The sequence below is a fragment of the Abramis brama genome, assembly GCF_963993115.1.
Source record: "Abramis brama genome assembly, chromosome: 22".
NCBI lineage: Eukaryota > Metazoa > Chordata > Actinopteri > Cypriniformes > Leuciscidae > Abramis > Abramis brama.
The window spans coordinates 29,140,775-29,275,833 of record NC_139984.1 but is presented as its reverse complement, the minus strand read 5'-3'; the positions used below and the strand labels follow the sequence as shown (position 1 = coordinate 29,275,833).

The 135,059-nt window shown below is 37.6% G+C and overlaps 5 protein-coding genes across 8 annotated transcripts; 3 read left to right on the top strand and 2 right to left on the bottom strand.

The window, feature by feature from the left end:
• Nucleotides 1-22,832: 22,832 nt before the first annotated feature.
• Nucleotides 22,833-40,034, bottom strand: stk35 (serine/threonine kinase 35). Of its 2 annotated transcripts, XR_014604082.1 has the most exons (4): nt 39,303-40,034; nt 34,287-35,046; nt 24,595-26,724; nt 22,833-24,533 (listed from the first exon to the last, which is right to left on the bottom strand). XR_014604082.1 is itself a non-coding variant. In XM_084098289.1 (3 exons), the coding sequence occupies exons 1-2, from the start codon at nt 39,817-39,819 to the stop codon at nt 34,328-34,330; spliced, it is 1,236 nt and encodes a 411-aa protein (XP_083954415.1). In that variant the 5' UTR covers nt 39,820-40,034; the 3' UTR covers nt 22,833-26,724; nt 34,287-34,327. The 2 variants fall into 2 exon arrangements, 1 of the variants encoding a protein (XP_083954415.1); XM_084098289.1 differs by having other exon boundaries at nt 22,833-26,724.
• pdyn (prodynorphin) lies at nt 26,785-65,795 on the top strand. 2 transcript variants are annotated; one of them, XM_084098291.1, is made up of 3 exons: nt 26,785-27,893; nt 63,650-63,787; nt 64,883-65,795. In XM_084098291.1, exons 2-3 carry the CDS (start codon nt 63,662-63,664, stop codon nt 65,513-65,515), a joined length of 759 nt encoding a protein of 252 aa, XP_083954417.1. In that variant the 5' UTR covers nt 26,785-27,893; nt 63,650-63,661; the 3' UTR covers nt 65,516-65,795. The 2 variants fall into 2 exon arrangements, with proteins under 2 accessions (XP_083954417.1, XP_083954416.1); XM_084098290.1 differs by lacking the exon at nt 26,785-27,893 and adding an exon at nt 63,330-63,442.
• Nucleotides 65,796-66,612: 817 nt separating this feature from the next.
• Nucleotides 66,613-77,082, bottom strand: gmeb2 (glucocorticoid modulatory element binding protein 2). 2 transcript variants are annotated; one of them, XM_084099846.1, is made up of 10 exons: nt 77,012-77,082; nt 76,404-76,572; nt 76,238-76,323; nt 73,611-73,735; nt 72,392-72,495; nt 70,839-70,996; nt 69,491-69,559; nt 69,262-69,399; nt 68,441-68,563; nt 66,613-67,609 (listed from the first exon to the last, which is right to left on the bottom strand). In XM_084099846.1, the coding sequence occupies exons 2-10, from the start codon at nt 76,535-76,537 to the stop codon at nt 67,029-67,031; spliced, it is 1,518 nt and encodes a 505-aa protein (XP_083955972.1). In that variant the 5' UTR covers nt 76,538-76,572; nt 77,012-77,082; the 3' UTR covers nt 66,613-67,028. The 2 variants fall into 2 exon arrangements, with proteins under 2 accessions (XP_083955972.1, XP_083955973.1); XM_084099847.1 differs by having other exon boundaries at nt 69,491-69,529.
• Nucleotides 77,083-83,127: 6,045 nt separating this feature from the next.
• scp2b (sterol carrier protein 2b) lies at nt 83,128-95,285 on the top strand. The gene is made up of 5 exons (XM_084098294.1): nt 83,128-83,252; nt 84,501-84,600; nt 87,519-87,648; nt 92,285-92,364; nt 94,839-95,285. The coding sequence occupies exons 1-5, from the start codon at nt 83,158-83,160 to the stop codon at nt 94,932-94,934; spliced, it is 501 nt and encodes a 166-aa protein (XP_083954420.1). The 5' UTR covers nt 83,128-83,157; the 3' UTR covers nt 94,935-95,285.
• Nucleotides 95,286-106,901: 11,616 nt separating this feature from the next.
• On the top strand, nt 106,902-132,734 carry podn (podocan). The gene is made up of 10 exons (XM_084098269.1): nt 106,902-107,048; nt 111,741-112,102; nt 113,656-113,749; nt 114,629-114,693; nt 118,524-118,633; nt 118,710-118,866; nt 119,065-119,180; nt 119,323-119,980; nt 120,907-121,055; nt 132,048-132,734. The coding sequence occupies exons 2-10, from the start codon at nt 111,851-111,853 to the stop codon at nt 132,226-132,228; spliced, it is 1,782 nt and encodes a 593-aa protein (XP_083954395.1). The 5' UTR covers nt 106,902-107,048; nt 111,741-111,850; the 3' UTR covers nt 132,229-132,734.
• Nucleotides 132,735-135,059: the final 2,325 nt, after the last annotated feature.

Genomic DNA, 135,059 nt, shown 5'->3' with positions numbered 1-135,059 from the left:
ATATGTGGGCTAAATGTCATATATAGTGTTAAAATTCAAAAGCTGGTAAAAACTGGAATGGAAAAACCTAAATGAACTTTGAATTTTGTTTACTCCATTTTTTTAATGATTTATCCTATTTAAAATGACCTATGATGGTCATTTTCTTTAACATATGGTAAAATATCCACTGTTGTTCTTATTTTGGATGTGACAACTTCTATGTAGTCACATGACGGATCACTGACCACTAATAACAGTCACTGATCATCTCCATCAATCATAATTCACAGATGATGATGTTCCATATTGAACTCAACAGACATCACTAGATGGCAGTACAGCTCAAAGGTGTTGACATCTTTCTGTTTTAATGGATTTTAAGCAAATATTTTGCACAATTTTCAGAGACCACTGAAATTAAAAAGGGAGATTAGTCGCATTTAGTCCATGTCTATTAACTTTGGGGTCATTTATATGATAGTGAACTATCAAAAATTCACTTTTAGTAGCTTAGATAAACCCATATATGCACAGCTCATGGAAAACACCAAAAATAGCCTTGGACTCTAGATTGTATAACATTATTTGTCCAGTGCTCACTAGAATTATTAATTATTATTAATACTAGAAGTATTAGTAGCCTAAATAGCAAATAATGTGCCTATTTTTTAATGCCATCTTGGCTTGAATACATTGTACGTACCCCAAAAACAAACACAGGTTCATGTTTTTCTTCATCATCCTCCGGTTCTTGAAGGTCTGCAGTCGTCGGTGAAACCGGTGGTGGCAAATCCTTTGTTTTTGTCTATATATGACACAAGTTGTCATAGTTCTGCTGGATCGTGATGTCAAAGGCCTTTGGCAATTTAATTTTTGATAGGCCTATCTTGCATCGACCTCCTGTTTCAATGATAAATAGGCTACATCGCAACATATTCAGGCTAATTGGGGTTTAAACCTTTTCACATTTCTCAGAAGCGGAAGTCGTCGTAGTTGGGGAAACTTCTATAGCGCGAATGAGAGACTACATTAATTTGGGTTCCATTTTTCTAAAATAGCAACAAAAAACAAAACAAAAAACTCCACAATATGTTTTTACAACTTTCAAAAAGAGAAAAAAAAATAGAGATATATATTGCTAACGGCAGTCAAAAGAGTGAAAGATGTCAATTTCCCCACATCACTCCCAGAGGTGCTGTAGAAAAACCCTCACAGCAAGGTAACTATTTATTTTGATACAACGGTAGTAAGTAGGCCTACAGTGCTATAAATGTGCATACATTAAAAAAAATAATAATAAATGAAAATAAAATAAAAATCTTGCAGGATTTACAATGACAGTTAAAACGCGTCATCTCGTCTCAAGTGTGATTAGCGTTGTCTAGTTTCCCCCTGCTGGTAGATTTTGAAACTACACCACATATTGATTGTACAACATGATTGGTTCTCAATGTATGATAAAGAAATTTTTATATAAAATAAAACTTATACAGTATACAGACACGATCAGCTTTAGAGACACAGAATAGCCTACTAAATAAGTAAAAATAAATAAATGCAAATTTGAAGACGTGCGTCTGCTTTGACGTGTTTCGGAATAAATCAAGTGCCTTAGCTATTAATTTCTATTCATTCAGCGTAGCCTAATATGATTAAAACACATGGACAAACACTCAAACTGAAATCCAGCACTAGACATCGTTCCTCATATCAACCTGATTAACATTTGTAAAGCAAATGTCAAGATCTCACAGACAGATCGTCTGTGCAGCAAATAAAGGACGGGATTAGATCCATCTGATGGGATTTTCAGCAAACATCACTTGAACTTTTTGATCGTTATGTCGTGCGTTTATCCGTTCCGTCCCGAGTGTGATTTATTCGAGTGAGTCAAAGCCAGCTTGACTTTCTGACAAAACAAACAAGCTTAATTGCTAAAGCAAAAAGAGTTTATGTTGAGCCTTCTGTGTTGTAGAGGTTTTTTAACATTTTTTTTTTTTTACAAACACAGTAAAGGAATAAAAAATAACTATCTATCTATAGTGCATTTCCATCCATCCATCCATCCATCCATCCATCCATCCATCCATCCATCCATCCATCTATCTATCTATCTATCTATCTATCTATCTATCTATCTATCTATCTATCTATCTATCTATCGATCTTCATATTTATTTATTTACAATTATTTACAGAATTATTTACTTATTTAAATAATTTATTTATAATTTATATTTTTTATTTAAATAGTTTATTTATTATTTAAAATAATTTATCTGAAATAATTGATTTACATATTTAAATATTTGTTTTTAATATGTAAAATTGTCTGTTTGTATCAAATAATTTATCTAAATGTATGTATTTCAATTATTTTATTTATTCAATTAATTATTTATTTATTCATTTAAATCATGTGTTTTATTACTATTTATTTTATTTATTTATTCATTTAAAAAGATTTATCTATAATTAATTTTTTGTTTGTTTTATAAAATGTTGTAACTATGTTTACAATTTCCTTAACTTTTAGTTTCAAATCAGAGTTTGAATGAATTTATCTCAGAGCTGTATTGTTTGGCTCCTGGCTTTCAGTTCTTTTCTGATGAACTTTCCTTTTCTTCTTCTGCTCTTCTTAATATTTTTCCCTTAACTCACCCACTCAGTCATTCTTGGACTCTCTCTCACACCCTGACGGCGTCGGACTGTATGATCCAGTGGCGTCTCCACGGGTCTACAGGCCTGATGTTCAGATTAATGGACCTCAAGATGAAGTCTCGGCCTGATGCATTATGGCCTTCCACTGGGCCAGCTTTAGCTCGTCCACATCCGTCATGACTACCGTAAGCCAGACACGAACACCCACGCATCTGAGAAACATTACAGCGCTTTGATGCTGGATTATACGCTAGCAAATGAAGACGGAGAACTCTTCAAACCTGGAAATCAAGCAGGTCGAAGTCAAAGCAAGCAGAAAGTGAAATATTCAGCTGAATGCTCCTTATGTCCAATGCTGTGATGATTCCTTGACATTTAAAGAAAAGATGATAAAAAGGTCACTCTGTTTTCAGAGGTGAAATCTGTTCAACACAGAACAGAAATATCATATTATAATATATGATATATGATATCATAGAGTCGTTCTCACAAAACAAAAATGATTTAATATGCTGCATGTTCCCATACTGTAATTAACAGAATACTGAAGGTTTTAGATTGATAAAACTATGGTTAGAGTATAATACATATAAGCTTAATACCGTCTATGCTTAATACACATAAATTATTTTACTGTAAATAAAACAATTTAATTTTTGCACATTATTCATCACATTACATTTTAATGAGCTATGAGCTTTTTTACAAATAAACAATGTTAATTATTTATATTTTATAAATAGATTTTCTTTTTTTTTATATAATATTTTTATCTTGGTCTCTAAAATGACCATAAAGTGACAAATAAAATGTGTCCAACAGAGCAAATAAAGCAAATCCTTATAATCTCAAGAACGGTTTACATTGAACGACACCATTGCAAATCTGAGCAAAGACCATCAGTTTTAAAGCTAATCTTTGAGGGCTTCAGTTCAGACTGTTGTAAAGATCCACAAAGCTAATAGCTTTCATTGAAGATGATGTGACACTATTATTCAAAACCTCGTTCAGCTCAAACCACGTGTCTTGAGTGACATTGGGAAGAGTTTTAAGGGTTTTGTGTCCTCTGGTGACGCATGACAGACCCTGCGATGTGTTAATTAATGGGTTTTTTATGAATCTCTCAACTCATTATCACCAAAGACAGGAAATAAATTTCAGTGGCATTAGTAACAAAAACACGTCAACCAGAGAACAAAGATATGAAGAGCATATGAAGGACATGCGGTTTCAGGGTCTCCATTTAGCCACTTTGTCTGTAAGAAGAACATATTTTTAACATTTAACATATATTTAACATATTAAATATCTTAATAATTTTGACAACATGAGCTGCAAATACTCACAACGCAACCAAATACAGAAATGCACTGCAAATACAACCAGAAACAAGCTGCAAATACTCACGATGCAACCAAATACAGAAACGTGCTGCAAATACTCACAACGCAACCAAATACAGAAACACGCTTCAAATACTCACAACGCAACCAAATACAGAAACGTGCTGCAAATACTCACAACGCAACCAAATACAGAAACAAGCTGCAAATACTCACAACGCAACCAAATACAGAAATGCACTGCAAATACAACCAGAAACAAGCTGCAAATACTCACGATGCAACCAAATACAGAAACACGCTTCAAATACTCACAACGCAACCAAATACAGAAACGCCCAAATACTCACAACGCAACCAAATACAGAAATGTACTGCAAATACAACAGAACACAACCAAAACCAGAAACAAGCTGCAAATACTCACAACGCAACCAAATACAGAAACACGCTTCAAATACTCACAACGCAACCAAATTCAGAAACACGCTTCAAATACTCACAACGCAACCAAATACAGAAATGTGCTGCAAATACTCACAACTCAACCAAATACAGAAACATGCTTTAAATACTCACAACGCAACGAAATACAGAAACGCCCAAATACTCACAACGCAACCAAATACAGAAACATGCTTCAAATACAACAGAACGAGAGATCTTAATGCGCTGCAACAGAAGAAAACACATGCAAATAGAAAAAAACACCAGCAGATTGTGAAAATATCGTAATCATTTTGACAACACACGCTGCAAATACTCACAACACAACCAAATACAGAAACATGCTTCAAATACTCACAACGCAATCAAATACAGAAACGCCCAAATACTCACAATGCAACGAAATACAGAAACACGCTGCAAATACTCAGAACGCAACCAAAAACAGAAACAAGCTGCAAATACATCGCACATCGCAACCAAATACAAAATCATGCTGCAAATACTCAAAACAAAATGCAACTCAAATACAGAAACACACAACAAATATTCACAACACAACCAAACGCAGAAACGCCAGCGCGTGTGTTTTTAAACTGATGACGTTTTTTCTATTCGCATGTGTTTTCTTCAGTTGCAGTGCATTGAGCTCTCTCGGCCACCGTATTACGTATTACCATAAAATGATAAAAAATAATAAAAAATCTCCAGGCCTCACACACTTATTTGATAAATAAACAACAATAAATAAAGAATCCCCCACAGAGAGAGTCTTTGTCAGACTACGAATGCTGAAGATCTTGTGGGGTGAAATATCCACAAAGACATTAAATCAAGAGGTCTCGCGGCACTCAAGACAAATGTTAACAGCACTTTAGTACAAAGCCATTCCACATACGGTGTCAACAGATGCAAACAATTTACACAGTCGTAAAAACCACATGCTATTTTATCCTCTGGTCATTTCTGCATAGAATGAACTTTAATCCAGCATCATAAATATGCCTTCAGACTCCAGTAATGTGGTCGTTTCTTTACAAAGATCTCACTGGTTGAGACAAGACTGTGTGCATCAAATATATTTATTGATTGTTTATGCATGCAAGTCTGATTTAATGAGTATTATTATGTTAAAACAATTCAAGCACACTGGCATTTTCAGATGAGCATCTATGATAAGCATATGCCAAGAACCTATATATATACAATAATAAAGGTTGTGATGTGGTAAATTACATTAATTTTATGTTAATAATTTAAATGTGTGGTTTGAAATGTTAGTCATGCACAGAAACTGACTTCCCGTCCTAAGAAATATTCACTACTAGAGTGAAAACTGTGTGTATTTAATTAATCTTTTATAGTTTGCAACACATCACGTCATGTCTGCAGCTGCTTTGAGATGGATCTTTCGTCCTTGACCACTAACACATATTTATGGTGCTGTGAGCAAAGTGCGGAGGAAATGAGACACTACACAGGCCTACAAAATAGCCTACTACTCCCTTGCTGCCCTGAAGCTGTTTTACTGCTCGTTCACAGTCGTTGATCTGCAGACTCGACGCCTCTTCACCGCGCGCACCGCTGGAGGGCGCGCGTGCGTCTGTTCTCGGTCGTCCAGGTCAGATCGTGCTCCTGTTCTGTAACCAAAAGGCAAAGCTCAAAAAAGAACCAAAGTTTTTGACTAGTTTCATCTTCTTCTTTCAAAATATTGTCAAGTTGATCGTTTTTGATCCCAAAAAAATATATTAATTATATTATATAGGCTACTTACAATAAGTATTAATGTTTCATTTTATAAAGTAATATAAATATACTTATGAATATGAATTTATGTATAATAATTTTACAAAAAGAAATATATACACTAAATACATAAATTATAATATCAACATATAATGTTTTAAGTCAGTTATTTATATCTTTTGCTGTAGTGTGTCAGTAGGAAATATCAGTTTACATTTCCAAACATTCTTTTTGGCATTAATTGTAATAATCCAGTGAGATTTGTGTATGCACAAGGAGTCTGACAACAGCCGGTATGATCTGATCTCACCATCATCGAGTCCGTCTGTGATTACATGAAGAAATTAAATATAATTAATTAATTAATTATAAATTTATATTTAAATTATATTTTATAAATAATATTTAAATATAAATTAAATTACATTTTAATAAATTATTAATATATTTTAATTTTTAAAAAATAAATATATAAAATATAAATAACTTTAAATGTACATATATTAAAATAATAAATTAAATGTTTTATGTAATATATTACAAAATTATATCAGCATTATATGTATAATGCTGCATTATATAAATTTAAATGATAAATAATTAATATATAAATTGCTGAATATATAAATGGAATTAAATGGAATTATATATATATATATATATATATATATATATATATATATATATATATATATATTAATTACAATATATCAATTAAATAATTAAATCGAATAAATGTTATGAAATAAAACAAAGCATTATATTAGCATTCTATATATCTATATGCATGTACAAAATTATGTATAATACATATTAAATATAAATTAATACAAAAAAATAATTATATACTTTTTATTCTATTTATATTATATATATAGTCTTCTTATATATCATTTGGCATGACAAAAAAGCCCAAGATTTCCTCATTAACATACAGAAGGCCTTGAAACAAATAGACGATGTCATAACATGTTCTCAGAAGTATTAGCACACAGAAACGCATGGCGACTCAGTGCACAACAGTGCATTGCAGGCTCTCAGAAGGTTACAACATTAGTCAGTTCACTCCTCCTGCTCGCGTCCCCTTCAGCACTGAACACACACACACACAGATCTGGCCTCTCCGGTGACTCTCGGTGGGCGGCTGTGTGTTCGTGCCACTGGCACAGAGTGGGAACGACTCCCACATCCCACCACAACACCTTGAAGGCGCTCTGTCATCGTGTATCATCTGTCTACGTGAGATATCTGAGTGTGTGCCACCTTTTATTTACCCACATAATAATCCTCTGGCTTTAAATGCTCTATAAAACCTGGAATTACATTAATTCCGTATATAAATACAGGCAAAAACAAACATTAGTCAGCATGCAAAGGCTGTTTTATGAGATATAAATATATCAGAGAGTCATATAGTCTTTTTTAGATGGATATATGACCTTTATTACTATGATAGTTTGTTTACAGTGTGTTTGAAGTTGTTTTCGAGTATCAGCACATGTTTATATTCTAAAATTGGGCCAAAATGTTTTAGGAGTCATGCTTAAAAATGATTGAATGTCATTGCATTAGATCCAGGGTTTCCTTATATGCATTTGAGCACATCAGATTCTTGCTTTCATATTTTATCATCTTAATGGATAATCATGGTGACTTTAAGTGTCTAAATAACTTTTAGAGCTATACTTTAGGACAGCATGTTGTGTAGACGAGTATTTGTAACCATTTGACTTTGTGCTGCGTCACTTTCCTTTGAGCCAAGAACAGATTAGCTGTTCTATTCCTGGAAAACAGCAATTTAGATTGGGATTAACCCCATCCAGGAGCTGTAAGGATACGGATCGGAAGAGCCGGTCAATGGGATTCCTTTCCGATGGATCCTCCACTGTTAGGTCATCAGCTTTAGTGGGACAATTTGCTGAGCGCTTTATGCATCAGTTCATTATGTGACGATTCAAATGTAAATGTTTTATGTGGTTTTTTAAATGGTTAAGATAACTTTTTGTGGAATAATAATAAAGAAAACACTTTTTACTCTCTGTCGTTTTTATTTTATTTGTCTAACATTGCTGAACAGTGAACAAACATGTTTATAAAAATGTTTTTGTCAATTCTTTCACCTCTCAAATGAAGTAACATGTTTTACAGCATTCATGGAGGCAAAATAGTCCATTCTGTGTGAAATTATCATCACAATACACATTTACACCATCATAGCTGCCTTATATTTTTAAGTTCAATCAACTTGGATGTTTAAGTCATTTCAACTTAAAGACAATGAGTTGAATCTTGTATAACAAAAAAAGTTAAAGCAATGTAAAAACATGTGTTTTCATAACTTATTGATCATACAATCTTTACTGGTCAAAAGTTTGGAATAATTAGGATGTTTTAATTATTTTGGGGGGAAAAACTCTTACTCTCACCAAGGCTGCATTTATTTGATCAATATACGGTAATATTGTGAATTTTATTACAATTTAAATTCATTCTAATGCTGATTTGGTGCTCAATTATTATTGTCACTTTTGACAGAATTACTATTGTCACTGAAGACTGGAGTAATGATGCTAAAAATTCAGTTTTGCATTACAGGAATAAATTATACATTTAAAATATAGTCCAATAGAAAACTGTTATTTTAAATTGCAATAATATTTCAGAATATTTCTGTTTACTGTATTTTAATAATTTGATATATATATATATATATATATATATATATATATATATAAAGATTATATGACTTTATTGAATACGACTATTCAACTTCATTTAAGCATAAACTCAGCATTTAGACCTGAAAGAAAAACTATAACTAAATATATATATATATATATATATATATATATATATATATATATATATATATATATATATATATTATTATTTTTTTTTTATATATAGTTTTTCTTTCAGGTCTAAATGCTGAGTTTATGCTCAAATGAAGTTGAATGTCCCACAGCCATGAGTTACAGTAATTACAGTCTGGAGAGAGAATATATCAAGTCTGCTTTATAAAAGCTTTCAGCCGAAGACACTCTGGTCACGTGTGTGTCTGGCGGTCGGGTGATGTGGCACGTGTCAGCTGAGACAGACTGTTTGGGATTTTAGAAGTGGGTCAGATTTGTCAGCCGACACACACGGGCCATCGTGTCCTGCTCGTGTCTGTTCTGTCTCAGCTCATGACCACCGAATGACCATCACTGGCTCACCTCTGTATCACCAGTACTCAAACTGATCTTCTTTTACACCGCGGTTACTAGTCAAAATACAGCTTTGTTTACATCATCATACCACAAAACTCAACAATTTCAGTTACACACATTTTAGATATACTGTAGGCCTATATACAAATATGTATGTATATGCATTATTAAACATATGAAAATATCATAAAATGCACATTAAATGTGCATGCGTCGTGGCGCTCTCGCAAAGCCATGTCAGAGGCCCACACAGAAGAAAATGAAGAGTTGAATAAAGTCGTTATTTTTGTTTGTTTTTGCGCACAAAAAGTATTCTCTTCGCTTGATAAACTTAAGGTTGAGCCACTGTAGTCACTTGGACTATTTTAACGATGTCTTTACTAACTTTTCTGGACCTGCAGAATGAAATTACCTAGAAGCCTATGAAGGAGTGAGACAGCTCTCAGATTTCATCAAAAATATCTTAATTTGTGTTCCGAAGATGAACGAAAGTCTTGTGGGGTTGGAACAACATGAAGGTGAGTAATTACTGACAGAATTTTCATTTTTGTGTGAACTAACCCTTTAATAAGGATTAATCTATATTCAATGTATAATGTATGCAGTGAAGACTGTGCAGTGTTTGATTATTTAGGCTATATTTACCTGCTAGACCTACCTGAATGACTATTAAAGGGGTCCTGTTATGCTTTTTCCCTTTTTCAACTTTAGTTAGTGTGTGTAATGTTGCGGTTTGTGCATTAAAAGATCTTGCAAGTCCACTCCAAAGGGAGATATTTTATTTAACAGAATGCCCTTTTCAAGAACTACAACGTGTTTTTTTCCGGATCTTATGAAGTCATAATGTTCCTCATTTAAATAATCTCCGCCCACGGAATACGTTGTCCTGGTTGCGCTTCGCTAGAGAAGATAAAGAGTGTTGTCGCTGTTTTTCCACGCCGGTAAAAGTTTGTACTAGGGCTGATGAACATTATAACTTCAGTGTTTGTCTGTGCGCTGCACATTTTACGGAGAACAGCTTCCAGAAAGTGTACAATGCAGGCTATACGCACGCTTCTCCTGAAAGCCGTTCCCATTTTGTTAGGACAATCTGTTGTTTATGGATCACAACTTGTAAGTAAGTATGTCTTATTATTTGTAGTTGTGTTTTCTATTAACAGTTCAAGTTATAAGTTTAGTTGCTATGATATCTATGATCAAAGGGCAAAGCTTTGCCTCAGCTAGCCTGCTAACTAACATTACAGTATTGATGTAGTGTTTACTGTAGCTTTTGTAAAGCTCTTGCTTTTGTAAGTACTGTTCACTGCACATTAGGAAAATTATCCATGATTTTGTGATCGATTACTGTTAGTTTAAGTCTTTCCACTCTAGAAACAAACATACCTCTCTGAAGCGTCCTGTGAAATTCATGCTTGCAAAGTCCGTGCATAAAATCCGTTCTGGACGATCCTTTTGTTCGTTAACATTGTCTGGGTCTGAATCAGGCTCGAAAAGTTTTGAAATTGATGACATAGGCTAGTTAATATTCACATCTGAGTAGAGCTCCCGGTTATGAAGGGGCAGGACATTTCCCGAACATTCGCTGAGCGCTGCCAATCACAACACACTGGGCCAGCTAACCAATCACAGCACATATGGTATTTCGGAAGGAGGGGCTTAACGAAAACGATGAGTTGAACCATGCAGACTGAGGAGAGAGGAGCTGTAATAATGTAAAATATGTGAAAAATAATGCGTTTTTTTTAAAAAAACAACTGAGCATGAAAGTATATTCTAGTTCACCCCAAAAACAAAATCAAGACTTCATAAAAGGGCATAATATGACCCCTTTTACTGCTAAAATTAAGGAAAAATCCTTTGAGGGATTATCATTATCAGGACATACTGTGTATATTAGTATATGTAGTAAGTATTATATAGTACTATATAAAATGGTATATATATATATATATATATATATACACATATATATATTTACATATATACACACACACACACACACACACACACACATATATATATATATATATATATATATATATATATATATATATATATATTAGTAAAATTTGAAAATAATTTGTTATCGATTATAAAAATTAATTAAAAATGAGATTAAATAAGAGTAAAGGTCTTTTAAAGGTAAAGGTCATTTTCATCAGAATGGACGGTTACACCACTAAATGAAAAGTTAGTGTACTTGTTATAAAGAGAAAAAAGTGTCATTGAAAAACTAAAATATAAGGCATGACGTGTGAAGAAAACAACAACAACAACAACAACAAAAACATATATGATGCCATATAGCCTACAGTACATACAGAGCTTCATAATGTTCAAACACAGATGTATGTATACCTACATGAAATTTCGACTTTTTAATGGATCCCCAGGTCTGGTCATTTATGAGTGTCTCACGCAGTCTCTCGGTGTGAAAGGAGTGTCGTCCATTAGTTTTTACCTTTCAGCTCTCCGCACTTCTCGAGCCCCTCAAAGCTTCGGCTCTTTTGTGATTGTCACGGTGACTCAACATGAGATGAGAGATCGAGACTGATGTCTGTCGTCCTCTTGACGCTCATTAAAAGGAAAGGTGGACTGATGTTTATTGTGGTGTTTTTTTGTTTTGTTTTTTGTGCATTTTAATCCACATCCGTTTATTAGTGAGATCAATGCTGGTTCTTTTATTAGGCTACACTCTTTGAGAGAGAGATAAACACAAATACTGTATGTTCTTAATGTGTTGATGGAGTCTCTTGTGATGGTGTCATGAAAGGCGATAAGAAGAAAGTCTCTTTCGTTCCTAAATCATCCACCTTTCTGATCTCTTTCTCCCTGTATTTCTTAACTCACAATGCAAAGTAAATGAGAGACTGAATACAAAGGATCTCCTGAGGTTTCCTGGCAGAATGTATTGAACTCATTGAGACACTCAGAGTCTGATTCTCCTGCCTCTTCGTAAAGCACGTTTATAGAGAGCTAATGATTCACACCAACCTTCATAATCATAAACAAGCTCCAATTAATTTGACATTTAGCCAGATAATGAAGACCGAGGAGAATCTCAGTGATGAAGAAACACTACAAAAAGAGTTCAAAGTCACGCTCATCAACAAGATGCATGTGGGAAATCATCTTATTCTGATATTTTCGTTTGTTTCATCTTCTGTTTTACCAACTCAAAACACAAATGTGTTCCTTTTAACTCATACAGCATACTATCATTTATTATTTAGCATCATCTTTAATATTAATGTCACTCAGGAAAGTTTTCATGTAGAAAACGCCTCGGTTACGACTGTAACCTCGGTTCCCTGAAGAGGGAACGAGCGTTGCGTCGAGAATGACGCTATGGGGAACGCTTTGCGTGATGACGTCTTGAAGCACATGTAAAATCAGTCCAATGGTGTGGCGGAACGTCAGAGGCGGGTGACGTCACGTACCAGGAAGCTATAAAAGCCGGCCTGAAACAGAAAACGAAAGCTTCGTATAGTCTGAAGTCGGGCTGACAGGCATGAAGGAGATATGGCAGGGCGACGCAACGCTCGTTCCCTCTTCAGGGAACCGAGGTTACAGTCGTAACCGAGGCGTTCCCTTTCAAGGGAACTCGCGTTGCGTCGAGAATGACGCTATGGGGAACGTCTATACCAACGCCTCCATAGCTACAAGTGTCTGTCCCGTGTGAAATCTGGTGAGCAGCACTAGGAAGACAAAACATGAGACCCTGGAGCAGAGTCTATAAGCCGCCTCATAAGCAAGTGAGATAGCCTCGACCACCCACTTGCTCATCCTCTGCTTAGACACTGGACCTCCCTTGTTAGGAGACCCAAAGCACACAAATAATTGATCACTTTTACGCCACAGGGCAGCTCTGTGGACATAAGCGTCTAACGCCCGAACTGGGCAAAGCAAATTATTAGCCTCCTGGTCCGCATTCTGAAAAGGAGGAGGACAAAAGGCCTGCAGAACAATAGGTCTGACCACATTAGTGGGGACCTTGGGGATATAACCCGGTCTCGGATGTAGAAAAGCTTTCACCATACCCGGAGCAAACTCTAAGCATGACGGAGCAACCGACAATGCTTGCAGATCCCCTATTCTCTTGAGAGAAGAAATAGCAAGAAGGAAAAGAGCTTTCAGAGTTAGAAACTTCTCAGGAACCTCCTCAATGGGCTCAAAGGGGGCCAGGGACAAGCCTTGTATTGCAATGGACAAGTCCCATGGTGGCACCCTAGAGCGAACTGCAGGCCTCAGCCTCCAAGTGCCACGAAGGAAACGAGATACCAAAGGGTCTTTCCCCACAGACATTCCACCCAAAGGAATGTGGTAAGCACCTATGGCCGCCACATAAACCTTTAAGGTGGACGGGGTCAGACCTGCAGTGAACCGGTCCTGCAGGAACTCCAGAACTGTACCAATTGGGCAGTTGACTGGATCCAACCGACGGTCACTACACCAAGAAGTGAAGACTCTCCACTTCAGGGCATAAAGTTTCCTCGTGGAGGGAGCTCTGGACTGTAGAATGGTCTCCACAACCTCAGTTGAGAGACCTGACTCTATGAGCTGGGCCCCCTCAGAGGCCAAGCCCACAGGTTCCACAGTTCTGGGCGGGGGTGAAATATCGAGCCCTCCGCCTGGGACAGAAGGTCCCTCCTGACGGGTAGCTCCAGAGGAGGCCCGTCGAGGAGCGACACAAGATCGGGAAACCATACTCTGCCCGGCCAGCGCGGGGCTATAAGAAGCAGGCAAACCCGGTCCCTGCGAACTCTCTCCAGAACTCCCGGGAGCAGAGCAACTGGGGGAAAAGCGTACAGACGTAGCCTCGGCCACGTCTGCACCATAGCATCCAGTCCCAGAGGAGCTGGATGCGTGAGGGAGAACCAAAGTGGACAGTGAGACGTCTCTCGAGACGCAAACAGATCCACTTGAGCTTGGCCAAACTCCCTCCATATCAGCTCCACCACCTCGGGGTGGAGCCTCCATTCCCCGGGCCTCGGCCCCTGTCTCGACAGAGTGTCTGCTCCTATATTCTGGACCCCGGGGATGTAAGCTGCCCTGAGTGACAGTAACTTCCCCTGGGACCACAAGAGGATATGGCGTGCCAAGTTGGATAACGGGCGCGAGCGCAAACCCCCTTGGTGGTTGATATAGGCGACTACCGACGTGTTGTCCGTGTGTACTAACACATGGTGTCCCCTGAGATCTGTGATAAAGCTCCTCAGAGCCCGGAAGACAGCTAACATCTCTAGGCGATTGATATGCCAGGAACGATGATGGTCTTCCCACAGACCTTGAGATGAGCGACCCTCCAGGATCGCTCCCCAACCCGTGAGGGAAGCATCCGTCGTTAGCAGTCTGCGACGACAAGAAGCTCCCAACACTGGGCCCTGGGACAGGAACCAAGGTTTCTTCCACATAACCAGGGCACGTAAGCATCGCCGCGTGACCTTGATTGTGCGAAATGGGTTGCCCCTCGGGGAAAACCCCCTGGTCCTGAGCCACCACTGCAGGGGCCTCATGTGCAGCAGTCCAAAAGGTATCACGTTGGAAGCTGCTGCCATGAGACCCAACAGTCTCTGGAACTGTTTGACAGTGAGTAGCTGGCCTAGCTTTACACTTTTCACAGCTGCAAGGATGGACTCTATACGTGGCGGTGACAGGCGCGCCTGCATCGACACTGAGTCCCAAACCACGCCTAAAAAAGTGGTCCTCTGGAGTGGAGAAAGCACCCAACTCTTTCATGTGGGCGAGAACAACATCTCGATGTTGAACCGCCAACTGATGCGACTGAGCTAAAATCAACCAATCGTCGATGTAGTTCATGATGCGAATACCCTGGAGGCGCAGCGGCGCCAGAGCTGCATCCATGCATTTGGTGAAAGTGCGGGGTGATAAAGCTAGGCCGAATGGAAGAACACGATATTGGTATGCTTTGCCCCCGAAAGCAAACCTCAGGAACTTCCAATGACACGGACGGATGGAAATATGGAAATATGCGTCCTTGAGGTCTATCGTGACAAACCAGTCCTCGGACCTGATCTGTGGCACGATCTGTCTCAATGTTAACATTTTGAACTTGAGCTGCATGACTGACTCGTTCAGAACTCGAAGATCTAAAATGGGACGCAATCCCCCGTCCTTCTTCGGAACTATGAAGTACCGGCTGTAAAACCCGGTTTCCCTGTTGGAGGGGGGTACACATTCTATGGCCCCTTTCTCTAACAGAGTGTTTACTTCCTGTTCCATAACCAGAACCTGCTCGGGGGCCACCACTGTGGGCAGGATCCCCATAAACCGAGGTGGGCGTTTCTTGAATTGTATCTGATACCCTTTTTCCATGGTCTGCAGGACCCAACGAGAAACATTTGACAGTAGCTTCCACGCTGTCAAAGATTCTACTAGAGGTACCAGCCTCTCGAGACTGGTTTCTGGATTTTGTTGCTGTTGAGTAGTCAATTCGTCGCCCTGTAACGGCGCACCGGCAGGGAACAACCGAACAGACTGCTCTAACACCCTCCTCGGAGGTGGCGGGCATCCCGAGGCCACTACGTTTCCGGGTGGTCCTTGAGATATGTGCTCGCCGGAGACCGCTGCGCCCTGTAACACCGGAGGCGGCAGGGTTGGCAGAACGGTCCCCTGAGGGTACCGAAGAGAGACGGGCACCGTAAAAAGAGGTGTTAACCGCTCTGCTTCGGGGGGGACTACCCTCATTTGTCCTGAGCCCTCGGACATCAGGACTTTTTCCCAGCAGCCTTCTTGGCGGTAATGACGGTCCGCAGATCCGTCTTACCCCTCGAAGACTGCTGGGTTTGAGAGCGTCCTCCGTGTCCCCGTGATTTTTGTGGGGGAGCACGGGAGGACACACTCTGTTTTTGAGTGGCACGGTGCTCAGCACTCTTTTTAGAGGAGTGAGGCTGCTCCCGCTCAGCAGCCTCAAAGAAAGAACGGCGGGGGAGAAGCTTTTGAAGTGCAGCTGCCTGTTTAGAAGCTTCTTGAGATTTAGCTACCGCACTGTTAACTGCATCACCAAACAAACCAACGGTGGAGACCGGAGCATCTAAGAGAACGTGTTTTTCTTTATCTTTTATATCGCTCAGATTGAGCCACAGATGCCTCTCAGTGGCCACCAGGGCTGCCATAGACCGCCCGATAGATTTAGCGGTCTCCTTGGTGGCCCTGAGAGACAGATCTGTGGCTCTGCGTAGTTCGGCCACCGTGTCAGGACCAATTCCCCCGCCCTCCTCTAAATCACCCAATAATTCAGCCTGATAAGCCTGCATAAGGGACATCGTATGCAGACACGCTGCAGCTTGACCAGCGGCTGCATACGATTTATGAACCAGTGATGATGTAAATTTAACTGGCTTAGAGGGAAGTGAAGGAGCCTTCAAGGAAGATGCCGTTGCTGGAGAGAGATAGCTCGCAAGCGTCTCCTCCACCTTCGGCATCTCCCCATAACCATACTCTTTATATTTATAAATGGAGGAGTAGTGTGATGTCTGTGGTGTGTACACTCTATATGACATGGGTTTCCCCCACGATCTCGACACCTCGGTGTGGAGATCGGGGAAAAACGGAAGGCTCCTGCGCTGAGGCTGTGCACGAGATGGCAGGAAGCGTTCGTCGAGCTTGCTTTTCGAACGAACGTCCTGCCTATCCTCTGGCCACTCAATTGAAAGTCTGTCAACAGCTCTAGTTACCACATCGAGCAATTCTTCAAACGCATGAGACTGAGGTGGCGAATCCTCAGAATCAGCGTCAATACTCACAACATCCAACTCCTCAGAGCTGGATAGTTGCAGTACTGGTACCTCCATCGGGGGGGAAGAAACCGCAGCGCGTGCTTCCACACCCTGATGAGAGGCACTGGATCTGTCAGAAGGAGGCTGAGATAAGGCAGAGCCCGTCTCAACATCCACAGATAAATCCATCTGTGAACCCCAGGTCTGAGATCGCCGCCGAGCCTCAGCCGCGGCGGGACCCGAGCCCTGGGGAACGTGGTCGGGATTGAACCGAGCCAAGCGGGATCGGAGCGTACGCAATGGAAGCGCACAGCAATGCACACAGTCACCACCCTCGAGTGCTGACTGGGCATGCTCCTCTCCCAAACAAACAACACAAAGAGTGTGAGTATCACCTCCCGTTATATAACGCGGGCAAGGATGAACACACACTCTAAACTGCTGCTTGCTCGCCATACTGAATATATATATATATAGACAGACAACACCAAATAACAAGGACAGATTTCAACACAGAGCGCGACTGAAGACTCAGAAAGCTTTCGTTTTCTGTTTCAGGCCGGCTTTTATAGCTTCCTGGTACGTGACGTCACCCGCCTCTGACGTTCCGCCACACCATTGGACTGATTTTACATGTGCTTCAAGACGTCATCACGCAAAGCGTTCCCCATAGCGTCATTCTCGACGCAACGCGAGTTCCCTTGAAAGGGAACTATGAAGGCATGTTTGTCTCCAGAGTAAAAAAAACAGATGTGAAAACCAAGATACATTCTTAGAAGAAAAGGTTCTATATGGAACCTTAAAGGGTTCCGTCAGACACTTTATATACATAGAATCTTTAAGGGGTTCCAATCATGTGATCATTGTATGGATTTAATTTAATTTAAATTATTTTTTGTTTTAATTCATTCTTAATTTTAATTAAATTTTATGAATTAAACCGCTCATAAACATAAAATATAAACATAATTGTGAAAGTTTAAATTAGACTTTGTAGTGAACAAGTACTACTTTTATTTAGTAAGTGCATTAGATTAAATGAAAGTGACTGTAAAGACATTTAAAATGTTACAAAAGATTCATATTTCAAATAAATGCTGTTCTTTTGAACTTTGTATTCATAAAAGATTCCTGAAAAAATATACACTCTTAGAAAAAAAAGGTTCACTGGGGTTCTATATAACTCTAGGGTTCTCGACTCAATTTTAACGCTTTATGCCAAAAAGGTTCTATATAAGGAGAAATGTCTTAAATTATTCCATAATACTTTCATGTTTAATTCTATTTTTTTCTATTGATAATGTATGTTTACGAGCGTTTTAATTCACAAAATGTAATTAAAATTAAGAATGAATTAAAACAAAAAATAATTAAATTAAATCCATACAATGATCACATGATTGGAACCCCTTAATGATTCTATGCATATAAAGTGTCTGACGGAACCCTTTAAGGTTCCATATAGAACCTTTTCTTCTAAGAATGTATCTTGGTTTTCACAACTGTTTTCAACATTGACAATAATCAGAAATGCATCTTAGAATGATTTCTGAAGGATCATGTGACACTGAAGATGGAGTGAAACACAGATAAAACGATAAATATTGCTGTTTTTCATCTAAAATCCTTAATTAGATGTCAGAAACACCAAATAAACCTTCTGGACAGCATATGTAACAATTCCCAAAGTTTCAGGGCAGCGTGACACTAACAGACAAGAGCGAGAAAATTTGATTCACACATCTGCCCTGATGTGCTGCAGTCGTCATGGTAATCATTCTTCTCCAGCACTTCCTGTCCTTGCAGAGTAGAGCATGACATGTGAAAAAACACTCAAGTCTCACTTCCTCCTCATTTGATTTCTGTGTTTACCTGCTCAGTTCAACATTTCAGGACACTGTTAGAAATAAACAACTTTTGTGTCCAGTCTGAAAAGTTGAATGATGACTTTGTGCCTGCAGCACCTACTCATAATAACATAAAATACAAGGACAAGTGCTGCAGCTACATGTTTTCTGTATGCTCAGGCAGTGTTCTTATAGTGTGTGTGTGTGTGTGTGTGTGTGTGTGTGTGTGTGTGTGTGTTGGGTGGGGCTATATGTTCAGATCTTCAGTTATTATCAGTCTCCACCCGTGTGTGTTAATGGTGCGTTTCATATATGGTTCAGCTGATCTATAGGATCTGTTTCCTGCTCTCTCTCTTTCTCTCTTTCTCTCACTCACTCACTCATTCACTCAACAAGTACACAGTGTGCTTTCTTTATCTGATCATGTTTTTTCCTTTGCAGTGTTTAGTCCAGACATGACACAAATCCTAATTCACTCAATTATTTCAGACATCTTAAATCCATTCTAACAAGATGATTACATTTACATATTAATTTCAATATTCATTGTATAAAATAAATGATTTACAAAAAAAGTAAAAAAAAACTATATATATATAGATATATACATACATACACACAGTATATATATGTATTTCAAATTAATTCACATTTGTTTGTATAGCGCTTTTCACAATACATATCGTTTCAAAGCAGCTTTACAGAAAATGCATGAGTCCACATTACAATATAGAGTGATCTGTTTTCAGAGGTGACTGTGTCCAAGTTATGTATTTCAGAAATGTACATATACAAATCAACGCAGTTAGCTAATAATGTATTAATTTAAACAATGCATTAATTTAAGGCAGAAACAATGAGCTCATTAAATTAAACTAATTATTATAAGTTGTGAACATAATGATCACAATAGAAATGTATCATGTTGATTCAGAGTTTGCATCATGAAGTCTTCGCAGGATTTGGATCATCTGATGTCTTCATAAGAGTCTGGATCCAAACTGGAACTGAAGTAATCTCTAGTTACCTCGGGATGGGTATCTCGAAGTAGAAATGGAAAAGCTAATGGAAAATAATCAGTGTAGCTGCTATTCAGAACATTTCAAGCACAAGATAATCATGTGCATTTAATCTGATATAACTGGAGTATACAGTCTAAGCCCCCAACATCATCAGGAAGGCTATTCCAGAGTTTAGGAGCCAAATGTGAAAACGCTCTCTCTCCTTTAGTGGACTTTGATATGCTAAATACTACCAGAAGCCCAGAGTTGTATGATCTTAAAGAGCGTGATGGATTGTAAGGCGATAGAAGATCAGTTAAATACACAGGAGATTAGGGCCTTATAGGTCAGTAGGGATACTTTATAATTGATACGGGACTTAATAACCAGTGTAGAGATGATAAAATTCTTGACCTAGTAAGAACTCTAGCGGCTGCATTTTGGACTAATGAGTAGCTTGTTTATTGAGGATGAAGAACAACCAGCTAGTAATGTATTACAGTAATCTAGTCTAGAGGTCATGAACGCATGAAATAATGATTCTGCATCAGAAACAAAAAGCATGTTAGTGTGTCTGGAGCTTAGCGATGTTTCTGAGGTGGAAGAAGGCTGTTTTTGTAACATATGAAATATGATTTTGGAAAGACAAGTTGCTGTCTAATATAACACACAGGTCTTAAACTGTAGAGGATGAAGAAATGAAGAGAAGAGAAGAGATTCTGTGTACAATAGCAGAGGGCCTAACACAGATCCTTGCGGCACTCAACAATTTACTGACGTTATCGTTATCTTTTTCCCTGTTTAAATAGACAAAATGGTAACGGTCTGATAGATATGATCTAAACCACCTTAATGCCCGTCCCTGATCATCAGTGTAATTTTGTAGTCGATCGATCTAAGAGTATTTTATGATCTATAGTGTTGAACGCAGCACTAAGATCACGTAAAACTAGTAATAACTATTATTGATTGATTGATTGACAGATAGAGACAGACAGACAGACAGACGGTAGATAGAAAGATATACAGAGAGACAAATAGACAGACAGACAGACAGACAGACAGACAGACAGACAGACAGACAGACAGACAGACAGACAGACAGATAGATAGATAGATAGATAGATAGATAGATAGATAGATAGATAGATAGATAGATAGATAGATAGATAGATAGATAGATAGATAGACGGATAGAACAATAGACAGATAGAACAATAGAACAATAGAACAATAGATAGATAGATAGATAGATAGATAGATAGATAGATAGATAGATAGATAGATAGATAGATAGATAGAACAATAGACAGATAGAACAATAGAACAATAGATAGATAGATAGATAGATAGATAGATAGATAGATAGATAGATAGATAGATAGATAGATAGATAGATAGATAGATAGAACAATAGACAGATAGAACAATAGAACAATAGAACAATAGATAGATAGATAGATAGATAGATAGATAGATAGATAGATAGATAGATAGATAGATAGAACAATAGATAGATAGATAGATAGATAATAGATAGATAGATAGATAGATAGATAGATAGATAGATAGATAGATAGATAGATAGATAGATAGATAGATAGATAGATAGATAGACAATAGATAGATAATTGTAGTAGTACAATAACAGTTGATGTAGTGTGAGTTCTAACGATGGCTCTCTCCGGGTGTTACAGACCTCCTTAACTTTATTACACAACTGACCTCTGAGGCCATTAGCTGCATTCATGTGCTTGACCATCACTTCAAAACTGATTATAATGGATTAGGTTTCATCACACACTACTGACCTACTTTAACACAATGTGGACCTCAAGGGTGACCTTTCACTGAGCTCCCATTATGTGATCATTACGTGATGATGGTGTCACTGAACATGAAGTTTCATGAGTCTCAAGTCAGTCATGTATGAAACAGAAGCTCAACACAGTCACGTCATGCTGTGCAAGTATTTGCGTAGGTAATTAAGCGTGTTTATACAGGCCAGTGGTGAAAAACAAAGGCTAGAAAGTTTGACAAGACATCTCCTGTGATGTGTTTACGAGAAGTCAAGTGAACCTTAAATCCAAAGGCACTTTTAAAATTATATTTTCGAATGTGCTAAATGTAACCAAGTTATTAATGATAATTATGACTAATATTCTGGAGAATTAGCTGGCTCCAAAACCTGATAATACACAACAATCAATCACATTTCTTTATTTCAAGAAAACAAGAGACTATTAAGTCATATAAGTCTTAAATAATATTTTAAAAAGTTGCAATTATGAGATACCGAGTCATAATCATTACATAGCCAGTAGTAGATATTAGGAGGTAAAAAGTAGAAACTACGACATACTAAGTCATAATTTATGTAAAAGTAAAAAATGATGACACAAAAAGTCAAAATTATGATATAATAGTTCAAATTAAGAGATAAAAAGTCAAAATTGACATAAGTCATATTTATTACATTAAAATTCAAACTTATGACAAAAAATTTAATTAGGAGATAAAAAAGTCAAAATTCTGACAAAAAGTCAAACTAAGTCATAATTATGAAATCCCATTTCCACCACATAAGAAAAAAATTATACTGTGGTAGGCTAAATCATAATTATGACAAAAAGTAAAGATTATGACATAAAAAGTAATAATTATGACAAAAGTAGACATTAGGAAATATATTCATTATTATGACACAAAAAGTAGAATGACATACCATATTTTAATTTAAAAAGTTGAATAAAACAGAGAAATAGAGAATAACAGTCATTACGTCATTATGATACGAAAAGTCAAAATTATAACAGTAAAAATTAGGTGATAAAAATCACAAGTATGACAAAAAAAGTAATAATCAAGTCAGAAATATTTATTTATTTCAAGAAAACAAGAGTCTACATACATTTAAGAAAGATCGCATTGCAAAAACATCAAATGGCTCATAGCATCACAAACCAAACCCAGTTCAATATTAACTATGAGAAGACATTTGTGCAATATAAAATATCTGTAATCTTAAAATAGTCAGACCAAAAAAAAAAAAAAAAAAAATCACCAAAGGATTGAAAGAAAACAATTCAGTAGAAAGATAACAAGTTTGGTTTCTGTGTTTGTAGTGAACAGTCGATGTGCGTGTTTTTGTGCAGGTTAGTATTCCTCAGGCTGTTAAATGGTTCTGTTTGTTTGACCTGCAAACATTTTACAGTGAACACCTGAGGGACAAGAAGCATGACCTTACTGTGAGTCGATGAGGTTTTTTGGTATTTCAAGGTGAGAAACACTAAATGTACTATTTTCAGACTTGAAACGTCCTTTAATATGATTCACCGGTGAAAGACACGAACTTCTTGTGGATTTTGTCTTGATGAAAGAACAGCTAAGTTCCCTAAGAGATTAGAAAGTGTCACTGGCAGAGGAGGTATATCAGGGATATTTTAACTGTATTGATCCATAAAGAGATCAGAGGCTAAAGGGACATGGCGAAGGAAAAACAATATGAGATGGGAGGAAAAATTATTTGTCAGTATAAATTTTGCGTTCCCCAAGAAACTTTGAGTTCGCTCCCAAAATGTTTTGCATTTCCCGGAGAAACTTTGCATTCGCTCGCTAAACCTTTTGCGTTCAATGAGAACCTTTGCGTTCACTCACTAAACGTTTTGCGTTCCCCGAGAACCTTTGCGTTCGCTCGCTAAACATTTTGCGTTCCACGAGAAACTTTGCGTTCGCTTGTAAAATGTTTTGCGTTCCCCGAGAACCTTTGCGTTCGCTCGCTAAATATTTTGCGTTCCACGAGAAACTTTGCATTCGCTCGCTAAATATTTTGCGTTCCACGAGAAACTTTGCATTCGCTCCCTAAACATTTTGTGTTCCCCAAGAACCTTTGTGTTCGCTTGCTAAATATTTTGCGTTCCACGAGAAACTTTGCGTTCGCTCGCTAAACATTTTGCGTTCCCCGAGAACCTTTGCGTTCGCTTGCTAAATATTTTGCGTTCCACGAGAAACTTTGCGTTCGCTCGCTAAACATTTTGCGTTCCCCGAGAACCTTTGCGTTCGCTCGCTAAATATTTTGCGTTCCACGAGAAACTTTGCATTCGCTCGCTAAATATTTTGCGTTCCCCGAGAACCTTTGCGTTCGCTCGCTAAATATTTTGCGTTCCACGAGAAACTTTGCATTCGCTCGCTAAATATTTTGCGTTCCACGAGAAACTTTGCATTCGCTCCCTAAACATTTTGTGTTCCCCAAGAACCTTTGCGTTCGCTTGCTAAATATTTTGCGTTCCACGAGAAACTTTGCGTTCGCTCGCTAAACATTTTGCGTTCCCCGAGAACCTTTGCGTTCGCTCGCTAAATATTTTGCGTTCCACGAGAAACTTTGCATTCGCTCGCTAAACATTTTGCGTTCCCCGAGAACCTTTGCGTTCGCTCGCTAAATATTTTGCATTCCACGAGAAACTTTGCATTCGCTCGCTAATTATTTTGCGTTCCCCGAGAACCTTTGCGTTCGCTCGCTAAACATTTTGCGTTCCCCGAGAACCTTTGCGTTCGCTCGCTAAACATTTTGCGTTCCCCGAGAACCTTTGCGTTCGCTCGCTAAATATTTTGCGTTCCACGAGAAACTTTGCATTCGCTCGCTAAACATTTTGCGTTCCCCGAGAACCTTTGCGTTCGCTCGCTAAATATTTTGCATTCCACGAGAAACTTTGCATTCGCTCGCTAAATATTTTGCGTTCCCCGAGAACCTTTGCGTTCGCTCGCTAAATATTTTGCATTCCACGAGAAACTTTGCGTTCGCTCGCTAAACATTTTGCGTTCCACGAGAAACTTTGCGTTCGCTTGTAAAATGTTTTGAGTTCCCCGATAAACTTTGCGTTCACTTTCCGTTCCCCTGAGAAACTTTGCATTTGCTCACAAAATGTTTGACTTTGCGTTTGCTCTCTTTCGCTTTTTTTTCTATCACCATGTCCCTTTAGGGAGAATGTAAGATCAATGCAAAGACCTTTTTGTTTTACTGTAATAAATGAAGATTCCTCTTGCTCTGCATCTCATATGAAGCACAATAAAATAACAACATATACAGTGAAATGCAAAGTCTGCTCGAGACGTTTAATACGTTACGGATAAAAGTACTACCGCTGAAAAGATGCAAACAGCAAAAGACTGAACTAAACGCAACACACCACAGAGAGGAAAAGTGAGGTTAAAGATGTCATGATAGTGAGGTAGAAACACTGAGTATGTAAACAAGAACACTGAATAGAAATCATTACTAAAATACAGAAGGAAAACTATTTCTCACTGGCTTTACCTGGTACAAATGCCCAGTTTACAGGAGCCTCAAATGTATGTACTTTAACCTTGAATGTGAATGTGAACCCTTTTTTATAATTAAAACAAGTACTCACATTTCTCACAAAGGTCCTAACGGGTTAGTGTGTTTGTGTCAAACAGTACTGAGGAGAATCAAGCAACATTTACTCAATGGTTCCTATAGAAACAGAATCTTGTCGTGTTCTGTGTATAAAATCCCATAAAGTGAATTCAAACTGTTCCATTCTAACGGAACTAAAACATTCCATATCCGTTTTTGATGTGAAAAGGAAATGAGACATTTTGCTACGACAATGTGAAGATGAAAACCAAGATTAACAACTACAATATTTGATCCCTCACCAATTCATTATTTACATCAACTCTCCAGTCTGCATAGAAATGAATCTCCTGGTTAACGGCGTTAGTACAAAAAAAAGTGTCATCATTTTGTTTACACCTGATCTGTATTTTGATAGATGATAAATGACACATAAAAAAAAAGAAAATAATTTGACAGAAATTGCAACTGCTTCAATGGATCCTGTCAAATGAACTCAAATCAAAGCAAAGTTTAATTAACTCTCACATTTTTTGCAAATGTTAAAACATTTGAAACCAATATTAGTAGCATGGAAATAACATGGCGACATTTCAGATAAAACAAAATCATTTTCAATATCCTTGAAAAACTAAACTAAAATAATAAGAACCATCCAAATACTTTCTTTAAAAAAAAATTAAAAAAAAATAAAAATAAGGCACAACGGTGATTTAATTATTATTTTTTTAAATAGAAGTGCTGTTGTTCGGGGTCAGAAACATTCAAACCTACAGGAGAGACGGGGTCACTATGTACCCAGTTATTCACATTATATCGTTCACAGTATGTCTTTATGGTTGTGAGTTTATAATAACTTCCTTCTCTGTTGTCCCGTGAATATTTTAGAGCATTCAACAACATTCGATCAATCCTAGTGCTGCATTATCTACATCGAAGTATTTACATCTATACTGTCTGGTAAACCCCCGTCCAGAAGGATGGGGCGAAAGGTAGTTTTCATGGGATATGCTTGTTTGAGGACATAGTGCAACGTGTGTGTCTAAATCTGGTCCAGAACAACAGCACGAGTCACAGCAGAGAATGAGAGGGACGTGAAGTCATTACTGGTGAGATTTGAGCAGAAAACACATAGGTTTGAAGTCAGTTCGGAAGACTTGTATGTGGAATCCGATGCACTGAAGTAGAAAAACAGCGTGTTAAGAAAGATACCTGCACAACATTTCCACGTGATGGGTCTTTAATATAGAGATCGAGACTTCTCTTTTCACTTCTGCTTTCTGGAAGTGAGCGCAAGACAAAATTCACAGTTCCGGGATTCACTGATTCCTTTTGATTCCCTTCCATCGGTGAGCAATTTTACTCTGCAAACCTGTAGAGAGAGCAAAACAAATCTTACTCAACCAAACACACCCAAGAAAGTAATAACTGAATAAACATAATAATAAAATAATCATAATAAATGACAAAAAAGTCGCAATTATAACATAAAAAGTCAAAATTATGAGATACTAAGTAATAATTATGATGTAAAAATGCTAAATTATGAAAGAAAAGTAGAAATTAGGAGATATAAGTCAGAATTAAAATTATAAATCAATGTTTTGTCATCATGACTTTTTAATGTCAATTGTTTTTTGTCATAATTTATTTTATTTTTTTTAATTTCTCATAATTATTACTTTTTTTGTCATATCGAATTTTGACATAATTAAAAAATTTAATCTCTTAGTTATGACTTTTTTGTCATAATATCAAATTTTATGTCATAATTTAAATTTTTAATCTCATAGTTTAAAAATTATCATTATTAAATCATATTTAATCTTTTGTCATAATATCGAATTTTATTTCGTCCACACTCGGGTATATGCTAAAACGTTTGCACAGTCTCTGCATGCAAATAATTGCACAAACTGCACATGCAGAAATAAAAATTCAGGTAAATAGAGCAAAAACTAGACCCACTCAGACCTACTGAAATGCACATGATCAGGCGGTCATTGATCAGGCAGTTCTGCAGACGGCTGATATCTGGCCTGAACACAAGAACATCTGGTTGCTGACGTCAGCAGAAACACACCACTGCTCAAACGAAGACCATATCTTTCATTGATATACTCTACTCAACAGTTACAGGCTACAGGCCTTGTTGTTGTTGTTCTCCTAGTGTTTCTAATCCGGGGTCCATGTGTCGGACGCTTGGCAAGTAAATGATTTACTGATGTCATCCAAGCTGTTTCTGCATCAGATCCGATTTCATCCTCAGCCAACTATGGCTGTAAGCTAATCCAATAATGCTGTCCGTACAATTGTTTTTCCAAGTTTGACCCCATCGAATTTACTTTACAGAGACTGAGCCAGAATATATTCCACAAAAGGATTACATAAAGAAAACTGAGTAAATATTGTGTTATAATCAGGGGTGCCCATAACTGGTGCGCATGCGTAGAAAAAATAAACGATGCGCAGCAGAAAATGTGTGTGGAGGGAAACGCTTTTGAGTACCGACATTTTTGGGGATAGGAACACCCATCTCGGGTAAGATAGCAAACATGATGATATGATAAGTGTGTTCATTAATTATTAGAGGTGCAACAGATCGCATTTGATCCATACGGATCGGGCCCCATGGTTCGGCACGCATGTAATTTGTGGATTAACTGCTAAGTTATACCATCAGTGAACGTTTATCATTTGGATGTGTTTTGTCTTGCCAATTTACACATTCAAACGATTTTAAACGTAGAAGAAGAGGCTAAAATCGGGACTGGCGCACAGAGAGAGAGAGAGAGAGAGAGAGAGAGAGAGAGAGAGAGTTAGAGAGAGAGAGAGAGAGAGAGGGGAGCGCTTCAAACAGCGCTTGAACACCGAATTGATTCCTCTTTCGCGTTTACTTGCGCTTGAATGGCCACATACTCACAAAATTATGTCAAAATACCCGTCTCGACAAGTATTCTCTCGGTTATGTCATTAGTGAAGGGTTAGAGAAAGAAACCGGATGTGTGTCTGTATATTCGGTCCGTGCATTTGGCAGTCTAATATTCCTGCTGTTGTCTGTCTCATCATTAATGTTAATAAAATAAAAAACACATCAGCATCATCATCTACCATGTTGGAGAGAGAAGAAGATAGTGGGGAGAGCAGTCAGGAGCAAAGTGATGACGACAGCTTGTAGGATAAGTGCGGTGTGAAGTGTATGAGAGCTCAATCCAGTAAAAGCACAGATGGGAGTGTAAAGTTCTGCGTGTGATCTGCTGACAACGCGGAAATGAAAGAACAGACGCAGCCAGATCATTTCCATAATGACTGACGCAATCTATCAAGAGCTGCGCAAGTTAGCATCTGGTTTAAGACATGTTTTTTGGGCGATAAATAATGGCGGAAACACCAGAAAATTGACTAGCGTAAACCTTAGTAAATCACCTTACACCGTGTCCTAACTACACGCGACGCGCGATAAAAGGTTATTTTCCATGTTAATCAGAGTGTTTGTCCTAACCAGCCGCGACGACGACACGCGATGATACTATTTTAGAAACGGTTTCTATTTTTCTGCGACGTCGCGCGGGAACAACAAACACAAAGTGTGGCAATGATAATCTCAGGGACTGTTTATGTGCTTTATTTAATGTTTAAAGCGTGTAATGTGACTTTGAATATCATTTAGTGCTCCAGCTTTGTAGCTGTAAAAGCAACAATGGATAATTCACCTCAGATCTTGAAATTAAACAAATGAAATCAAGAACGTTCAAACTCAACTGTGAACAAACAAGTGTATTATTTGACAAAGATTGTTTTAGAAACTCAGTAGCCTATGTATTTGAATAATGTTTGAAAGATGTAATATTTGTGAATTTGATTATGTAGCTACTTATCCATTTTATGCCGTCAAGAAGATTACTCTCTGGTGCCGTGCACTCGCCGCGAGACTCCGCCCACACGCTGTTCTGATTGGCTGTGGGTTTTGATTGATTTTAGCGCGTCTAGTGTGGACAGGCAAATTATTTGTCGCTGGAATATCATCGCATCGCGTCTGGTTAGGACGGCGTTACATGATTCATTTAAATACTCTCCTCCCATAAACTTTGCATCTGAAAGGGAAACTCCTACAAATGCATGCAATAAGGTCAGCCGCAAAAATAACCCTGCACACGCCTTTTCAGCGCTAATTTTTCACTGCGTGTCTTTAGTAAATCCTGACAGTAGTTTTTTAACACCAAAAGAGGGTTTGAGTGTTTTTTACAGTGAACAAATTACTTCAATGTCACATCTTACATTGACTTTGCAATGGGTTTCAGGTTGTTCTTCTTCAGTTCAAATATTTTTTTTAATCTCATAGATTAAAAAAAAACTAACCAAAAAAAAAAAAAGCAAGCTCTGATTGGAAAAGTGTGCTAAATACATGGAAAAACGGCATGCTTTTAGATCAATTATCAGCTGAAAGATATTCCAGCTTGCATAACAGTCTGTAAACACTCGCTCGCTCCCTCCAATCCTGGAAAACAACCCCCACTTTTCCCAAAGGAGTCTGAATCGCACACAAAAATGTTAAGTTTTAAGTGTTGAGAAATCTGATGGTGTATTATAATGCATTTCTTACGTTTAGCCCAGTTCTGTTGTCCTGTTAGTTTTGGCATAAACACTGACTTCTATATGTTGCTCAACCCGACATGGGTGTCGGTGAACAGAGACAGAGAACACACTGTACCATATATTACAGCTGCTCTGCACTCAATGACCCGCTTATATAATGACCATAATCACAGAGACAACACGGCCACAATCACACTAACAGATGATAATACGCTCTTACATCTGCAAAAGATCTGAGCACAGAGAGAGTTGTGCCTGCGAACATCAGTCAAAGTAGTAGTAATTATAATATTTATAAAAAGTAACAAATACAACTTGCAAACTGGCACAGACTTGATTAAATGCTTTACTATTTTTACAATACTGACTACCATTCAACGATTTATTGTATGTATTTGAATTATCTTCATTCTACGCTTTTCTCAGCAAATATTGATTAATAGACAATTAATTTGGAATAATCATATTAATTGGCACTAGTAGTGATTATTCAATTGGTCAATTGGGTCAAACTAACCCATAATAATACTACTACTACTACTACTACTACTACTAATAATAATAATAATAATAATAATAATAAAACAAATAGTATTAATTAATACAATTTAAATATAAATTAATAAAAAATATTAAAAACAAAAAGCATTACAAATAAATAAATTATTGATTTATTTTTGAAATTATTGAAGATTATTATTGATATGAGTGAATATAATTTACATATTGGTACACATTACATGTACTGTGGTGTGAATTTTGCTATTAAATAGTATTTAAAAAAAGAATAAAATTTTAAATAAATTAATAATAATAAAAGATATATAAAAAAGTATTAGACAATAAAATATACAATAAATAAACATTAATGTTAAAATAATAATTGTGTTGAAATAATACAATAAATAATAAATATCATTGATATGAATGAATATAATTTACATATTGTTACACATTACATGTTCATTACATTTTTGTGATGTGAATTACTGAAAGTGTGAATGTCTTTAATTAAAAAAGAGGAGCAATATCACCATTGCTATATTTCATTTGTGAATAATAATGTATCTGACGGTGACAGTGTATATACAGTAGCAATGGAGACTCACACAGGCTAGCAGGCAAAGAACAAAATGTTCTGAACATGAGTCTAGAGCGAGACCATAGACCCCCTCAGTGTCTCAGGGCCTGAAATGTGCGTGTGTGCTTCGGGACGGGAGGGTGGAGGGCTTGAAGAGCACGTCTGAAGGCGCTCCGGGTGTAAATATGCAAAAGTACCCCCTCTTACCCCACTAAGACACACAGGCCGACTCCCAGGCCTGCTTGTTTTGACGGATGGCTGCATCCATTCAGGCCATCGGGGAGAGGAGGAGTGTTGCATAACTGCTCTATATGCTCACTGAGGCCATAAACCCCTGACGCACGAGTCTCGTACACGTTCACATCCTCGCAAACACAGGCCCTCCGATTTTACATCAAACAAGCCACCATCTTCATTGCATTTCACTTTTCTCCTGGTTAAATAAAGGTTATACAGATGCGTGCAAGTCTGAATGAAGTCATTGTTTTAGAACAAACCGGCTGTCGTATGTTCTAGCCTCCGGACAACAATGAAGCCAGTTTTGATTAAAATCGTGCTATAAAATGGCTTCAAAATGCATTTAATTTCCGCTGGCCTTTTCAGTTGAACCTCATCCAATGCAAAATCCATAAAAGAATGCAATAAACTCTGCGGGAACGACATTCCGGTGTTACTGATGTTGTATAACAATCGGTTCCTACCCAAAACATTGAAGCACCTGGTTGGGAGTATACAGCAGACTTCAAGTGTGAATTTTAAGTTAATAAAATACTGTACTGACTTTAATTACAATATATTGACTTCTAATGACACGTGACAATGTAATATATTTAAATTATAATTTTCTTTAGAAAATATGAATACATAAACAATTAATTAGATTATTCAGCATTTTAATTTGATTACATTTTTTTTGTTTTTATTGACAGCCCTAGATTTGAATAAAAAGGAAGTTAGAGGAAAAACATAATAGATATAATTATTACTGAAATATTATTATTACTGTTTCAGCAAATTTGTAATCTTCCAACATTAACAGCAAACTCATAAATAAATAAATAACTTTAGATAAAATTACATATAAATAAATAATTAAATATAAATGAATAAGTTATTATTAATTAAAAATAAGAGACATTATAATATAAACACATTGATATTAAATATTATTGATCTGAATGAATACAATTTACTTTGTTCCACATTACAATACTTGCCGTGAATTACTGAAAGTGTGAATATTTTTTATAAATCAGATTATTCAGCATATTATTTCATTTAATTAAAATGATTGTTTGAATGCTGAATTGACAGCCCTAGATTTTAATAAAAAGGAAATTAGAGGAAAAAACATAATAGCTATAATTATTATTGATTCAGCAAATTTAATAATCTTCCAACATGAACAACAAACCAATAAATAAATACATTTAGATAAAATTGAATAAATAACATTAATAATTGTTATTAATAATAAGTTAATAAAACATTATTAATAAAAGTAATACACATTAAGAAAACATTGATAATAAACTTTAGTGATTTTAATTAATAAAATTCACACTGTTATTCACATTCAAAAAAGCAGCAATAGTATAATTCCTAAAATTAAAACGCCTAAATAAAGCTATAGTAAAAATTTAAAAAATGCTATAGAGTGACTTGCATTCAGGAAATGCATTCAATTTCCTCTGGCCTTTTCAGTTGAACCTCATCCAATGCAAAATCCATTAAAAAAAGTGCAATAAACTCTGCGGGAACGCCATTCCGGTATTACTGACGTTGTATAATAATTGGATCCTACCCAAAAAAACAGAACGCACCTGGTTGGGAGTATGTCGTGTATCACAGTCACGCTATCGCCCCTGGCCATATGCATTCTGCTGCTAAAAAGGTGTCGGATCTTGTTAGTCAAAATGTTGGTAGAACTCAGGGCGTGGCGTCGGTAAAACCAAACAGGCCTGCGAGACGTGCGAAGGGTAGAGCGTGGCAGCCTCGCAGGGTACATGTTACCCCTGAGGCCATTCACTGTACGTGGGTTTGATTAGAGAAACACAAAGCAGCTGGAAGGACGAGAAATTCAAGAATAGGCAAAGAACTCAGGGAAGCAAACTCAAGATCGGCCTAGCTTCGTTTATAATCAATTTGGCACCTGAGAGCACTTTAACACGTATGTATATCATAGACTGTAAAAAAAGATGGACGATGCACCATCACTCTCTTCCATTGGTGAAAAGTGAAGCCGCCAGAGACCTAATATGGCGTTGACATCTTGCGCTGATCTGGGACCTGATTCTGCCCAGTAGTGAACGTGAAGAAGAGCTGCGATATCAAGGTCCCGGCCTCACTCACTTTACTCATTATGTCGGTGTTGAAGCTCCAATCTCCTCCCGAAAATCCCCCAAAAAGTATGTTGGTGCCCCAGTGACTACTTCGTTTAGAGAAGCTGTCAATCACAGCTGTCAATCATGACGTCACATTCCCATTTTTATAGCATCAAATAACTAACTAAGACCAACTAAAAACTACCTAAAATTACATAAAACATCTTTGGAAACAATGTATTTGAAGTGTAATTTGATTGTTTAGTTTCCATTGCGTCCCATTAGACTACATGGGGAGGCGGGGTTTATGACCTATACTGGGACCAGCCACTGGGGGGTGATCGAGGCGCTTAGGCTTCACTTTTCAGGACTTGTGCTTGATTTACATATTGGTCAATTTAGAACAACCTAAGAGGCTTGTTTTCGTGCATTATGGGATTTTTAAACTGGTCTGAGGTAAACAAAAATGGTGAATACAACATTTCTGTCAGGACCACTATCGTCAAATACGATTGACAATTAGCATACAGTTTGGATTGGCGGTATGGTTCTGTTCTGGGTAAGAACTCCCTGTGCATCCATGCAGCCTAGCATGGATAAGAGCAGCAATAACCCCCCTTAGGGTAACAGAACATAACCAACATGAATGTTTTGCAGATATCAATAATTAATAAAGATTTGAATGTACAACATAGTCTGATTCAAAGGGGAATCAGAATGCTAAATCCTCACTGACGAGAGGAGGAGCTGGGGATGGAGGAGGGTAATGAGCTCCTGAGAAATAATACTGAAGGAGCTTATATATATATACAGTGATAGGTGTCGTATTCCTATAGGTAGATGTGGATAAGCTGAGAGTCAGCTGACGCAAGCTTGACTAGCGTAACCTGCCAGAACTGACGCTACGCTTAATGTTTAGAAATTGCAACCCACCTGAATGAGCAAGCATGCTCGTTTTGGCCAATCAGGTCGGCTTATCCCGCATATGTGACCTGGTCCATTCTAACTTCCAGCTGAAATGCGTCGGGCCGGTCCTGCGGGTTGACCGCCAACATGTCCTGCAGAAGCCGCTTGACGCCCTCCGACATGATACTGCGTGTCCTTTGCGGGATATGCAGGATCATCTTCGGGTTCTCCAACAAGGCCTCGCCCACCGGGACGATCTCGGTTCCCTGACGAATGTACGTGCCGAGGAGCTCTCGCTTGGATTCGGCGTCGATGAACGTGATGCGTTCTACCATGGCCCAAATGATGATGCCGAGCGCGAAAATGTCCGCCTTGGCGGTGTAATGGCCCTCCCACACCTCCGGTGCCATGTAGAAGTCAGAACCGCATGCTGACGACAGCCAGAACTTATTAATGTTCACCATGTTCTTGTTAACGTGGTTGTCGCCATCGTTCTCAATGTAGCTGAGTCCCGCGCACACCTTGCTGAGGCCGAAGTCGGCGACCTTGATCACGGGACCATCCGATTTCTGTGAGATGAGAATGTTGTCTGGTTTGAGGTCCCGGTGGACAATGTTGTTCTTATGTAGGAAGGCCACAGCGCTGGTCAGCTGCTTCATGAAACTGCGGTTGGTCCGCGGATCAGGTCGTCGGGAGAGGATGTACTGGTTGAGGTCGCCGCCATCGCAGAACTCCATTACAAACCAAAGATAACACGGTTCCTCTGGGTGACCAGAGATACGCTCACCTGGAATGATAGTAGAATGTGGGAATTACGCGATGAAAATGCACAGGTGGACATTCAATGCTTAAATTTGCAGGTAATTGTTGTGCATAACTACAGTAGTCAACATCTGAAGTGGATCAAAACAGTTCATGAACTGTTGAACAAAGTTAACTCATGTATGACTTTGATGAAAGGTTTTGATCCACTTCAAATGTTGACTACTGTAGTTAAGAAGCAGGACCCGCTGTTTGAGGCCCCGACACACCATGCCGACAGTCGGCCGGCCCAGTTTTAGTGTGTTCTGCACCCTTGACACTAGTTGGTAGTGATGGGGACGAGACCGCCTATGCCGAGTCCGAGTCAAGACCGAGTCTTTGAAGGGTCGAGTCCGAGTCGAGACCGAGTCCGTTGGTTTTCAAATTCAGTCGAGTCCGAGTCAAGACCGAGTCTTTGAGGAAGCAAGTCCGAGTCGAGACCGAGTCTTTAGGAGTCGAGACCAAGACCATAAAAACATGTCAGTTTTCATATTCATGATTTAATATCACCCCAGTTAATAATCAACAGTTAGGCCTACAGACAAAGCTAGATTGGGAATTGTTTAGAGGAGCAGTCTTAACGTCTTAATATGGACTATGCTTTTACTATCATTAAAAAAAATCCCTACCACATGCATCATCTTCTGCCTATTTTTCTAAACTGCTTCAACAGTGCTGCTCTGTCATCAACATGTTAAGCCCACCCTGACTTTTTTAATCATAGTTAGGACATGCAGAGCAAATTAAAATTTTCTAGTGGACTAGTGATTGGGGACGAGACCGCCTATGCCGAGTCCGAGTCAAGACCGAGTCTTTGAAGGAACAAGTCCGAGTCGAGTCCGAGAAAGCAGAAATCGGTCTCGAGACCGGACTCGAGTACTACATCACTACTAGTTGGACCCTGTCAGGGGCCTTTTTACCAATTCAGCAAGTTGAATTATAAAGATTACAAAGAAAATGTTTCTTTAAACTAAAGTGTACTGATTAAACATTCACAGTAAGACCAGAAATGTATATTAAAGGGATAGTAAATTGATGAAAATTCTGTCATCATCTGCTCACCCTCAACCCGTAAAGACTTTCGTTCACTTTCAGAACACAAATGAAGATTTCTGACAGCTACGCAACTACCACTTTGACGCTTCAAAAAGTTCATAAAGAGATTGTAAAGCCAATCCATGAGTTGAGCAGATTAGTCAAAATTTTTTGATGAGACTCGATCTCTTTATATGATGAACAGATTTAATTTCAGCTTTCATTCACATATAAACTTTGTTCAGCGAATATAAATAGAAGCTCAACTGAACCTGCTTGACGCGTGAGAATGCGAGCAAACATGCTTGAGATTCTGTTTACCACAACTGATGTGTGAGTTGATGAATGCTTATATGTAAATAAAAGCCTAAATTAACTCTATTCAGTGTATAAAGCGATTTTGTCTCTTCAGAAAATTTGGACTAAACTACTCAATCCATATGGATTAGTTTTACGATCTCTTTATGAACGTTTTGAAGCGTTAAAGTGGTAGTTGCGCAGCTGTCAATGGAGGGACAGAAATCTCTCAGATTTCATTAAAAAGATCTTCATTTGTGTTCCGAAGATGAACAAAACTCTCACGGGTTTGGAACGTCATGAGTGTGAGTAATTAATGACACACAGAATTTTCATTTTTGGGTGAACTAACCCTTTTAAGAAAGTAAACGGGGTCAATTTTAATTTCATGTTGCGAAACTAACTATTTCTTTTGCCTTTTTAGTAGCTCCTTGCTTTCAAAGCATAAAGTCCCAATTTAAAGATTCAAAGAAAACTTCGGTGGACAACAACGTGCTCCAACTGGCCTCCTTTTTAAGTCAGAACTGGCCTTTATTGTAAACCACTTCAGGATGATGGCAAATCAAACCCACTCCAGTCCATAATCTACTCATGTGCTTCAATAGAGCTGTTTCTGCTGAGTTACGCCAAACATCTCTTCATTGAACGTTTCTGGTCTCTAACTGACACTGATAAGCCATTGTGTCAGACTCATTAGCAAACAGAGACGGTTGTGTTTGATTAAACCGAGTTCTGTTCAAACTACAGCGGCTTTACTGTCCAAAGTACCAAAGCCTTCAACAAAGAGTGTTACGCCAGCTAGAACTAAAGTGCTGCTTTAGCTAATGCTGATAGACTAGCAAAACACCAATCAGACTTTAGCTGAGCACAGATTTCCTCTGAGCGACACGTTTGGAGCCCTTCCAAAGAGACTGTGTGAGGCTAAGCATTGATAATCTGTCTGTGTTCTGTAATAACTAACATAGCTTAACTTCAGGAAACAAGGGTTGGGAAATGCATGGAAAACAGGTGGACTGAGACCTGTGGAAGTATAGCAACTTATAAACACTTAGGGAAAGGAAACACTTGGGAACACGTGTCTCCTATAATCCTAAAAAACAAATGTTAGGCCTCATGAAGCAGGATTTCCCAAACTGGGGTTATCAAACTTTAATAAACAGTAAAAGATCTACCTAAATACTTAATTTTTGACTTATTTTGTTTGCTTACCTGCATTTCAAGTAACCCATTATGCTTTTTAAAAAAATATATATATTATCTTTGTTTCATGCAGTGTGTAATATAGCTATTTGTGAAGGTAAAATGTCTGCAAAGTTTTAAAAATTAAAGTGCACGACAAATAAAGTTATTGTCTCCTATAAAAGAAAGAATCGATTCTGACCAGCCGAAACGAGAGACTAAATCTTCGAACGAACTCTTTGAGAAATTAAGTGATGATGTACAATATATATTATTATGAGATATAATAATGAAAGTGTTTTTGACCTTTGATGCATGTAAACCTATTGTAGGAGAAAATCAGGAACCTTTAAAATATCACAATAGGGCACTTTAACTGACATCAGAGAAGCATGAGCATGCAAATGTGTTGTTAAATTATTGAAATATTAACTTTATTACTGAGGGTATTTACTTTGGGTTAAAAAAGGAGAAAGAAAAGTTTGGGAATCTCTGATATAAAGTAATGTGTGATCTATAAATTGGTTCACTTTGACCGAACTGACTGATTACAGGCCACAAACACAATATTCTGGCCTAGTCGATACAGACATGATGGACATATATGACGTATTTGTCAAAAAGCATTACATAACCCAAAAATCCATCAGCAAAAACATTTATATCAGGATCATTTCTAAAGAAGGCTGTAACATCAGGATTAGTTTTTCCGCTGTAGACGAGGCCACTAAATGGTGGCACTTGCATAACAACACCAGTCAGCACAAAATAGATCCTGCCACTGCTGAGCACAACCACAAATATAGCACTCACACGCGACTCACTGTCACCTCCACACACCAAAAGCCACACAAACACCAACGTGCCATTTTGAAAATGTTTTAAATAATTCACAAAATCCCCTTTAAAATTGTTTTAAATGGAGTACACCAATGGGACGTGTAAAATATTTCAAAATTTCAACTAGCCTATATGATCAACTATAATCAGGGTTCCTATGATCATGGAAATATCAGGGCATTAAAAAATATATGTATTTTCCCAGGCCCCGAAAAGTCAAAGAAAATCATAAAATTGTAAAAATGCATGAAAAAAAATAAAATAAATAAATAAATAAAAAAAAATGTAAATTTCAATTGCCAATTTACATTTTTCATGTTATGAACCACTCTAAAACATATAAGGAGCTAGAAATTGTTGTCTGTGATTGCAATGGCTTAAAAATATATTTTTTTTCCTGTAAATGTTTTTAAAAGTACTTGCACTCTGCACCTTGACAGCAGAGTTTAATCTGATTTTGGTCATACAAATGACATGAAAATAACAATATTATTAAACCTACTTAATAATGGAAAACTCGAGTTTTGAAAATTGCATACAATGAATAGAGGTGTACATAAACATGGCCTGTATGGGAGTGAAGGGGTTAATGCATTGAGTGCTGGAACATGATGTTCCCTCACGCACAGACTAGCTTCTCTTCCTACTTTTTGCATTCATGATGTGCATTTAAGAAGAGTTTTAATACTAATGCATGCATATTATTAAACGTGCAATTGTTTTTATGCAACTTTCATTTGTATTACAAAGCAAAAACCTACTTGTGTTGACAAGATAAATAAATAAATAAATAAATCAGATATCAAGCATTTAGTTCACCTTATGAACAGTGCAAATGCTTTCAAGAAGCTCCAGCTACAGTACATTACTGGCCAGTGAAACTTTATTTACCTTTCAGTGAAGTTTCCACTAATCTCAAATACTGCTTGTTTCGCTTGTTCCCGTGGCTCATTTTCTGTGCCATCCCGTTTCTTTGCAACACACACTCCTCCAGCTGCACCACATTCTCGTGCTTCTTCTCCAGGCTCGCCAGGGCCCAGAACTCAGCCAGTGCTAGCTCCACTTTCTCTGGCGCGTCGCAGCGGAGCTTCTTCACGGCCACCCGGGCTCCGGTCCTGCGGGCGACCGCTTCATACACCACGCCGTAGCTCCCCCGACCCACCTCCCGAATCAGACTGTACCGGGGCGCCGAGAACAGCGTCGCGAGCTCCCGGTTGGCACTCTTAAGGAAGCCCGTGGAGAAGCAGTCCTCTTCTTCCATGGGCTCATCATCATCGTTGGTCTCCACGGGAAGCGGGCGCAAAACTTTACTGACATCCCGTCTCATGTTCGCGATGGGCGGCTCGACTCTCTTGCAGCCCCGCCGGAGGCTCGTTACTCTCCCCTGTGTGCCGTTGCGCAGCTCCATGAGTTTATTACCCCCTGTGTTGACATATGTTTCGGGGCAATAATCCTATTTGTCATAACGTCCCTATCTAGCTGACTGTGCTCGTTTTTTGGGGGGGAAACTCGACAGGTTTGTGTGTAGATTTTTGTTTTGTTTTTGTCACTTCTTCTATCAAACGTCCAACTGATATAAACAATAACAACATTATCAGGAGAGCGCAAAGGGGGCGTGGCCTCGGCGGACTGTTCCATTTCATTCAAAAGACGGGTGGGGTTTGTCACACATTTGTCAAAGCTTTTTAAACAATATTTAAGGGATTTATTTTTTTCAGAGTTGATTTAAATGCACAGAATAAAAAATAATAATAAACATTTAAGAGTGTTTTTTTAATATATTGAAAAGAAGTAAAATTCTTTAAGAATTTAATCATTCCATTAAAGATTGTTTACTGACAGTGTTGGGCAAGTTACTCTAAAAAGTAGTTAATTATACATCTTCAACAGTGTATTTAGATTACTGTACTAATCACTCTCACTCTCTCTCTCTTTAAAAAGTATTGGATTACTTACTAATTACTTTCTATATCGTAACCTCGAGCAGTAGATCAACACAAGGATAGACATGAAGCTGCTCTTTTAATTCTTTCCAAAAAAAGCATATAAAATAGCAAACATTATTCTTGAAATGACCTAAGTGTGTAAAGGGAGAAGGTTACATTAAAAACATACATTTTAACATTGGATTTTGATGTTAAATCCACTATTGTTTTATATAATTGTTTATAGTCTGTACAGTATTTAATGCAATTACATCAGAAGTAACTGTGATTAAATTAGACTACATAAAAAATTAAGAGTAATCCCTTTTTTTTAACAAAAATGTGAACTTGATATCATATATCAGTTTGTATTAATAGAATTGTACAGCATTTTTGTAAGTGATTGTAAGTGGACACTCATTACCCGAAGACAAAATAATAAAATGAAATAAAATATTGTGTCCACTAAAATCTATAATATATATAAAATATGTAAAAGAAAGAGATAGAATAAGAAAACAAAGATAAAGTTACTTATTTTGTCTATGTGTTAAACAATCCCAGTAATACTACATGGTAAAAGTCATTTTTAATTCAGAATTATTTCACATTATATTCACATTCATATGGGACACAAAAGGCAAAAGGATATTCACAAATTTTTCATAGATCTGTGTTATTATACACATATGTATTCATGTGGTTAAATTCACAGCGTCATTCTGTAATATGCAAAGTAGGGGGATCCCACTTCTCCATGATAGGGGGAGGAATTGACGGAGCATAATTGCGCTGAATTTGAAATTGATGACATTGAAATTCATCAAACATCAACTTATAAAAACAAAACAAAGATGATGCCCTTATGAAATGACAGGGTAGTGTATCGGTGTGAGGCGATGATGTGCGGTGGCACATGAGGGAGGGAGGGAGGGAGGGGGGGGTTGGCACGTGCGGTACAGCATGTTCCCTCAGACAAGCACAGCCTGTCCCTGACGTCATCGAAGACATGTGTTCATATATACCTATGTATGTATGTATGTATGTGTCAGAAGCTTTCATTGTGCCTGCATGTTGCTTTGTTTGTTTTTTCCTCCTTTGTTTTTATGATACACGTTTCCCTTAACCAATGATGTGCAGATTGATATTCACATCTGTCCATGTATGTAGTCATTGATTTATTCAGCTATATTCTGGCTTATTTTTCCTTTTCATCCTCCTAGGTACATGTATCTATCTATAAATTACAGAAACGTCTGTCTGTGTGTGTGTGTGTGTGTGTATGTCTGTTACTCGCATATCTCTCGAACTGTTAGTCCGATGGATTCAAACTCGCCAGATGTCTCGCTACGGGCACGAGTAAGTGCAGTACCAAGTTTGACGTTGTTTGGATGAGAAATGCAAAAGATATCGTTAAATATATAATTTTTAGAAGGTTGTGGTTTAAAAATAAACATTCTGACATTAGAGGGTTGTATCGGTCAAAGAAGCCCCAAGAAGGTTGTGGTTTAAAAATAAACATTCTGACATAAACACTCAGTCAGCTACACTGTTTACTTCTGAATATTATAGTTTGGTTCCAGAACGTGATAAATCCATTTTGATTAATTTTAGTAAAAATGTGTTTTCTTTACCAAGAAAGTGGCAAGATGAAAACCCACTATTTTCTGTTTCAAACTTTCACAAAGCATCTTTAGGTTATAATAACATAAAAAATTCAAATCCAGATTTTGATTTTCAAAGATTTATTATAAAAACGGATTATTTTTTCCCAAAATGCAATTAATCCATTGAATCAATATAAAAGTTATTTTTTATCATATTGAAACTGTTGAAATCAGCCATCGCTAAGAAATATCTCCTGAACTTTTTTGACGGCGATCAGCTCACAAAAACTGATTTTGCACGGGCACTTTGCACTGCTCCCTGAATCGACGCGCTTATTCATTTGTGGATGTAAACTGAATCTATAAGTCAGCTATGCTGTTTACTTCTGAATATTATATTTCATTCTGGTGCTCTTAACGTTATCGCTACTGTGTAAATGCTATTCACCAACTAAACATATCCTTTTCAATGTGTTCACAGTCTCTTTCACGGGCATCATTTGTAGTTGCCTATTCACAAAATGTTTGCTCAAGCGTAGTGTTTTCTCGTTGTGCTTTCTACCATGCACAAATAAAAATGTCACTGAACTTTTGCTGTGTAATTGTAACAGTGAGGACTCAAACACACCAAACCAACAATTACTAAAAACACACTCAAAAACTGATTTTGCACGGGCATTTTGCACTAGTATTAACTAATTGCATATTTTGCATGCAAGGCATCATGTGACTGCACCTTGTAAAGTGATGAATTAATTATTTTCCATTTTATTTCACTGCATATTCCCCCAGGAGATCAACAATGAACTACTAGGCTATAAATACAAAAAATATTTTTATTTAAAAAAGAAAAGAAAAAATTATATAAAAATGTTTCACTTTCTCACAATATTTTGGATAGGTTTTATATTATTCTTTTATATATATATATATATATATATATATATATATATATATATATATATATATATATATATATATATATATATAAAGCACAAGCTTTTTAATGTTTTTGTAAATTAAATGTTAATTCATTGCTTCATAATTAATATCATTCACAGATAGCAATTGTCTTTTGCAACAGGAAAAAAGTCTTTACATATCAGTCAAATAATCATTCTAAAAACTTTTTTTTGAGAAAGTAATATCAGTCTTAATCCATTATATAAACACAGTATGTTTCTACATCAGATGTACATAATATTTCAAAAAAAAATTATTTCAAGATTTTTTAGATATTTTTTCCAAAGCGCTAAAAAAGCTACAACAGCATTATCTTGTCTCAAATGTAAATCGCACCAATTTCATGTTTTCCTATATATATATATATGTGTGTGTGTATGTGCTTGTGTGTGTATATGTGTGTGTATATATATATATAATATATATATATATATATATATATATACACACACAAGCACACACACACACACATATATACAGTGAGGAAAATAAGTATTTGAACACCCTGCTATTTTGCAAGTTCTCTCACTTGGAAATCATGGAGGGGTCTGAAATTGTCATCGTAGGTGCATGTCCACTGTGAGAGACATAATCTAAAAAAAAAAATCCAGAAATCACAATATATGATTTTTTAACTATTTATTTGTATGATACAGCTGCAAATAAGTATTTGAACACCTGTCTATCAGCTAGAATTCTGACCCTCAAAGACCTGTTAGTCTGCCTTTAAAATGTCCACCTCCACTCCATTTATTATCCTGAATTAGATGCACCTGTTTGAGGTTGTTAGCTGCATAAAGACACCTGTCCTCCCCATACAATCAGTAAGAATCCAACTACTAACATGGCCAAGACCAAAGAGCTGTCCAAAGACACTAGAGACAAAATTGTACACCTCCACAAGGCTGGAAAGGGCTACGGGGAAATTACCAAGCAGCTTGGTGAAAAAAGGTCCACTGTTGGAGCAATCATTAGAAAATGGAAGAAGCTAAACATGACTGTCAATCTCCCTCGGACTGGGGCTCCATGCAAGATCTCACCTCGTGGGGTCTCAATGATCAGGTGAGAAATCAGCCCAGAACTACACGGGAGGAGCTGGTCAATGACCTTAAAAGAGCTGGGACCACCGTTTCCAAGGTTACTGTTGGTAATACACTAAGACGTCATGGTTTGAAATCATGCATGGCACGGAAGGTTCCCCTGCTTAAACCAGCACATGTCAAGGCCCGTCTTAAGTTTGCCAATGACCATTTGGATGATCCAGAGGAGTCATGGGAGAAAGTCATGTGGTCAGATGAGACCAAAATAGAACTTTTTGGTCATAATTCCACTAAACGTGTTTGGAGGAAGAAGAATGATGAGTACCATCCCAAGAACACCATCCCTACTGTGAAGCATGGGGGTGGTAGCATCATGCTTTGGGGGTGTTTTTCTGCACATGGGACAGGGCGACTGCACTGTATTAAGGAGAGGATGACCGGGGCCATGTATTGCGAGATTTTGGGGAACAACCTCCTTCCCTCAGTTAAAGCATTGAAGATGGGTCGAGGCTGGGTCTTCCAACATGACAATGACCCGAAGCACACAGCCAGGATAACCAAGGAGTGGCTCTGTAAGAAGCATATCAAGGTTCTGGCGTGGCCTAGCCAGTCTCCAGACCTAAACCCAATAGAGAATCTTTGGAGGGAGCTCAAACTCCATGTTTCTCAGCGACAGCCCAGAAACCTGACTGATCTAGAGAAGATCTGTGTGGAGGAGTGGGCCAAAATCCCTCCTGCAGTGTGTGCAAACCTGGTGAAAAACTACAGGAAACGTTTGACCTCTGTAATTGCAAACAAAGGCTACTGTACCAAATATTAACATTGATTTTCTCAGGTGTTCAAATACTTATTTGCAGCTGTATCATACAAATAAATAGTTAAAAAATCATACATTGTGATTTCTGGATTTTTTTTTTTTAGATTATGTCTCTCACAGTGGACATGCACCTACGATGACAATTTCAGACCCCTCCATGATTTCTAAGTGGGAGAACTTGCAAAATAGCAGGGTGTTCAAATACTTATTTTCCTCACTGTATATATATAGGAAAACATGAAATTGGTGCGATTATGTACATCTGATTACTGAACTTAAATATACAAGCTTGATAAAAATGATCATTCTAGAAGAAAATTTCAGATGGCACTTAGAGGCTTTTGCATCTGAACTCTTCATATATATATATATATATATATATATATATATATATATATACTGTATAGGCTATAAGATGTTATATAATATACAGGCTACACACATATATAAACACAAGCTTTTATGTTAGATGTGATTAAATTGTGATTAATCAATTTTTTTTCTTTCTTCATTCGCTTTTTCTTCTTTTTTTCTCTCTTTGTTGTTATGCTTTGTCTAAGCCACACACACATATCAACAGCTGTCCTTGATGATCCACTAATCGCCACTAGTTTAAGAATACTTGTTTGAGCAATTGCGATGTGTCCTGAAGAAGGCTGTGTTGCCGAAACTACTTTATCTACTTTAAACTTAATGATTTAGCCCAAGACTTTTTCCTGTTGGAAACGACAACTGCAATCCGTGAATGTTATTAATTATGAAGCAATGAATTAACATTTCATTTACAAGAAAATTAAAAAGCGTGTGCTTTATAAAATAAATAAATAATATAAAACCTATCCAAAATATTGTGAGAAAGTAAAAGATTTATTTGGCAGAGATTTTTTTTATTTTTATAAAATTATTTTTGCATTTATATATTTTGTTGTTGATGTTCTGGGGGAATGTGCAATGAAATAAATTGGAAAATAATTCATTATAAATAATTATCTATCTATCTATCTATCTATCTATCTATCTATCTATCTATCTATCTATCTATATACTGTGTGTGTGTGATTAATGATGCCAAATGGGTGTCCTAACAAATGAGAAAGACTGAAATATGATTTTAGGTTCCCTTCTCTCTGTAATTTGGTGTGAAATGTCAAATCGCACCATTATTTAGGTGATCATGTCATGACTGTAACTCTTTTGCATCAGTTCCATTGATTTCTCCATTACTCCACTGGACACGAACGCTTCAGAAAGAATATAATGCCTTTCAAAACTATATAAATGACTTGAAAGAGCCCGGGGGCCGAGCTCAGGAGTTTACAGCTCAAAGTGATAGAAGAAGCTCGCTGAAGATGAGATCTGGCTGATTCACATCATTACATCTCCTCACATTCAGAAATCTCACTGGTGTGACTCTCCTCCATTACTCTTCAGGCACTTCAGTGGTTTGATAACATTTCTCTGGCGATATACTGTATGTGTGACTCACCAATAACCATGAAGCCTCTCAAAAGAGATGATTTGATGCAGGTTTTTTTCTTTAAGGTAATTTCTAATGCAACATTCATATAATTCTCTCACCCTTCCATATCATTCATTAATTGTAACTGTAGGCAGATTTTGTTGCTCACGTTTCAGGGTCACAGTATGACTCACATATGCCTCTCTCTTTCTCTTCTTCTTCTTTGTATGTCACTCTCTTACTTTTACACCCTGCATCATGTCACTTGCGTTGCCACAGCAACTTGAAGGCCAGCATTTTTTTTTTCAACAAAGATTTAATGAAAAAGCATGTAAACAGCTTCACAATAACATGCTTGTGTTTATCATCTGCGGAGAGGAATAAAAAGCAGGATGTGATATTAATTAGTGGAGAGAACATATAGACCTTATGCGGCAGAGAAACAAGGGCGCCGCCATCTTTAGAATATTGTCTTTTAACTTCCGTTTTTGCGGTCGCTCTGTATATCTCTTTCGCATTTCTGTCCAGGAGTAATTAGCTTTTGAAGTGGATTTACTTAATGTAAAGTTAACGAAAATTATCATGAGGACTGTAATGTTTAAAGCAGATGTCTAAACAAATGTCAGTCGGCCGGGAAGATTTTGATCCAGATTCAGAAAAAAAATCTGTTAAATTTACGGTAAAAACCCGGCAGCTGTGGTTGCCAGAAATTTACCGTAAAAAATACGGTAGCAACATTTAGATTTTATAGACTTTACTTAAATTTACAGTAATAAACCGTATTCATTTATCTGATATAATATTAATTTACTGACCTATTTAAGTTTTGTACCATAGTAATACACTGACAACTACCAATCACAGTGATGATGAAAATCACATGATGAATTAAAGCTCATCACAAGCAGCACTTACAATACAAAGTTAATATTAATATATAGAAGCTGCAGTGTCATTCACACAAACACTAAACACCATCATGGTAACACACATGAAATTTTAAAAATGCAATAATCATTGCCCTTACTTATTTTACAGTAAAATTTAATTAAATGTACCGTTAGATCAATCACAGTTGTTTACCGTATATAGTAAGGACATTTTCTGTTAACAGTTTTTCATTGTAGCATTTTTACAGTCTTTGACCGTTAAAATCACGATCATTTTTTAACAGCTTCACCAACGTATAATACAGGACAAAGAGAAGAACCAAACAGAGGGGCTGTTTACAGCATTTGAGATTCACAACTACACCTGCTAATGCACTCACATTCATTTACAGTAGCCATGCTGACAAGTTTGAGAGAGTAAGAGCAAAACACACAAGATTTAAGTGTCCTGCACAGTAAATGGTGATATCACTTCTTTTGTAGCAGAAATAAACTGCTGCAGAAAAAGTTAGGTGCCATGCAAAATGTAAGGATTAAGTGCATTACTCATTACAAATGTATTCGAGTACATATACTTCAAAATGTAGTCAAGTAGAGAGTAAAAGTTGCTAGTATCTTTGATATTTAGTAAAACTACAAAGTAGCCAAAAAGATGCTTAAATCCCCCTGTAGTCAATCATTGTATCTCTTAAAACTCACCTTTGATCAACAAAATTACACATTTAAACAAATGAATATGCAAATTAGCCCCGCCTCCACTCACTCACAGCAGCTCAGAGATCCACTCACTCAACTTTACTCAAGTTACTATAGTAAACACTGCACAAAGGTATCGCTATTTACCATGTCGGACACATTACAGTAATTAATATGACTAGCCTTTGGCTTGACTAGATTATAAAAATAGCTATTAATGTGTTGCTAATGTTACACAAACCATGTTCCCGTTCGCATCTCAGTCTGCCTTCTGACAGTCATCAGAACGCCTGTGGGCAAAGGCATATAGTTCATCGTAATATCCATCATATACATAATTCACCCGGTATATTGCTAAATGTACCAGATTTATCATATCAACAGAAAAATATACTGGGATAATCTGGCTTCTCTTGAGACTCCAATGCTTCAGAGAAAAGCCCGTCCGCATGTTGATCTGATTGGTTACAAGGTAGTTTGTGACGTCAGAAACACCAGCGATTTCAAACCGTGTTTTTGAGACTGTCTTTGGTTCACTGCAGTTTAAAGGAGAAAATATTCAGCAATGGTGTTGACTTATGAATTTACACATGGTTTGTCTTTGTATTTAAAACACTACATAGACATATAAACAGCATTAAAACTTGATTTATATTTTTTTACTCCAACTAATTATATTTACTCAAATATTTTACACCACTGGTTTACACGACAATGGCATTGGGGCAAATTTTTGAAAAATGGGTTTCAAAGTGCAAATTTTTTTAAACAATGTTCTTATCGCTGTGTAAACCACAAAAATGCGAATTTGTGAAAACAGTGACGTTATGTGTATTACGTTTAGAGTCTATAGTGTTTCTTTACCAACGCATCTTCATCTACATCGAACGCACATGGCACCCTTTAGCTACAATATGACACGCACAGAGCTTTGTTCGGTTATGGGTATAGGTTTAGGTCTGGGGTAGGGTTAGGGTTAGACCGCTAGGAGGCGCCTTCTGGCCCATATCTAACTGCGTCTCATATTGACGCAAAAGGGTGCCATGTGCGTTTGATGTAGACAAAATGTCAAAAGCGTCAGTATATGACGCCTTGTTTACACAGTGACATCGCCATCTACTGGCCTGGCAGCAGATTACAGTGCTTTAAGTCATTTTCGCAGATCCGTGTGAACAGGGATTGACAACGTTGTTGCCTGTATGCGATTAATGCAAAAGAAAAACATTTCCGTTTTTAGTACATCGCTGTCGTGTAAAAGTACCCTGAGGGCTTAAAAACATGGCTAAGTGAGGAACCAAACAAGACACAGGTGAACATAATCAATTAATCAATGAGTAGCCATAGACACAAACAGCAACATGGACAATAAGAACAGGAACTATACACTGGATACAACATAAGAGTCCACAAACCGAACATAACCGTTACAAACTAGTAGTGAACAAAATGAGGGAGATATACATTTACAGATTAAAGATTAAAGATTTACATCCCCCTCAGCTGGAGCTGTTTGAGCAGAGCCTCTTGTAAGGAAGTGTATGAAAGTGTTGAAGGACTAAGTACAGATGGAAAACCCTTGAGATGAGGCTCAAGGAGAGCAAAGAGCAGAGACCTTCAAATGAACACTAATAAAGAGGCAGCTCTTCTTCTTCAAGCTCTAGCCCACTGGATTCAAAAGAGAGAAGAGGAAAAATCTCCCAAAATCTTTCTCCTTTTTTAAACACCAAATCACTCTCTCAGTATCCATACACACTCTGAAATACATTAAGATCATTAATATAATATAACCGCCTGCTCAAATCATGCTTTCACAACCAATCACTCATTTCTTTTTCACAAGAGACTCACATTCTGAAGGTTTTTTAAGACACCAAGAGTACATTTAAGACACCAAGAGTACATCCCGTCCTTCGGATGAGACGTTAAACCGAGGTCCTGACTCTCTGTGGTCATTAAAAATCCCAGGATGTCCTTCGAAAAAGAGTAGGGGTGTAACCCCGGCATCCTGGCCAAATTTGCCCCTTGGCCTCTGTCCATCATGGCCTCCTAATCATCCCCATATACTGATTGGCTTCATCACCTCTCCACCAGTAAGCTGGTGTGTGGTGGGCGTACTGGCGCAATATGGCTGTCGTCGCATCATCCAGGTGGATGCTGCACATTGGTGGTGGTTGAGGAGATTCCCCCTTCTATGTAAAGCGCTTTGAGTGCAGAGAAAAGCGCTATATAAATGTAAGGAATTATAAATGTAAGGAATTATTACATTTATGTCAACGATTTACTAAAAACGGATATGTTTTTCTTTTGTATTTTTCATGTAACGTTGTCAAATTGATTCCCGTTCACATGGATCCGCAAAAACGACTAAAATCGCTGTATTCTGCTGCCAGGCCAGTAGGTGGCGATGTGTCTTTGTAAAGACACACTATAGACTGAACACATAATACACATACGCATGACGGCACCGTTTTCACAAATTCGTGTTTTTGTAGTTTACACAGAGACGATAATGCTATCGTTTTCAAAAATGTTGCACTTTGAAACCCATTTTCAAAGGTTTGCATTTTCAGGGCCGCAAAACGCCGTTGTTGTGTAAATGAACGGCCAAAGTGCATAAAAAGGTTTCCGTTTTTAGTTGAAAATGGTGTCGTGTAAACGGCCCCTAAGTAACCTGTAACCTGCTACCACTAATAAACCCAAATCCCATCAGTTACCTAATTAATGGGTTCTTATACAGTATGCTCATTTAGTAATTGTTTTGTATTATGAGAGTATTTGCACTCTTTTATTTTGTACTACTTTGAAGACCTTGTTCTGAACAGCAGAAGTGGATGAAAAGAGAAAGAGATAAATCAATGTGCATTTGTAATTTTGCACGACATGTATTTATTTATATTTTAGAGTAACCATTTTTATTTAAAAAGCTATTAGAATTTGTTTTTTAAATTAGGAGTGTCTATTTGCACCACTTTATTTTCTTTAGTCTCTTTGTTCTGAACAGCACTAGAAGTGAATGAAGAGAAAGAAGAAGTGGAAAGTGTCATTAAATACAAAAATACAAATTAGTCAGGGATGTTACTCCTGTATGTAAATTATGTTTTATTCTTATTAAAATGCAATAAAAATAAAATAAAATAAACTATAGTCAGGACCGCCCACACAGCCGGATAATCATATCAAATATGTCAATTAACTTGGAATTTAATCTGGAATTGTATTAATAGTTACAGCCTGTTAGTTTTGTAATTGCTTTTATTAATGTAGGCCTACAGATTTTTGTTTTTGTTCCAAGTTTTTGTTTACAATTCCAGATTAAATTCCAATTTACATATTTGATATGATTATCCGGCTGTGTGGGCGGTCCTGAGTCCTGACTGTATAGTTTTTGTTTTGTTTTTTGATTGCATTTCAATAGGAATAAAACATAATTTACATACATGAGTACATATAACCATACTGTACATGTGTCCTGACTATAGTTTTGGGAGGCAGAACACCTGTCGGCCTGTGAGTGACAGTGACTGGTTTCTGGCGCCCCCTTCTGTCTGAACTGAGATCAACAACAGCTTCGACGCGATGATGTGCAGCCCGTGTGGAAAGACAAATCTATAGAAAAGCGCTGACGTCAAATCTTTATTTTTTTCACACCACAAGAGTGTCTGTGTCCAGAGCTTCTCTTTCTAGTTGAAAAAGAAAAACAATTAGAGTAGGCTATGTGTTCAAGGTTGCACAACTGTTTTTTAAGACTCTACAAGACTTGTTTTTTTTTCCAGCTCTGATGTTTAATAGGCCTACTTAGATGCGTGTTCACGCAGGATCTTTTAATAAAGTGTCCATAATGCCTGATAGGATACAGTTTAAAATCCCGCTGTTTTTACAAAACAATCCTGGCAGCTGTGGTTGCTATTCTGTAAAAAAAAATAATAATAATAAATAAATGCAGTAAACGTATTTACAAAACAACCTTTTACTTTTTACAGTATAAAACTGTAATTTACAAACATGAAAACTGCTATTTAAATCGGTAAATCCAACAACTCACTGCTACTAAAATGTATTTTGTACCAACATTTACTGACAACCACCATAATAATGCAGGTGGTAAAAGAGGAAGCCACATGAAGAATCATTAGGAAGTTCATCTAGCCTTTCCATAAGCTGAATTATAGTATACAGAACAAGTCATTCACGCAAACAGAAAACACCATCATGGAAACACACATGCAAATAATGCACTAAACATTCATTTAAAAAGATGTTACATAAACTCAAATATGCATAACTGATAACAAAATCTATTAAGAAACATAATTAGCCTATTTAAACGAAATACTTTCAAATGTGAACTATCACAAGGGAATTCTGGGAATGTCCGTTTTTTTAAGTGTATTAAATTGAACAGTCCTATCTGTAAACAACAAAAATGAATCCGAAAAGCAATCCACACTTTATTAGCCAATCAGAAACGCTTTTCGACTGTCAATCTTTGAGTGCAATGCCTTTTGAAGAGGCGGTCAAATCTAAAATAAAACATTTATAACATGTAAATGATCATTTATCAAAAGTTTGTGATATGAACAACAATGGCATTATAAACATAGGCTATAGGCTTATTTTTGCAGGTCAAAATTGATCCAGATTTGTAAAAGCCTACTATAGGAAGACAAACCAATAATGTTTCACACACACACACAAAAAAAGTAGAGCAGCAACTATTCCTCTAAATACTACAGTAATTCACAACTTTTCTTTGCATTTATGCGTTTGTCTCACCATTAATCATCAGATTAAAAGCAATATGATAAGGACACAATCATACACTCTAAATAAAGGTTATTTATTGGTATCAATGGTTCCATGAAGAACCTTTAACATTCATGGAACCTTTCCATTCCACAAATGGTTCTATAGTGCGTTCGTGTTTCAAAGCCTTATACGGGACTGGATTTACACCTGGGTAATTTAATTTCCAATTCTCAGAAATATAATCCAACAGATGTGTGCTATCATTGTCCCCTGTCCTGTTCTCCTTGAACCGCGGCGCGAGCACACACACGCGCGCACGCACACACACTCACTCAGTCCTGCTGTGTCTGAGCGGAAGGCTTTTGTCCAGCATCCGGAAACGCCGGAAAGCTTTCAGCCTCCGCGCGCGTACAAGAGCTTCACGCTGCTCACGAGACACACGGTGCTCTACCCGTTATTAACCCTGTTCTGAGATCACAACCACTGGGTGTAGCATGCCAATGAGCATCTCAGAAACTGATCTCAGATCAGAACTGCAGGAAGAGAAGCAGTGGACTCTGATCTGAATTATTTATCAGCAATCAAACAAACAAACAGAAAGGAAAGAGCTGCTGTTTCGATGTAAAGTCGCTATGAAACCAACATTGACAACTCTTGTTTTTTATGGAATATTTGAGTATTTATTATAAATTATTTATCCGTGCACATCATTATTAAAAACAATAAATAAATCATGTGCCTTTGTTATCTTTAAAACGTAAATGAACGCCCAAAGGAGAGAAGACATGGGCTACAAAACGGAACTATTATTTGCATGACAATAAGTGTTCGAATTGAGGGGGGGCTGGGGGGGTCCGGGACCCCCATAAGCATCAAGGGACCCCCCATAAGGCCCAAAAAAATTACCTCGGGGGATCCCCTGGTTTTTCATTAAAACTAAAATAATAGAAACATAATTTATTATGTAATATATATATATATATATTTAATCAAAGTATTGCGCTGCCGCTCCCATTAGAAAGTAATTCAAATTAGATTTGCGTCTGAAAAGACGCTCAAGTGCGCCACACGCTGTTTTCTGAAGGAATTTACAGACTGTTGAATTTATAAACAGATACATTTTATTTATCGTGCCATTTATACGCCAAAAATAGTTTGTTTGTTTTTTAAAACCCCTTGGGTAGGATTAGGGGTGTGGAGTACGTGCGTATTCCACGCCATAAAGTGCGTAGGCCTATATGCACGCAAAAACTATTTTTGGCGAATAAATGGTATAGGCTACGAGAAATAAATTTCGTGCTAAGCACTTTCACGAGAGTCTGGCAGAGTGGATCCTCATTTTCACCTCACGATGACGTTAAGATAATATTTCTTTCTTTTATGATTGTTTGGTAATTTACTGATCTGAATAGAATTTCGACATTAACGCTTGTCCGGGACACGTGCGTGTGTTTTTTAAGGGACAAGTGAAAGAGAATTGTACCCAACCGGACAAATGCCCTGATTAAAACAATTTTCAATATCAAAAAAATAAAATAAGAAATAACGTACTCGGTTACTAACGTAACCTCAGTTCCCTGAGAGTAGGGGAAGAGTATAGAGAGTAAAAATTAGGGAAAGAAATGCCCTTTATAAAGCTAAAAACATTATTCTGATAAGAGTGTTTTCCAACAGTGATGTAATGAAACATTGACAATTTAAGTTTGAAGGGAGTAAAGCCTCTGTTTAGGCTGGAAATGTCATTTTGACAAAAGAAGAACTTTTATTTTAAATCAATCTTAATTTTAAATCAGCCTACTTCAGTGTGATATTTTATCATATTATCATGCTTAACACTGAGAATTTGAATAATTGAAATGTGATGATCAGATGCAGATATCTAAATCAGAGAATATCATAGGTTCGGGTATGGGGCGCCGTTTGTAAAGCGGCTCACACTGAAAATAATAGCAACATTTTGTCACATTTAGCTTCAAACAATGTTTAAAAAACTGGTATGAATTTTTGACAGTCACTTTTTAGCACATTTACAACAATATTTGTCAACTTAGAGATATTTTAAATAGTTAAATCTATTAAATGTTACACCTAAATGTTAAATCTAAATGTTAAATCTAAATATTAAATCTAAATCTAAATGTTAAATCTAAATATTAAATCTAAATCTAAATGTTAAATCTAAATGTTAAATCTAAATGTTAAATCTAAATGTTAAATCTAAATCTAAATGTTAAATCTAAATGTTAAATCTAAATCTAAATGTTAAATCTAAATCTAAATCTAAATCTAAATGTTGAATCTAAACGTTTCGGGTGAAACTAAATATTTAACTAATATGCAAATTAAAAATGCCGGTAACCGGAAGTGCCAAAATAAAAGCTTGAGAATGTCAGTGAGAGTGTGTGTTTATAGCATGGTTTATAGTGTCAAATAACAAATAAAAACCATCTCATCCGAGGAAATGGACTATTGGACATGGATTATCGTGATAATAACTAATAAAATAATAAGCAAGCGAACATGACAGAGTGATGACATGACATTCAGTCAAAGTGAGCCCCCTCATGGCTGGCTATTATGGCTACAGGCCATAAGTCCCGCACTTTTCATAAAAGTGACACTAGCCTACTCTTCAAATACAGTTTCTCCAAACGTGTTTATTATTTTAGGTAGTTATTATCACGATAATCCATGTCCAAGAGTCCATTTCCTCGGATGAGATGGTTTTTATTCGTTATTTGACACTATAAACCATGCTATAAACACACACTGACCTCCTCAAGCTTTTATTTTGGCACTTCCGGTTACCGGCATTTTGAATTTGCATATTAGTTAAATATTTAGTTTCACCCTAAACATTTATATTCAACATTTAGATTTAGATTTAACATTTAGATTTAGATTTAATATTTAGATTTAACATTTAGATTTAGATTTAAAATTTAGATTTAACATTTAGATTTAGATTTAACATTTAGATTTAGATTTAACATTTAGATTTAATATTTAGATTTAGATTTAACATTTAGATTTAGATCTAGCATTTAGATTTAACATTTAGGTGTAACATTTAATATTTAGATTTAACTATTTAAAATATCTCTAAGTTGACAAATATTGTTGTAAATATGGTAAAAAGTGACTGTCAAAAATTCATACCAGTTTTTTAAACATTGTTTGAAGCTAAATGTGACAAAATGTTGCTGTTATTTTCAGCGTGAGCCGCTTTACAAACGGTGCCCCATATTCGGGGAGGTTGGCGGGTGGATTATTTATTTTTAACAGCAGATTCGGGGGACTCAAAGTGCACCAGATTAATGAATTTATCTTTAAAATGTACAAAATTTTCTTCCGGGGGGGCATGCCCCCGGACCGCCCTAGAGGTACCGAGGTCAACCCACAAAAATACTGTGGGAAAAACAGTAGGCTATGATGGTCTACAAAAAATACACATTTAATTATCTTATTTAAATACATGATCGGGATTTTAGCACCTACACTTCATTTTGAGCCAGGAAAAACACGGATTATTACATAGATTTTGGGTGGAGAAAAGTTAATGCTCAGCTGCAAAAACGTTAAGTAAATGAAATTATAGTATTATATGAAATAAATAAATGAATATGTATATTATAAGAGCTTTGACACAATTCGAACACTGCATGACATTAAGAAGGATTTAGCCAAATCACAAAGATTGAGCACCTGGGATTAATTAATGCATCCTTTATCAAGGACGGCTTGAACAACAATGTCAAAAACTGTGCTTAAGGCTCACATAATGCACAAAAAGATGATTCACGGATGATTCATCCCCATTTGACCTTTTTTTATATATAGCGAATTTTTTTAAAGTCTGCTGTTTATCGATGTTTCAATGCATGCATATATTTTACAGAAATTGTGATAAAATGTTCAACAACTGAGTTTCTTAATTAAGTAGCCTAGACTATTGAATAAGAAGCCAGTTTTTCATATTTCTTCTGCGCTGAATGATACAGTAATAGCAAGCAGATCAGTCAGAAGCAGAGGCTTTGAATCTGTTTAAACTTCTGATTAGATGACTCGGAAGTCAATCCGTCTTAGTCACCACTCACCAGCACGCTTAATTTTTTTTCTGCCGTATCTTTGGAGACCAAGGTCATTTCATACTAATTCCAAGTGTGAAAATAAGAGCTATTCAGACTCTCGCTCACAGAAACACGTCATACAACTGCATGGACACGCTCACTGAAAGATATCGTTTAAGGACTAAAGGACAAAGCTGTCAGCACGTTTATCAGGAGCTAAAGTGTTCCTTTTGCTTCTTTTACCTCATTACACACCCAAAGCTTTCTATTAATGTAGCCTATTGGAATCAGCTGTGATAATGTCTGCATGTTTTATTCTGCAAATATCAGCCCCTTGTTTGCAGCATCTCTATTGTTGTTGGCGCGATTGAGGAAGGAAACGGAAGTTGCGATAGTCTTTTCTGTTGTGACGTACATCCGAGTGAAACGGCTTCCCGAACAAGATCAAAAGTAGGGCGGGGCTTGATTTTGTCCATAGGGAATTGATTGGATGGTTGTGGTTTACTATTGGTGGATCTCATGTGAGTGACAGGTTGCCCCGCCCTCGCGCCAGTAAACACGTCATCACAGAAGAGAAGAGATGTCACTGCAAGAGACATCTGTATATGTTTCAAATTAATCTGATTCACTGACTCATTTGAAGTCAGTTCTTTAAAGTTCAGTACAAGAATTAGATCATTTGAAACGTTATACTTAAAGGGATGGTTCAGAGTAAAATCAACCTAGGGTCCTTTGCACCATGACCTCGAGCCAAACACCCCCCCAGAAGCCTTTTCTCCCTTGGTCGAACATTATTAAAGTTAGAGCTTATTTATAGATATCAGCCGTATGGCTTAGTGCAGCCGCTAATGCATTCCTGGAACTGGGCGTTGTTACACCACATCCTTATGCATCACTTTCTGCTAGGACTTTTACGTGCTTTTCCCAAACCCCTGAAGTGACCTCGACGTGCGGGTTAGCAGTAGCATGAGCCGTCAGGCAAGTGTTATTTAAATAAACTCCCGATGTACTTATAAACTTTCCAATGCCTCGTTTTATGAGTACAGAACCTATTTGTACTACTGTAGAAGTTTGGTACCATTCTGGGCATTATTAGTGCGGTAATTTACGAGATACATCATAGGATCCATTAGCGGCTGCACTAAGCCATCCGGCTGATATCGCTAAATAAGCTCTAACTTTAATAATGTTCGACCAAGGGAAAAAGGCTTCTGGGGGGTGTTTGGCTCGAGGTCATGGTGCAAAGGAGCCTAGGTTGATTTTACTCCGAACCATCCCTTTAAGCTATTTACAGTAAATAATGATTAAACACTCTATTTTAATATGTCCGTGTTACAGTGTATACTTTTAAGTACTGAGTAATATTAACTAACTACATGTACTTAGGGCTTGGTTTTGGGGTTAGTTGCATGTAATTATGTATAAATTAGTTCTTAAAGGGGGGAGTTTGTTTATTTTTTATTAAAAACTAAAAACACTAGTACACTGGTCTTAATATTTCTTACAGTGTATTGAGTCACAGCCATATATGGTGTAAGCACTTCACATTTCTGGTGTATTTGGTGCCAAAAATAAAGCATATTAAGAACATTAAGACATGAAGTATGAAATAGGACTAAAATAGCTCCATTTATCTGCACATTCAAAAGCAGAGCACAACTGTTGTTTGTAGCAGCTGTTATGTTTCAAGTCCTTCTCTGAGATGTATTTTTATCAAAATGAATCATTGCAAACATTGTCATCACATCTCTGAGCTCGTGAAAAACACTGAATGTACCTAATGCAGTACGTCACACCACGCCATCTTTCCATTGACCAAGCTGTGAAGTGCGTCTTCTCATTTCACCTGTTACCGCTTCTCCAGGCCTGTCGATTCGGGGGTTATGGGATGTAATGAGAAGTTAAAAGTTGCAACTCCCACAGTAATTATTTATGGCAACAACACAATTGTCTCTGCTGCTATGGTTACGTTCACACCACACGCAGCTGCAATTCAATTTAAATGAGATAAAGGTTTCTCCCTCACCGTCTTTACGTCATCCACTTGTTGCTTTTCAAAACTCATTACAGACTCACTGCCTGATCGGGTGAGGAGTTTGCATGCAATCACAATAACCACATGTAGGAATCATGTTTTATTAGTTGTATTCAGTGAAAATTCATGTTTATCAATGCTTTTACCTTAAGTGTTTTTGTGACAAATAAATCATCTAATAGTTATAGGCCTACATTTAGAAACATATTAGGTAAACTTTATTGTACAGTGTCCTTGTTACACATTACATGCAACTAACCCTAGACCAAGCCCTAAGTACATAATAGTTAATCCATATTACTCAGTACTTCAATGTATAATTACACTGTAACATGGACACATTAAAATAGTGTATTTACTGTAAATAGCTTAAGTATAATGTTTCAAATGATCGAATTCTTGTACTTAACTTTAAAGAACTGACTTCAAATGAGTCAGTGAATCAGATTCATTTGAATCAGATCGAGTTGAATGGGATTCAAATAAATTCAAATGAATCATGTACGTCAATGAAGCACCCAAACAAACCGATTTACTAATATGAATCATAGATTCATTAATTCATTTGAAGCCTTTTGAGGCAGTTTGTGCACTCTAATGGAGATCTTCATTTTCTTGTGATCTGATCTAATAAATATATATTTTTTAAAAATACATTGCCCTCTCAAGTAGCTTTAATGTACTTAGCTCTACCTTGCTTAAGTAGCTTATATGCAAAAGTACCGTTTTAAAATTGTAATTGAACTGTAATTTAATCACTTTCAATGACAAGATGCATTTGCCAAATTATAAATGCAATTATAAATTGTCTTCCAAAATCTTGTGAGCTGCTCTGTTGTCTGCTGTCTAACAGAGAATGTCCTTAAAACGTTATGGCAAGGTTCTCTCAAAGTTATGAACAATCGTTCTTCCAGTAACGTTAATAGGATGTTCGTTAAATGTTATCTGGTCTTTAATAATGCTTTCACAAAGTTAGCACAAAAACATTATTTATACATTGTTTTTTTCTAATGTTTTCTAATTTGTCTAATGTTTTTTTTAATTAAATGTTTTAACTGGTTTCAGAATGTTTACAGAACATGCTATTCCATATGATGAAACAAAACCCTTAACTTTTGCACAACCAGGAAAAAGCTTTTAAAAGAACTGGACATTCTGAATGTTCAGGCAACATTCAGAAATAACATATTCATAACTTAATGGCAACATTAGCTAAACGTTTTTAAGAACATAGCTTCCTGAACATCGGCGGACTCTGGATTTGAAACAGGCCCATTAACATACTGTTTTTAAAATGTATTTCACATTGAGGCTAATTCGTGACCACTGTTCAAATCTCAAGTACACAACGTTTAAAAGCATTTTCATAAGTCAGTTTTAGCTGTGAAAGAGGATGTTTCCGTTTGTAATGACTCAGGATTTACATGCTTTTGTATCCAGGTTACTGGGAAGGATAAACACTGACAGTAGAACAGTAGAGTATATAAAAACTGTGTTCGCTGATGGGCCCACATAGATAATTGAGTATTGTGTTTGAACAGGCCCCAGCATTAGATTAATGATTTATTCAGGACTTACAACAGAGCTGGTGCACGACACACTTCTGTCCGGACCGCTTCCTCCAGGATTGTGTGGAAGAATGTTCCAGCTTTCAGTCTGAGGTATTACTTGTTAAAATAAGTGCAATATATAAAAAAAGAAACAGCAGGTTTCCAGTGTGACAACCATAGGGGCATGTTGTCACACTGTCTTTGTAAACTGCATATTTTCTTGAGTGCTTTCTTCATGTTACACCTTCAGTTCCACAAGTCACTGTTTTTTATTTATTATTATTATTAAAATCTCGTGTGTAGTGTTTGTGAAGACATATGGATTTTCATTTTTTTTGGCTCATACTCCTGGGAGGAAAGAAGATCAATCTGTGCGTCCTCCGTGACAACCTAAATTATTTTTTCCCCCTTTGGTTCTTTGGCAACAAGCAGGAAGATCAACATGTCCAAACGAGCTCAGGAGACTAACACACATTATACTGTTAGGTGAGGTTGCTTAGAAACTGCCATTTACTTATTGAGCATCACTGACAACAGTGTATCTCACTGTACGACACATCACATCACATAGCTCTAGTTATACAGAGGTCTAAAGATCTGAGCTGGCAACTGAGCGTTTGAACGCAAGATTAATTAAGAGATTACATACATTACATACATTTAGTTTTTGTTTTTAGCCTTAGGTGTGTCAACTTTTTTTTGCTAGAGTTTACTCTTTTTATGAAATGAAAGGTTAAAGTAAAATCAAAGCCACAGATGCTAAAGCTGCTATAGGGTGTCAATGGAGGAGAGGCTTCACTACGCTGAATAAACTGCCTTTGTGGGAAAACGGCTTATGGTTTAATGAAACGACAGCGCGTCGGCTAATCTTCAGCACGTTTGCTCTTAAACATACATTTCATTCATTTCTATGGTATCCGCACAATCACGGGCACAATTTGAGGGGACAGCCATTTGTAGTGGTGTCTGAAACCATCGAGTGCGTTATCGAGTGCACTCATTCAATCCCATAATGCACCACAAAAACAAGTGTACAACCGATGTGCGCTCAACAGCTAGAGAATACCCATAATGCACTGCGACAGTCGCGCCAAATGAATTCCCGCGTCTGAGCTGAAGATGGCGCCCGCGTCTTAAATGTATGATAGCGTAATATCATACATTGATTTTTAATTGATTATTAACTTGTTTCATTAAGGTTCATTATATGCTATAACTTCCATGACAATGTTCAAGATAAATCTTTTCATTACTACTGGAGCTGCCAGTTTGCTAAGTGTCAAATGATTATTAAACAGCAAACATAAAGCGGCAGCCCTTCCAGCATCCGAATTCGTTCACTCGTTTTCATTCACTCTTTAGTTAATTATTAATAGACTAATGTAGGGAATAGTGAATGAGGGTATAGGTGGTGATTTTGGACACAGCCAGTAATTGACTATCGCACATCTCTAAACGATATTCAGTGACATCAAAGGTGTAATGTGATTGGTTATCACGTGGCACATGTGATCCAAGTTAGCCATTACGCTTTCTCCAATGGCACCCTAGTATCTCCCAATAAAGAAAACCCTCTCTGATAAAATCTCCCACTGACCCACATTCTTAGAATGACTTCGATGACTCATTTTTTAATAGAGATCGGTCTTTTATTTTATTTTTTAATGCAAAAACCAAAACCTGCCTAAAACTTTAACACAAGAATTGTACTTTTACTATCATTTATTTGTTCGCAAACACAACCACAAACGTTATCTTACAATAATTTACCACACAGACGCTCGCTCATAAGCAGGACGAGGTAACCAACAGTAGGCTGATATTGATATTACAAAAATAATCGTTTTAGTAATTTGTTTGAAAAGTCTGTAAGATAATTAGCATTGGCAAGCGGCAATGTTGGTTGTGCGGGAATTGTGTCCAGATCCCCCTGAAGGTCATAATTGCTTGCTAGCACTTGTAGAAACTTGATGTTTCTTTCGGGAAACATCAACTAATTAGTCAGAGCGTGTTTTTTCACCTGTTTTTCAATAGACCATATAGACCTTATGAGTTAGAGAAACAATCACGCAGCCATCTGTAAAATTTTGTGTTTGAACTTACGTTTTGTTGCAGAGTAATTAGCTAGTGAAGTGGATTTACTTATTGTAGAGTTAACGAACGTTACTATGAGTGTTGTAATGTTTGAAGCGGATCATAACAAAGGTCAATAGACTGGGAAGAATTTAAAAGGAGCGCTTCATTCATAAATCCCTAAGATCTTACCATCATGCTGTGAAAATACAAACCGGAAGACAGAACACAACGAGCGCGGCGCTGAAAAGAGGCGGAGCTACATAAGCTCGCAACAGCAGTCATGGGACGATAGCAAAAACATTAATGCATGCCATTATTTATCAAGATATTATAGACTTGCATATCACAAGCGTATTACAAAAACGTTTAAGAAGGTTTGATACTATTGCGATGCAATTCATTAGAAATGAGTCATATACAAGATTTACTGCAGCTGTAGCCTACGTCTTTCCTTGAATCGCACAAATACACACTAAATGAATCTTGAAGTTCCAGAAACTGAGAGTGGTTTACAGCATCCATTAGGAATGATGTCAGGTTAATAAAGGACAACGACTGATATCTGGGCCTTGATCTCCTGCGGATATTTTATAGCCAAAAAGTGTGATTTCTGGCACTAGCCTACACATGTTTAGCAAAGGACTTGCAAGGACATTCAAATGAGGAGCTGCAGTCTTTGAGAAGAGAACACAAGCCTGCAGCCTTGAGCTAATACAACTCAACAAGCTTCCTTCTCCTCAAAGTGGGTGTGTTTATAATTATATGAAAGACTATGTATTTTAAAATACTGTGAAGTGAATAATTAAAAACCATTAGGAATATCCATATTATGTTAAATAACAGTTTTGCACTTCATAGTAATTTCATTATCAGAGCCTAATATTTTTATTAGCCAAGCTATTGTTGATGTGACCTCATCACCGTGTGGGTGGGACCTGTCAATCAACTGGCCCGTTGTTCCCATTGGCCAGATAAACGTTCATTCGGAGGGGTGTGTGGGCTGCGTGAATAAAAGTATGGAGGCTGGGTTGAGTCCAAATAAGAGCCGTGGATGGATAAAGAGTGACTATTGAAGGACAGAACAAAGAAGTTTCAACCAGCTTCACCAAGTGATCGCCTTGACGCTTGGACAACAAGAAGCTCTGTAGGCATTCAAGGTAACGGAGTAGATTTAGTGTTGGCACACGTGCCTATAATTGTATACAAAAGGTTTTGGATATGAAACTGGTAAGAAAAAGACAGCATAGGCTAAATAACCTCAAACATCAGTGAATTCTTCAAAAACCTCCCTGAAGAGAAGATAAAGTGGATCCTGTGAGGAAGATAGTGTCACTTGTTTTATGTTTTCTTCTCTCGCACCACAGGAATCCCAGTGAATGATGGAGTGGTATGTTTTGGTGTTGATGCTGAGCTTGCCAACCTTGAGTCAGGCAGATTGTTCAGCGCAATGCCTGAGATGCGCGCAACAGATCTCCGACCTGGACACTGCAGTGAACCGCTTGGTAAGATCACCCTCAGTTCTCCTCATTTTGAACCACTTATGACCAGATATAGTTTGCATGCGCTTAATTTTGTGATAAATGTGATGCACGAGCAGGAGCAAAACCGATTGAAATGGATTAAACTGTCGTTATTGGCTCTGTAGCCTACTTGTACTGTACAGAAAAAGAAAGTTAGCATCTAATCAGAAGTGCAGATAGTATGTAGCATTAAATAAATTATGGTCGAGTAGCAAATGAAGCAAAAATGGCAGTATAATGGTAAAACGAATGAAAAATTAGATGCAATGAGTTTTAAACAAAATCAAATAAATAATAAGAATTTGTAAATTAACAAATAGAAATGTCCATCTGTAATGGAAACATTTCAAAATTGAAAATGGATCTCTTTTGTCATTTTTTTGCAGTTAAACTCTCACTGGGGCGCGCGCATTCAGCACCATGGAGAGCGCGACAATACGCGCGCTCGTTTTGATAATAAACGATCTTGGGAAAACCTTCTTCATATACTGAGGAAAAAATGATAGATTTTGCAAGTACATAAAGGATAGTTTGCGCAATTAAAACAATGTATGCATATAGTTTCGGTGAAAAAAAAGATATAGCCTAAATCCCTTACGAAAATGAACCATGGTTTATACTAAAATAAACCAAAAAAACATGGTCATTGTAGTTAAACCGTGGTACCACAAATAAAAAATGGGTTTGCTACACTAACCATAGTTTAACGATTGTATTTGTACTAAAACTGTGGTTATACAAATTGTAATCAATCCGCAAAAAAACGTGGTAAATAAATAAAATGTTCTTCATACTTGAAAAGTTTCTGAATCAAACCCAAATTGTTTCTAATCTGATATGGTTCTTTTTCTGTAAGATTCTTTTTGAGATTAAAAAACACATTAAATATATGGTTCTACAGACCGTGTAGCCTATTGGTTTCTGAGTTATGTGATGTTTGTTTTTTAAAAAGAAAAGAAATAAAACGTTCTTTTTGGAACTTTAGGCATCAGATTGTAAAACCCTTTAGGTTCTATAACGGAACTTTTATTTTCAAGAGTGCACAGAGTCAAGTTTGTCCCACTTTTCTTTTTGCAGACTTGTACTTTAGAATGTGAAGGAGCAGTCCCATCTTCTGGTACACTAGACAGATGTGAGAAAGCGTTACAGGAGCTTTCAGATGAATTAGCGGACCTCGACCCAGACGACGACGGCGAACGAAGCGCGCTAAACGCAGAGGATCTCCAAGACAAGCCATACAACCTGGTCAAACGATACGGGGGATTCATCAAGAGGATCGATAAGAATAAAAATAAATTTTTCGCCTCACCCTGGAAGGAGAACGCCATTCTTAAAGGATTGTTCGCGAAGAAATACGGAGAATCCCTCTCGAAACTGAGCGAGCGAGACGTCCCGTCGTTCACGGAAGAGGACGAGGGCGACGATATTACGGCGGAAAACGAAACGGGACTTTACAACAACGAAGTTCCTTTGAATGAAGTCAAACGTTACGGTGGGTTTCTTCGCAAATTCGGTCCTAAAAGAAGCGACTTGGTGGACGACACCAGCCGGCAGGTGTTACAGAAGCGATACGGTGGTTTTATGCGAAGAATTCGCCCGAAGTTGAGATGGGACAACCAAAAGCGATATGGCGGTTTTTTACGGCGCCATTTTAAAATCTCCGTGCGCTCTGACGAAGAGCCCTCATCGCACGAGGACTATGCTTTATAGGCTGTTGTATCATATATAACTCAATCAGAACTCATTTTGCCTACGCATTGCCCCCCAAATTGCTGCTGACCTCTGGACGCTATCAGTCATCCACTATCAACTTGTCAATCATGCCCTCAGGACGTTTCAGTGACCGACCACTTGTTGTTTCCAGTGAACTTTACCCCATGTAAGCAATCAATACATAGCTACTGCAAATAATGCTTGTTTAAGATGACCAATAAAGGGCAAGGCCATTAGGTTACCTGCTAACATTGTTCGGGTAATGTTTTGTGTGACTTTTTCCCCCTCCACTTTAATTTTTTTTTCGAGCACATTACAATTTCTAATAAATTAAACATGAAATTGCATTGCTATGTTACTATACGATTTACTAAGGTTAAACCCTTATGTAAAATATGTCATTTACTCACCCTCATGTTGTTTAAAACTTATGAGTTTCTTTCTTCTGTTGAACACAAAAGAAGATATTTTGGAGAATGTTGATAACCAGACAGTTGATGGACCCCATTGACTTCCATAGTATTTTCTTTCCTACTATGGAAGTCAATGGGTGCCATCAACTGTTTATTTACCAACATTCTACAAAATATCTTCTTTTGTGTTCAACAAAAGAAAGAAACTCATACAGGGTTGGAACATCTTAGGGTAAGTAATGAGAACATTTTCATTTTTTGGGTGAACTATCCCTTTCAAGTCAAATCTCATTGTGCAGAATGTTTAGATAAACAGCACCACCTGTTGGTCAAAATTACAAGTTAAATACAACGCTTGAAAAAAGTCCTGTAGTACTGTGATGAAGAAACACTCAATGATACACAAAAAGCACCAGAGAGCTTATGACTCTATGCTGATTATTCTGTGAAACAGCTAAAACACATTGTTTTACTATGGTAAGTGGTTAAAAGACTGCAAAACAGTCCACCGTGGAACTTCGAGGAATATTCAGCCTATTTTATATCGACTGCCTGTGTAGAATTGGATCCCCCCCCCCAATCCGTTGTTGATTATAAGGTCAATTTGCTGTATTGTACAATCAATGTATATTTATTTTGAAAGACAAGAGGGTTAATCAATTTTAAATAATCAATGACGAGTCAGGAACAGATACCACTGTAATGAAGTACTCTCAGAAATACTAATATGAAACATCAATATGGAAAAAATGATGTGCACAGTATAAATATCGAAGTGAGCGTTACATCAAAAACACATTATAACTACAAATTATACACACTGGTCAAACACAGAATTTTAAGGATTAGCATTTAAAATGTCCTTAAACAGTTTATCCTGTATTTCACCACATTGTAATCAGTTTACAATAAAATCAAAATGCAATGCAAACAAAAGACTTTAATTAGCAAACCATGGCTGTTTTTGCCAAAAAAGTTGCAAATTCCTCATTAAAAAGCAAAAAAGTTCATCCTCTGTATACAAATTTTATGATACATTGACGTTACGAAAAAAAAAAAAAAAAAAAAAACGCAACTTTTTCCTGGCTTTCAGATTCTCACTCCTTCTGGTCATCTCTCTGTTCTGTCGCCACGTCTGCTTGCGGCCCGACGGTCTCGACGGCAGTGTTTATGCTACTGACAGTACTAACGGGCACAGCGACTACTGTGTTGCCAGCAGCGCCCCCTACTGGTGCTCCCAGGTTCTGCAGCGTGGCTCCTCCTCCCATTGTGGGCAACGTGACCAGCTGAAACGGACTGACCACTTTGACAAACGTGTGTCCCGCGGAGCCCTGTGGGACGCCGGCAGCGCTCAGCACGGTCAGATTGGAGCCGTCGGGATGCAGTTCGGCCCCCCCGGGTGACGTCAGCACCGTGTATCCGCCGATCAGCGGAGACTGACTCTGAGCCGACAGAGGGATGCCGGTGAGCTGGGTGATGGGCAGGGTGAAGTGCGTGGACTGGGCGGGGGTCTGGGCCACGGTGGCGGGGCCCGAAACGGCACGGGTCAGACGCGGGCGTTTGGCAGTGGGAGGCGAGGTCACGGGGGTCAAGGTCATCAGGACGTTGTTGAGGTGCTGAGATTTGCTCTTCAGCTCTTTGGCGCGTTTGCGATGCTCGTCACACTGTTGCTCTAGGGCTAGAAATGCAAAGAGTTAAAAAAAGTCACTTCTTAAAAACTTGCTTTGGGGATTTTTGTGATGAAAATTGCGATAAAAAATAAAGAAAAAATCCAAGTTTGCTGAGCTTGTTTATAGGGCTCCACACAAAATGTGTTGTTTTGTGTGGCTATTTAATAATAATCATCATTACCGTACTAGTGTAACTTTTCACTGTAAAAAAAATCAAGCATTTAAGAAAATAATATAATAATAATTTTATTTTACATTACAACTGTAAAATTACAATAATAATATTTATGGCTGTCTAAAAAAATGTAATTTTAAATAAATTAACTTTACTTTTAAATAAATTAACTTTTATTTTGACAACACCTCAGGGAGCCCTTGAAGCTTCTCATTACAAATTTGGGAAAATTCACAAAACACAGTGCATGTATTTATTTAATTTATATTTTATATTTATATTTATTTAAGTTCCCTTTTCAAATGGGTTGAGTATTCTGTTGAGTATACATTTCCTTTTTCTACTCATTTGTATATTTTATTTGTTGCTTTCTTCTTTTAACAGTTCGAAATAAATATATTCATTAATTCATTCATTCAATTAAGTTGCAGCCATCGCAATTTGATAATCATATTCGATTCGATTTCATATCATTCATGCAGCCCTAGTGCTTAGTAATGTTTTCCTCTTTAAAAACCTGATGCTGCCACCACACTGCTAGTATGCACAAAATAAACCCAAAATGTGTGGTTGGATATGGAGAAACACACACACACACACACACACACACACACACACACACACACACACACACACACACACACACACACAAACAGGTACTGACCCACTAAGCTGCGTGTGTACTGCTCCCTACAGCGGTCCATCTGGCTTTTGTGACTGGAAACAACTTTCTTCACCAGGTCCAACATCCCAAAGTTCTGGACTATATTGTTGAGCAGAGCGGCATCTATTGACAGATTCATATAATGAACAATATCGAATCAGTCTGAAGTTTAATAGAACATTTCTGTCCATTTGCAGCATACTGAATCACAAAAAAACAGACATGGAATATATTTACATAAATGTCTTGCTTCAGTTAAAGCATTATATTAATATTCATTCATAGTTATATTACACTTATCTTATTTCAGCTAGTTTCTCATTTTAAATAATAAACTAAAACTTAATAAAAGCTATTTAGACATAAAAAAAACTATTAAAAATTACAAAAATGTACAACAAAATGGCAAAATATTTAACTAGAATTAAAATGAAAACAGAAAATAATAATAATAATAAAATAGCATTTCAATGATATAAAGTCATTTACCACAAATTGAACATTAAACAACAAAAATATAATCTGATGCAATATATTCTGAAATATTGAGAATACATACAAATATTATATTAAAATAGTTCTATATTTTATTATACTAATAATAATTATTATATAGATTATTTAATTTTAACATCATATAATTATTGTGACATATGTCATATTAATATTGTAATTAATTAATTAATTATATGTATATATATATATATGCATGCATGTATAATAAAAGTGTTATAATTTTGAAAAAATTAATGTAAGTGGGCTCAAACTGATTGCAGCATCAGATTGTTTAGTATGAACAGGTTTAGTAGCGTAACTCTGACCTTTGACCTGCAGTGGCGGGTCTTGGATTCGCTCCTCGAGGCCCTTGAGAATCTCCTGGATCTGTCTCTCCAGATCCTCCATGACTTCCTCCAACAGCCCAGCATCCCTCAGTCCTCTCCAGAAGGTCATGGTGTCCTCTGACATGGAAAAGAACGGCCGGTGAAAGAGTTAAACCAATTAACTGCACAGATCGTTTAAAATGTCAGAGACATTAGCAGTGCCTCTCACCTCCTATAGCCGTGACCCATTCAGTGCTGTCGTCCCCATCTGTGGAAAACGAAGCTGAACATCCATTCACTGAAATAGCAATAGAAACTAGGACTGTCAAGCAATTAACATTATTAATCTAATTAATCACATGATGATATGCCAATTCATTATTTAAATCAATCACAAATTAATCACACCTCAATTTTTGCGAGAAATTACCCCAAAAGTTAATTTAGTGTTTGATGAGAAATACATTGAATAGACATTACAAAAAGTAGTGTTAGAAAGAAATATTTTGAATCAGCATAGAATTTATTACACATAAACGTTTAAGGCTATAATGTGGCTATAGCGGGGTTTTTTTTTCAGAAGCAGCATCTGAAGTGGCATTTAGGTTTAATGTAGCTCAGAATATGAATGACAAATGAAATGATACTCTAAATATTAAACAAAAACCGCCAGTAGGTGGCAACAAGTCACTAATTGAGTGAGTCATTGAGTCGTTCACTCAACCGATTCATTCTAACGGCTGATTCGTTCAGGAACAAAGCAAGTGAACATCTTTATAAATGAGTCACTGAATCACTGGCTCACTCGTTTTGTTAAAAACCACAGATTCATTCAGTAATGAATAGGGCTGGGTAAAAAATATCGATTTCTCGATTTGAATCGATTCTCATTTTTACGAACCGATATCGATTCTTAAATCCCAAGAACCGATTAGTCATCCTGTTTTCAGTTGATGAATGAATGGAACATTGTAGCGCATCCCATCCAATAAATCGCAATAATCTTTGTGCCTCATATTTCAAATTACGGCCATTTTCTTACGAAATTCAAAAACATAAATAGCGTTCATATATTAAAGCCGATAAATAATGGATTATTTCCTTCAGCTGAGACACTTAGATGCGCACTGTTCAACATGATGGTTTTGAATTGCTTGAAATATGATTGGAATCACTTCAAAAAAGAAAAATACAGTAAAGTGCAACATGTGCAGCACAAGTCTGTCATATACGCTACATAAAATTATGAGAACATCATAACTGTGTGCTTGGGATATGGATTTGAATGATGAGACTTTTGTTTTTGTAATCAGGCTCTAAAAAAAATTACATTACATGCATCCCTATTCGTAACTAAACTGCATGCAGTGTAAGATGAAGTACAGGTCTGAGCTGGGTGCGTTAAAAGCATTAATCATTTTAACGTGTTTTTTTTCTATAAATAATCATACCAAATGAACGTGTTAAACATTAGCCCTGCTCAAACAATTAATGGCACTACCATGACAATCATTCTGAAGTGCAAACATATGTGAAAGTCTACGCATAAACTACTGAAATTGACTGTGTGACAGTACCGTCCACTGAGGCGGGGGTCGCAGGAGCCGTTTCTGTGGACTGCTGGCTGCTGAGAGACACTCGGGACCCCACCAGGTCAATCTTGGTACTGCGGCAGGTGTTTGAACACAGTCTGGAGTGCTGATAAAAGTCCAGCTCTCCTGAATCCATGATCTTCCTGTAGGAAGAACCAGGAGCAACAGCTGAACAATAGTTCCTTCATCTTCAACAATATAAGGAGGACTGGAACTTAAGGTCAACATAAAAACACAATGTCTCCATTTACTGCTTTAATATGCATACCTGATCTTATTGTGAACCATTACTCAATGCACAGTATTCCAAAGAAAAAATAGCCATCTTTTATTAATTTAACTTTTTTAGGAGTTGAATGCTTTGAATTTATGTATACACACCATGTTCAAAAAGTTTGGAATTTTTAAAGATTTTTTAAAGTCCCCCTGTAGTGAAAATCCATTTTTTAATGTTGTTTATAATATGTCAATGTGGTGTTTTTAATATGCTTTAAGTCAAACCATGTGTAAAATCATAAGTCGACAGCATTGCTGAGTATTTTCTCCTTAAAACTGCAGTGAACCAAAGACAGTCTCAAAAACACGGTTTGAAATCACTGGTGTTTCTGACGTCACAAACTACCTTGTAACCAATCAGATCAACGTGTGATCGTCAACCAGTGGATCTCTGAGCTGAGTGAGTGAGTGAGTGAGTGGAGGCGGGGCTCATTTACATATCCATAGAACCGCGTATACTAAATGAAGCAAGGGCGTAGAGTTACATTCAAGATATTTTAAGGAACGAATAACTTTTTTCCAAGGAAAAAAAACGTTTAACTATGTAATTTTGGTGATCAAAGATGAGTTTTAAGGGATACAATTATTGACTACAGGGGGACTTGAGTCTCTTCTGTTAAAGGAGAACTCCGGTCAATTTTAACATTGAGCTAATTTTTTTGTACATTTGGAGTGCTGTCAGTACAGAGAACAACGACAAAAATCGGTGTTGCCTACACCGTGTTATCCTCTTTTTAAAATTTGCACCCTGTTGACTTCAATGGGGCAAGTTTTAAACCTGCTTTTAGCCTCTTAACATCCTTGATGTGTCATTACAAGTGCACAGCCAATGTGAGTGATTCCTTCAGAGTGAACACGGTGAATCTGACTGCAGTAGATGTGAAAGATGTGAATAAAAATGAAGTTAATTCAGCCAGCGCTCATACCTGTATTTACATCCTGTTTTCGGTCGAAGTCCACAGTAGTCGATTGTCGAGTTCACGCGCGTGATCATAGGTAACTAAATGCGTGAACTGGACAATCGACTACTATGGACTTCGACCGAAAACAGGATGTAAATACAGGTATGAGCGCTGGCTGAATTATTATCATTTTTATTCACATCTTTCACATCTACTGCAGTCAGATTCACCGTGTTCACTCTGAAGGAATCACATAAATTCCATAAATTCCATTTATATTCCACCATATACTAATATAAAAATGGCCAGAGCTGGGATGTATTTCTAGTTGATATTGTTTTTCTGCCCAGTGCCACAAACCTTAACATGGTCCCATTGAGGCGAATGGCTCTCTTCCAGTCCTTCAGCGTGGATTTTCCCGCTATATAGACGAACTCCTTCGGACTGATGAGATGCTCGTTCAGCTGGAACACAGCGAGCCGTCCAGTACAGACAGTTATATATCAAATCAAGCACATGTGAAATGGTCTATGTGGCGAGGATATTCCTGTCAGGACAGTCCATTACTCAAGGCGGCACATTTAGAGGAAAAACAATGACACAGCATCTCAATCACTGCTTATAGATCTTTTCCGAAAAGTTTTATGATTCTTTTCTTAATTTGAATTGCAAGATGAAGTTTCTATGTGATCATAAAACATTATCATTCACATCTGCTCTTTCTTTAATAATGCTGCTTTCCCCACATTTTATAATAATAGGAAAGCCATCAAATCTAGGAAAGAACACTAATGAAGGTGTGGGAATTATGCAGTGACTACAACTAAATCTTATTAAAATATGTCATTAACATCTTATATAAAGACATTAAGATTTTCATGCAGTTTGAGAATTAGAAAATCTGTTGTTCTTATGCGAGATGGTTAATCAGCAATCATGGTAATTGACCTTAATAATTGTGTTATTTAATTTTTTTTAATAAGAATAAAAAAATAATTTGCATATTCATGTGTTTTGATGCAGTTTGAATGATATAGAATATGTTGTTTTATGTGAGATGAGTAATTAGCACCAGTGTTTTTATTAATATTTTGAATAAGTTTATATTTTCCCCATTTCATTTTAATTTTAGTTAAAGTTTTAGCAATTTTGTTCTGTTTTTGACTTTATTATTATTATTTAAAATATGTCTATATAGTTCTTAGTTAGTTCATATAGTATTTACTTACTATAGTTCATATAGTATTTATATATATATTATTTTATTTTGTTTTAGTACATAAAGATAAGCGAAATGAAAATAAGAAATCTTGCCTTATACTTAAGTTGCCTAATACTAGCACTGAAAAACATAACAATAGTAATAATTTAAATATAATAATAGCATTATTTTCTTTCTTTTTTTTAATTTCTGAAGGAAATGAATGCATTAGCTAAAAACAGAAAAATATATATGACTAATTGCGTTTAATTATCTGAATCGATAGACATCCCTAGTTAAGCACAACCTCTTAAATCAAAAAGATCACGACAAACGTAAGTTTGAAGTGTTTTAAAATAGACTGCATCATGCATTTACCTGCACACATTTGATGTTGATCCCGGGACACACAAACTTCTTCCACACGAGGTTGGCTTTGCTGTCCCCACAGGTTATTGGGTAGAGAATATCACCCTCTACATCTGTATCGTCAGATATTTTCACTGTGTAAACATGAACATGGCATGTCTATTGTTAAAATCGGAATTATGATATATTATGCAGGGTTATATTATTGTTAACTAAAACTAAAACCATTCAAAACCATTTTTAAAACTTGAAATAAAATTTACTTGAACTGACATAAAATAAAACTTACTTTATTTCTGCTGGTTGCAGCTAGGAAACATTTCTCATTTTCATTTTAAGTTCAAACAAAATATTAAAGTGCCCCTATTATGCTTTTTCAGATTTTACCTTTCAAGCAGTGTGTAATAAAGCTGTTTGTGAATGTAAAAGTTCTACAAAATAAAATGATTGTCTCCTAAAAGAAATAATCGATTCTGAACTGCTGAAACGAGTCGTCAGTAATTCCAGTCTCACTTCCTGTTACAAACCTACATAACAATGTAACAAATTTCCATAATGCCAACATATGGTCTTCATTGGCTGCCGGCAAAAAATGTCTACTTTGCCCCTCAAACACTAGCTGTAGCGGAGAATTGAAGAGTTTGGTTTGTGTGTCGATAGGCCTGTCGCAATAGTCAATAAATCAATTAATCGCACGATTAAAAAAAATGAGCTCGATAATTTTTCCAGCCGCGATAATTCCATTTGCATGCTTGTTTGTTTTCCTCATCTCTCTCTCTCTCTCTCTCTCTCCCAAAGCGGCTGTTTACACCTGGCCACTTCATGCGTTTTCTCAGATCAGATAGCTATCCGATCGTGAAAAGACCAGGTGTAAATGCCCTCCGAAACGCATTCGAGACGGATTTGAATCCGATCGCTCAAGCCACTTCAGGAGGAGGTCTGTGCCGCATTCCAGACGAAACAAGTGTTAATGCATCTGGTTGTTGAAACCACATATGTAAAGTGTACTCCCCCCAAAAATGCTAAAAAAATAAACGTGTGAGAGCGTGTTATAGTCTATATGTTATAGCCAGATATGACGACGCTACTGGAACACGCATTATTCATGCCAACGTGCAAACTATCGCAAATAAAAGTGAAAGTAAGTCGCAGACGCTTAACACACAAACATCATCATTAAAAGTAAATTCTTAAGAAACGAAATGATCTTACCAGGGCTGTTACTGCTCTCTCTTATTGCGGTCTTTGATTTTGAAATTTTAGCTGATGATCAATAAAATGCAGCTCATATCTGTTGCTTTCGGTGACGTGCACTCCATTAAATCTGCATATAGCGCGAGAATTGAAGATCGGATTTAAATCCGTTTCGCAAAAGCACATTTATGTGACCAGGTGTAAATAGAATCGTTTTGATAAATCAGATAGCTATCCGATCTGAGAAAACGCATGAAGTGGGCAGGTGTAAACAGCCCCGCGTGTAATAGTATTTTCAGTGCGTAGCATATACACGCAATAAAGTGCGTCTCCGTCTTCCCGACAGTACACAATCACTCGGGCGTTTAGTCGACAAAGTAACAGGAAGGAGGACAGTGCAAAATGGTGTGATATGGCCTGTTGAGGCTTTTTTTTAAATTGTTTACAAAGGTCCTAACTGGCAATTTTGCCTGTTATGGAATGTATCACTATTTATGTCCGAGCCTAATGTTTAATATTTTTGAAGTGCAATTTTGTTTACATCCATTTTATTTATTGTTTTTGGTATTTATTCAAGTGAATTTTGTTGTTAACAGACACAGAGTCCATTGCTTTTATTGTTTTTGGTTGTTTTGTTCATTTTTTGTGGATATTTAAAATGTTTTCTGTTTTCAATGTTTAATATTCTTAAGAAATAAAAGTTTATAGATCTTTGAAAAGGTGTACCTGCATTATTATGCCATTATCATTATATTAGATGAAAATGGTCTCAGAGCGACAATATTATCGTTTATCGCAATAATTTCTTGGACAATTTATCGTCCAGCAAAATTTGTTATCGTGACAGGCCTAGGTGTCGACATGTCGAAAAGCAAATCCGCTTTGCTGCAATTTAAAAGGATTCGCACTCGACTTGATACGGTAAAACCGACGCCATCGTCACTGTTTATATCACTGTGTATCAAGTGCTGAGGAAGAGCTCATATTCAGACATGGTAATGGCCGTTTGGTTTCCGACATGCACTTTAAGCGGTCAACCAATCACAACAGACTGAGCCATCTGACCAATCAGAGCAGAGAAGACCAATCACAACAGATTGGGCTGTCGGACCAATCAGAGCAGAGAAGACCAATCACAACAGACTGAACCATCTGACCAATCAGAACAGAGTAGACCAATCACAACAGACTGGGCTGTCAGACCAATCAGAGCAGAGTAGTCTCGTGGAAAGGCGGGGTTTAGAGAGACTAAATCTTCGAACGAAACGTTTCAGACTATTTGAGAAATGAGGTGATGTGCAATGTATATTATGAGAAAATTCAAGTATTTTTGACCTTTGATACATGCAAACCTGCTGTAGGAGAAAACTAGGAACCTTTAAAATAGCATAATAGGGGCAGTTTAATAAAAATTATATTTAAAAATAAAACTAATTTCATACCCAGCACAGTGTCCTTGGGCAGAGAGAGAGTGGTGCTAGACTCGGCCTCGGCCTCGGACTCCATGGATTGCTCCATAATGTTTTCCCTGTGCAGGAAAAGACAGAAGCTGCTGTGAGAGTCTGAAAGAGGTGCATGATGGGAGTCACAACAGAATAAAATGCTCACTCGGACTGTTCCAGGTCAGAAGCCACCAGTATATTCTTCTCCTCATCGCCAGATGAAGTCTGACCGGCGGTGTCAGGGGTCGTAACCACCACCACCTCCTCCATGTGGACATTCACCTCAGAGGACGAGGCCATGAGGTCATCAGCATCTGACAGCTGTCAATCAGCATCTGATGGTGTGGAAAGGAAAATGGCCTTTTTAATTAGAATTGTGGAGAAATTATGGTTTAAACATAGTACTTTCATATACAGCATATAACAACTCATTTGAATACAAAAGTATAGTAATGTTGTAATCATTCAGTAATGATTTCTACATTACTATACCTTTGTATTCAAATGAGTTGTAAAAACACCATGGTAAATGGTAATACCATGGTATAGTTTGTTGGTGTAATCAGTAATTACATTTATTAACAATGATTAATTATAATAATCCTGTTCATATAGGCTTGAACTAACAGATTAAATATGTTTTGAGGTTTACCGCTCAATGTTTACGCTTCGCCCAAATTGATCTAATTAAATACGAAAAAAACAGCGATAAATACGTGCGTATGTAGAGAAAAATGTGCAATTCAAATAATAATGTATAAATCGAAACGTTACCCGCAAGAGTTTGAATCCGTTCGTGTTTAGGAAGCGCTGGACAGACAGACTCTACTGCGCATGCGCTCTGATGACGTCACGGGGCGTGGAAAACAATAGAAATCAAAGTGGATAGATGGAAGTTTGCGTGAAACTGGTGTGATAAAATGGGCGGGGTTAGTTGAAACAATTCTTTTAGTTAAAATAGCTACTTTGTATTTAATCTAATAGCTATTAAACCCTCTCAGTATCATTATTCGCTTTTAATTCATTGTCCAGCGCCAAAGAAGCACAGTTACTTTTCTGAGGATTCGGCTTTATGGGCCTCCGTGCGCCGCCTTGTGGAAAGTTCATAGTAAGCTGGTCTCAACAAGTATCTGTAAGGAACATTTGAAAAAAAAAAAAGATATAAAAAAGCTGAATTCTAATTTGCATACAACTCCTGCTGTTTTACTGACTTCAGCTTTTATTTATTTTACTTTTTCCATTTACAATTATGCATTTCACAGATGCTTTTATCCAAAGCGACTTACATTGCATTCATTTTTATCACTATGCTCTCCCTGCTGGGAATCGAGCCCATGACCTTTGTGTTGGATGGGCTACAGCTACAGCTTTTTCACCATTTTGTTCATTTAAATATGGATTATTTTATGCATGATTGAATGCTTTGTGTATAGCTAAGTGTGCATCCATAGAACAGTTAGCTGTTAATATTTTGCATATATGTTCTGGGTCACAGAAAACATAAATCAACATGGTTTATTATCATTTATTTCTGAATAAATATATATCTATATAATACTGGTAATGAAACTTGTTCAAACATGTTTGAATTAAAAGAATAGACAATCAAGTTCAGTATTAGACAGACTGAATGCTCTTCAATCATCACTGATTATTGGGAGGCAACATAAAGGATTTCAGGATTTCAGGATTTGTCACATGCAGTGTTGGAAATTTGACAAGGTTTTGCAGGTGCTGCATGTCAGTGGATAATAGGAGAAAATACATGATGTTTCTTCTCTGCTTTCTGTAAGCTGCATTTGTAACGGACATAGTAAAGCTCTTTACAGCTCGTGTGTGTAAAGCTCACTCCCATCCGGGTCACGGCACCACATGCAACCGGTCATACTCAGTGTTCAATCTGCATGAAGAGACAAAAAATCATCAATGAGCATAAGAAAACATTTCAAAATATTTTTTAAAAGGCAAAACCATATAATCACTTTAAATGGAGTAATACAGTGCAAAAATAGCTTATCTGACTGTGTGATGTACTGGCAGTGTCAATGTTTTTACTGATTTTATTGCCATAACAAAATATGACATGTAAGACGTACAGTACAGTTTGACCTTTAAACACTTCATAAATTGCAAATTACACTAATGGCTCACTCTATTCCTAAAGCTGTAGATTAAGGCCAGATAAAGGCCATTTCTTTACCTTTTTATCTGCACATGTGGACACTTAACCAATGAAATAATAACAGCTAATTCTGAGGATTAATCTGGATTCTCAGACTGAAGAAGAGATGGAGACATGTTATTAAAAAGCATTCAATGCAATACAAATTAACAGGTAAATAAGTTATTTATAAATTAATAATATCTAAATGATAATAATAATAACAACACACACACACACACACACAAAAAAACATCCCGCAATCAGTGTTGGGTGAATTAATTAATTAATTAATTACTAGCTACAAATTACATCTTCAGCAGTGTACCGATTACTCTCTCTAAAAAGTATTGGATTACTTATTACTTTCTAAATCCCATATCAACCTCGCTCGGTTGATCAATACAAGGATAGACACAAAACTGCTCTTTTAATTCTTTCAAATAAACAATATACAATTGCATAAATTATTCTTGAACTGACCAAAGTGTGTAAAGGGAACAGGTTACAGTAAAAACAAACATTGAATTTTTATGTTAAATCTACTATTATTTTATACAGAATAGTTCTAGAAGTAGGCTATTTTAATACAATTGCATTAGAAGTAACTGTTATTAAATTACAGACAAATTAAGTAAGAGTAACGTTAAGTTAAGAGTAATCCCTTACTTTACTATTTTTCAAGGCAAATGTAATTAAATGACAGTAATTAGATTACTTAGTAATTAATTTGGCACTACACCTAACACTGCCAGTAATGCCAACATAGGATAACTAACTAGGCCTATTTATTGTGCATATAAACAAATAACTAAATAACAATGGATATAAATTACCTGCAGTAGAGTAGTTTATTCGGCGTGCTGGACGCATATTCCTGCAAAAACCTGGAAATGACTGAAATCACTGAATTAGACATTTTAACTATCGCTTTAAAACGCCAAACAACACCGAAAACGGACGTCACGTGTGTGTAAATAACGGTTCCCCTGAGGCGCAGAGGATATTCAGCCTGTAGGGGGCGCGTGATGGCTCAAAATCACAACCCGCCATTAAAACGTATTTATTTAAATATCATTTCGTGTTTGTTCTGTTGGAACTCATACTTATGGAGTATAATCGATAATATTAAATGCGTGCAAAGAGATGATATCTGACCAATTATATCGGCCTCTTCCAAACAAACAGTGAGAAAGTACCATCACGTGACAGGTCGCTGTGCCCGTTTAAAATTATTTAAATTTATACTCTGCTATTCTAACTTCTTATTCAACTTTTATTGTAAACGCAGGACTCAGTTCAAGAGCAGTAGCTTTGCTTTTTTCCCCTGTCATGTGAAGTTTAACGAGGAAATGAATTATACATTTAATTTAAATATCATACAGCATTAGGCTAATTCAGCATTTAATTGTATAACATAAGCCTATAGACAAACCATGAACGCGAGTCACGTAATTGTACGCACAGAAAGGCATTCCGACTGATGGAAAAGTCACGTGGAAAAGCAAGTGTTTGCCGGCAGAAGGCAGCAAAGGCCATCTTCTGTTCTCCGCAGACTGAGGGAGAATTCCAATCTGAACTGAGCATCCCTGTGCCCTACTCTTTGTGTGTGTGTGTGTGTGTGTGTGTGTGAAAGAGACAGAGAGAGAGAGAGAGAGAGAGAGAGAGAGAGAGAGAGAGAGAGGGGTGTGTTTCTCTCTTTCTCTCTCTCTCAAATTCAAATTCAAATTCAAAGGGGCTTTATTGGCATGAAAGTTTTTGAAACAATGTTGCCAAAGCATACAAAATATACAAATAAAATATATACGTAATATATACAAACATAATAAAACAGTTATATGAACAATAATAAAAAATAAAAAAAATCTAATAAAAACTTTACTATATATAAGTTATGAAACTTAACACAATGTTTGGATATATTTGTGTGTGTGTGTGTGTGTGTGTGTGTGTGTGTGTGTGTGTGTCGGTCACTCACTGCCCCTCAGGTTGTGGCATGTTTGTACATATTGGGCAGCAAGATAAGTTCTGTCTCCTTCTCCCAGGAGAAAGTTTAATTAAAAAATTCCATTCAGGTCTTTGAAATTTGGGATTATATAGTTAAATTTGTTAAAGTAAAGGTTCCTTGTGTCTTTGAACGCTTCACATTGTAGGAGAAAGTGCATCTCTGTCTCAACCTCACCTGTCAGTGATCACACGTTCTGCTTTCTTTTGGTTGCCATGATTTTTTGTGTCTTCCTGTTTCAATTGCCAATTTGTGATCACTGAGCCGGTTAGGATCTGTCTCTGCTTTCTATCTCTGACAGTAGAGAGATATTCTGCTAATTTAGAATCTCTTTTTAGGGTCAAATAACATTCTAGTCTACTTTGGCTTTTAGTTTCTTCTTTCCGATGTTCCAGATAGGTTTCTTTGCATTGTGCTATGATTTGCTTGACTCTGATTGGTGTTTGGAAGGCAGTGTTGTCCTGAGGCTGCTCAGACTGTCTCTGACGTGGGTCAGTTTGCCTCAGTACCAGCTGACATAGGGCACTCTTCTCTGGGCTCAGCTCTTGGGTTCGGAGGGCTTTGGAGTGAAGTGTGTCTTGGGGGCTGGATTTCAGGTGGTTAAAAAAGTTGAGTGTTCTCTTTTGGATGTTAATTATCAGTGGGTATCTGCCTAATTCTGCTCTGCATGCATTTGTTGGTGTGTTTCTGTGTACGTGTAAAATGTATCTGCAAAATTCTGCATGAAGAGATTCTGTTGGGTGTTTGTCCCAACGGGTATAGCTCTGATGACTGAGTGGACCCCATATTTCACTACCGTACAGCGCAATGGGCTGGATGACACTGTCAAATATTTTAAGCCAGATTTTAATTGGAATTTGGAAGTTATAAAATTTTCTCTTAATTGCATGTATAGCTTTTAGTGCATGTATAGCTTTTTCTTTTAGTGCATTCACTGCCATGTTGAAACTCCCTGATGCTGATATGGTTATACCAAGGTAGGTATAGCTCATGCTGTGTTCAATGACATCATTATTAATGAATTGATGTTTGTTCTCCTGACATCTTGGGGCGTTTTTGGAAGAACATGATATTAGTTTTCTTCATATTTACAGCCAGAGCCCAGTTCTGACAGTATTTTTCTACTATGCAGCTGTTGCTGTAATCCTTGTTTAGTAGGAGACAGTAGAACGAGATCGTCAGCATGAAACAGGGACTTCACCTCTCTATCTAGAAGGGAGAGGCCAGGAGCAGCACATTGATCTAACTCAACAGCAAGCTCATTGATGTACATATTAAATAATGTTGGACTTAAGTTGCAACCCTGCCGAACACCTCTTCTCTGGGTGAAGAAATCAGTTTGTTTGTTGCCAATTTTAACAGCACACATATTTTCTAAATACATAGATTTAACTAGATCATACGTTTTGCCCCCTGTACCACACCGTAGAAGTCTGTAAAAGAGACCTTCATGCCAAACAGAATCAAAAGCTTTTCTGAAATCAATGAAACAAGAGAATATTTTACCAGTTTTAGTTTGGTGTACATGTTTAAGGTGTGAAGGGTATATATATGATCAGTGGTGCGGTGTTTTGGGAGGAAACCAATCTCTCTCTGTGTGTGTGTGTGTCTTTGTGTGTGTGTGTGTGTGTGTGTGTGTGTGTGTGTGTGTGTGTGAAAGAGAGAGAGAGAGAGAGAGAGGTGTGTGTTTCTCTCTTTCTCTCTCTCTCTCTGTGTGTGTGTGTGTGTGTGAGAGAGAGAGAGAGAGAGAGAGAGAAAGTGTTTCTCTCTCTCTCTCTCTCTCTCTCTCTCTCTCTCTCTCTGTGTGTGTGTGAGAGAGAGAGAGAGAGAGAGAGGGGTGTGTTTCTCTCTTTCTCTCTCTCTCTCTCTCTCTCTCTCTCTCTCTCTGTGTGTGTGTGTGTGTGTGTGTGTGTGTGTGTGTGTGTGTGTGTGTGTAAGAGTGAGTTGTGTTCCCTTTCTGCTGTTTATAAAACTAAATAAACCCTGCTATCTCTTCTTTGAACCTTAAAGGTCGTCACATTTACCGTATCACCTAAAGCCATAACTACGAAACTTATTTTAACTTCATATGATACATGACGAAAATGTGTGCAATATACTGAATAACAACCAAACCAAACAAAACAACATGATTTATTCTGTTAAATCAAACTCTCCAGCCAGCTGGCTTTAAAAATAAAATCAACTTCTATAATCTGGAATATGCTACACTCTTTTTGTGAGGATTTAAAATGATTTAATTATGCCCTTTATACTTTTGAGTTAATTTATCATTATTATCATTGAAATACTTATTTTTCATGTGGTATGCCAATCATGATATTGGACATTTTCTAAATTTCATTGTTTTGCATCATAAATCCTTACTTCATAAGAACTAATTTCTTGTCTCTCTAATAAAAATTATAAATATTATAAACCCCCTTAAACAAGTAAAGTATTGTGATCTTGTTTTTCTCTCTAATTGATGTTTTTTTTTTTTTTACAGTAAATGTTCTTTCTTTGTGAATTATGCAAATAATTGAAAAAAAATATGAAAAATTGACTTTTTCAAAACCAGAGAGCTTAAAGGCACGTCTTTTTCTCCTTGTATGCATACTTTGCGAGTAAAAAACATCACGCTAATTTTGCCTCTCAATCAGTGAATGAATAATAACAGAGAATGATAATAATGCCAGACCTGAATAATCAGTGTTTGATTATTCAGGTCTGGCTCGTGGCCACAGAACACGGAAGTAGCGTTCAGAAATACAAATGTATCGCCGATTGTTGGATTGTCAGCGGCCTTCTGATCACCTGTCTGTCTGCTGTTCATATTCACCAACAATGCGTGTCCCACAGGTGTCAAGGTGAGGATGATGATGATCTAACCTGTGTTTACAGTGTGCTTATAATCGCAGTGTGTGTTTGATGATGTTTCTGCAGAGCTGAGAGAGTGTGACAGCATCTTATGGAGGTCATTTACTTCTCTCTCTCTGTGTGTGTGTGTGTGAGCCATTTATTACATGATTTCTGGATTTGATTCGCTAATATGAAACATTCAGTTGGTTTTATATGATGACAGTGGATTGATCCAATGATTGAAAAGGATTCTTGGTTTATTAGAGCTCAAATTTGTTTAAATTCCCAGGAATGAGACATATTCAAGCACTTAAAATACAAAATGCACTGTAATTGTGCAAAGGTATTATGTATATAATGTGTTCATTTACATTATTTTCATTTAAAATAGATTTTTTTGTGTGTGTGTTTCACCCATGCAATTGTTCTTGAAATGTTCTTGATAAAAAAAAAAAGTGTGTAGCTTGTTTTTATCTTGCTGTGCTTAAATATTTGTACTGAACGTAATACAGCCCCATTATTCTTTTTTCAGATTGAATATATGAAGTTTTAATATGTTTATGACAGGATGAGGAGAGAGAGAGAGAGAGAGAGAGAGAGAGGGAGGAAAGTGAAGAGATTAGGATGCTTGTAAGCCATGTTACTTCTTAAAGGGATAGTTCACCCAAATATCACTTACTAGGGATGCACCGATATGAAAATTTTGTGCGATACCGATAATTATTTATATCTGAAAGCCTATAACTGATATATTGGCTGAAAAATCCCCCCCCAAAAAAATATCGCTTTTGAGAGCCTGATTACAAAAACAAAAGTCTCACCATTAATACGTCCCAAGCACACAGTTATGATGTTCTCATTATAATTTTATGTAGCATATATGACAGATCTGCGCTGCACATGTTGCACTTTACTGTATCTTCCTTTTTTGAAGTGATTCCAATCATATTTCAAGCAATTCAAAAGCATCATGTTGAAGTGTCTCAGCTGAAGGAAATAATCCATCATTTATCGGTTTTAATATATCGGACAAGTTTTCTTATTGTGCCGATAAAGACGACATTAAAAATGAACATATATCGGCCGATACCGATATGGTGGCCGATATATCGTGCATCTCTATCATTTAATTATCCTCATGTTAGTTCCATGTCTGTCCAGCTTTCCTTTTTCTGTGGATCACACAGAAGAACTCTTTGAATTGTTCCTTGAGCCATATGTTGAGTGTGTGTTTCATGTATCTCTTTCATTCCCAGCTCTCCACAGATCCAGGCGCTGTTAACCAGTGCATCCTCAGGTCTAGAAGGCTTCAAAGCTCACGCTGTCTTCCAGGAGATCAATAAAAAGTTGCTTGAGGTACGGGAAAGCCTGCTTGGGTTAATTCATCTGAATCGGTTGGCTGTCGAGGTAAAGCCTCGTTACACCTCGGCATCTCTGCCCGAGGCTACATCAAGATGGATCTGAATTGGAGTTATTACCCAGCTTTAATCATGTCAGCAGTGATCCGCTGTCAGGCCTGCTTTTCCCCCGCTGCCTGATGCCAAAGCTTTTTATTCAGACTACAAAGTTATTGGGTGCTGAAAGGATCGTCATTTCATTAAACCCAAATCCCTTGGTTTTTATCTAGATGATTCATGCCATTTCATGTGCAACACATACTTTGATCAATCTGCAACATATGAGTCCATCCCCTCCACAAACTGCTGTTTCAAGACCTGCTTTATACCTCAAATCGAGGCCTTTACCCGCTCAGCCTCGTCAGCTGGGTTTAGCTACTTTACAGGAATAGTTATTCTCCATGCATTGTTTCGAAATCAGACAAAAGGAGATTTTTGTAGAATGTCCAAGCCAAAGTTTTCAAAAAGATATATATTTTTTTATTCACTTGGTATATTTGTTCAGTTTCCAGTCCAAAAATCAAAGAAATTCTTAAATCAAGAGGAAATTTCTGGGGGCAAATCAAATAAAAATTAAGTGAGTTTTTGCTTAAAACAAGCAAAATGATCTGCCAATGGGGTAAGAAAAATAATCTTAATTCAAATGGAAACAAGATTATTTTTCTTACCCCATTGGCAGATCATTTTGCTTGTTTTAAGCAAAAACTCACTTAATTTTGGCTTTTTTTCCCCCCAGGAAACAAGACATATCTTATGTAATTTTATTACTTTAGTAAATGCATCTTAATTTAAGAACATTTAGATATTTGCACTGGAAACAAGACAAAAATACTGAGTAAGAAAAGCATTTTTTGCGGTGTGTAATCAATAAATAAACCTAGGTATTTATACGAAGTAACTTGTCTAATGGGCGCTAATGGGGTTATTGTTGATCCGTGACACTCTCACGCTCTTGAGAGGCGAGACACTGATAATCTCTTATTATCAGCCACGTTTCAGCTTCTTCCAAAAAAAAAGTTTACTCAAATAACGGCCTGTTACACAACAGAAGTAAAACCGCTGCATTTTCCGATCAGTTTTGCTCCATTACTCTCTTCAATGCAGTGTGTAATTTCATGAGTAAATTAAATGTCTCCGGTTGGAAGGCTGAGTGAGGCGGTCTATGTTACGAGGAGCGCCACATTTCGTTGTTGTTTTTCAGCTATTTATGACTCTTGTGGTGTGTGTAAAAAGCAAGCAAGTGTAAAAAATAGGATGGAAATGTTGTTTATATGCAAAGCAAGTGTGTGGTAGCTTTTCATAACCTCTTTTTAAGTTTAAAATCAAGTATTTCAACCTATTTTATTTTTCTCGATCCTGCTTCCCCTTTTTGATGATCTTTTTGTGTTATATTCTAAATATAATGGGTAACACTTTAGTTAAAGGGATATTTCACCGCTGGAAAGATGAATGTGTATTTAAATTGGGTCATTTATGTAGTAGAAATGTGAAATTATTTTAGAAGTTGGTGCCCTCTAGACTGAGAAAAGCCAGAAAATGTGGATGAAAGACAACGACTCCCAGAATGCACTTGCTTCGCTGCCCTACGAGGATACTCCCAAGCCACGTATCGGAATAAATGATACAACTAGGCTACTAGTCGACTCGAAACTGAAAAGACGGTGTTTTATCGTGAGATCCTCCTATGGGCGGGTTGAACACATGCGGAACGAGCTCCTCCTACTGGCTGGAGTCTCTCGCCTCTGGACAAACAAGCCTCCGATGATCATGACGCTAAATGATGATTTTTGCATCATCTGAGGTTTTTTTCCAGACACACAATACAGAAATCTCTCGTCTCAGGGGGACACGAGGGAGGGAAGCACGGGCATTCGAAAATACTACCGGGTTTCTACTGATACAAAGCTTAATGCTAATCGGTGAAGTATCCCTTTAAGAGCTGCACGATTTTGGAAAAAACTGACATTGCGATATACATATAAAACATATACTGACATATAAAAACAATTTCACTAAACTCTGTTTGAAAAGAATTAATTATTATAGAATGATTAGGGTGATTTTGTAGGGGAGTGAATCTGCATAGAAAATAATAAACAAATTACAAGCCTAGATAAATACAATAGAACAAAGATACAAATTAAGTAAACAGTGCTTTGTTTTTCAGTATTCGGGTTCAGAAATTGAATTATCAAATGTAACGTAACACTGCATAGTCTTCACTGAATAAATTAAATATGATAAATCTTTGTTAAAGCTACAAAAGTGATTTTCTCTTTGTATTTTGTGGTATGATTATCATTAATAACAGACAGCAGTGGGTATATTATGCTGCTGTCACTTTAAGACCGAATGCACGGATCCAATATAATGATACGCATCTGTTTTCTTTCTCAATTGTTTGCATTCACGTAAGCCATATGCTACTGTGTTTACGTCGATATTCCCGTCTCAATGCGTATTGACATGATTTTGCATGTATGTGTACTGTACATCAAGCACAATTACATGTGAATGGTTTCAAATCGCTTGAATATTTAAACTGACAGGACCTAAAACACGTGCAAATGATGAATTTTTGCTGAGGGTTAAACTTTGCAATAAAATCCGAGAAACGTGCGTTTCGAACCGTGGTTCCTGGTCCATACGGATCAACTACGATCTCCATACTTGACATCTCACGTCCTGCGATCATGTGACTATCGCATATAAATATAACGCATCCCATATAACGTAAGAAGCTTAAAATAAAACTTACACTTTCATTTCTGTTTGAGGGAAAAGTTATCTCTTCATCATTTAAGTTTAGCTGCGGTTCACACAGTTTATGGTGGGTGTGCAACTGACGGGCTGTCTGGTGTGTGTGTGTGTGTGTAGGACGGAGAGCAGTTTGTGAAGAAGATTGGAGGTGTGTTTGCCTTCAAGGTGAAGGAGGGGCCGGACGGAAAGGAAGCCATCTGGATCGTTGATGTTAAGAATGGAAAAGGCTCTGTTCACAATGATGCCGGTGAGTGTGTTTCTCTGTTATTCACTCTGGGTGAGGATACAGATGCTACGAACATCTGCGAACAGCTGACCTTTCCTAGTCCGTCAGTGTCTCGGGCTGGACGCACCTGGATCAAGTGGAGTTATTTTACATGAAAATAGCTGTAGGTTGAAGGAGAGGTTTGATATTTTCCCCAGTAGATGTTTTTCATGTGTCTTTCTGAAAACCGTGATTATCAGAACACACACACCAAAACCCAATTAAAAATAATAACTAAAACTTAAAGGTGCAGTGTGTAATTTTTAGTGGCATCTAGTGGTGAGGTTGCAAATTGCACCCAACAGAAGTTACGGTGGCCGACAGGAAGTGATGTCGTCGTCTGAGACAGCAGAGAGTCGCCAGTTAAGCAATGAGGTTTATTTACAAAGATAAAGTAAGAAATAAGGTTTACTTAATTATTCAGTAAAACGATGTTATTGTGAATATTATTGTTACTTGTTCATCATTGTGTCAGTGTTTTATTCGCTGACTTTAGCTAGCTTCTTTGTACAAAGAAAAACAACATAGTGACGAAACGCGTTTGTCCATTAAGGCTCCTCTAGAAACATGTCGGCGCATTTCAATGTAAGAGACCCGTGGTGTATGTAGACAGAAATGGCTCATTCTAAGGTAATAAAAACATAACGATTCATAATGTAAGGTCTTTATACACCACTGAAAACATAGTTATGTATATTAAGTGCATTTCTGTCAACAGATCCTCCTACATATTACACGATGCACCTTTAAAATTAAAAACTTAATTGAACACAAAAACACACAATGTAATTTTAATAAATTATTAATTATTTCATAAATTTATTTGATATTTGAAAATGACATCACAGTATGCGGAGTCACTGCGGTTTACTCCCACTGAGTGGCAACATTGGCGTTCAGTTCAAATGCTATAATGCCTTAAAGGGTTAGTTCACCCAAAAAATTTAATTCTGTCAGTAATTACTCATGTTTATTATTCACTCTCATGTTGTTCCAACCCCGTAAGACTTCCGTTCATCTTCGGAACACAAATTAAGATACTTTTGGTGAAATCTGAGAGCTGGATCACTCCTTCATAGGTAATCGATATCTGCCATCCCAGAAAAGTTAGTAAAGACATCGTTAAAGTCCAAGTCACTACAGTGGCTCAACCTTAAAGCAGGGCTCAGTAATTTCGGGATTTCTTCGCTGTATTCTCGCTTTTTGCTCGCAGGTTTCTTTCTAGAGCTCCCCCTACAGCTTCGGAATAGATATTTGACAACATTGTTGTAAAAACTCGTTGGCGATTCTCAGACACCAGAGGCTAGTAGATTAACGACATCAAAGCAGATGGGACATTCTTTAAAACGTCTTCTTCATTCGGGTTCGAACAGCGTGAGGGAGCGCAATAATGACAGCATTTTAGCAGATTTCTTTTGGCCGTTAAGCAATTCGTTACATCGCGAGACCTGATATCACGCGATACTTCCTGACGCGGCGGCCCACCGGCTCAAAGTTGCAAGTGCTGATTTTCCGCTCACGGGCACCAGGGGGATGCGAAACGACCACCATTCAAACCCGAAATAAGTAATATAACCATTCCAGTGACTCCGAAGCTGTTCAGTTAAGGTAAAAAAGTTACTTAGTTCACCTTTAAAGCAACACTAAGGAACATTTTTTTACCTTAAAATAATGTTTCCAAAATCATATCAGTGGTTCATCAAGTCGTAACAGAGTGCAAGGCACTTCTGGATTCGCTTTGCAGCCCTGTATCTGCTGTAACCACACTATGCAAGTTTGCCAAACCGGGTCGCGTTTCTGTACGCTACAAATTTAAAACTACAAATTTGACTTGCTTTACGTCAAGTGTTAAAATAGTCATTATTTAGTTTTCCTTCGTTTCTGATGTCGCAATACATCATACTTTCATGAAATCATGCAACATTCTCTACCTTGTCAGTGGACATCGTTCATTCCAAAGCCGGTGCTGGATAAACAGCGAGTGTGTGTGCGACAGTATCTGCGGGCGGCGAAATTATTTACGACAGCGGTAATGGAAATTTCCGCTTCCAACCTGTAGGGGGACCGACGAGGAAAAGTTCCTTAGTGTTGCTTTAAGTTTATCAAGTGATGAGAATAATTTTGTGCGCAAAACCCCCCAAAAATAACGACTTTATTCAACTCTTGATTTTCTTCTGTGTGGGTCTGAGTGAGTTCACGAGAGACACGACGCATGCGCGAGAACTGAGGAGATGACGCTCGCAAGCATTTGATGGGAAAGTGTGAAAGGTAAGCCATTCATTTTGCAGCATTGGTAAAGCACTTTTACGTTTTCTCGTTGGTTTCTCACGATTCGGACATCCAGGAAATGCACACTTTAGAAACATTTTAGACACGACATCGAGACCGATCTGCGTCATCTCCTCAGTTCTCGTGCATGAGTCGTGTCTCTCGTGAACTCACTCAGACCCACACAGAAGAAAATCAAGAGTTGAATAAAGTCGTTATTTTTGTTTGTTTTTGCGCACAAAAGGTATTCTCGTCGCTTGATAAACTTAAGGTTGAGCCACTGTAGTCACTTGGACTATTTTAACGATGTCTTTACTAACTTTTCTGGTCCGGCAGAATTAAATTACATAGAAGCCTATGAAGGAGTCAGACAGCTCTCAGATTTAATCAAAAATATCTTAATGGTATTCTTGGGTCTTACGGGGTTGGAACAACATGAGGGAGAGGAATTACTGACAGAATTTTTATTTTTGGGTGAACTAACCCTTTAATGCTTTAACAAGTTTTAGGGCTGGTGGATATGGGGAGATATGACGATATATAACAATGATATAAGTGATCATCCAGATTTATATCTACCTGTTTTGTATTTATAGTGTTGTCTAGCACAGTGCTTCTCAAACCTGCCCTGGCGTCTCCACATCACTGCACATGTTGAATGTCTCCCTCATTTAACACACCGTATTCATCTCATCAGCTCATTAGTACAGACTGCAGGACTTGAATTGTGTGTGTGTGTGTGTGTGTGTGTGTGTCTGATGAGGGAGACACCCAAAATGTGCAATGGTGGAGAAGCACAGGTCTAGCAGATTAAGCGTTCACAGGCTTTTCTTTATGTATTATTCCTCGGCGTCAAAATCACACATATAAATGTCAGGGAAACCCGATTACTGGCCATATGGACTGCTGGTTATTTAGTGAGTATTAAGGATCCCTGTCAAGTTCAACTGCCTTTAATTTAAGAAGATAATCTTCTTTTTTACTTGCAGTATCCTATTAAATCCTGTCATGTTGCAGGATGTTTTGACACTCAGTTCGGCTGAGCATACTGAGCATCGGGCTGACGTCAATGCATACCCTATATTCACAGGTGTGTGTGTCTGTCCACGGCCATGAGATTGGTGTGAAGGATGAGAGGAAATGAAAGCAAGTGAGAGTGTGTGTTCGGTCTAATGACCAGGATCAAACCAGCTCACACATGCCGGATTCTGATGCGTTGTGTATCAAGAGCTAAAGACTGAGCTGTGTTTTTCACCCCTATAAATGCCCCAATATACTCATAGCGAAGTTCTTTTTTTTGTACTTCACTGGGGTAAAAAGATGTTAGAAATAGTTATACTGTTAGCAAACATCCCAATGCTGTCGGGAGCGAATATGTAAATTAGGGCCGGGACTCCCTAATGATAATGTAATTGTAATTTATTTTACAAAAGCACAATGTTGTGTTTTATTGCGAGTGTACACAAATATAAGTTAACAATTTGCAGTTTGAATTAACAAAATGACGGAGTATGTTTTTATGTCTCCACTGTTCAATCGCGCCACACACACACACACACACACACACACACACACATTCCAGCATTGCAATCTTGCAATCTTGACATCGCAGCCTGTTCATTATAGCCTTAATAAAATAAATCATAATGTGACTAATGTCACAGCCCTAATGTAAAAATGTGCTGTGCGTTTTCCTCTCAATAACACAATAAACGCACAGCAGCGGTGAGAACACAGCAGTTAAGAAAGCATCTGATCATAGTGATGTGGATATTTTTGCACCAGCTCTGCACTTCGACACTCCTGTCAAATCACGTCAGGTTCATTTATATAGCATTTTATACAGTAGATTGGTTAAAATCAAGCAGCTTTACAGTATTGAACTTCAAAAAAACGGTGCGAGTCGCTTTCATTCAGAATTACGGCTATGTTTTTACTCGTGGACATCATCAGACCTCGACGGACTGAACAGAAGAAATAAATCAGAGTAGGTTTCCACGTCAAAGAAGGCGGAGCCTCAGAGCCACACCCATTTATTACAAAATGATATTTTACATCAATCAAAACTAAGTTTAGCTGCTGTAAAGCCAAAACAATCTCTGTTACTGTAATGTCCTATTATCACTGTTAAGCTGCTTTGAAACAATTCATATTGTTAAAAATGCTACATAAATGAAGGTGACTTGACTTGGACTTTACCAGCCGGAGCCAACTTTCCCTGAAAGCAGCTTCAAACTTCCAAAATGAACTTCTTTTTGGCCTGATTTTGAAATAACTTCACTCCAGTTTGTTCTTCGATCTCATTTTAAGTATATTGTGATCTTCAATGTTCTTCTCTTGTGTTTCTCAGAAAAGAAAGCAGACTGCACTATTGCCATGTCCGACTCCGACCTGCTGGACCTCATGACTGGAAAGATGAATCCACAGACCGTAAGTAGTGATGAAGCAGACAGACAAATCACTAAAACAACCCTCTGCCTGTCTGTCTGTTTCAAATAAAAACCCCATTAAAAATACATTAACATCTACAAAACATGCTAAATTTATTTGAGGAAAGCAAAAATCTTTTGAGTATCACTTTAACTTTTTATTGATGCTTTTCAATCAGAGAGTTACTAAAAGACAGACAATACAGTATTTGTTTCAACATATTAACCAAGAAATTAAACCAAAGCATTCCTTACACTCTGTCAAATCTTTTGAGTATTGAACAAGAATTCAATATATATTCTATGAAAACTATTCTTCATATGTATTGCAGTTTTGCTAATCTAGTAAATTTGTCTTGTATTACAAATGTTTCTTTCGATATTTTTACTGAAAACAAGACGCAATTCAGTTTTTCATTAATTTGAACATCCTGTTACACTACCATTCAAAAGTTTGGGGTCAAAGTTTGGTTTGTTAAAATAAATGAATACCTCTATTCTGTAAGGATGCATTAAATTGATCAAAGGCAACAGTAAAGCCATTTATAATGTTACAAAAAATCAGTTTCAAATAATTTCTTCTCTTTTTAACTTTCTATTCATCAAAGAATCCTGATTTTTATTTATTTATCACAGTTTCCACAAAAATATGAAGCAGCACAACTGTTTTTCTACATTGATGATAATGTTTCTTGAGCATCAAATCATCATATTAGAATGATTTCTGAAGGATCATGTGACACTGAAGACTGGAGTAATGATGCTGAAAATTCAGCTTTGATCACAGGAATAAATGACATTTTACACTATATTCACATAGAAAACAGCAATTTTAAATGGTAATAATATTACTGTTTCTGTAATCTGACTGACCCCGCATTATTGAATGCTGGTACATGTCAAATAATGCTTGCGAATGTCATTATATACTAACTTTTAAGCATACGTTGCATAAAATATCCTGGAAAATAATGTTTTGAAAAGAGTGGGAAGCCTAGAATGGCTGCAAAGGCAGATCTCTGGCATTTCCAATTGATTTGTATGGTTATAATTATGATTTTGGCTGAACTCGGTCTCAGTTTTCCCGTTTGGATTTACCACAGAGACTCATCCCACATAACCCCGATGTTTTTCTTTCTTTGACTCTGTCTTGCGTAGGTCTGCGTAAGTGCATGTGCCGGTGAATTCAAAGCAGTATTGTCTTTTAGCTACACGTGTGCTGTTGTTATATATATATATATATATTTTTTTTTTCAAACTGCAATTCACAATTGAATGAAAGAAATGTGGAGATATTTTGTTTTCAAGGCCTCTCCTTTCAGGGACATCAATTTTGAGTGTTTAAAAGCATAGTTTGTGTAGCCTCCCACCCTCCATTTGTGCATTGTCTGAAACCCGCCAACTGTTTTCCATGAACAATTTCTCCACACTCGCTTTCCTTTTCTAATACTAATGGCCTATGTTGAGAGAGATATTGTGCGGCCTCCCATCTGGATCAGAATGAGTTTCTTTCCATGCCTCCAAGTTTCCACGCTTCCTCTAATCAAAGCTCTTCACCCTTCGTGGAAAAGCCACAGGTGGAGCGAAAGACATTTTTGACCCAATACAAATCAACAAGCTCAAGTGAGACCATTTAACCTGCCGATGCTCAACGGGTTCAGTATCCAAGTTCACTTTTTTTTTCTTTTTTTTTAGCAGGAAACACATTTTAAATGCTCAATAATTATATATTTTTTAATATATATTTGTGATTTTTAAATATTGTAGTATTTTTAAATCACTGCATTCGTGAACCTGCTACCTATAGGTTATTGTATGAGAAAAAAAAATGTTTCCTTTACTTTTTGGGAAATATAGGTCAACAACTATACACAATGGAAACTAAACAATGAAAAGTGCCATTATTCTCATATTCAAGTCTCAGCCTTTTTCTTCTTCAGTTTTTCATTTAAATTTGAAAGTTTCCCGCAGAATTCCATTGATAGAATGTTCAGCATTCAAACTCTAACAGATAGTGATGACATTATTGTAATGTTTGTATGATTTATTTTGAAGGGTGAATAGTAACTTGTCTTGTTTCTTGCATGTGTTTGCATATTTTTTTTAAATGCAATTGAAAACCAAAAAGCCTTTATTGTAAAAGAAAATCACATTCTGCTTTGAAAGCTTGCTAACATTTTTCTGAGATGGTTTTACAAGAAGCAATTTGAATATCAACAGATCCATGTTATTTTCATTGTTAACTGTTAATTTGACTGTTTTTCTATAAACAACCTCCCATTTTGTATCTCTAAAAAGAAAAAGAAAAAGCCCTGGATGTTGTTTTTAAGAGACAAAACTTTTGTATGTAAGAAAAATACTTGGGTCTAAGTAGGTCTAATACAAAAAAAAAGGTCCTCTACAGGACCACAAATGAATTGCTGTGTCTCAGGAGGTTAACGCTAATCACGGTTTCATGTCCTCTCGTTCATGCAGGCGTTCTTTCAGGGCAAACTGAAGATCACTGGAAACATGGGAATGGCCATGAAGCTTCAAACCCTGCAGTTGCAGCCAGGCAAAGCCAAGCTGTAGGAGGCGGAGCCAAATGTGGAGAGGGCGGGGCCTTGAGTAGCTCCTCCCACAGAGTTCACTCTATTAGAGTAGCAGCACAGGAGTCAGAGAACAGATGTGTTTCTGTGCTGTAGTGATCAGTCTCTTCCTAACCAGGGAAAGCGATAGTTCACCCAGAAGTGAAATCGTCATCGTTTACTTGCGTCGCTTTCCAGAACTTTCCCAGAAAAGTAGTTCATAATACTCGTGCACTGTATTCTCACGTTGCAAAAAATGATTTTCTTCCTCAGCATATTTTTTTCTTGTTTTCAAATTTTTAAATCGGGACACATTTACTTGAAAAGTTACTTAAATTTTTCAGAAAACAAGACTTTAAAATAATGGGGTCAGAAAAATTTACTGAATTTAAAGGAAAAACAAGATAATTCTGACATATTTATTTTCTTTTTTTAAGCTTAAAGTCTTAGTTTTGATAAGTTTTTCAGAAAGTAAAACATGTAATTTGGCTTTTTAAGTTATTGTATCTTTGTTAGCTATTTGTACTGGAAAACAAGACTAAAGAAGCCAATTTTTTTGCAGTGTAGTCTTCTGGAGACAAACAAAATATGTTATGAACTTTATACAGTCATATGGGTTTGGAACAACATGAAGGTGAGTGAATGATGCCAGAAATCTTATTTTTGGGTGAATTATTTAATGATGAATCACTGATAGATACTGATAAGTACTATGGAATTAATACTGTTCTTAATAAGATCGATTTGATAACTTTGATAAGGTTTTCCTTTGATTGGCACCCATAACTGTTTCAATTATATGTGTGTGTGGATCAATTTCCCCAATGCCTATCTGTGGTGTTAAATATGGTGTGTTTAAGGATTTTAATGGAAGTGCGGCCAGGTAAAGTGTGTGTGTGTGTGAGAACTATCAACACACACTGTGTGGTGTTGGCCTTTGGATGGATGTCTTGTCAAAATGTACGACAACATTGAAATTCATTCTCTTTCATCCTTATAATTATCCTAGGTTTATTCTATTTCACTGCTTTGATAAAACAAACCAATTATAAACATGTCCATCAAATCAGTGCATGGATATATTTTATTGTATCCTTCAGCTATTATTGAAGCATCATTTCATGTCTGTCTCTCTCATGCACATCAATGAATTCTGCCCATCAGATGCTAAAATACTTTTGTACTAAATAAACTTAATCTTTCTCATGAAAATGGGAAGTGTCTGTTTTTACTCTCTCTGTAGATGGATGATGTTCTGTATGATGATAGGAGAAAAGCCTTCAGTTTGTGAAATATACGTCATCACTGCAGCTCTCTATATTAATTGTGCCAGCGAGAACCTCAATAACCAGGTTATTCCAAGAGGATTTAGTCTGTAATAAGTGTAATTTGAGTCACTTTGCATACAGGTGTAACAAGGTTGATAAGGGAAGGGGGAGGAGGGAACCGGCCAATGTTAAATGTAACTAATAATAAAATAAACATAAACAACAAAACGAAAGTAAAGTGGCAGCCCCTCACGGACGACTGCCGCACATAAACATAAAATAACGACAACATGAAGTCCAGTCCTGGTCCTCTCTCATCCTTCACTGTCGTCACTCCTTTTATCCTTCAGGAGTTCCTCCGTGGGACTCGGGACCGGTATGGATCATTAACACTCGCTCCGTTCCCACAGCTCTCGGCCCCGCCCTCCTTGCCACAACAGGTCTGCTAAACCTGTTCCTTCCCTCGGGTCATTTACAAAACACATTGAGTGGATTCGAGGAGTTTTGTGGTTGAAATTTAAAAAAGTAACAAATTCTTCCCTCACGGGTCAATTTGACCCCTATATGAATGAATGGAATGCGAGGAATGCTTCAATACACATAGAAAACCTAAAAATGCTAAAAATTCAAACTGAAAATGATTAATTATTTTATAATGTCTACATGTTTATCTGAATGCAAGAGAAATGACTTTAGGACCCAGCGGAACAGCTCATTTGCTCCAAATAGTGCTATAAGGCCATCTAGTGGCTAGAGTCATCAAATATGTTATTTCATTTTTTTTCCACAAGAGGTCGGCAAAGACACCCAATGTAAGATATTTTACATTACATTTATGCATTTGGCAGACACTTTTATCCAAAGTGACATTTACATTCTTATCAGTTCTTGCTTTCCCTGGGAATCGAACCCATGAACCCAAGCACCAACGCTCTACTGTTAGAGCTACAGGAAAGCTTTTGAGCTGAATTAAAAGGTTTAGGCATGAAATTGTGAGATAATCTGAATTTAACCCTCCTGTTACCCTCAAATCTACCAACATCTTTTACCCACTGGGGTCAATTTGACCCCACCAATTTAAACCCCCACAATTTGATTTTTTCCCCAAAGGTTTAAGTCAGGTACTTTATGTTTCTTTGTTGACTACTTAAATAGCCCTTTAAATAAAACACCACCAACCCCCCACCCCCACCCCCACCCCCACCCCTTATACATCCAGAATACCTATTGCACAACTATGGACAAATTAGCAAATCACTATAAAATGTCACTGATTTATCTAAAATTCAAAAATTATATATATTTTTGGTGTTTTAATAGCTATTTATTTATTATACAATATATTTTATCAAGGATAGGTTTGGGGTCAATATGACACTCCCATTGATAGTCTCAGGATGCCTCACTGTTGGCACGACACAGGACTCATGGTAGCGTTCACCTTTTCTTCTCTGGACAATCGATTTTCCAGATGTTCTAATCAGATACATTAACTTTGCACCAGTCTTCTGCTGTCCAATTCTTGTACTTCCTGCAGAATTTCAGCCAATATTTGATGTTTTTATTGGAGAGAAGTGGCTTCTTTGCTGCCCTTCTTGACACCAGGTCGTTGTCCAAAAGTCTTGGCCTCGCTGTTTGTGCAGATGCTCTCACACCCACCTGCTGCCAATATTGAGCAGTTCTGCACTGGTGGTGACACGATTCCCTAGCTGATTCCTCAGGAGAAGTTCCTGGTACTTGCTGGACACTCTGGGACATCCTAAAGCCTTCTTCACTGCAGCCGAACCTCTATTCTTGAAGCTCTTGATGATCTGGTAAATGGAGGCCATTTTGATGCAAAGATGATCCTCCATCTTTCTTTGGAGGAAACCATTGCTAACAGAAGAACACAATGATTGGAAGCACTTCTTCCTTCCTTATAGCAATCATGTGCTGATGATATGATTAGTAAAATGATGTTAGCTGGTAATTTGGTGCCAAGGACAAAAACAGTGAAATTTGGGGTTTTGTGATAAAGCTTTTTGAAATGATGTAAAATGCCACTGATCACTCTGCACAATAATCTAGAAAAATGTGAATCAACATCATAACAACTGAAGCAGCAAAAATTTCAAATTTGGCCACAGCTGTACCCTGTCATTCAAGTGGGAAGTGTCCGGTCTAACAAGGTGATGTTGGTGGCGCATCCGCTGTTCAGCTCCCGCAAAAGGTCCACGTACTCGTAGGAGATGCCCAGTTGTTGTAGGGCGAGCAGTACGGCATTGATCTCTATGCTGTCGAAGGCTTTCTCGTAGTCTATGAAGGCCAGTACCAAGGGCATCTTGTACTTCCGGCAGCGTTCGAGCAGTTGGTTCAGCACGTGGATGTGGTCCATTGTGCTGTAGCCAGACCAGAAGCCGGCCTGTTCGGGTGGCTGTTGTTCGTCCAACTACCTGGCTAGTCGGTTGTACAGCACCTTGGTGAAGACCTTGTACACGGTCGGCAGGAGCCAGATTGGCCGATAATTCCTCAGCTGTTCGCGGTCACCCTTCTTGTACAACAGCACTGTCTTGGCCGTCTGCCATTGATCTGGTGTTCTTTTCTGCGCCATGTAGCGGCTGAAACGGCTGGCCAATGCTGCCCACAGCATCGGTCCACCCTCTTTGAGCAGCTCGGCCTCGATTCCGTCCAGCCCTGGCGCCCGGTCTTTCTGGATGTTCTGGATCGCATGCCTGACCTCACTGGTCAACACTGACGGGATGGCTGGTATGGCGTCGTCCTGCATTTCGGGCGGGTCGACTGGTGTCTTGCTGGCGAATAGGTCCGTATAGAACCCCAAAAAAACCCCAAAAAACTTTGCTAAGAGGTAATTTTCAATTGAGAAAGAGCATAAAGAGAGAGCTCACAAAGCACAAAGAGAAATGGTTTATAAGGCTTCTGTGGAAGCTTTCATACATTTGCTCCTCCCCTATATTATGTTTTCCCCTCCCCCACGGAACAAAATATCAAAGTTCTTGCAAGAATTATGTTTTCCCTTCCCTGGAAATATATAATTGGCACTGGAAATATCTAATTTCTTGTGAGAATTATGATTCCCCCCTCCACTATATCGTGTGAACTATCAGTGGTTCTCGCAATACTTCAAGTAGGCCTATATGGTAATGTCAGGTTAGGGCCCTAAAGCAGAGGGAAGGTTTTTGAAGATCATAAAATCTCAACTTATAATGACCTCAATATCATCCAGAATAAATGTGGGATTTGTGCCTAATCACCAATGTGTGAACAACAAAAAAAATTATATTTCTTATATGTTTTATACAGCAAAATGAGCCTGGGGTCAAATTGACCCCAAAGAACACCGATGCTACAAAAGTACGTACAGAACATTGAAAACCTATCATCATGTTAATTTTATGTTTACCCAGTTGTCCCCATTAAATTAGGAAAAGTCTTTAAATTTGAAGCAAAAAAATTTTTTTAAAGTATGTATTTTGAGACGTTAAACACTGAATGGGGTCAAATTGACCCCAAAGGTAATAGGAGGGTTAAGCTGAAAGAATTCGAGGATTGTGCTTAAATTGCTAAATTACTATTTATTATTTATTGGTTAAATCTGCTTCAGAATGCCCACTTGATTTAGCAAGTAAAAACTCAAACATAAACCACCGCTTTTTCTTTCTGTTATGTGCTCTGATCATGTCGAAGCTTGTTTGCCTGTATATCATTCTCTTGCTCTTCTTATGAGATTATCCAGTGTAAGTGTGTGTTCCAGCTCTCAGAAGTTTCCACTGGCCCGTGTCCAGTCTGCCACGCTTTTGTTTTTCCTTTGAAAACTTCAGCGGAAACACTAAATCCCTGAAACTGTTAATGAGCTCTGACCTACATTCCACAGCTGAGACCTTCTCTCTTTCCTTCGTTCCAAACCTGTATACAGATCACATGCATTACTAGTATAGTATACTGTATTATTATTATTATTATTATTATTAGGTAAATTTGAATTGTAGCTGAAAGGACCCTTTTCACATTTCCAGGGTTCCCAGAAGCATCATAGTTGGGTAAACTTCTATAGCGGTGAATGGAAACGACAGCTAATAAACGGCAATAGCAAAAGAAAAAGAATCCCTGATAGAATCTCCACAACTTTCCAAAAGAGGGAAGAGGGAAAAAAATCTAGAGAAATTGATGACGTTGGTCAGAAGAGACGGAAAGATGTCAAAGTTGCTGTCACTCTCTCAGCTGTTGATTTAGCTGCGTTAATTTGTGTTTTTGTAATATATAGCATTATAAATGTGTATCAAATGTTTTAAAAAATGAAACCTTTACTAGATTTGCAATGTTGATAAATGTGGAAATGCGTCGTCACAGTCTGTGAAAGGGTCCATTGTGTGTTTCTGTGCCACTAGTGTTCCAAGTGAATTTGCATTTTGCAGAAATTCAAACATGTTTCCTGAATATTTTGCCCTGTGCTATTGATCAGGCAAACAATGGACAAAACAAAGCTGATGCTGTCAGTCATAAACATATGCACAACAGGCACAGAACGTTCACCTAATGTTAGAGTTTGATTGTATTTTTGTAATCTAATTCCTGATGTTTTAGGAACATTATTTTTTATTATTTTGTTCTATTATTATTGTCTTTTTTATTATAATATTATAGTATTATTATTATAATAACCATAAACTATTATTCCCAGAATGTTCCAAGAACCAAAGATTGTCTGGGACAGCCTACTAGCTAATGAAAATAATTTACACTGCAGATTTTTATTATTATTTGTAATTAATTAGTAATTAATACATTTATTTATTCATTTATTTATTAGTAATAATATAGTATAAATTTGATTGTTAATTTATTATTGTTAGTAATAATAATTAATTATTAGTGGTAATAATTTACTATTAATTATTATTTAAAGGTTATTATTGTTATTTTAACATTATTAACATTATTATTTTGTTAATAATACTTTTATTTAGGCCTATTATTATTAATAATAATAATTTGATAAGACCCTGAAGGTGATTTTTTTAAAGTCTTTTCTTTCTCTTTATTTTTACCGCTTTTAAGTAGGTTTTAGTGGGAAAAATCACTGTGAAACACAACCTTATTGTCTCATTACTTTAAAGGCACACTGCGGTTTCCGTTTTTCTCTGTGGAGTTCTTTCCAGAGAGGCTGCTTCATATGTTGTTGATGTATGTGACGTCGTGCCGTAAAGCAAGTCGTGATTCTCGCGATATTTGTTCAGGGCGCCACCTCTCAAACTTGCATTGCTTGTTATGCCAGCGGCGTAATTGAACTAACTGAAATTAGTTATATTCATCTATAAAGCAGCTCTGTAGAAAAACGTGATTTTTATAAAAGCAAACCATGACTTGAGGCTCCACTTTACACTGATTTTTCATGTTAAAGAGTGTTTCCTCTTTGCATCATGCTTAACACCGCTTACCATGGTAAAATCACTGACACACTTTAGAGTTATTTTTTTGTCTCACTAAATAGCTTTATATAAGTTGTTGCTCATTCTAAGTGCTCTTGCATTGATTTAACTCCAAGCCATTGACATTAGGTTCACTGGAGTGGAGTGAGTTTAAAACACATTAAGTAGTGAACGGGTGCTTTTTAAACCTGTACTGAATAAATGAAAACTCGTGGAATGTAGAACTTCATAATTGATTGAGATTCTTACATTTACAGATAGATGCTGTTTTTCTCTGGTTTTAAAGAAACCCTGAGAAAGCAATGCACTGTTGATGCTTCTACTCACAAAGTGTCCTGGCGCCTGTTAAGAGCCCTGCGTTTCTCTGTAGGCGTTTTTTTATATCCCACGTTTGTCAGCGTCCTTCACTGTATAATTGTTTCCTCTTTTTTATTTTCCTGAGAGCTGAACTCAAAGCATCAAATGCATCTATTGGTGCTTAAATCTAAAGAGAAGAGCTAAACAGAAGTGAAATCGCGCTTCAGTTTGTGTTATTAATGTGTGCTGTAGGTCTGACCTCAGGGAGTGTTTCCCGGTCAGACTGACTTCTCCAGGAAGAGTGTTTTCAGGAATTACATTTCTAGGCCATCAGTTTTATTGTCTGTTTCCGTAGATCAGCCACCAGACACAGAGGAGTAAAAAGAGGATTTTATTAAACTGCGAAACTGACCAGATGTTTGGCCACACAAAACGCTTAAAACATTTTCTCTCTGTGTTTAAATACTTTCTTCTATCTTAGTTTCATATACAGAGACTATAAGTGAGTCATACTGAAATTTTGAGGCATTATTTATGCAATTTCATTTGGTGATGCTATAGCCTAGCGGCACAGAAACACACTTCAGCTTTAAGAATCATTGACTATGATGAGATTTTTACACATTAAGCTTATTTATTTTCTGCATTGTAGAGAAACTTTCAGATAGATGACGTGTTTTTTGTTTTGTTTTTGTAAACCAACCTGTAAGTTTCCGTCAACAAAAACCCAGTGATTCTTACATGTTTTGTGCATCATGATAATAATTTTCACAAATGAACAACATTTATGAATTTTGAAGCCTAAATAGAAGTAGTAAAAAGCTAAACAAAGGCTATAAATGAACTACACTACAGTCACATGACTTCAATGTCACCACCAATACGCTTCAACAACTCTTTCAGTCTTTATTTTAAAACATTTTCCCTAAAAGTTTGAGTTATAATAATTTGCAAGTGTGCGATTATAAACATAAAGAGTCTGTGAAAGTGAGTAGATGATGTTTAGTCCCGTTTAGAAACTTGTTATTGCTGATGTATTTTATGTTATAGAATAAGACATGAAAATATCTTGCGGTGAACTTTGGGTGAACTGTCACTTTAACAAACATCAGGCTTCGGGTTTTGTTTTTATGCGTCATATCTGACTATAAATCTTTTAAATGGTGTCGTATTTCATGTTTATAGTCAAAATGTTTAGATTGTAAATTCACCTTTAATATGTGAGTGATCTGCAGGATGAATGCAACCGTGTTCATTCCAGTTTATTTGGCTGAAAGACAAATGTGTCTAGACTGGATGGAGAGGGTTAAGCGAGTATGTTTGCAGGTTTCATAATTGAATTCATAAGAGATTTCATGTGTTCAGGGTGTTGAAGGTCAGTCTGACTCACTTTAACAGGCACTGATGAATGTGTCAATTATTTTTCCCAAAAAAGGAAATGCAATGTGATTAATTATTGATGTCTGGATTGCAATACCTGTGTAATGTGTGAGGAAGCTTATTCCAATTCTTCTCATGTGACTCTCAGACATTCACGAAACAGGAAATCATAATGAGGTTATCATGTTTTCATCAATGCAATTATTTCAGCAATTTTTTGTTGGTGTATGTTAGAAAAAGGTGTATTTGCATTAGGTATATTCATTATTGGTTCTTTTTTTTACTATGATATGATGTAACTGTAAATGAACCACCCCAGAAATAAAGGAATATGGTTATGCATTTCCAAACTGAATCATGCAAGTTGACCCAGAAGTGTCTTGAAGGCTTGTTAATTATTTGACTTGTTTGTGCCAAAACATGTTTGGAGAATTAGTGTTAATGAGATGATTCATTCATTTGTCTGTTGTGAATTTGATATTTGGCGACTAGAAAAGAATCCTAAGTTTATTCGTCAAAAGCTGGGCCAAGAAATAATGTAATACAAAATAAATGAGGAACATGAGAAATTCAATATTGAATGCCAGTTGTTTTACTTATAAAAGTTGAGATGTGGAAGTGTGGTTTTTTTTTAGTAAGTGCCTTAGTTTTTCCAGTTGTGGTTAAGTGCTTGTAGAAGATATTTTTGCCTTTTCATCCAGCAAAAATCAGAACATTAGACTTAAAGAAAGCAGTGGCCCTACTGACCCTAATCCCCATTGTCTAGTTTTATAGCAATTAAGAAATGTCAGTGCATTCAAAAGGCCAGCAAGTGCAGCAGTCTTGAGTTAATGACTGTGAAATGTGTTGACCTCGTTTTTTTATCATCAGCGTTTGTCCTTGGTGTGCTTGTGAATTCTGCATCCGCTCACTTTATCCCTGTGTTTCTGCCTAGAAACAAGTCCAGTTTTCCAAGGATGAAAAAGTGCTTTCTTCCTGTTAAAAACTTGCAGAATTCTAATGCCTGCATCTGCATATGATGCAGCTTTTGTACATTAATACATTGGATGCATGGTACACTTAGGGCAACGTGAAATTAAAATGAGCCCTGTCATTTTTTTTACACCTATTTCAACTTTAAAAAGTTCAGTTGCTGCCTTACATTTTTAAATATAATCAATTGTCTGTAGTGTCCTTCTTCCAAAATGTGTTTTTGTGTTGAAGCATATTATAAGTGTTTATATTTGAGACCTGTCGGGATGGTTTTCGTGGTAAATGGCGTACATGCGTCACTCGCCCGTGTGTGTCTCGTCAGATCCGTAAAAACAGAGACAAATTGCTCAGGCTGCTTTGCTGCGTGTCTGGTGTGTATATGTGTGTGTGTGTGTGTGGTGTGTGTGTGACGGGTTAGTGAAAGGTTGATCTCAGTTAAATCTCCAACCTCTGCAGAATCTCCCGCTTTAAACAAACGCCGAACAGAGGAGAGTCTGCTGGCAGAGCGAGAACGAGACAGAGCTCGTAATAAAACAAGAATCAACATCGACTCGGCTTTTCAATGATGACGAGAACTGATGGATTTGAAATGTTGTAAAAGCGACGCAGAGATGATGGTGTTTTTATTACTCAACATTTGAGGAAGGTGTTTTATTGAACAGATATATTGTCATATGTAGCTCTTTAACAGTGTTCATGTAAAGCATTATCTATTGTGAAGATCATTTCATTATGGTTGTTGTAGCGCTGTGCTGGAATTTATTGTCTATTATTGGGTAAAGCTACAGTAATGTTATCAGCTAGTCAACTTGAAATCCTCTTCATCTAAACTGGTCATATCTCTGAAGCCTAGTACTGAATGTTTTATGAGCAGTAGGAGAATCTCTCTCTCTTTAGCGCTTTTTGCAATACAGATTGTTTCAAAGCAGCTTTACAGTGATAACAGGAAAATAATGCAACAAAGTGTTTTTTCTAGAAGAAAATAGCATCATAGTCCAGCTTAAGTAAGTTCAGTCATGGTTCATTTTTGTTGTGAAAAGTTATTAATTTACTTAATTATATATATATATATATATATATATATATATATGTATAGCCGCTATGAAGTAAACCATGATGTCATCGTCCAGCCCAGTTCAGTTCTCATATAATGGTGTCAGTGCAGGCAGATCAATAACTGTACGTGAGAGTTCATTAACATGCGGTGACAGTGGCGGACGCACAAAGCTTAATATTACGTTTTTTTAAGAAATCACGGCAAGATGAGCGAGACGGAGAAAAAGAGCCTACTTCACCTTTCCTCGAGGAGACCGAGAGTGAAGTGGCAAAGTGAGACACAAATCGGCACAATGCCAACTGATTTTTTTCTCATAATAGCAGAAACAACTTAAAATACTCCATCATTTATGGTCATACAGATAAGAGTGAGAAATCGTTTGAAACTGTAAAGGGTTATTTGTGTATACTCCCAATAAAAACACAACATTGTGCTTTTGTAAAATAAAGAAAAGGACAGGATGCCGCTTTCTGCGTTCCAGTTTCCTTTCCGGGAAGTTTGTGGAGTATATTGAAACTCAGCGTATAGGCTAGCAAGCTCTTGCATGCTATCTGAACGCTTGTTTTGGGTTGGTGCGTCGATCGTCTCTTCTTCTTCTGCTCTTTTTCTTGTTGTGGTGGTTAGCAAACAGTGTTGCATTACCGCGTGCACCTCCTACTGGATTGGAGTGTGTATCGACTATGACTGACTGTATTCGTCGTCTGACTGTCGGTTCGGGATGAATGCATGTACTGTTACACCACTAGTATGTGAAAAACAAACTGAAATTTAATGCATTAATAAAAAGAAACCCCTGGTCTTCTGTGCACAGCTGCACATTCATGACACTATTAGCGCCACAGGAGAGTCTTACGAATTGGCAGCCATACCTTTTGGGAAAAAAATCTCTTTTTGTGGGAAAGAAGGGCATATGGTATAAGAACAACACCAGGGTGAGTAAATAATGACTTAATTTTAACTTTAGAGTGAACTATCCCTTTAAGGGGTGGGACTTTCTCATTCACACAAGCATTTGATTGGACAAAAATCTACGAAGTGCAACATGACTCATCAATTTTTTACTTATTATCCAGAATAGATTTTTTTTAAATGCATAGGCTACATCTGCTGAAAGTGAATGTTACTTAAAAATGCTTTTAAGACTACATACAAATAGACATGGACAAAATGGCACAAAAGTTTAATTTTGTTCAATGCACATATTACAGTGAATTAACAGTCAGAAGTGAATTAAAACATGCGACTGGATTTAGCGAGATCTGCATGTGCATAAATGATGCAGTTTAAACCCAAGAGACAAATAAAAAACACATGTCCTTCTGGGCTGACCTATTTGTCTCCTAACGGCTCGGGAACTTTCATGATGTGAATGACAAACTTATAATGTTGTTTATATCTTAAAGTGAGAACATTTCTACTCACTGTATGCGCAAATATGTTTCCAAGAAGATTAAATCCACACCAGCCTCATATATCAACTACAATCATGGAAGAGTTGTTTTCAAGAGGAACAGAAGACGTTAATTTTTGGCAACACCACTTATTCCTCTTTCCTCTTCTGCGTTCTCTCCCTTTCTGGCTCTTCACATATCTGGAAGGTACAACGGGTGACCGCGTCTCTCCAGTGCTGCTGATCTTATGTGTTTGGGCTGTGTTAGGAAGCTTTGACACGCTGGACTTTTGCTTTAACTTTGTTTGGAGACTTTCAGGGAACTGAGGTATGAATCTATACTTTCTGAATATGCATATATGCTTGTTTTTTCTCCCAATCCATTGAGTTTTCCCAGAGCATGTGAACTGGTTCCAGCTGTTTTTGATGTCGAACAGGTGTTATCTTGCTGTCATGTGTTTTTCATAATACTGTGTGCTATATAGTATCTGACCCGTGAGTTACAGTTAGTGTTACGTAACAGTGAACTTTATGGAAAGTGTGAACAGAATGTCTGTTTTTCTTTCTGCATTAATATGAGGTTTGAGAAAGAAGTTGAGCATTGCAATCAAAAAGTTTAAGAATGCTTCCTTTTTGCCTTCTTTTTAAATTTAATACAAGCTTTTCTTTAAGTATATTATCAGCATATTTGAGTGAATTTGAGAACGTTTTAGTATTTGGTGTCTCTTTGGCTTTAATAACAGAAAACCTGATGATCATGTTCTCACACTCTTGGAAAAAAAGGTTCAATGGGATTCTAAATAGAATCCTATATGGTTTTTAATTCAGTTTTAAAGAACCCTTTATGCCATAAATGTTCTATATAAGGACAAATGTCTTAAATACTGTCATGTTAACAGGTTATTTAGATTTTTTGCTGTTTAAGTCATGCAATTTAATTTAAAACTAAATAAATGAAAACTAAATCCATAAAATGGATGGATGTTTACACAACAACGATGTACTAAAAACAGGAACGTTCTTCCCTCGCGTTTTTTGTGTACAGACGACAACGCTGTCAAAACGATCCCCGTTCACACATGCGAAAGCGACTAAAATCGCTGTATTCTGCTGACAGGCCAGTAGGTGGCGATTGTATTGTAAAGAAATTGTATTGTAAAGATTGTAAAGAAACACTATAGACTGAACACGTAATGACATGGGTATGACGTCACGTTTTCACAAATTTGTGTTTTTGTGGTTTACACGGAAACAAAAACGTGCACTTTGAATCCAGTCTTCAAAAGTTTGCGTTTTCAGGCCCCAAAAACGCTTATGTCGTGAAAATGAACGTGCACAAAAAGCTTTCCGTTTTTAGTTGAAACGATATGATGTGATCTAAAGAGTGTCAATGGAAGCGAGGAAGTCATGTGATCAATGTCAGTGCTGAATGAGAAGTATTTGTTGGTCTTTGGTTTAGATTATTGTGGTCTCGAACTTTTGGACCTCACTGTGTATAAATTAGCAGAAGAAAAAGATTTTTGGGATGCTGAGACTTTGCCAAGTAGGACATGTTCCTGGATCAACGTCCTTGTTGATACTGGAGTAAGATTCCTGTCAGATTATAAATTCATGGTTAAGGCTTGACCAATGTTCATTTCCCTTGATTTTAGTTAATGTTGCGGTTGGGGTTACAACTATGTTTGATTGACTGGGATGTTGTAAACACAATATGACCTACTTAGCAAAATTAAATTCATGATGAGTTTGGAGCAGTGTTATTGCTGACTAAAACATCAAAATCATTTTCATTCATTTAAATAAAGCTGAAATAAAATATAAATATTGCACAAAAAAACTTATATAGTATATAGTAGTATACAAGAAAAATACAAGAAAATACAATTTCGGTCTTTCTACTTTAAAAAATTGACTTGCCGCTACTTTGTAGCCTAAATAATTGGGAAATTTACAAGCAATATCTGAGTGAAAATGGTATTTAAAATAAATCCAACACCAGTTTTTTTTTAAGTGCAAAGTTGAAGTTGAAGAACGAAAATTAATAAGACTAAAATTTTAAAAAACTAAATAGACAAAAAAAAAGCTAAATAGAAATATTTAAAAAATTCAAAAGCACATACAACTTAAATTAAAATGAGTGAAAACTGGATATATAAAAATAAAAGCTAAATGCAAATATTAATAAATCATTGATTTATAGTTTTTATTCATATTTTGAATTAGTTTGCATTTTTATATTTTAATTTTTAAAGTTTTGTTATTCTTATCATTTTTCTCTCACAAATATGTCTATATTTTATTTATTAATTTTTATTTCAGTTTTAGTTATTTTACATCAAGTTAAACTAAATGAAAATGAAAAGTTTATTATATTTCAAGTAACTATTTTTTATGTTTTCAATTTTAGTTAACTATCCCTGTAATAAATACTACAGAAATAATACTAAGGTAACACAGTTTCTCAGTGCACTGGTTATTAGACTGAGATTTCTCTAGAAAGTCTTCCCTCCAGCTCCTCCAACTCACACAGCGATGTGAACCGTGTTTATGTTTGACACCTGTTTGAGATTGTTGGAACTCATTCCAGAATTTTTTTCCCAGTGCACTTTCCTTCCAGTTCTTTAAACGAGACTTCAGATGAGGAATGTCGGGGTTTGTATGAACACGTTGGAGAAAACTGCTCTCAGATCAGGGCTTTGGTGGTGTTTTCATACGGTCAGTGAATCCAGACCTGTATTTATTTACTGAAGCGAAATAAACCACATTATCATTTGAAGCACCACAATAATTGCTGTTGTATCCGGCTGTTTGCTAAAGATCAAAATACTTAAATATATGAATAATAAATAGAAATCATAAATCACATAATGACTAAATACTATCAAAACTGTTGATATACAAATAAATACGGTTCTCTGAGAACTGAAATAAAGATTTAATAGGATTAAAAAAATCATGCTATACTCTTTTGCTACTAATTTTTCACTTACAAAAAGAGTTTAAATAGCTTATTTATGCTATACCAGCATTCAATTTATATTTGGTCTTGGATGAATTTGCTGTGAAATGTTTGACTTTTGATCACAGACTTTGGTTTCTTGGCAAACCCTGAATGCACTTTAAGACATTGATTACATTTGAACCTTCAAGAGCTTTTTCTCAGCATGAAACATCTGAAATGCAGGAGACTTCAGCAAAAGTACATTCATGTCATTTCTCACAGACATGTCTGTGAGAAATGACAAAACATCTTATTTGTGATTTTTCCTTTCTTTTGAGAAAACGAAAAAAACATCAAGTGTGTGACAAATTCAATTGGAACTTGAATATAAACGCCAGGGTTTGGTTAAAAATATAAATATAAATGTTAATTGATTCTTATTTTGAAGTTAAGAATAACTCCCTTTTCCCATCGCATATCAGATTGCAAAGGCTTTTATTTTCAATGAACATGAAGAAAATATGTTAAAAGTGGTATTCAAGTGCCTTACAGTTATTTAATAATAAAGTTTATTCAATAAATATAACCATTTACACTCAATATGTTATTATTGCATCTATTATTGCATCCTGTTTTATAATGTACTAAAATACTGAGATGCAAATAGTATTATTTACACTTATTGCAAAGAAAATAGGCACTTTTTGTAACACTTAGGTCCTGTTTACACCCGGTATTAAGATGTGATTTGGTCGATTGGATCACTAGTGGACGACGCTAAATACAGTGTAAACGGGTCTAAAATGTTTTGAGCTTGTCCACTTTCAGCCACTTCCAGAGTTAGTTGAAAACGCATTAGACCGGATTGCTTTCGTACTGTAAACGCTTGTGTGGTCGCATGTGTTCAAACAGCCATAAAACAGTGTCTTCTCTCCGTCTACTGAACTAATCTTATGGGAAGCGCACTAGCCAGACGGGATTTAGACTTTGACTGGAAACTGGAGTTTGGATTCAAGGCGAAAAATGTACCAAGCTCAATGTTCTCTCACCATTCCTGATTTCTAACACACATACACACACACTGTTCGGCGTGATCTTATGGCTGTCAGAGCAGAAACTAAAGCTGCTGCTCTCCGTGTGTTTTTCCGTCATGTTCACATGTAAATTGCGTGAGCTTATTTCATCCATTAGATCGAAAGATCTGAAAAAACCCATACATTTACCCGCCATAGACCCTCCCCTCGAAAGAAATCAGGACAGAAGTGTTTGAAAGTGGACAAAAGAGACGGATTAAAACACCTGGTGTAAACGGGATGTGTCTCCCTCGTCTACTTGTGATCCGATCGACTAAAACACCAGGTGTAAACTGGGGCTTTGTGTAAATAGCATTTCACTAGAAAATAATGCTTTCACTTAGTAAAAATAGCCGGTACCTATTTTTTCCTTGAGAAAATTTGCCATGTACTGCACTGATTGATGCATACACTAATTAATCGAATCTAGGGATGCACCGGTATGAATATTTTGGCAGATACCGATAACCAATAATTCTTTATATTTGAAAGCCGATAACCGATATATTGGCCGATAAATCTAAATCCAAATTATTACATTTTTGAGAGCCTGAAAACAACAAAAGTCTCACCATTAAAAGCCATGTCTCAAGCACAAATTATTAGCCTATATCTCATTATAATTTTATGTAGCCTGTATGACAGCACGTTGGACTTTACTGTATTTTCCTTTTTTGAAGTGATTCCAATCATATTTCAAGCAATTCAAAAGCATCATGTTGAACAGTGCGCATCTGAAGTGTCTCAGCTGAAGGAAATAATCCATAATTTATCGGCTTTAATATATCGGCCAAATTTTATTATAAGGCCGATAAAGATAACCTTAAAAGTGAATATATATCGATATATCGTGCATCCCGAATCGAATCGATTGGAATTTGAATCGAATCACAAGTGAATCGGAATCAAATCGTGACACATTCGTGTCAGTGTCCAGCCCTAATAAACACACTATAACAAGAAGGAAATCTCCCTAATAAAAGCCATCAATCCTTTTCAATCTCAGGTTTCTTTTGATGCCCCGAGGTCCAGATCTGGTTTGGTTCTGGCTGGATCGGTAAACAGCGTTCAGAGTCGGGTTCAGCGAGGGTCCAGGTGTCGTGAGGCCCGGCAGTGATGGATCAGCGGCGCGGGCTGCTGGAGCTGCTGTGTTTGGTTCTGCTGGGCTGGACTCTTCTTCGAGCTCAGGTGGAACCAGAAGCAGACCCGGACAACGCCCACGGAACAGTGGAGAATGTGGAGCAAAAGATGTCCTGTCCGGAGAACTGCAGCTGCACCGAGGAGGGGGCGGTGGACTGCAGCGGAGCGAGTCTTAATGAATTCCCACTCGAGTTATTATCCGAACAGACGCGCCAGCTCTCGCTGCAGGTGCGTGGGTCTGTGTACTGATCGTTTCCCCAGCACACTTTCCCTGAGTAGGCCTATTGTGTTTCTTGTACGTTTGACGATAAAATCAGGCTGAAATAATCAAATTTAAGCATCTGAAATGTTAAAGGGATAGTTCACCCAAAAATGAAAATTAACCCATGATTTACTCACCCTGAAGCCATCCTAGGTGTAAATGACATTCTTCTTTCAGACTTTTAGTTATTTTAGTCGATAAAGTATTAAATATGGATATTTGTCTTACACGAACGCATCGCTTCACTTCAGAAGGCCTTTATTAACCCCCGGAGAGCCGTGTCAAGCACTTTAATCATGGATGGATGCGCTTTGATGGACTTCCAAAAACATACAGCCATTCACTCCCATTATAAAGCTTGGAAGAGCCAGGACATTTCTTAATATAACTCCGATTGTATTCGTCTGAAAGAAGAAATTCATATACATATAGGATACCTTGAGGGTGAGTAAATCATGGGCTAATTTTCATTTTTGGGTGAACCATCCCTATAGAAGTTTTAGTGGGGGGTCTAGTGTTCTCAAGTGGACTCATTTATTAATACTTTTTTTTTTTTAAGAAATCTCTTTTGTTCACCAAGGCTGCATTTATTTGATCAAAATAACAGTAATATTGTGAAATATTATTCAAATTCAATATAACTGTTTTCTATGTGAATATATTGTAAAATGTAATTTATTCCTGTGATCAAAGCTGAATTTTCAGCATCATTACTCCAGTCTTCAGTGTCACATGATCCTTCAGAAATCATTCGAATATGATGATTTGCTTCTCAAGAAACATTTCTATATTATCAGTGTTGAAATCAGTTATGCTACTTCATATTTCTTTGTGGAAACGGTGATATTTTGGGTTTTTTCGGGATTCTTTGATAGAATAGAAAGTTCAAAAGAACCGCATTTATTTATTTAACATAACATAACAACATAAATGTCTTTACTGTAACTTTTGATAAATTTCATGCATCCTTGCTGAATAAATGTATCATTATCAATTCAATTCACATTTATTTGTATAGCGCTTTTCACAATAGATATTGTTTCAAAGCAGCTTTGCATGTTCTACATTACAATTTAGAGTGATCTGTTGTCAGAGACTGTCCAAGTTATGTATCACAATAATCACAATTATTATAATCACATTATCACACACTGTAAAAAAAGAAAAGTTGACTTAACTTAAAATTATAAGGCAACTTGCTGCACAGATTTTTTGAGTTGACTCAACTAATAGTTTACTCAACTGGAGATGTTATAGTTGAGTCAACTCAACTATAGAGATGTTTTAGTTGAGTCAACTCAAAAAAATCTATGCAGCAAGTTGCCTTATAATTTTAAGTTAAGTCAACTTTTCTTTTTTTACAGTGCAGCAAAATGACGAGTCACAGCCTGAAGGGGGATGTTTTTTTAGTTAAAAGTGTAAAAAAAAAGAAAAAGTATCAGTCAGATCATAGAAGGCATGTAGAAGCAAAGTTTTGATTCAGAGGTTAAATGCCATTTATTTTTCTGCTCTGTCCCAGAATAACCAAATCACTGAGGTCACGCTGGAGCATCTGTCTCGACTTCGGCTGTTGGAGACACTAAACTTACAGAACAACCGGCTCACGACTCAAGGTACAGGGGGATGAGGGGGTCAGCGGAGGACAGCAGCTGAAAACAGCACACAGTAATCTGTAACAGAGAGAGAGAGAGAGAGAGAGAGAGAGAGAGTCCTACATGTGGGGTCAACATGACTGTTTGAAGTGGAAAATGTTTTTATTTAAATAAATCAGCAGAAACATCAGATTACTTTGTTTAAAGGAATAGTTTGGCCAAAGTCATGCTATTATTTAGGCCTATTTGTCCTCAAGTCGTTCAAACACACACATGCTGTTTCATACAAGCATATGAGCTAAAAAAAAGGACAAAAAACACCACAGACGTTGCCAACATGACTTGTGCGTTAAATTCACAGTATTTTGAAGCCATACTGCTCTGTGTGAATGACAGACTGAATTTGTTCAAGGTGTCATTGATGTCAAACACCATTTTTCATAGTTCTGAATTTCTCACAGGTTTGGAACGACGAGGTACCGTAATGTCACAAATGTTTTCTATTTTAAGTAAATGCTATACTTTTGAACTTTCTGTTCATCAAATAATCTTGAAAAAAAGAATGTATCATGGTTTTCAACATCGATTATTGTAAGAAATGTTTCTTTTAGCATCAAATCATCATATTAGAATGATTTCTGAAGGATCATGTGACACTGAAGACTGGAGTAATGATGCTGAAAATACATTTTACTATATATACACAAAGAAAACAGATATTTTAAATTGTAATCATATTTCACAATATTGCTGATTGTACTGTGTTTTTGATCAAATAAATGCAGCCTTGGTGAGCAGAAAAGACTTTTAAAAATCTTAATATTAAAAACATTAAACATTTAACTTAACATTAAAAAATTGAACGATAGATTGTGTATGTGTGTGTGTGTGTGTGTGCAGGCCTTGACGATGAAGGTTTTCATACTCTGGAAAAGCTGAGATATTTATACTTGGCAAATAATAAGGTGAGTCATCAATGTTCATTCTCAATCTCTCTCTCTCTCTCTCTCTCTCTCTCTCTCTCTCTCTCTCTCTCTCTCTCTCAATCTCTCATCTCTCTCATCTCTCTCTTTCTCTCTCTTTCTCTCTCTCAATCTCTCCTCTCTCTCTTTCTCTCTCTCAATTTCTCATCTCTCTCTCTCTCTGTCTCTCTCTCTCTCTCTCTCTCTGTCTCTCAGTCTCTTTCTCTCTCTCAATCTCTCATCTCTCTCTCTCTCTCTCTCGCAGTGAGTGAGTGAGTGAGTGAGGAAAGGGCAAAAAAAGTTGACTTAAAGGGACAGTTCACCCAAACATACAAATTTTGTCATCATTTACTCACCCTCATGTTGTTCCAAACGTGTATAAGTTTCTTTCTTCTGTTGAACGCAAAAGAAGATATTTTAAAGAATGTTGTTAACCAAACAGTAGACGGTAGCCATTGACTTCCATAGTATTTATTGAAGTCAATGGATGCCGTAAACCGTTTGATTAACAACATTCTTTAAAATATCTTCTTCTGTGTTCAAGAAAAGAAAGAAACTCATACACCTAAAAATATATATATTGTAAAAAATATATATATAAAATATTACACGTTGCAATGTGTGGTTGCACCTCTTTTATGGTCCAGCAGGTGAAAATTGTGCGTCTGATCGTTTCTGATTTGAGGTCTCACATCTGGAGCACATTTACAAGTCAAATTACGCCTTAATTCTCAAGGTTTTAGCATGTTGTTCTGAAAACCAAACCTGTGTTTCTGGTTTGCACTGTTTATCACGTACTCAGATTTGCTGTGGCGTGATTTTAATTGCAACATTTTTGTTGGCAAATGCACATGCTTTTCATAACAATCTCCATAGAAAAGCAGAGTTAGTCATGTTTCGACATAAAACCAGACCGAGTTTTCGTTTAAAGGCCAGGGTTTTCAGCCACGGCCCCTGAGAGTGACTCACTTTTGAGTTTTAACATTTGTTTTCCAACACTGAAGCCTTTCCCAGGTCTGTTTAACGCTGGCTGGTGGGAACTGGAGTTTGATGTTTATGTTGGTCATGAGACAGTCAGTTGTCATGTTATCGGGAGCCAGTTTGGTCACTGCTGTTTAGCTCCCACAATCCCTCGCTCCGTCAGTGGATTGTTCTTCTGCCAGCTGGTAACAGCATGGTCTCTGGACGTCCCGTGCCAGCTTTCCCTGTTAATCACCCAGCTGTGGGAGCTAAAGCGGTCCCGGCGACCTCCAGAGCGGGTGCTGGACAGATTTGTAGCTGATGGACTTAAAAAAGGATAACAGGAAGAGAAAGAGATCCTACTGAGATTTTAGTGTAATCTCACCGTCGCGCTAGAAAAGTACGACAAAGACGCACCAATGAAAGCCAAAGCAAATGCTAGAAACATACGGCGATGTGAATGTTTGCCGTTGATCCCATCGGATCTGTTACATGCATTCTTGCGGCACTGAGTCAGTGTTTTGAGTGATTGTGAAGAACAGATAATCAGTGAGTTTGGCAGAGCTTTGTGGCTTAAAAACAGGGATTTTCAAACTGGACCTCCGGCGGGCCGCAAGGGACTGTCAAATAAATCAATACAATAATATTAAAGTAAATAGATTAAAAATAAATGAATAAAATCTGATTAAAATCTATAAAATCTATTAAATGGATTAAATTAGGTTAAAAAAAATAAATAAATTTGATTCATATACATAAACATTATATTAAAATTAAACAAATAAATAAATAGTACAGAACAGTACATAAAATATATAATAGTGTAATTTAACTAATTTTAGATTTATAATATTATTGTTTTCTATGTATAAACTGAATGTTTATAAAAGATGGATGCCTTTTATATTTTAGGGTGGAGGTCCCTCACATGAGGATGATCATATCATCTAATATATTGAAAACACCTGGCTTAAAATATATGCATTATGCCAGATATTCAGTCTTTTGTTGGAGACGTTAGGCTAATTAGATGTTCACTGTGTTTACTATGCATGAAATAATCAGCACTTTTTACTTGTACATATACAGAGATTCTGACTATGATGTCTACACACATTTTAACCAGTTTCTTTGTTGGTTTTTGCACAACCATTCACGGAAATTGCAACCTCGGCCTATTAATGTGCAGCCGTTTTTCTTGCAAATGCATTGAGGCAACACTAGAGGTCCAGCATGGACTTTACTTGCATTGCATGTATTGCATATTTTTCCTAGCTAGAGGTGTCATTCACACACTAGCTAGAGTCCGTTTTGGGCCTCAGATCTCTGAAAAGCCTGTGAAGTCAAAGTACTATGCGCATAATTTAAATCTGGATATAAAAATAATGAAACACATCATTAAAGCTCATTGCCTATTTTTAATGCCAATATATGGCAAATAACACCAAGAATGGTGTGACCTTTGCAGTCTCTGAAGCTCGTGAAGTTGGTCGTATGTCTTCTGTCAGCTCTCAGCTCATATCATCACTCTTTTCGTGTGTTGGCTTCACACTGTTGCGCTCAGAAGGTTCATCTGGATGCCATCTCTCTCTCAGTCCTCTTCAATCTCCGGTCATATGCTGGAGGCCTTGATCGCAACGCTTAGACACTTCAGCTCTTTTAGCGGCTCGTGGTCCGTGACTTTAGCACACATAACTGTCCTTGTTCATTGAACATAAAGTATTTCTCCTTGAGCATGTTAGATTTGAATCGCAATTGGCGTCACCAAATGACAATGGAGATGTATTGTTGTGTGTGCTTTTGCTTTGCGATGCACGATTCTGGTTACTGGAAGATGGGAAATGTGTATTTCAACGTATTGCAATATTTAACCTCACCATGCTGTATTGACATCCTAAGAATCAATATTTTTTTTTTGTGATATGATTTTAATATTTTTGGTGAAGAAATACCAATGAAGATGAAGGTTTGCATTGAAATCACTGTATTATGTCCTTGATATTGATATAATATATGACCAGGCAGTTTCTTTTCTTTCTTTCTTTCTTTTTTAACATGTACATGTGTGTATATATGGCTTACTGGAAGACTTTAATTGAATCTGATTGGTCAACATCAGCATTCTGCAGTCAAATATTGTTATATATTGATTGCTCTGTGTAATTTACATATTGCCTCAGGCAAACAATTTCCAACATACACTACCGTTCAAAAGTTTTGGATCAATATGATAAAAAAAAATAATAATAATAATTTAATTACGCGAGGATGCATTAAATTGATCAAATTTGACCGTAAAGACATTTATAATGTTATTTTAAATAAATGCTGTTCTTTTGAACTTTTTTATTCATGATAGAATCCTAAAAAAAAAAATCATGTCACATGGTTTCCACAAAAATATATAGCAGCACAATTGTTTTTAATATTGGGAATAATCAGAAATGTTTATTGAGCATCAGATCATCATATTATACTGATTTCTGAAGGATCATGTGACTGAAGACTGGAGTAATGATGCTGAAAATTCAGCTTTGATCACAGGAATAAATTACATTTGAAAATATAGTAACATGGAAAACGGTTATTTTAAATTGTAATAATATTTCACAATTTTACTGTTTTTACTGTATTTTTTGATCAAATAAATGCATCATTGAACGTTAATGTACTGCAGAGTGTTACTTTAATGTCTCTGGTATCACTTTCTGCTCTTTCTTCTGACATAATAAAAAAAAATCCATTTATTGTGTCCATTTTTTATTTTTTTTGCTATCTAGCCCCTTCCGCTTCATGACTGTGTCTGTGTCAGTGTTCATTTTGCCGTAAGGCAAAGTACTTTTAAGTACACGTGCTTTTAAATGTGTTCACAGCTCACAGCAGCTCCCAGACACCTCCCTGCCTCTTTGGTCAGCGCTGACTTCGCGGCAAACCAGCTCACTAAAATCTACCCCAACACATTTGGCCAGAAGCCTGCCCTGAAGTAAGCCCAAAATGCTCTTTTCACTTGCTTTATGTGTTGCTTTTTGAGTGTTAACGGTCTGTGTGCTGTGCTTCAGGTCAGTGTATCTCCATAACAACAAGCTAACGGATGCCGGCCTGCCAGAGAGCATGTTTAATGGATCAGAGAACCTCGAGATCCTCATTATGTCCAGTAATTTCCTTCGTTATGTCCCTAAAAGCCTGCCCACCGCCCTCTACCGCCTACACCTGAAGGTAAGACCCGTGCGTAGCTCATTAAATGAAGAGATTACACAAAAACAAGTGCTCAGCAATCGTTTACACACACTCAGGTTGTTCTGAACCACTTTCAGTCCACATCGCTAGGATACATAATGGCATAATTGCCCCAGTACACATCTCTGAATCAAAAATAATCATTGTTTATATAATTGTTTGTCTATCTTTACGCAGAACAACAAGCTGGAGAAGATTCCCGCTGGCGCATTCGATAATTTGTCTCATCTTCGAGAACTTTACCTGCAAAACAACTTCTTGAGTAATGATGGCGTGGACAACGAGACCTTCAGGTCAGCATGACTGAATGAATAAACCAAGAAAACCCTAATTTACCTCCCACTCTTTCTTCTGCACGGCTCTCTTCTTCTTCATCTTGTAAAAACTCTACCCTGAGCTGTAACTGATGGAAAATATCCTGCCTTCTCTCATCAGTCACTTGAACAGTATGGAATATCTGGATTTGTCCAATAACAACTTGACCATGGTTCCTCTCGGGTTGCCCCGCAATATCGTCCTGCTTCACCTGGAGAAGAATTACATCCAGAGCATCGCAGTCAACGCTCTGACGCCCATCCGAAACTTGGAGTACCTGCTCCTCCACAACAACCACCTCCGCTCTCGCTCCATCCATCCGGCCGCCTTCCATGGCCTCAAACGTCTCCACACCGTCCACATGTACAACAACCTCCTAGAGCGAGTTCCCCGCGGCCTTCCTCGCCGCGCCAAAACCCTCATGCTTCTCCACAACCACATCAGCGAGATCGGACGCAACGATCTGATCACGCTTTACACCCTCACCGAGCTCAACCTCAGTTACAACCGCCTCACCAGTGCCAAGCTCCACAGAGAGGCCTTCAGGAAGCTCAGGATCCTGGAGACGTTGGATCTGTCGGGAAACAAGCTCCAGGCGCTGCCGCTGGGCCTTCCCAAGAGCCTCCAGATTCTGAAGGTGAAGGACAACCAGATGACTGAGGTACCAGAAGGAGCTCTGCTGGGAATGAGCTCGCTGAGGGAGATCTACCTGGCCAACAACCAACTGAAGCTCAACTCCATCTACCAGGGAGCGTGGCAGGAGCTGAGCGCACTCACGGTGAGAGATAGTGTGGAAGAAATTTTATATTTTCCATATGTTTGATTTTCCTTTATAAATGGAATTGCTTAGAAAGGCAGTAATTTGATAATAAGATGAGGACTGATTTGATAGAAACAAAGACCAGTTATTGATCTTATGAATGTACTGTATATGACCATTTTATAAAACGGTTCGTTCCGATCCTTGATTCTGATTGGTCAATAGCTGTGTTTATTTACAATAAAATTCAAATTAGGTAGGTAAAGTCTTATCAAGTTATCAACTAGATTACAACGGTTTTGTGCAAGTAATTAAGGTCCTTGAACACTGAAATTTTGAAATTTTCGAATGCGTTTATTCGTATCCGTCATTCGGGGGCACTGAATTGTCAAAACACCATTCAAATGCTTGTTACGGATATGAAAAACGCAGAAAATCTTTTTTTTTATGACGGACAAAAGTTTCGGAGGCAGTGTGTAAGCGTGATTGACATAACATGAGGTCGTATTTGTTTTTTAACGTGCGAAAATTTCGGACGCGAATTTCAGGCTCAGTGTGCAAGGGCCTTAACTTATAACTGATGTTATAGGCTGACCTCAGGAAATGCATTTTATTAGTTATTTATTTTATTTTACTTTAAATTCTGTTCTTTTATTTATTTTTTATTCCTGTGTAGAAGCAATCTCAGAGAAAGCTTGTTTTTCTACCTTCGGATGGATAAGAAAAGCAGACTCTTACATGAAAGACAAGATATAAAAGGATGAAATATCTGTCATTGCATGCTCTCATAAGTGCTGTTTGTAGCCAAGGAAAGATTCTTCTGATCTGTTTCCTGCTCCATAAAGTCCAGTTTCACATTTCAAGATTTGGGGTTTGATCATCTCCCTTTATTGTGTGATATATGGAGAAAGAGGATGCTTGAGCATGTTTTATGTGTGTTTCAGATGCTGGATCTCTCCGGTAACATGTTTTCTCACATTCCTCCTGACCTGCCCGAGTCTCTGGAGTTCCTTCACCTGCAGAACAACAGGATCAGCTCGGTTTCCGCCACAGCCTTCCTCAACACACCCAACATTAAAGGCATCTTCCTCAGGTGACTCCTGCTCTTTCTCTCTTTCACTCATGATTATGAGTAGTGTTTGTACTTTCACTCGTCGTGAGGCCTGCGTCCTACTAGAAGATCGTTCGGTCGAAAGCATATTTTGAAAGAAATCTTTTTACATTAACCAAGGCTGCATTTAATTGATCAAAAACACAGTGAAATTGGGAAATATTATTGCAAATTAAAATAACTGGTTTCTATTTGAATATACTTTAAAATGTAATTTATTCCTGTGATCAAAGCTGAATTTTCAGCATCATTACTCCAGTCTTCAGTCACATGATCCTTCAGAAATCATTCTAATATGATGATTTGCTGCTCAAGAAACGATTCTAATTAATATCAATGTTGAAAACTGAAACTGTGATGCAAATTTTTTTTTTCAGGATTCTTTGATGAATAGAAAGTCCAAAGGAACAGCATTTATTTTAAATAGAAATATTTTGTAATATTATAAATATCTTGATTGTCTTTTGATCAATTTGATGCATCCTTGCTGGACAAACTTTCTGCACTTTCTAATCATTATGGAATAGATGTCTCCTATAAGTATAAATGAGCAGTTAATAAAACAAAAACATGTCTTAAATGGGGTTGTTTAATCAGTTAAAAGTCATAAACTGTTTTAGCAAAACCGGATCGGCACATGGATTTTTGTTCATTATCCTGACTTTGCATGTAAACACATTTTACCGCCGTTCTGATGGCTTATTAAATTGTCTGCAAGGGTTTTTGCATGTCTGTTTACTGTATGTTTTGGTATCAAAACCAGATAAAACTTCAAAACCTCATGTAAACGTGGCTTGTTTGCATTGTTGGCTTTTATAATGAGCTAATGTGTTTTGTTTATACATGCAAACACATTTGGATCAGATCTTCTTTTTCTGAAACTCTGCGATTCATTATTGTGGTCTGTTGGATCTGCTCTGCTATAATGAACTTATTTCAGAGCTCACACAGCTGTATGAACGCGAGGCGAGAACATTTCCCATAAAATCATACAGTATCATAACAAGCGTTCAGAGTGTAATCTGAGTCGGGGAGCATGTGAAGTGAATGACATGGTGCATTTTAAGAACATTTCTCAAAATAGTTTTCCCATCTTGATCTGGTTATTGGTTTCAGAAATATGAGAAGCACTGGGGTTTGGACTAGTTTAGGTGCTGGTGTGATGATGATGATGATGATGCAACATGAAAATATGCTGACTCGGGTTTAATGATGGTGTTTATACAAAAGAAGAAGAGATGTTCCTTCTGCTGTGAGATTACTTTGTTTTGTTGTTATTTCATCTGGTGTGTTTGTTTTTTTGTTTGAGTAGATGAGGAGATTTTGTTTTTATAGAATCCTATATCTATAGAATTTTAACATTCTAAACAACTTTTTATGTCACTTTTAACAAATATGCCACTCTCTGAACAATAATTTTTATCTAACATGATAAGATATTAAAAAAATATGTGTATTTCAGATGCCGGTTTGTTGTGCACTGCACTGCTAAACTGATTTTCTTCCTCAGTATTTTTGTCTTGTTTTTCAGTACAAATATCCAAATATTTTTAAATCAGGATACATTTATTTGAGAAGCAAAATTATTAAAGATAAGTCTTGTGTCACGTTCAGTTTTGTTTTGTTCATGGACATCTGTCACTGTCTTTTTCTTTGTTCAGTTTCCGCTACTCATCCGTCTCCTTGGTTACCGTCATTATTAGTTCATGTGCGTCAGCTGTGTTTAGTAATTATCCTCGTTATGTTCACTACTTAAGTTGTTCCTTCTCCTGCACTCCTTTTCCGGTCACCGTAATACCTGCGTCATGTTAATGTGAGTTTCCCCTGTCTGTTACATGATTCTTGAGAGTTGCTATTAAAGTGTCTGGATTTCATCTTCTGAGTCTTCAGGCTGTTCCTGACTAAACTACACCGTTACATCTTGTTTTTTTCTTCTTCTAAAAATCAAGAAACTATTTGCCAGTGGAGTCAGAAAAATAAGCTTTTTTCAAAGAGAAAACAAGTTTATTTTTTTATTTTATAATGTTGACTACTATATTCACTCTTAGAAATAGTTTCAATGGGGTTCTATATAAAACAAGCGTTCTTATTAATGCTTCTTAACAAATTAATTTTAATGAACACTTTTTGCCGAAAAGTTTCTATATAAGGAAAAATGTCTTAAACCAGTTTTCAAAGTGTGAGGCGAACGCCGGTTACTGGTGTAACCTTGGTTCTATGAATAGTGGAAAACCGGCAGAGACGGTCGAACATAGTGGAAGGAGTCGCGTCTCGCGAGCCATATCGAGAATCTCGTATTGATTTGTCACCTGTGACCCTGACCGATGACGTGTTGGAAGCTATATCCGCTTCATTCGCGTCACGGTCGTTCTCTGAAGTCATTCTCTCAGTACGAGTGACCAGAGACTCTGGCGGTCTTCCACTATTCATAGAACCAAGGTTACACCAGTAACCGGCGTTCTATTTCACTGTTACAGACCGCCAGAGACGGTCGAACATAGTGGAAGACGAATACAACCAAGTCACGAGGGCCACCCACCTAGATACTGTCCACTAACACAGCAGAACTGATCAAAGGAATAGGGGCCGCATTGATCCTGTAGAATCTTATGAACGTGCAAGGTGACGTCCATGTAGCCGCTGCACATATTTCGGAAAGGGGCACCCCACGTAGTGCTGCCCAGGAAGTAGCAACTGACCGAGTTGAATGGCATTTAATAGACGTTGGAACTGTCTGACCAGCCGACTCATATGCCTGTACAATGGTATCCACCACCCAATGAGACAACCTTTGCTTCGACAAGGGTGAGCCTCTCTGACAGACATCAAAACGGACAAACAGCTGATCAGTGGTGCGCCACGAAGCAGTTTTCAACACATACTGTCGCAATGCTCTCACTGGACACACAGCTGTCTGGGAAGCCTCCTGATTAAACGCTGCAAGCTGAATGGGTTGATTCACAAAGCGATCAGACAACACCTTAGGTCGGAAAGCTGGATTCGGCCAGAGTGTAGCCTGATTGTACTCGGGCCCCCATCTGAGACATTGTGGACTCACTGAGAGGGCATGAAGCTCACCTACTCTTCTGGTTGATGTTATAGCCAAGAGAAAAGCAGTCTTCATCGAGAGACTCTTAATATCAGCTTGTTCAAGTGGTTCATAAGGCGGTAAACGCAGGCTGTTAAGCACCATTTGAAGATCCCACTGGGTATGCATTATCCGTGCCGGTGCATTAAGACGTACTGCTCCCTTAAGGAAAGCCGCCACCAATTTCTCCGCACCAATCGATATCCCCCCCAAAAGATTCCGATGTGCTGACAAGGCTGCCACGAATACCCTTAGAGTTGCTGGGGACTGCCCAGTGTCCAATAAATGCTGTAAGAACTCCAACACTGAACTGATGGAACAAGTGACTGGGTTGACAGACCGATCTGTACACCATGAAACAAAAATCTTCCATTTACTGGCATAAGTGCGACGTGTTGATGGGGCTCTTGCATTCATGACAGTGTTTCTCACATCTGCGGAGCACTGTGAGAGCTCCTGCTCAACCCCAGGGGCCATACACATAGGTTCAATTTGCTCGGTGAGGGGTGCCAAAGCTCCCCGTTCATTTGTGATAGTAGGTCCCTCCGAACTGGCAATGGTTGCGGTGGACCGGTCGTAAGGGTCAGCAGCAGACTGAACCACGGTCTTGCTGGCCAGCAGGGTGCCACTAGAATAAGCCTGTGTTGTCTCTCCTGCACACGCCTCAGCACAGGCCAGAGAAGTGGAATTGGAGGGAAGGCATAGAGGAGGAGGTCTGGCCAGTTGTGTGCCAGGGCATCCTGGCCTAGTGATCCCTGCTCCTCCTGCTCTGTGAACCAGAGCGGACAATGTGTCGTCTCTCTGCTGGCAAAGAGGTCGACTGCTGCGGTCCCATAAAGTCCCCAAATTGACTGAACTACCGCCTTGTGCAGACACCAGTCCCCTGGCTTCGGACCCGATCGAGAGAGTGAGTCTGCCACACTGTTGCAGTGACCGGGAATGTGTGCTGCCCTGATCGACAGGAAGTGCTGGTTTGCCCACAACAGCAGCACTCGTGAAAGACGAAGGCAGGGTAGAGACCTCGTGCCCCCTTGGTGATTGATTAAAAACACCACTGTGGTGTTGTCGGTCTGCACCAGGATGTGCTTCCCTGATAACTCCTGTCTGAAGTGCCTTAGGGCGAAAAGCACTGCCCACATCTCCAGGATGTTGATGTGAGATGACATCTGCTGCAAGGTCCAGCTCCCTTGAACACCCCGGTGTTGCCACAGCCCTCCCCATCCAGAGAGAGAGGCATCTGTTGTCACCACTTCTCTGCGTGATGGGGGTGGTCCCATTGGTACACCCCCTTGTAGAAATTGATCCTGTCTCCAAAGCCTCAGGGAGACAGAGCAACTGGTTGTCACCAAAACAAGGACATGACGGCTGTGAACCGCTGACAACCGTCTGGCTATCAACCAACACTGAAAGGGGCGAAGGTGTAAAAGCCCCAAGTGAATGGCTGATGAGGCTGCCGTGAGAAGGCCCGCTAGTCGTAAGAAGTGGAGATAAGGTAGCTTGCGCTCAGTGTTGGGAGTAATGCGTTACAAAAGTAATGTATTACAGTAACATTACTTTTTGTTGTAACGCAGTAGTGTAAGGCATTACTAATCAATTTTCAGTAATATTTTACTCGGTACATGTTCAGTAACGCATGCGTTACAACACACTTTTAGCCCAAAATTTAATTGTTCAAAAAAAATAAAAATAAAAAAATAAATACAGCCAGACCGCGAGACATTAACGAATGAAAAATGCAAGTTATTACCTGTTCGTGGTCAGTCACTAGCCACGTGCGTGTGGTGTCCAAGTTTGTAAATAATGACTAAATGACAGCTTCTGATATATTTGTAAGGCGATTTATTTAATTCATCTCCCTCTTGCTGGTGTACCTTTGTATTGTGCGACATAGTCCAGTAAAAGCGTGTTTAGGGCAGGTTTTACAGGAGTGCCGCGATCATGATTTCGGTCTCTGTGCTCGCGCTGGCCAGTGGAAAAGCGGTTAATGGGAGAATATGGTAGAAGAAGACTGTACATTCGCGGGATGGACGTATGTGCATTGCTCTGTTTGCTCTTCTGTGTTTTCTTTCTAACCAGAGAGCAGTTCGTTTTCTTTCGTTTTGAATTGTTCTGTTTAAAAGTAGACATGTCTGACTGTGAGTGAGGCAAGTAGACGCTGAGTTTCGGTTCATTTATGAGACGCCCGCGCCTCCGTGTCCTGGTTATCTCTTGTCTACTTATATTTACTTCTTGCTTATTAAATCCAGGCAATTGGTAGATGAATCATTGATTAAAATTAAGATACAATTAATACAAAACGAAATTCACTTTGAAGAAAGGCTTTGTGCTTTCTGTTTGAGGTCTCTGTGAAAGCTTAAGCAGTCTTTAGTGCCGCTTTCAGAGCGGTCGCGTCCGTTACGGAGAACTGACACGACCGTAACATTTTCCTCATAAATGCGAACACGAAAAATAAAATAAAATAAAATAAAATAAAATAAAATAAAATAAAATAAAATGAATATATTATGTTCTGTGGAGAGCCAACCCTTCTTCATACGGTAGGTAGTATTAGGCCTACTTTTGGTTTGCTTAGTGTAATTCACAGAATTACTAAAAAATATTTTGCTATAACCTACCTAAAAGTTAAAGATTTTTTGTGTCACGCTATTTCCCTCATATTAAATATAAAATGCATGTGTGTATATTTTTCTAATGTCTGGACTCCTTTATTAAGGGAGTAGCCTATGGATGTATAAACAGACGTTTCAATATATTGGTATTATTTATATTTCAAGTTTTTACTGCAAATGTCACGTCCATAACGCTGGAATTGCCCAATTTTAAATAATTTATTCTCAACTAGTTTTGTGGTGTAGGTCTACGTATTTTATAATGTTAATTTCAAATAATACTAAAAGTAATTTAAAGATGTGGTAGCTTTGGATCTGGACGTGTGGGGTGTGTCGTGATTCTGCCTTCTCACACCGCACACCGACACAGGTTCATGAATCTGAGTGTTGCGGTTTCATATCGCATATCTTTACAGCCCTAGTCATTTTAGAATGTTAAGTTCTACTTCTGTAGTTATTTTGGTTAAAGTAACTCAAAAGTAATACAGGAGTAATGTAACGCATTACAATTCTGAAACAGTAATATTGTAAGGTAAAGAATTACTTTTTAATAACAGTAACAAGTAATGTATAATGTGTTACAGTTTGGAAGTAACTTGCACAACACTGCTTGCGCTGAACCTGGAACCTCGCTATGGCTCCCCGTATAGCCTGCGTCCTGCGTGCTGTGAGGGTAGCCCTCATTACTCTGGAGTCCAGCTGCAAACCCAGAAAGCATATTGACTGGCATGGAGTAAGGCAGCTTTTCTCTAGGTTTACCCTCAGTCCTAAAGCAGTAACATGCTCCAGTAGGCGCTGTGTGTTGTTGGCCACTTGCTGAGGTGATCTGGCACAAAGCAGCCAATCGTCCAGGTAAGGGAGAATCAACATGCCCTCCCGTTGTAGAGGTTCTAGTGCCGCTTGCATACATTGTGTGAATACACGGGGAGAGAGGGAGAGGCCAAATGGTAGGACTCGATATTGGTATGTCCTGCCCTGGAATGTGAACCAAAGAAACCGTCTGTGATGAGGTGCAATGGGGATATGGAAATATGCGTCCTTCAGATCCACAGACGTAAACCACATGCTGGGTTCGACTACTTGTAGGACATCCTTGACACGCAACATGCGGAAAGGAAGGTGTTTGAGACTCCTGTTCAAGCGTCTGAGGTCCAAGATTGGCCTGAAACTCCTAGGAAGGAGTAGGAAGTACTTTGAATAAAATCCCTCCGGATGGACCTGGGGGTTTACTAGCTCTATCGCACCCTTTTCCAGTAGCTTCCGGACCTCGAGAGATAGAGCAAGAGCTTGACGAGGGTCCCGAACCACTGTGGGCCGAGTGTGTGTACATAATTGGGGTCTGTGACGGAACTGAAGACAGTAGCCCTTGTCGAGTGTGTCGATGAGCCACTTGTTGTCTGTAATCCCTCTCCAAAGCTGTAGTTGAGAGGTTGAAAAGTGTCCCATCACAGACCCTGGACCATCACCGACGACGGGGAGCAGTTCCCTTATCCCTGGGGGGGTGACGATGAGTTGCCACAGGGCGAGCAGGTGGTCTACAAGCACGGGATGCCTCCCCTCTCGAGTCATACCCAGGTCGAGTAGCCTGCTGTACAGGCCTGTAAGACTGTCCCTGCCTGTGTTGGAGTGGATTTGCCTGACGAACGGGCATTCGATGTGAAGGTGGTCCATAACTCACACTGCGCTCAAAGTGCTGGGACCGAGACTCCACTGCACGAACTCTGCGCTCAAGAGCTTCTTGGGCGGCTGGACCAAAAACATGCCCAGGTACCAGTGGTAGTTGACGAAGATTGTTACGGCAAACCTCTGGAAATTTAGACTGTGCCAGCCAAACCTGTCGCCTAGCCTGTGTTGTAAGCCCAAGAGCCTTTCCACTAGAGAAAGCGATTGAACCCAAGGCCTGTAAGGAGGCCTCAAGTAACTCTGATGCAGTACCATCTGGTGGATTAGTACTTAAAGCGGAATGAAGTGCCAACAGAAGATGAGCCATGGAATTCCCCACATGACTCAAGCCTGAGACAGTATTATAAATCCTCACCAACAGATTCTCTGTGCGTCTACACTCTGGGTTAGGACAGCGAAGGTTCTGTCTAAGAGCCTCATCTGGTGACACTATCAGTGAAGAAACGCATGGCTCAACTGGAGGCATGTTACCAAGGCCCTTCTCCTCGGCTTCAGCCATTGCTGCTAGTGTACGAGCCACACGATCAGGTCTGGATAAAGGAGCTGACCGAAACGCAGAAGAGACAACATCTGTGAAGTCAGGACAACTCGGCATTAGGAAATCCTCTTGCCGGGAAACTGAGCGACGCAAGAGGTTTGACTGGCCTGGCCCAGGAAGTGGAGGATCCAAATTCCGCTTGGCAAGCGCCATCTTGAGTGTGTCCTGCAGAGAGAAAACCACTGAAGAAGGCGCATCCCCGAAGGCTAGAACCGTCGTCACTATGGGAACGTTGGAACTTGGAATGTGAGGGTACGGTCTCCTGCATGGGCGTATAATAATCCTGTTCCTCCCAGTCTAAGGAGTCAGAGGCCGCAATAGATAAGGTGTCTGATTCTCTTCTGGAAAAGCTGGACGCCGGCTCACACCTGGGCAAGGGAGGAGCTAAAACACCCATATTCCCCTCACTCATATTCTGACGAGTAGGGGGTACAGATAATAAGGCCTTAATACCCTGAACAGCGTTCGCAAGCTCAGCTACTTGCTGGGTCAACGTACTTGACTCCGAAGAGGTTCGCATCTTCTTCGAAGGCCATCCAGTCCCACTGGCCACACGCTTGCTGGCCACACGCTTGCTACTCACACGCTTGCTACGCTGCCCCAACTGATGGAGCAGAATCCCGGAATTCAGGATCTAATTCAGCCAGCCGATGTTGTCTCATCTCCAAGGACATCAAACCACATTCAGGACACAGGTCTACTAAAGCCTCTTGGAGATGATCAATGCCTAGGCAAGTGGGACATTGCATATGAGCATCCATGAGATCCATTGGACCTGAGCAGATGGAGCATGAAGCTGCCATAACTTCCAGACCAGTAGTTGGAAAAAACCCCTGGTCAACCAATGGGATTATAATCACAATACAGGCAGAAAGAAAAACAGCCACTCCAAATAAAAAGGCTTTGCAGTTGCTACGATAAGCCTTGTCAATGTATCACCCTGGTTAACCAATGAGCATACACATAGCAGTCGTTTAGACAATAAACAATACTACACGCAGTCTGAATGAACCCTGCTTAACCACTAAGTTCACGTGAGTACTCACCTCAACACTGTTAGTAGCGATCGGTTCCAAACAAACCCCGTTTAGGCAATAACAATGCTACACGCAGTCTGAATGAACCTTGGTTAACCACTAAGTTCACGTGAGTACTCACCTCAACACTGCTAGTAGCGATCGGTCCCAAACAAAACCCTGGACAACCAGTGGGTATAACGTTATGGTCCGATGCGCGCGATCCAAAATATAATCCAAATATAATCCAAATATTTCTCCCGAGACACAGCCGTAGCGGGTAGCAGTTGCTCACCAAAAAAACGCTGTGCACGCTCGAGCGAGATCTCTTCGCGAGAATGACAAAGAGAACGACCGTGACGCGAATGAAGCGGATATAGCTTCCAACACGTCATCGGTCAGGGTCACAGGTGACAAATCAATACGAGATTCTCGATATGGCTCGCGAGACGCGACTCCTTCCACTATGTTCGACCGTCTCTGGCGGTCTGTAACAGTGAAATAGAACCAGAGCATGTCAGTGGTAAAAAAAAAAAGAATGAACAAATTAAAAATATTTTTTTGCAATCAATACATTATAGTGGTAACAATACTTTAAAAAGCGAAAAGAAGCCCGTCGTTATGTTTCTGCTCCTCTGTTTTGGTGGAATCAAATAAAAAGACCTACATTGCTCTGTTATTTTCTGTAAAATTTCACCAAAAATGAAAATGTCATTCACGTTGGGAGAGGAACAGAAGCATTCAAGAAGCGAACGGAAGTGGAAGTAAATATGAAAATGGTTCAATATCAATATATATTGAGTTGATACCCCAAACCCAATGCTCATGTTGGAGAGGCAGATTCCAGGTCTCTTGTACATAATTTCCTGTCCGCTCTCTGCAGTATCTATTAAAAACACACGGAAGAAAATGAAAAAGATGGATTCATGTGCATCAATAGAGCACAAGTGCGTAGGTGAACGACATCATGGACTTGGTGGAAGTTGACATGCCTGAGCCATTACAAGCCATGTCAGTGTAATTTTTTTGCAATTTAGCTGGTCTATTAAAAAAAAAATGGGCTGGAGCGCTGAATTCCTGCTTTGATTTGAGAACATCCAACAGTCCAGGATTGAACGACTCATCTTTTCTGAGAATTCACTCACCATCTAAACTGGAATGAGATGTCATGTTCGAAAAACACTGCTAAAAATGATGTTCTTCCTCAGTATTTTTGTCTTGTTTTCCAGTACAAATATCTAAACTTTCTTAAAGCAACATACAACTTGACCTAAATGGTTCCTAGGGAGTTATACTCTATCAGTGTCAGTGTTTCTGAATTCCCCGAAACGCCTCCATTGTAGTCTTGAGATTTCTTCCAGGAACAAACACGTCACAAAATTCCTCATTTTAATAATTCATATGCAGAATAAAGGGGCGGGGCCTGGTTGAGTTAGTTAGTAGTGTGTTGAAACTGGCGGTTATGGTAAGAGGCGGGACATTTCCCAAACATGCTCGAAGCTCTTGACCAATCACAACACACCGGTCCGGCCAATCAGAGCACAGTGTGCTTTTCAGAAGGAGGAGCTTCAGAGAGACAGGAACTAAACAGAGCGTTACTGACAGACTGGGAAGAGAGGAGCTGCAAAAATGGAGAATATGTGAAAAATAATGTTTTGAACATTCAAGAATGAGGCCAAAAACAAAATCAAGACTTTGTAAAAGGCCATAATGGGCCCCTTTAAGAAAATAGAGAAAATAGGCCTTCCAGTTGGGTCAGAAAAATAAAGTAGTTTCACCCTAGAATAAAGTTTATTTTGTATTCTGAGCCCATTGGAAGGCCTAGTTTTAAGGTTAAACTTTTATTTTTGATAGATTTTTCAGAAACAAGACATAACATCTTAAGTCATTTTGCTTCTCAAGTAAATGTATCCTGATTTAAAAATGTTTAGATATTTGTACTGGAAAACTAGACAAAAATACTGAGGAAGAAATTAGTTTTTTTTTTAAATTCAGTGCATTAACTATTTCTCTGCCTCTCTCATTCTCTTCCTCCCTCAGATTTAATCGTCTCTCAGTTCATTCTGTATCCGAAGAGTCTTTTTCTCACCTGTCCAAGCTTCAGGTGTTGGACATTGGCCACGGTAACATCTCTCCCAACCGAGGCCGAGGAGGAGGAGAAGAGGAGGAAGAGGAGGAGGAGGACTTACCGTTTGATGAAGAGGAGGAGAAACATTCATGAGTCAGGAAGGAATGGAAAACAGTAAAATTCATGCCCTGAACTTTCCCTTACTCAAAAATAAAATAAAAATGACAACCAGTTTGAAATTATACATGCATTTTGGCTGCTGACAGAGTGTGATTCATTTCTAAATTACATCTGAGTGCATGGGAAGATATTATAGACATGAAAAAGGCTTTATTTTCATTTGGCTTTATGTTGTAATCAGATGCAATAGTAAGAAAAGAAATGTCTCATGAACAGTATGTAAATATCTGGTGCAGGATACCGGAAAGTTTTATTGGTTGTCTTTTATTTTTTTTGTTTTTGTGGTGTTTTCTAATTCATGACTCATTGCTTACTGTGTTTACATGTATGAATACATTTTGTGCTATGAAATTATAATTTCTTTCTCAAGAGAAAAGGCTCATCTGAATATTTCTTTTTTTCTGTAAAGGAAGACTGACTGAAAAAGTGTATGCCAGGTTTCTGAAGTCATGTGGAAACAGGCTGAATTTAAGTAGAAATCTCATTCAGATTCAAAAGTGGTGCATCAGTGTACAACACTAAATTTTATATCATTGATAGTTTGATGTTTAGACAGTTTTCCCATGAAGAACAACTTAAATTTTGGGATGCTAATCACACAAATCTATCGATTTGAAAAGATTTGATGATTTTGAAAGATTTGTAACATAACGTAACACAACAGGGGATATATTTATTTGTTTGTTTGGAACTTGACTGCTGGATTGTGCACCATTCAGAATCAGTTGAGAATGTTTTTTTTTTTAAACTCCCATCAATTCCTGAATTTGAATTGAATTGGAACTCAGGTAGCAAAATGGAACCGGAATTGAATTTGAATTTTAAGGAAGCAGAATTTAAATAAACTGAAATTCATATAAACCAAATTAGTGTAATTTTAACAAGAAAAATGCAAATTAAAGGTGCAGTAAGTAATCTTGACAGCTAGTGGTTGAAATGGGTACTGCAGTCCAAATTCAAAATATTGGAGAGAGTTGCTTCCCCTGCCTCCTCCTCTTCAGACTCGACTCTCACTCGGGTTGCCAGATTGAGGACACGCAACAGGAACGAGCGCAACTGACAATGGAAGGCAACGAGTCTTACACTGTAAGTTGATTTATCCACATTTTAATATTCCTCTGCATTTTTAGATAGATGCCGATACTTTTTTTTCGGGAATCTGCGATCTCTGACCTAGTTTGTTTGCGGTGTTTTCCGCCAACTGGCAACCCGGGGTGTCAGAATACGATTGGGTAAATTGGCAGTGGGCGGGATCACACAGATCAAAACAAAAACAGACATTCCGACATGGAACTCACATTTTAAAGTAAGAATAACTGGCTTATTGAATATGAATATATTCTTGAATATGAACTTAGCATGTTTTCTAAATATCTGCAAACATATGGTGTTTTTATGCTTTAGTACAGCCAAAAAAAAACACAACAACAACAACAAAAAAACAATAGTTTTAAAGGCCTTACAGATAGATTTACAGACATGGACACTTAATTTCCAAGAATGCAACCAAATGTATTTTGAATTTACAATTAGAATTCCAAATGTCATTTCAATTCAACTTCCTGTCAGTTTAGACCAATTCTATTCAATCTGAACACTCATGAATTAAAAGAGAGTTTTGAATTTTGCTCATTTCTGCTTGGCAGATGTGGTCCCTCAAGACCTGCATGAAGATTCTTCAAAAATTCTCATTTTCGGAAGACAGGTTTGGAAGGATACACGGGTGAGTCAATTATGACAGAATTCTCAGTTTACGTATCATGACAGCCTTTCCAGCCAGTCAATTGTTAACTTTTCTCCATCATGTACAGGAAGTTTTGAGAACTATATGTGCTTCTTGTGCAGACAAATTTGTGTTATACTTTAGAGTTCTTCTTTCATCATGCAGAATGTGGTGATTTTCTGGGAAAATCGCTTTCAGAGTTTGATGAACGGAAAGGTCTTCTGTAGAAGATAGGGTGTTTAAACTGCCAGCCAGGTCCTAGAAGAAAAAAATAACGTTTATTACCTGTCTAACTAATGAATGTGTTGCGACGGGTAACATGACATCCAAGTTCTAATTCTCCAACTAAAAGCTCGAGATAGTGAGCTTGTCATCTTCGCAGGTCGTTTCATTTATCATTTTGAACATTCTCTTTGACAGCATACATTTTGTCACACAGAATGCTTTTTTCCCCCATTCCATTGAGCTACTTTTCCATTATTTTTCAAGGTTAATGCGCGCTAGACGGATGCCGTTAACCTTTGCACTCGCATCTCGTGAAACAACAATAATAGGCATTAAAAAGCAAACGTGAAACCTATTATAGTTGATTGGACAAAAGCAAAAAGGTCCTTAACCCTTGTGCTGTGCTGAAAATCCCTGACCTAAAAATCCCTGTCTTTTTATTTAAAGAAATAAAATAATTAAAGGATTAAATGGGATTTAAGGGAGTAAAGAAGAAGAACGGTAAAAGAAGTTCTAGGTCTAATCATATAGCCTAATAGTTGTGAAGTAATCCATTTAAACTCTGCAAATAATATTTTATTTTATAATATGCACACATTCACTCTTGTCAGTATGTCTTATATGTCAAAAAAATAAATCAGTGTTTTTTTTTTTTTGTCTCGTTTCTCGTCTCGTCACATTCAGTTATGAGTTTAAATGAGTGCATATTTTCAATTCAAAATGGCGAAATTACTTTAAAAGGTTGTATAGTTAGCATCACTGTATGTAACTGTGGGTCTTAAACATGTCCATTGTAAAACAGTTGTCAAATGTTAAATGTTTAGTTTACTCTTTCGTTGTAAAAACTAATGGAATT

Coding starts and splice junctions, on each gene's coding strand:
- scp2b (XM_084098294.1), top strand. CDS start 83,158: ATGTATCGCCGATTGTTGGATTGTCAGCGGCCTTCTGATCACCTGTCT. Junction 84,601..87,518: donor TCAATAAAAAGTTGCTTGAG/GTACGGGAAAGC, acceptor GTGTGTGTGTAG/GACGGAGAGCAGTTTGTGAA. Junction 87,649..92,284: donor CTCTGTTCACAATGATGCCG/GTGAGTGTGTTT, acceptor TGTGTTTCTCAG/AAAAGAAAGCAGACTGCACT.
- pdyn (XM_084098291.1), top strand. CDS start 63,662: ATGATGGAGTGGTATGTTTTGGTGTTGATGCTGAGCTTGCCAACCTTG. Junction 63,788..64,882: donor ACACTGCAGTGAACCGCTTG/GTAAGATCACCC, acceptor TTCTTTTTGCAG/ACTTGTACTTTAGAATGTGA.
- gmeb2 (XM_084099846.1), bottom strand. CDS start 76,537: ATGGCCTCGTCCTCTGAGGTGAATGTCCACATGGAGGAGGTGGTGGTG. Junction 76,324..76,403: donor TCTGACCTGGAACAGTCCGA/GTGAGCATTTTA, acceptor TTTCCTGCACAG/GGAAAACATTATGGAGCAAT. Junction 72,496..73,610: donor TCAACATCAAATGTGTGCAG/GTAAATGCATGA, acceptor GCTGTGTTCCAG/CTGAACGAGCATCTCATCAG.
- podn (XM_084098269.1), top strand. CDS start 111,851: ATGGATCAGCGGCGCGGGCTGCTGGAGCTGCTGTGTTTGGTTCTGCTG. Junction 112,103..113,655: donor CGCGCCAGCTCTCGCTGCAG/GTGCGTGGGTCT, acceptor GCTCTGTCCCAG/AATAACCAAATCACTGAGGT. Junction 121,056..132,047: donor ATTAAAGGCATCTTCCTCAG/GTGACTCCTGCT, acceptor TTCCTCCCTCAG/ATTTAATCGTCTCTCAGTTC.
- stk35 (XM_084098289.1), bottom strand. CDS start 39,819: ATGGAGCTGCGCAACGGCACACAGGGGAGAGTAACGAGCCTCCGGCGG. Junction 35,047..39,302: donor AGTGGAAACTTCACTGAAAG/GTAAATAAAGTT, acceptor CTATCATTCCAG/GTGAGCGTATCTCTGGTCAC.